This window comes from Marmota monax, unplaced genomic scaffold (genome assembly GCF_021218885.2).
Source record: "Marmota monax isolate L192 unplaced genomic scaffold, Marmota_monax_Labrador192_F-V1.1 WCK01_AAM20220418_F8-fsc00023, whole genome shotgun sequence".
Lineage (NCBI taxonomy): Eukaryota > Metazoa > Chordata > Mammalia > Rodentia > Sciuridae > Marmota > Marmota monax.
Window position 1 is genome coordinate 164,671 of NW_026692907.1, and position 144,179 is coordinate 308,849.

Here is a 144,179-nt window from a genome sequence, read left to right on the forward strand (position 1 = left end):
AGCCCAACTATGTGTCAAATTTATGTTAACAAAGCAATCCAGCCACTTAGAAATCAAAATCCTAAACTACAAATATTTCACTATATGGATGATGTATTGTTAGCACACAAAGATAAAAACACATTGCTAGAATGTTATGCCACACTTACAAATTTATTAAAAAATTATAATCTAGAGATAACAATAGATAAAGTACAATTAAATTTTCCAATTAATTATTTAGGAGTTCTATTATCCTCAACCATGGTCCGTCCACCAAAAATTCAAATACGAGTAGATCAACTCAAATCACTTAACGACTTTCAAAAGTTATTAGGAGACATAAATTGGATAAGGCCTTATCTAGGCATACCAACAGGAGAGTTGGGACCTTTATTTGATATCCTAAAAGGTCCATCAGATCCAAATTCACCCCGAATGTTAACGCCTGAAGCAAGAAAGGCATTAAAAATTATTGAAACATATATGGAAAATATGCATTTGGATAGAATTGATATAAGTTTGCCTTTATTATTTATTGTAATACCAACAACAAATATTCCTACAGGAGTATTTTGGCAAGAAGGTCCATTATTGTGGATACATTTATCTTATTCTCCTAACACTATTCTTACTAGGTATCCTGAGGCTGTAGGACAATTAATACTCAAAGGAATAAAAGCAGCAAAGGGAGTATTTGGAATTTCTCCCAATAAAATTATTACTCCATATACTATGGATCAAATTGATGAGTTAGCTAATGAGTTAAATACTTGGGCAATAATCATGTGTAAATCTAATGTTTCATTTGATAATCACTTACCATCTAATCCTTTGTTGTCTTTTTGGTCTTCGCATCCTGTAGTTTTTCCAAAAATGACAAGAAAAACCCCTATCATGAATGCTCCAAATGTATTCACAGATGGGTCAAATAATGGTACAGCAGCAGTAGTTACCCCTGATCAAACTTTTACATTTTTAGTACCCAAACAATCAGCTCAAAAGGTAGAGCTTAATGCAGTTTTACAAGCTTTTGTGATGTTTAAAGATTCTGTATTTAATTTATTCTCTGATAGTCAGTATGTAGTTAATGCTATAGTATCCCTTGAAGATGCTGGTAGGATTTCCCCTTCCTCTACTGTTTTCTCTTTGTTTTCTGCTATACAAAGTCTAATCTGGGACAGAAAAGATCCATTCTTTATAGGACATATCAGAGCACATACAGGATTGCCTGGAACCCTTAGTTTGGGCAACGATTTAGCAGATAAAACTACACATGACATACATATTTTCTCTACACTAGAAGAAGCTACACATTTTCATAAAAGGTTCCATGTCAATGCTAATACTTTACAAAAGCGTTTTAAAATAACTAAGGAACAAGCTAGACAAATAATAAAACAATGTCAAAATTGTGTGACCTTTTTACCACAAGTTAATCTTGGAGTCAATCCTAGAGGACTGATACCTGACCATATTTGGCAGATGGACGTCACACACTTGCCACAATTTGGAAAATTAAAATATTTGCATGTTACAGTTGATACTTCTTCCGGATTTTTGATGGGCTCCCTTCATTCCGGAGAAAAAACTAAAGATATTATAGCTCATTGCTTACAAAATTTTGCCACTGTGGGCGTTCCAAAACAGTTAAAAACAGATAATGGTCCTGGTTATACTTCTACCTCTTTTAAACAATTTTGCTCATCATTTGGCATTACTCATATAACAGGAATTCCATACAATCCACAGGGACAAGGCATAGTTGAAAGAGCTCATCAAACTATTAAAATGTACTTACTAAAGCAAAAAGAGGGAATTGGAAAGGGGTATATGTCACCCAAAGATAAACTTAAAATAACCCTTTTTACTCTAAACTTTTTAAATTTGGATTCCTCAGGGCTTAGTGCTGCGGAAAGGCATATGTGTCCAAAAAATGTACATAAGCCTAAGGTACTTTGGAAGGATATTCTAACAGGACAATGGAAAGGTCCTGACCCAGTGATTGTCTGGAGTCGGGGTTCTGTTTGTGTTTTTCCACAGGGAGAACAGCAGCCGATTTGGATTCCAGAGAGAGTAACTAAAACAATTTCTACAGGCCAAAAGGAAGATGATTTGACTCAAATCCATAACAGCTGATATCCAGAACTCCAGTTTGGCTATTCTTACATCTGCGACAGTGATTAACCAGGATGCTTTTTTCAATATTTATTTTATTATTTGCCTTTTCCCACATCATAAAGTTCTATTTTATTTTTGAGCTCATACAGACCTAGGTTAATGTTTTTCTGATCAGTTTTATGTTTTGATTGTGGAGTTTTTAAGCATTGCAATGGAGATTTCACCTAGGTAAAGCTACAAGGCCTTTACTATTGTCTTATGTGTTGTATGTTATGTGTGCACACTTCTGTTTTGTGTTGTATGTCTGTATGTGCGTATGTCCATATATCATATATGAGGAGCGCTCATGAATAAATGGATCCGAATTTTTTTATTCACGTGATTTTAATGGTTTAATTTAGATTGGGTAAACAGCTGTTGAAAATTGTTTTAATATGTGAACAAATAAGGAGGTTAACAGATCTGTTTGTTTACTTTCACCTTTCCTTCTCATTATATTTAATAATTCTGTTCAGGATAATGTAAATTGTTCAAAAAATTGTTTTCTTAGTGCCTGTTGGAATGTTACATAATTTTTTTCTTAGCATCATTGCCAGAATTCCTATCTTCATCCCAGTGCCGGTGAAGACAAAGATAAAACCAAAGTACAGTTTCTTCGATAGTTATCACAACAAACTGTAAAAACTGATGCATCAATGAATAATAACTCAACAAGTAATGCTCAATTAAGGAGTCGATTTACTTTGGGAGGAAATGGACATATTGACAGATTCCTTTGCTTTGAATTGCTTGCAGACCTTGCCTGGACTATGTATCACTTGTATGCATTGTGAACTATCTGTTGGTACAGCGAATTGTGGTAGTGCTGGAGTATTTTTGCTGATGGTGTCACCGGTGGTACAATTTTTCAAAGGAGCCCTCAATTGGCTTAATGTCATGGCATTTTGCATCCTCCTTTACTAGTGATGGTCTAAAATTTGGGGGCCAACAGAGGTGAGGCAAAGAACCTCACCCCCCCACTGGTGCAAAGGCCTATCCACAAGTATGGCTGTATGCTGGACCGGTAGTCAGTGACGGGTATGATCCAATTGCAGTGGTACCAACCTAAGACAGGAGGCTGATGCCTAGAGGTCAGTTCATCCGATGACGGGTAAGGACCATATGTTGAATTGGACTGCCTAACAGGCACGGTCCCTAAGCCACATTGCTTGTTGTTTAATTAAACAAAAAGGGGGAAATGCTGAGAGCCACGGCTGAGTCTGTATGGCCCCTGGCATTTTGCCAACAGTATTGATTGACAGGCGAGGCATTACTATCCGCCTCTGCCGCAACTTTTTAGTTCTCGCACTATTTTGGAGTTCTCGTGGGGATTTCCGGGGATTCCCCGAGAGTTCCCATTGGTTGGGAAGTGCAGGAGGAGGGATTTCCGGGAGAGATATTTCCGGCTGGGGGTTCCTGGACAAGCCTCGTGGCGTTCGGGAGGATTCCCCGGGAGCTGTGTGAAGTGTTTTCCTGCAGTTTAAAAATAAAGTTTGTTCCTGCTTCAGTGGCTCGTGATTTGTGCCCAGCCAGACTGCGGCAAATATACTTCCCCCAAAGGCAGCTTCAGGCACCAAGGAAGACCCTAAGTTAGTACCATCCATCACTCACAAGCGGAACATAGGTTGCATCTGTGAAGAGGACAACAATGCTGTCATCTGGTTCTTGCTGCACAAAGGTGAGACTCAGAGATGCCCCAACTGTGGAACCCACTACAAAGCTGGATCCCCACCAGTTTGCCCACTGAACCCCTGCAACTCACTTACTCAGAATGTGGGTGAAGTTTCTTCTTTCCAATAAAGTCTAGCCATTGCAGTGGCTCCTCCCATGGGTGAAACTAAGACTAAAGAGACATAGCAACAAAGTGCCACGTATAACCTAAATTAAATTCTAGCGTTTTTGTTTTAGTATGTTTTTGAATGCTATAGCAAAATATTGGAGGCTGGCTATTTACAAAGAAAAGAGCCTTATTTAGCTTACAGTCCTCCTGGAGGCTTAAAGTCTAAGATCAAGCAGCCCTGTCTGCTGGGGCTCTGATGAAGGCTTTCTGGCTACACCACAACATGGCATCAGAGTAGGAGTTGTGCAAAAGAAAAAGATCATGGTGAGATAGAAAGCAAGAGAGATTCAAGGGTGCTATGGGTTTGGATGTCCCTCAAGAGTTCATGTGTTAGAGCCTTGGTCCCCAGGATGATGGTATTAGGAGTGTGAAACCTTAAAAAGGTAAGGCCTATTAGAAGGTGATTAGGTCATTTGAGGACCTCGGAAAAGATTATATAACCCCAGTCTTTCTCTGTGCTCCTGTTTCTGATGTGATTTCTTCCTCTTGCACATGCTCCACTATTTGTCATGACATCCTCAACACAGCTAGCACTATGCTGTTTGGACTTTCAACTTCCAAAACTGTGAGATAATAAACCTCTTTTTTCCCCCCATAAGTATCCTGTCTTAGATATTTCATTATAGCAACCAAAAATTGAACAGTACGAGAGGCCAGGCTTGCTCTTTTTATAATAATTCACTTTAACAGAACCAATGAGGGTCCTACAAGAATGATATTAATCCCTTCTGAGGGAATCACTCCTAATGATCCAATTACCTCCCATACCTCCCAGGACCCACCTCTTAAAAGTTCTACCTCTTCTCAAGAGCACTACGCAGGAATGAAGCTTCCAGCACATTGATCTTTGGGGGGACAAACTCAGAACATATCCAAACCATAGCAAATGCCGTAAAGAATGTTACTAAAACCACTAGCAAAAATTGAATGTAGACTATATAGTAGATAATACTAATATTTCAATATTCAGTTTTCTAAACTTTGTATTATGGATGTATAAGCAAATGTTTTGTAGTTCTTAGGAAATACCCAGAGAACTGTTTAGGGACATTAGAACTATAACTCTCACTGTCAAGTGACTCAGGACAGTTTATATACATATACATATATGTATATAATATGTATATTATATACATATATATGGATATACATAAACACATATATGTCTTTATATATATGCATGCATGTATATGTTTAACTATTATTATTATTTTTTTGGTACTGGAGATTGAACTCAGGTGTACTCTACCACTAAGCTACATTGCCAGTCCTTTTTAATTTTTTAATTTTGAGACAGGGCCTTGCTAAATTGCTGAGGCTGGCTTCGAACTTGTGATTCTCCTGCCTCAGCCTCCAAAATTGCTGAGATTACAGGCATGTAATCTGAAGAGGGAAGCTAGAAGTAGGTAAAATAAAATGAAATCTGACTTTGAAAATGTCTCTAATTTTGTGCCCAGAATGTAAGGGTGTGAAGAGAGAGAGAAAGAGAGAGAGAGAGAGAGAGAGAGAGAGAGAGAGAGAGAGAGAGAAGACAGTAACCAAAAAAAAAAATGGCAAAACATTTACAATTAGTGATTTTTGAGTGAAGGATATACAAGACTTTGTACTATTCTTATTGCATTAAATATGAAATTATTTCATAATTTAAAGTTTTTGTATCAAAAAAGATACAAATTAACTTTAATTATCCAATTCCTTGTGTTTTTAAAAAACTAGTTTCTCTGCATTAAATAAACACATGACTTGATAATGTGTAATGAGAAATGAATAGTGAAAGGGGAAAAGAAAAAGCAGAAATTGAAAGGTTACAAAGTTCAGAATAAGTCCAAAATTAATTCAGATTTCTGAATAGTTGCATCACCAAAACAGAATTTATGAAAGGTGTTTCTTAAGCAATGGATTATGTTGCAAACAGGATACTAGATTAAAATCTGGGAGAGTATCTAGACTTTTTTTCAGTAACTAAAAAATTTGGTAGAAAATATATTATAAATATTGCACAGAGGAATCATTGGCAAAATCTTGTGATGGATGAGTCATGTCTAAAAACCTGGGAAATCAAAGAATACTTCAATATTCAAGCAGAGTTAACTAATAATAATTGCACACCATGATAAGAAAGTGCAAAGGAATAATAGTTCAGTGTTAAATTTTCAAAATAATGTCTTTTAAGTATTTATAGAAAACTTAGAGACATTTTCACAGTCAGGATTTCATTTCACTTTACCCACTTCTAGGTTCCCTCTTGAGCTGCTTAAATTTCAGTGTATTCCTGCTGCATGCCATTGGCTATATTAGAAATTCTCCCTATTCACTTATCAAATTCTCCACCAACTTTTTCCTTCAGAACTCTCCCTTAAATGATTATATTTGATGTTTTTACCCACATACCCATCCTTACTACAGCTGTGATGACCTAAAATGGCAATACCCTCAAATATTATTAACAATTATATATAATTAACTATATGTTATAGTTAAATATTATCAACTAGACCAATTTCTATCTACAATATAGGACTTTTTAAAACACTAATTTTTTTCTTAAAGACCATGTTTTGATTGTCGATATAGCTCAGTGATGGAGTACTTGTCTAGTATGTGCAAGGCCTTGGATTAGATCCCCAACACTGAAGTGGGGAGAAAAGCTTTGTCTGCTTGGGTTTTCATAACAAAATACAATAGACTGAGTGACTTAAAACAACAGATATCTATTTTCTCCCAGTTGTGGAGACTAGAAGTCTGAGATCAGGGTAACTACATAGTCAATTTCTGGTAAGTATTCTCTTCCAGGCTTGGGGATAGCCACTTTCTGGCTACAATCTTACATGTGGAGAAACAGTACAAGATTTCTGTTGTTTTTTCTTATACGGGCACCAAACCCATTAATGACTGCCCTACCCTCGAAACCTCATCTAACCCTAATTACCTTTCCTAAGCTCCATCTCCAATATTCTCACATTGGGTATTAGGACTTCAACATTTTAATTTGGTTGGGGGAGAGGGGTGGGACTCAATTCAGTCTATAGCAAAGATTTTGCCTATATCTACTAGTTAGTGGGATACCATTTTTAATCCTGGCATTAAAAATTGAGCAGGAGATTATCCGTATAGCAGTGGATTATACATATCCACTGATTTGAAAAGTAAGAAAGGTTCAATTTGTCTTTTAGCAAACTGAATATCATTCCATTGCTTAATATGGCCTACGAAGAAATTTGTTTACAGAGAATAAAAAATTTTGATACGAAATGCAGTAATTCAAAACATTTAAAGTCCGTAAATAACCATTATCATAATAGAAACATGAACATTTGATGGTCATTTTGTTATACAGTAGTGTGCCAGCTCTTTTACTCCCTTTTAATTCTCAAATTCCCAGGCTAACATGTTAACCATGGCACCATCTTGTGGATATTTCATCAAACAGCTGGTCTGTACAAACATTTATATGGAAATAAATGTAAAAGAAAGTTACAAAAAACATATAAAAGTTTTAAAATAAAGTTTAAGTTAAAAAAATATTGGCAAGTATTATTCCTCACTCTCAAAGAACTTCAACTATGTAAGTAAATTATTAAACTGGCTCCAGCATGGTTATGGTTTCTTTTTAAAGTATTTCCTGTATTAGCCATTTATGTAAACTTTCAAACTGGCCACTTGGTGTTGAAAACATCAAATGAATATTTTAGACTTTCTATATATCTTAGATATATAAATATATGTGTGCTACTTTTTAATTGATTTAACTTCAGGATCTGATAGAAAAGCAAATTGATACAGAATTGGGTTTTTTGTTTGTTTGTTTTGTTTTTTAAGGAAAAAAAACCTTTAAGAGAAATTTCAGTTAAATTACTCACTGGATATGAATCACTGTATTAATCCCTTTTGTATAACTATAATGAAAAGCCTGAGGCTGGATAAATTTATCAAGAGGTTTATCTAGCTAACACTTCTGAAATTAAAAGTCCAGCAGCTGATGATGATCCTCTTGCTGGTAGAGTCCTAAAATGGCACATGGCATCACATAGCAAAAAACGGAGTGTGTGTGCTTATATTTCTGGTCTCTCTCCCTCCTCTTATAAGGTCAACAGAATCCAAGCATGAAGGTTCCACCCTGATGATGTTATCTAATCCTAATCACCTCCAAAAGGAATGTCCAAACACCATGATTGGATTGTTTCCATCTTCTTAATACCTCACCATGGGGATTATTCAATACATGAATCCTCGGGGAACATACTCAACCATATTCAAATAATAACAACCACTTATTTTATTTTATTTTTATTTTTTATTTTTTTAGAGAATTTTTTTTAATATTTATTTTTTAATTTTTCAGCGGACACAACATCATTGTTTGTATGTGGTGCTGAAGATCGAACCCGGGCCGTACACATGCCAGGCAAGGGCGCTACCGCTTGAGCCACATCCCCAGCCCAACAACCACTTATTTTAATCAAATTCTTCTGATGTAGAATACAACACACTGGTAGTTTTTAAATTTTAGGAGAGAAATACCAAACATCAAGTTCTGGTAATATAAAATAAAAAAATATTTTGTTATTTATTGTGCTGGGGATTGAACTCAGGGCCTCATACATGCTAGGCAAATGCTCTACCACTAAGGTACATCCCAGTCCTATAATTATTTTAATATTAAGCATGTAACTATTTACTGATTGTGATAAAAAATTGTAGTAGGTACATTAATGTTTTAATTTAAAAAGTATTAAGCACAAAGTTTTAATGTCTTTTTCAGAATGTAGTAGAGAAAAATTGAGGATGTAATTACATAATTAAAAATATATAGAGAAATTGTTATTTGTAACACTTTCATTGTGAAGGTCCAGTATTTGGAGTTTACAATTACATTTAATAGTTTTTGTTACCATAATTACACACAAAGAAAACAGAGAATATCATTTATTGGAGACCTACTTACTATAAGCTAGGCATTTAGATACGTTATTTAATACAATCCTTCCAACGATTTTTCAAATTGGTACTATTATTTATACTTTACAGATTAATACAATTAAGACTGAATAGTTATATAACCCACAAGGTCACATAGCTACTAAGAAGTCATGATTTAAATAATTTTTTTCTAGTTGTCAATGGACCTTAACTTATTTATTTATTCGTTTATTTTTTGCAGCACTGAGAATTGAACCCAGTGCCTCACACATACTAGGCAAGCGCTTTGCCACTGAACTACAACCCCAGCGCGGAAGTCATGATATTAATTCAAGTCTTCAGAGCCCAAATTTTTGCCACAGTGCAATTCTGCTTCTCAGAAATTAAGACATATTGAAATCTTATAAAAATTTATTTTTTAGTTTTAGATGAACACAATATCTTTATTTTATTTTTATGTGGTGCTGAAGATCGAACCCAGTGCCTCATGCATGCTAGGCAAGTACTCTACCACTGAGCCACAACCCCAGCCCTTAAAATTTTAATCTGGATATTTAAAATAGAATTTAATGACCTATGCACTCCAAGTCCTACAGGTATGACAAATTAAAATATTATTTATATTTGTTACATTTAATTTATTGTATACAAAATTTTATATGAACTAAGCTTATTATTGCATTTTGGGACAATATTCTTCTAATTATGTAATATTATGTAACAGTAGGAAGGCTGCCTCTATTATTACAATATTATAGAAAACTATAAACAAGAATAAAACCTAAAGGGCAAATTTCCTTAATCATTAAAATTCTCTTAAAATTTTTAAGTCTTTGAGACACATTATTTTATGAAATACATCCATTATGAAGAGAAATTAACAACTTTCAAAAATTACTTAGTTCTTTCTGTTATATATGTAGCTAGGTCACTGAAGCTATCATGTAGAACTAAGATTCTACACAACTAGGATGGTTGATCCTTGAAAATTCCCCCCTTTTTTGGAAGAACTTTTTGAAAATAACCTAAAATTAAATGATAGAAGTATTTTCTGGTCCACAGTACCATTTTAAAAACAGTGTTCTGAAACTAATTTTTTACCTTAAGTCTTCAAGCAACCATTGGCTCAGATAAAGAACATAAAGAATACTTCAAACACATGAAAAACAATCTTTCTCATACTAAGAAAAATAAATTAGAATTACACCATGATAATGTTTCTCCCAAAATTGACAAAAAATGTCGAATATGCCAATATGGTGAAAATGGGAAGAAACGGTCATTCTCATATATTTTGATGTTAGCATACAGTATACTTTTAGAAAGGACAGTTTGGCAAAATCTAAAAAAATTACAAGTGTACATTATTTTTTAATCCAACAATTCTACTTATAGATAATTTCACATATATATTATATGACATATGTAAAAGGTTATTCAGACTTTGTATTAGCAAAGATTGGAAGTAACTTGATAGTGATCAATTGGGGATTAAATCATGAACACTTATATGATGGAAAATAGCAGCCATACATATGAAACTGCTAACACTAAGTCCTTGAGGAGAAGGAAACTGAAATGGAAAGCAGCCATTTCACTATCCACACATTTGCATCTATTGAATGTTAAACTATCTAAATGTATAACGTCTTAAAAATAAATAAGAGTTCTCCCTCTGCTTCCCAAGCCCACTACATCTCCCTGTTCTGGTTGCTCCGTGACCTTAGACCTGATATGTGTATGTCTAAGGTTGCACACATACACTTCCCACAAAAATCCAACTAGTGTGGACAATCTCTGCAGAACAGTTTGTCCCTGATCCATGGCGTTTCTCTAACCCAGGTCTTTTAATTTATTTATTATTTTAAATATTTATTCTTAAGTTTTAGGTGGACACAATATCTTTATTTTACATTTATGTGGTGCTGAGGATCAAACCCAGTGCCTCGTGCATGCTAGGCGAGCACTCTACCCCTGAGCCACAGCCCCAGCCCACCCAGGTCTTTTTAACATCAGCTTCTCCAAGTTCTAGGAGATCCATCAGACTTGCAGTCTGTAGTTTGAAAATGCTGATTCAAGTCTAGCATGGGACCATATTACAGCAATTATTTTCCTAATGTCATGTAACATATATAGCCCCAGATTTATGTCCCCTTCCTCCCAGTCTTTGGTTCTCCCCTGCCCCCACCTTAAACCTTTGGGCAAAAATACACACATAATTCCTACACAAAAATATAATAATGAAGCAAAGACCCTCAGAATCCACTTCTCTTTTTATTGCTCCAGTCCAGATGTTTTCTTGATTCCCAGATCTATTTATCTAATGGCCTCTTTGGCATCTCCACTTGGATATTTAATAATGTTTCAAACCTAATGTGTTAAAATTGGGCTCAACATTCACTTTAAACCAACTCTTCCTGGCAACTCCATTCTTTCAACTATTCAGATCAAAACACTTGGTGTTATCTTCTGACTTCTTTCTCATACATCTCACGTTAATTAGATAGTAAATCCTATTGGCTCTACCTTTAAAATACATCCAAAATTTTATCTTTGTTAAAACTCCTACTATTATCACCCTGGTCCATACTGTTGTCATCTCTCATCTCAACTATTTTAATATCTTTCTCTAAGTGATCTCTTTGCTTCTGTTCTTCTCCCCTGCCTCTCTTCCAGAGGAGATTCTCAATTCACCAACTAGAGTAATATTGTTCATGTATGCCAGATTGTGTCACCTCTCTCTTTAAAACTCTCCAATGTTAAACAGAGTTAAACTCAAATTCTTACTTTGACCTACATGGCTCTTAAGGATCTGGACCTCTTCACTTTACTTCTATAACCTTATATTAAACAACTTGACTTTTGATTACCCTGCTCCAGTCACACTGCCCTCCTTGCTCTTCCTTGAACATGTTAAGGATGCTCCTACTTTCAGTACCATTTTCATCTGTCTTTCCCTTTATCTGAGATATTCTTTGCCAAGATTTCTACAATTATCTCTCCATTTTCTTCAGGACTTGACTTAAAAGCTACACTTGCAGTGTGGTCTTCCCTGGCCAACCTATATTAAAAATTATTTCATATCCCCTTTCCATGCCTTAATTCTTATCACTATCTTAAATATATGTAAGTATTTATCTATTGATTTTGTTATTATTCTATTATTATCTGTTATTATTCTATTTATCTATTATTTTGTATTATTCTATTATTATTTGTTTCCTCACATTACAATGCATATATAATGAGATAAGGTTTTCTGTATTTTTTATTGACTAGATCCCCAACATCTAGAAAAGTGCCTAGAATAGAGTTGGCACTCAATACATATTTGTTGAATGAATAAAAGAAGGCATGAAGGAAAATGGGAAGGCAAGGCCTACCACTTAGATTTCCCCCCAAATATTCTTTTTTGTTGAGTTACACTTTTATAAAATGTCTACCGTTGAAGAATATATAGTTTCAAAAATGTGTGCTCATGAAACCATTAATTCCAATCATGTTATAGGACATTTCTATGACCCAAAAAGGTCTCCTCATATCCCTTTCCTGTCAGTTCTCCTATATCCTGTTTTCATTTCTACCATCATAAGTGAGTTTTGCCTCATTTTGAACAAATATGAAAGGAATCATGCAGTTTATATTCTAGTATTTCCTACTTCTACTCAATATTTTTGAGATTTTTTCCCCCTACTCATGAATGATCAACAATAGTTGAGGTAGTTCATTTCTTTCTACTATTGAGTATTATTCCCTTGTATAAACATATCATAATTCACTTATCTATTTGTTTGTTGATGGATATGTGGGTTGTTGGCTACAGTCATAAAGTTGATTACACTCTTGCAGATATATATATATATATATTTTTGGTACTGAGTATTAAACCCAGGGTGCTTGACCACTGAGCCACATCCCTAGTCCTTTTTATTTTTTTTATATTGAGACAGGGTCTTGTTAAGTTGCTGAGGCTGGCCTCTAATTTGAGTTCCTCCTGCCTCAGTCTCCTGAGTTGCTGGGATTACAGGTTTGTACCACCACAATAGGCTTGCACATATCTTTTTGTGAACATTACAATTTATGAAGATTTTAATTTCTCTTGAGAAATTTTAAGAGTAGAACTGCTGGGTTATAAATGAATGTATTAACTATTTTAAAAGTGCCAAACAACTTTTCAAGGTGATTTACCATTTTGTAATTCCACCAGCAATGTCTTAGAGATGCTGGTTAAGATTTGTTGTTTTTGTTTTTAGAAAGTTTTAAAGTGTTCTCAATAAGAGGCAATGTGGCAGGAAAAAAGAATAAAGACATTGAAATTAGTTCAAGACTGGAAAAATTTAAAATATTAAGTAGTCTTTCTCTCTACAAACCAGGCTTTAAACTGGGTTATATAGATATATGTTTTCAGTACATAGGTCAACACTATAGATGAAGTTTCTTTCTCTGTAAAATATCTTCCTATTTTATTAAAATTTAAATTAGTATGTAAAGTTTTAAGAAATGTTCCTGGAAACAGAATTTACTCAATAAAATTACTGAATGAATAAAAAATTATTCTAGTTTAGTTCAAATTTATATATCATAAACTGATATGAAAGACAGGCTCTTCACCAATAAATCCAGGCAGCACAACAAATTACTCTTAGAAGTAATTTATTTTCTAGGAGGTCTGAAGGAAAAGAAGACTGTTAATTTTTTCCTTTAAATACTGAAAGTAGATTCTGAGTTACAAGTCTTTGAAATGTTACAGCTAATGAACAATAAAATGTAGACTTAAAAATGTAGAATTTGAGGGGGGAAGTGCTAGTAAGAGATATTGGCCAAATTATATTGTTATATTGTGTGCATGTACAAATATGTAAGAGCAAATCCCATCCTTTCATACAACTATAATGCACCAATAACAATGTGGGAAGAGGGCTGGGCTACAGCTCATGGCAGAGCGCTTGCCTAGCATGCATGAGGCACTGGGTTTGATCTTCAGCACCACATTAAAATAAACAAATAAAATAAAGGCATTCTGTCCATCTACAACTACAAAAAATTTTTTAAAAAATGTGGAAAGAGGGGAGCTCAAAGATGATAGGTTAGTGTGAGTCAGCATCTCTCTTAGTTCAGCTACCCAGAAATTAAACAGTAGGAATACCACATCTCCCTGAGGCTTAGAGTGAAGAATCCTGAGACTGGAGGGGCAGTCTTCCAGAGTGAAGCCACAGACTCTTGACTCATTAATCAGATATATATACTTAAAAAAAAATCTATCCACTGGATTTTTTCAATCGTTGATTCAGGAATGGAGCTCTACCCAGCTCCGTAAGTCCTGAAGCTCATAGGGACTGACAAGGCTGGCTACAGTGGGTCAGAAGGTTGGAAGAGAGTGTGAGGGCATCTTGCTCTCAGCTCACCCAGCCAGCCAGTTCAGCACCTACCAGGTTCCTAGTGGCCCACCAGGCCTACTTGGGCTAGCATTTGCCAGGTCCTGGTACAAGTCTGGTTCCCGACTCCTTCCTCAGTCTGGCATCCACTGGTCCTGCCAGGTCTGGCATCGTTCTGGTACCCAGTAGGGCTCTCTGGCTCATTATTCCTCAGTCTCCCAACCCCCCAGCCCCCAACCCAGCCCATCCCTTACAGCTTTGCCGTTGGCCCGCAGGTCTCAGCACCTGGTTTTGATGCACCTGACTCAAAACAGCTGGGTCCCCAACATGGCTGGGCCCCATACTCCTCTTAGCCACCAGACCAGCTGGGTATAGCACATAGCTCCATGACCAGCACACAGGTCCCAGTGCCTGGCTCTCAAGACCAGCTGGGAGAGAAGCAGCTGACCAGAAGTTTGAAAGGATTGAGTTTGGAGAAATGGAGTTTGGAGACTAAATCAGAGACCAGGAATTATGGGGTCCACAGGTGACATAAGGTGCTAAGAATAGGCTGCCACATCACATGAGTGGAACCCAAAGGAGATTCCTGGGGTGCAGTCTTCCAACATGGGCCAGTGATTGCTGGACCCTGGAGGTGTGCTGATGTAAAATCTCCAGACCGATTGGTACACAGTAAAGAGAACAGAGCATACCTAGCCTACACACTGTCTCTAGGAGTTCTGTCTCCATAACTAAACATCCCAGACTAACCCTCTCACCCTAGCAACCCCAAACATCCTGAGGTTGGAGCTTGCATCAAACTCCAGGCAACCCAACCTAACTGCTGAGAAGGGAAGCTGAGAAACTTTCGAACTCCAATGGAAACAATTGGTCAATTTTTTTATTGAGATCCTTTTTTTTCTCTCTCTCTCTCTCTCACATTTCTACCATTATTGAAACCAAGTATTTTTTATGCATCAGTTTATTGAGGACTGGGATATCTGAATAATATATTATAGTTTTGTTGTATATTCTTTTCTTTTTACTTTTTACTTTTTTCTTTTCTTTTTTAATTTTTACTTTATATATACATATTTTCCTCTCACTTATCTGTTTCCCTGAATTATCTTTTTTTCTTTTCTCCCACTAACTCCTCTTTCACTCTTCCTATAATTTTTTACTTCTATCTTTTCTCCTCATTTCTCATAAATATCACATCCAATACCACTTCTGTTCTCTGCCCACCATTTGAAATTATAAACCCTTTTGCAAACTTACTGTTTATATTGTAGACAACAATTGAACACATCATTTCTATTTATTATGACAAAATTGTAGATACCTAAATAGGAGCTATTTGGGTTAACACCTTATATTGTTTTAATATGATGGTATTAATATTGGTTTCCCCCTTAAAGACAGGGCACTGGAAACCTTCAGGGACACCATAAGTATAGAAGATAGAAACTGTACTGCCTCAGATCCACACTGCTAGATGGGAAGACACACAAAACACATGAAAACTCAAGGGAACAAAATGCCCCAAACAAACCAAGATGCTCCAATAATAGAATCCAATGCAGTAGAAGAAATTTCAGTAAAGGAGTTTAGAATGTACGTAGTTAAACTGATCTGCAAAATAAAGGACAATGTGAGGAGTGAAATCAGAGATAAATTTCAGGAGGTGAAAGAGAGATTTTGAAGATAAATCAAGTAGAAACCCTTGCAATGAAGGAATAAATAAACCAAATTAAAAATTCAATACAAAGCATCACCAACAGACTAGACCACTTGGAAGACAGAATTTCAGGCAATGAAGACAAATATAATCTTGAAAATAAATTTACCACACAGAGAAGATAATAAGAAACCATAAATAGAGCAAGCTTTCAAGAATTATGGGATAATATGAAAAGACCAAATTTAAGATTTATTGGGGGCTGGGGATGTGGCTCAAACGGTAGCGCGCTCACCTGGCATGCATGCGGCCCGGGTTCGATCCTCAGCACCACATACAAAGATGTTGTATCTGCCAAAAACTAAAAAATATAAATAAATATTTTTTTAAAAAAAGATTTATTGGAATAGATGAAGGCATGGAGATACAAACCAAAGGAATGCACAATATTTTTAATGAAATAATATCAGATAATTTCCCAAACCTAAATAACAAAATGGAAAATCAAATACAAGAGGCTTACAGGACCCCAAATGTGCAAAATTACAACAGATCCACACCAAAGTACATTATAACGAAAATGCCTAACATACAGAATAAGGATAGAATTTTAAAGGCCGTGAGAGAAAAATATAGGGGAAAAACACTTCAGATATCAGCTGATTTCTCAACCCAGACCCTCAAAGATAGGAGGTCCTGGAATAATATATATTAGGTTCCAAAAGAAAGTAGATGCCAGGGGCTGGGATTGTAGCTCAGTGGTAGAGTGCTTGCCTAGCATGTGTGAGGCACTGGGTTCAATTCTCAGCACCACATATAAATAAATAAAATAAAGGTCCATCAACAACTAAAAGTATTTTAAAAAGAAAGTAGATGCCAATCAAGAATCCTATATCCAGCAAAATTAAGCTTCAGACTTGAAGATGAAATACAAACCTTCCATGATTAACAAAATTTTAAAGAATTCACAACTAGAAAGCCTGCATACAGAACATTCTCAATGAAATATTCTGTGAAGATGAAATGGAAAAAAGTGAAAACCAGTAAAAGGAGGAACTACACTAAAGGGATAGTCAATCAAATTAATTTGAAATGAATTCAAATTAAATACTGGAAATAAATCAACATGACTGGGAATACAAATAATATGTCAATAATGATCTTAAATGTTAATGGCCTAAACTCATCAATCAAAAGACACAAACTGGCAGATTGGTTTAGAAAACAAGACCCAACAATATGTTGTCTCCAAGAGACTTACCTCATAAGCAAAGACATTCACAGACTGAAGGTGAAAGTTTGGGGAAAAACATTTCACTCACATGGATTACATACACAAGTGGGGTTTCTATCCTCATATTAGATAAAGTGGACTTCAAGCTAAAGTTAATCAGAAGAGACAAAGAAAGACATTTCATACTGATTAAGGTAATTATATATCAACAAGACATAATAAACATAAATATTTATGTCCCAAACAATGGAGCATCTACATATATCAAACAAATGCTTCTCAACTTCAAGAATCAAATATACAACAACACAATAATACTGGATGACTTTAACATACCTCCCTCACTAATGGATAGATCCTCCAAACAAAAACTAAACAAAGAAACTATAGAACTGAATAATACAATCAATAATTCATACTTAATGACATATATAGAATATTCATCCATAAACGAGTGAAAACACTTTCTTCTCTGTAGCATACGGATCCTTCTCTAAAATAGACCATATCTTATGCAAAAAAGCAACTCTTAGCAAATACAAAAAACTAGAGTTAATACTCTGCATTCTATCAGAATAAAATTAAAAATTAACAATAAGATTAAAATAGAAGCTAACCTAACACCTAAAGACTAAATAATACACAATTGAATGACTAATGAATACTAGAAGAAATCAGGGATGAAAAAAAATACTTAGAGGTAAATGTGAATAGTGATATAACATATCAAAATCTCTGGGACACTATGAAGGCAGTGCTACAAGGAAAGTTCATTGCATTGAGTTCATTCATTAAAAGATTAGAAAATCAAAGCCCTAGAAAAAGAACAAATCAACACCAAAAGCAGTAGAAGACAGGAAATAATTAAAATCAGAGCTGAAATCAATGAGATTGAAGCAAAAGAAACAATTCATAAAATTGACAAAACAAAAAGTTGGTTCTTTGAAAAAATAAATAAAATTGATAAACCCATAGCTGTACTAATAAAGAGAAAGAGAGCAAAAACTCAAATTACTAAAATTTGTGATGAAAAAGGAAATATCATGATGGACACTACTGAAATACAGAAGACAATCAGAAACTATTTTGAAAATTTATACTCCAATAAAATAGAAAATCTTGAAGATGTTGACAAATTTCTAAAGACATATGACCTACCCAAACTGAATCAGGAGGACATACATAATTTAAACAGATCAATTTCAAGCAATGAAATAGAAGACACCATCAAAAGCTTGCTGATAAAGAAAAGCCCAGGACCAGACAGATTCTCAGACCTTCAAAGAAAAATTAACACCAATACTCCTCAAATTATTCCATAAAATAGAAAAAGAGAGAACCATTCCAAATTTATTCTATGAAGCTAGTACCACCCTGATGCCAAAACCAGACAAAGACTCATCAAGGAAAGAAAACTTCAGACCAATTTCCCTTATGGACATAGATACAAAAACTCTTAATAAAATTCTGGCAAATCTCATACAAAAACATATTTAAAAGATAGTGAACACCAATCAAATAGGATCATCCTAGGGTTGCAAGATTGGTTCAACATATGGAAATCAATAAACATAATTCATCACATCAATAGACTTAAAGACAAGAATAATATGATCATCTCAATAGATGCAAAAAAAAAAGCATTTGACAAAATTCAGTACCCCTTCATGTTCAAAACACTAGAAAAACTAAGGATAGTAGGAATATACCTCAACATTGTAAAAGCTATATATGCTAAACTCAAGGCCAACATCATTCTAAACAAAGAAAATCTGAAAGCATTCCCTCTAAGAACCAGAACAAGACAAGGAAGCCCCCTTTCATCACTTTTATTCAACATCATTCTTAAAACTCTAGCCAGAGCAATTAGACAGAAGAAAGAAATTGAAAAGATATGGGGGAAAAAAAGGACTCAAACTATCACTATTTGCTGACAACATGATTCTATAGTTAGAAGATCCAAAAAATTCCACCAGAAAACTTCTAGAATTAATAAATGAAATCAGCAAAGTAGTAGAATATAAAATCAATACATAAATCAAATGTGTTTGTATACATCAGTGATGAATCTACTGAAAGAGAAATTAGGAAAACTACCCCATTCACAATAGCCTCAAAAAATAAAATAAAATACTTGGAAATCAGTCTAACAAAAGAGGTGAAAGATCTCTACAATGAAAATTACAGAACAATAAAGAAAAATTTGAAGAAGACCTTAGAAGATGGAAAGATCTCCCATGCTCTTGGATAGGCAGAATTAACATTGTCAAAATGGCCATACTATGAAAAGCATTACACAGATTTAATGAAATTCCTATTATAATCCCAATGACATTCTCCATAGAATTAGAAAAAACAGTCATGAAATTCATTTGGAAAAATAAGAGACCCAGAATAGCCAAAACAATCCTTAGCAAGAAAAGTGAACCAGGAGGTATCACAATACCAGGACTTAAACAATTACAGGGCCATAGTAACAAAAATGCATGGCACTGGCACCAAAACAGGCACATAGACCAAGGTACAGAATAAAAGATACAGAGACAAACCCCCATAAATACAGTTATCTCATACTAGACAAAGACACCAAAAACATACATCAGAGAAAAGATAGCCTCTTCAACAAATGGTTCTGGCAAAATGAAATTAAAACCCTATCTCCCACCTTGCACAAAACTCAACTCAAAGTGGATCAAAGACTTAGGCACTAGAACAGAGACCTTGTGCCTAATAGAAGAAAAAGTAGGCCCAAATCTCTACCACATCAGGTTAGGAATTCACTTCCTTAACAAGACTCCTGAAGTGAAAGAAGTAAAATCAAGATACAATAAATGGGATGAAAAACGTTCAACATCTCTAGCAATTAGAGAAATGCAAATCAAAACTACACTGAGATTCCAATTCACTCCAGTCAGAATGACAACTATCATGAATACAAGTAACAATAAATGTTGGTGAGGGGGCTGGGGCCATAGCTCAGTGGTAGAGCACTTGCCTTCCATGTTTGAGACACTAGGTTCGAGTCTCAGCACCACATAAAAATAAATACATAAAAAGATGTTGTGTCCACGTACAACTAAAAAAATTTTTAAAAAGTGTTGATGAGGATGTGGGGAAAATGGTACACTCATACATTGCTGGTGAGACTGCAAATTGGTGTAACCATTATGGAAAGCAGTAGGGAGCTTCCTCAGAAACTTTAAATTGAACCATTATTTGTCCCAATTATACACTCTTTGGACTATAACCAAAGGATGTAAAATCAGCATACGATAGTGACACAACCACATCAATGTTTATAACAGCTCAATTCACAATAGCTAAACTATGAAACCAACCTAGATGCCCTTCAAGAGATGAATGGATAAGGAAAATGTGGTAATGGACTATTAGTCAGTCTTAAAGAAGAATGAAATTATGGCATTTGCTGGTAAATGAATGGAGCTGGAGAGTATGCTAAACTAAATAAGTCAATCTCCCCTCAAAAAAACAAAAACCCAATGTTTTCTCTGATATGCAGATGTTAATTGACAATGGAGGGGAGCCTGTGAAAGAATAGAGGTAGTTTGGATTAGACAGTGGAGTGGGAGGGAGGGGGTATGGAGGTAGGAAAGATAATAGAATGAATCAGACATTATTATCCTATGTGCATATATGATTACACAACTGATGAAATTCTATATCATGTACAATCAGAAGAATGAGAAGTTATACCCTATTTATGTATGATGTGTCAAAATGCATTATACTGTCATGTATAACTAATTAGAACAAATTTAAAAATGTGGATAGAGAAAACTTTTTTGGGAGCGGGTGGGCATTTTTGGATATTGATCTCAGGGGCACTTGGCTATGGAGCAACATCCCCAGATCTACTTTTTTTTTTTTTTGTATTTTATTGAGAGACAGGGTCTCACTGAGTTGCTTAGTGCCTTGCTTTTCCTGAGGCTGCCTTTGAACTTGCTATCCTCCTGCCTCAGCCTCCCAAGCTCCTGGGATTACGGGCATGTGCCAGTGTGCCCAACGAGAAAACATTGAAAAAAAAAAGGAAATAATAAGATCTGAGCAGAAATTAATGGAATGGAAATAGAGAAGAAATAAAGAACATCAACAAAATTAAAAATGTAGAATTCTATTATGCCTACTTTGTCCTGTTAGAATTCATCTAAAGAACTTAATTTTGAAACTTGAAAGAGATACTCTCATTCTACCAGTGAATAAAATGAGCTCAGATGAGCTCAGATGAGATAAAGTGACATATCAAAGGTCAGACATCCTAGTTGTTAGTAGCAGGACAACACTTCCTAGTCTGTGACTTATCATGAGTACTTAGTAAACATTTGTTGAATTGGGATTAACATTAGGTCTTATAACTCTTAGTTATTACTCTTTTACTATGTCACTCCACCATCCGTAAACAAGTGGTAGGTTTTCAGGGAAAAGAAAGATTTTAGAGCTAAATATTCAACAATGATTCATTTTTGTGTAATTTGAGTTCCTTTCTTAGAAATCTTGTTTCTAATACAGTAAAACGGCAACAAGCCCTGGAGTAAGATCAATTTGTAATCCTCAAATAGGAATAAGCTAAAGTTCTAATTTGTTTGTGGGGTGGGCATCAGGGGAAGAGACTGAGTATATGGAAGGAAGGCTGAAGTCATACAAGTTAGCAGCATTCCACACCATCAGAGATCAGGAAGCAAAGAGTGGGTTATCGTAGCCTCCTATTCTCCTGGTCCAATCTCACTAGAGTAGTCAACAAACTGGGTGTCAATTAAGGAGGAGATTCCTGGAACCACAGTAGCTATCAAGAAGTCCTAGTTAGGAATTACAAGCGGGGCCTCTGTATCTGGCTAGTAAATTCTCTGATTTTTTTTTTTAGAACTACCTATGAAAGTTGACCTATTCTTGTTTTGGCTTCTTCAGAAACTCTGGTTTTTGTTTTGTTTTGTTTGTTTGTTATCCTTTATTGGATTTTTTGACTCATTGTTCAAGTTCTAACAATGGATATAATCCTTGTGCATTTGAATGAAGCTCATATTTCAGAATGTAAAAGGGAAACAGCAAACATAGCAGAGCCCTAGAGCTTCAGGTGATATTTTGGCCTCAGGTGATATTCTCTGTAGTTGAAGAGTCAGCATGCCCCAGCAACCACCCAGCAAGATTTATTATTTTCATAATGGTAAATTTGCCTTTTAGAGAAAAATGAAACACTTGTAAAACTGTGGTCTTGCAATCCTAAGGCATTTGTGTTTTTATCTTAGGACGGAATTAAAAGGGAAATGCCTCTTTGACTTTCATTTCTCTGCAGTCACTATTAAAGCCACGGTGATGGATGCTCTTCCAGGGTCTACAGTGGTTTATACTGTCTACTTTCAAAAGTCATTACAGATATTCTTACTGAAAGAGTTGCCATGTACATGTCGGAAGATATTTTACTGTTCTCTTTATTAACACTTTGTATGAACAATGTTTTATAAAATGTTGTCTTTGTGCCCCACCAGTTGCAACAGCTGTTGTAGTCATTGTCTGGCAGTCTTTTGATTTTTTTTCCCTCTAGAAAATCCTTACAACATGTTTCAATCTTTCATATTCTGAATATTATAATTCTATAGCTATTTCTATAGAAAGGTTACTTGAAAAATTGTTTTTTTGACAATAACCTCTTGTGTTTGTGTGTTTACAGGGGTTCTAAGATCTCAATAGCACTGGAAACTTCCTTAGTTCTACCTGCACGTGACTGTGTGTCTGGGTGATCTGGGCAGAACCCTGCTCTGGGATGGGGGGGCTAAAAGCTAAAGTTCCTGAACTCCAATTGCTGTATATGCACCACATCTGTACTTGGGGGACATGAGACCTTCTGCACCACTGCATTTCTCCTGGTTGTGCTGTTACTGGAATAAGTCAAATGCCTTCAATATTCAAGGCTCAGAAATTTTTCTTAAATTGATTTCATGTCCTATGCAAATGTTTTCTATAACCTGCATAACCAATACTTTGTAAAACTTGTTTACACTTCAATTGTACATTGTGTTTTTAAAGAAATACATAGTATTTTTATTTAGGTACCTCCAAACTTGAATTTGTCTGTGTGAAGCATTGTAAAATGATATATGTCTCTTCTGAATACCATTGCAGTTGTACAGAGGTTTTCACTGGTTCTATTTTTCTACTATTACTGATAAACATGTAACTGATTCTATCCTACAGGTTGCATTTCAAATAAATGGCTTCTATAGGAAAAAAAAAAAGAAGTCCCAGTTATCAATATTTCAGGTAGAATAAACAATAGTATAACAGCAGTACCTGGATAGGTTTGAATGGTTTAAGCCAACCCCGTAACTATGGGCCACAAGCTACATAAGCATATCTTCATTTCATTTCATAAAATTCAAAATGACATGATTTGTATTTTATGCAAATTTAACATTTTGTAACCTGCTAGCTTTGTGTAAAAACAAGATCATACTATACTCAATCCTTATAGGACTGTCCAAAATATTTATCACTTTTCCCATGTAGTCCCTTGATTACATGTGGTTATTTTTTTCCCTTCTGACACACTGAACAGATTAGTAGGGGAAAATAACAAAGAGCTCAATTGATAAGTAGCACTATTATTGCTTAATTCTAAATTCCCATATAAATAAAGACTAACTACAGGTGCCTTACCTTGTCTGACTCTTCCTAGGACACATTCTCTGACAAAATAGAAAGGTTACTGCAGAGAAATGAAAGTCAAACTTAATATCTATAATACTGGGAAATATTAAGGTTTTATTTACCATCATGGGTTTACCATAATTTACCAACACCTCTAACAACAACAACAACAACAGAAAAATAATATATAAAATAGAAAAATAGCTATATTGTGATTATACTTATAAAAGCCTTTTAGTTCCCATTTTTCCAATCAAAATCAAGTTAATTTCTTAGGTTCTCTCTCGTTTTGGTGTCCTAGGCCTTAAAATCCTGCAGCTTTCCTCTCCTATGAATAGTAGCAATGGCTACAAACTCATCTCTTGGGATTTTCCTTAGGATAGTGTCTTCAGTTACTATCCATCTATTCTTTTTAGACCCATAGGCTCCATTACCAACAGTTCAATAGGTAGTCCTCTGTGAAGGGGGTTCCAGCAGTGTGGTTTAAGCTTTCTCCTAAGCTATCTCTTGAAACAGTTAATTCAACATGCCTATAAATATAATTTCCTTGCCATGCCAAATAAGTGTAGATGCAGGCTAACTTCAATGTACTTGTCCTGGGACAATCAGAATCTTAACTCTTGAGTAATTTTCCAACAAGATTATCTCCAGTTCCTAATTTAAAGAGGAAAGATAAAAGTTTGGACAAATCAATTAAATAAACAACATCTCATACCACCATGTTAGAATCTGAGCAGAATGAAAAGGGAATCTCTGCAGAGGAGTGACCCAACACAGGATGGTAAAGTACTGTTCTCTTGTCTTCTCCTATATGAAAAATAAATTGTAAAAAAAAAACTGGCATTATTCTTCCTTAAATGGTTGATAGAATTTTCTAGTGGAGTCATTTGAGCATACAGTTTTCTTTATACAAATATTTTTAATTAAAAGTATAATTTCATACTGGGGTTTGTGGCTCAGTGGTAGAGTGCTTGCCTTATACGTGTGAGTCACTGGGTTCACTCCTCAGCACCACATAAAAAAATAAATAAAATTATAAAAACAGTATAATTTCTTCAATAGATATATGGCTACTCATATTAGATAGATTGATATAGATAGATAAATAGATCAATCCATCTCTCTGAATGAGCTCTGTGTCTTTCAAGGAATTTGCCAATTTGATATGTTATAAATTTTATTGTCATGGAACTGTTCATCATATTCTCTTTTAAGGTCTATAGTATCTGTAGTGATATTCTGTCTTAATTTTTAATGTTGGTAATTTATGTTTTCTGGGGTTTTTTTTTTGAGTAATCTTGCTAGAGATTGATATATTTAAATGATTCTTTAAAAGTGCATGCTTTTGGATTCATTGACTTTTCCTATTTTTTCTGTTTTCACTTTAATTGATTATTCTCTTTATCTCCCCCTTTTGCCTGCTTTGGGTTTTATTTAATTTTTCTTATGGTACAACCAATATATGTATTTGATAGAGGCATTTAATCCTACAAATTTCACAATAAGTGCTACTCTAGCTGTGTCCTACAAATTCTAAAATGTTGTGTGTTTTTTCTCCTTTCAGGTTACTTAAAAATTTGGGGTGGGGATAGATAGAATTTATGTACAATACAGCTCAAATTTTTGTATGTGCGTGTGTGTGGTGCTGGGAATTAAACCCAGAGCCTGTGCATGTGAGGCAAGCACTCCACCAATTGAGCTATATCCCCAGCCCTACAGTTCACAAATTTAAAAGTCTATAATACAATCATTTTTAGCATATTCATAGAGTTGTGCAATCATTTATCTTTGTCTTTTCCTTCTGTAGGAACAAAATACCTTAGACTGGGTGATTTTTAAACAACAGAATGAATTGCTCACAATTGTAAAGACTGGAAAGTCCATTATCAAGCCACCAGTAGATTTGGTGTCTGGTAAGGGCTTGTCCTATTATTTCATAGATGGTACCCTTTTGTGTTCTTACTTGGTGGAAGAGGTGGAAAGGAGCACTCCTTCAACCTCTTCTACAAAAGCAATAATCTGTCTCACAAGGAAGCAATCACTTCCCTAAAGACCCCACCTCTTAATATTATCACATTAGGCATTAGATTCAAACATATGCATTGTGGGAAGACACTGATGTTCAGACCATAGCATTCCATCCCTGACCTCCCAAAATTCATGTCTTTCTCACATGCAAAATACATTCCTTCATCCCCATAGTCCAAAAGTCTTAACTTAGTTTAGCATCAACTCAAAAGGTGAAAATCCAGAATCTCTTCCAAATCAGATATGGGTAAGAGTCAAAGTGCGACTTATCTTGAGGAAATGCCCCTCCAGTTATGAGCCCATGACATTAAGTTTTCAAGTTTCATGCTTCCAAAATATAGCAGTGGGACAGGCATAGGTTAAAATCCCTGTAACAGGCAAGAAGAAAGGAATAACTGATCCAAAGTTAAGGCCAAAACCCAACTGGAAAAATAACATTGAGTCATTTTTTTTTTCCAGTACTGGGGATTTAACCCAGAGCTTCGTATATGTTAGGCAAGCCCTCTACCCCTGAGCTACACCCCTAGCCACCAACATTAAATGTTTATAATCACTTCTTTTTTCTTCTTTAATATATTTCATCTTTATTTTTTCATTTAATTGCAATAATTATGTGATTTCTATTCTTTTTTTAAAAAATTTGTTTTAATTAATTATACATGACAATAGAATGCACTTTGATACATCATATTTAATGGAGAATAATTTCTCATTCTTCTGGTTGTACATGATGTAGAATCACACTGGTTGTACATAGGGTAATAATATCTGATTCATTCTACTATCCTTCCTACCCCAATGCCCCCTCCCCTCTCCTCACTTCCCTCTATCTAAAGTAACTCTATTCTTCCCTAGCCCCTCCCCATTGTGAATTAGCATCTGCATATCAGAGAAACCATTCGGCTTTTGTTTTGGGGGGGATTGGCTTATTTTGCTTAGCATAATATTCTCCAGTTTCATCCATTCACCGGCAAATGCTATAATTTCTTTTCTTTTTCTTTTTTTATTGGTTGTTCAAAACATTACAAAGCTCTTGACATATCATATTTCATACATTTGTAAATGCTATAATTTCATTCTTATTTAAGGCTGAGTAATATTCCATTGTGTGTGTATCACATTTTTTAATCCATTCATCTGTTGAAGGACACCTAGGTTGGTTCCATAGTTTAGCTATTGTGAATTAAGCTGCTATAAACATTGCTGATAATCATTAAAAAAAAATGGTGTCTCACTATGTTGCTCACACTGGTCTTGAACTCCTGGGCTTAAATGATCCTCCCACTTCAGCCTCCAGAGTATTTGGAGGTCTCATGTGCCACCATGCCCAGTTTAATATTGTCTTTAAAGCTAGAGAGTAATTCCCTTTGACTACATGTCCTACATCCTAGGCACACAGGGGCAGGTTTTATGCCCAAAGGCAGCCCTACCACTATGGCTTTTCTGGACTCAGTTGAATGAGTAGCTCTCATGGTTTAGTAGCAATCATGTGCCTACAGCTTTCCCAGATTGGAAATGCACACTGGTGGCCCTATGGTTATGCAGTCTTAGGGGCTGCCTCGCTCCCATGTCTCCACCAAGCATCTTTTGTTTTCTTTTTTTTTTTTTAACCTTTAAATTCAAGCTCGGGGAAGGCTCCTCTGCCCTCAGCCTCAAGCTCCCCAAATGAGAGAGCGAGAAATGTCACAAGAGGCTGGTGAGAGAGAGCTAGCACGTTTCGGAGTGGTCTTTTACTGGGGGGACTCTGGTTCTTAGAAATTTCCATCCAAAAAAGGTCAAGAGGGGCAGGTTTACAAGGACAGGTAAGGTAACTCGATCCCTGGGGATGTAGGAAGGCATGCCCACGCATGAAGACACATTTGGCGTCATTTTTACTACTCTCAAGATTGGGGCTACCGTCTACAGCCACTTGAGAGTGGCCAGATCACTGGGAGTGACCAACAGTGCCTCAAACCAATCACGAGAGGAAAATGTTGGTCACATGACATGGTGGCCTCTCATACTCGACCACTGAGCTATAATCCCAGCCCTCTTCCCTTCATTTTTTAAAAAATAATAATTTTAGTTGTAGATGGACACAATACCTTTATTTTTTTATGTGGTGCTGAGGATTGAACCCAGTGTCTCACACGTGCAAGGCAAGCATTCTACCACTGAGCCATAACCCCAGACCGTCCCTTCATTTTTATTTATATATGACAGCAGAATGCATTATAATTTTTATTACATATATAGAGCACAATTTTTCATATCTCTGGTTGTATACACAGTACATTCACACCAATTCGTGTCTTCATACATGTACTTTGGATAATAATGATCATCACATTCCACCATCATTCATTTTCCCTTCATTTTTAAAAGAATTTTCTTCAGGGATAGTGTTTTTGTCTGGCTGGGGTTTTTTTTTTTTTTTCTTTTTTTTCAGTCTTCGAATATATGGTTCTACCCTCTCCTGGCCTGCAAGGCTTCTTTTTCTTTTTTTCTTTTATTCCATCACTGCTGGGAATTGAATCCAGTAGTGCTTAAACACTGTGCTACACTCCCAGTTCTTTTTTTATTTTATGACAGGATCTTGCTAAGTTACCCAGGCCAGCCTTGAATTTGCAGTCATCCTGACTCAGACTCCAAAGTGGCCTTCCAATCCTTTTTTCATGAGTGTTTTTGTTTGTTTTATTGAGTTGTTTTTTTAATGTGAAGATGTTGGATTTTGTCAAGTGCTCTTTAAAGTGGTTTTCTTGAATGAATGTTCTCTGGATTGCTGCAAAACATTGGTAAATGTTCAGAGTTCTGTTTTTGCATCTATCACATATGTTTTTTTTAATATTTTTTAGTTGTTGATGGACATTTATTAATTTATTTGTATGTGGTGCTGAGAAACAAATCAGTGCCTCATGCATGCTAGACAAGCACACTACCACTGAGCCACAACCCCAGCCCCTATCACATATGGTTTTTTCTATTCTATTATAAAGTATGTTGAGCTTGCAATACTGGAACAAATCCCATTTTGACATTATGTATAATTTTTCGTTAGAGCATTATAATTATACACAGTATTTGGGTTCATTTTGACAAAAATCATACATGTAAGGAATTTGATTTCAAACACCCTTCCTCTTCCTTTTCCTCCCCTCCTCCTTCCCCCTATTCTGGATCAACTCTACTAATCTTCTTTTCACTCCTTTATTCTTTTTTGATTGATCCTTTATATATATATATATATATATATATATATATATATATATATATGACATTCCCTTTGCTTTATATATTATATATATATATATTCCCTTTATATATGAACATGATTTTATTAAATTCATTCATATTTCTTTTTTATAAATCTCTCTTTTTCAGTTGTAGTTGGACACAATACCTTTATTTATTTTTATGTGGTGCTGAGGATTGAACCCAGGGCCCCGCATGTGCTAAATGAGTGCTCCACTGCTGAGCCACAACCCCAGCCTCTCATTCCATATTTCTTCCCCTTTACCTTCCTTCTTCCCTCCCTCTCATTCTTTCTTCTACTCCACTGATCTTCCCTATATCTTTACAATATCCAATCTCCTCCCCCAACTACATTCTTTCCCTTATTTTGCTTAGCTTCCACATATTAAAGAAAACATTAGACCCTTGATTTTCAGAGTGTGGCTTATTTCACTTAGCATGATTTTCTCCATTTCCATCCATTTACCACCAAATGTCATTATTTCATTATTCTTTATAACTGAGTAAACTTCTATTGTGCATATATGCCAGGTTTTCTTGATCTGTTTATATATCAATGGGAATCTGGTTGGATTCCATAATTTATCTATTATAAATTGTGCTGCAATAAACACCAAAGTGACTGTAAGACAATTTAAATAATGACAATTCTCTGATCATGGTGATTTTGGACCATTCTTGTATGGCTGTTATTTTAAACAAGTACCACTGAGCTGAGGAAAGGGAGATAGACACTGGGCAAGTAAAAACACCACAAAACTTATGTGCTTACCAAATCAGCCATTTTTCTTGAACAAATGCTCTCTGGATTGCTGAAAAACTTTGGATAATTTCCAGAGTTCTGAAAAAGCTGATTTTAACATTTCCCCCATTTTTCTCTTTGATTTTAAAGAATAGAAAATTTGGGGGTCCTTACCCCCATCATTCCTACTGATGTCAGTCCTAATATTTTTATTCAATTTAAAATATTTCTCATTTGCCTTAAGACTTTCTCTTTGATAGAAGGGTTATTTAGTATTTAAAAATATTTTTATGGGGCTGGGGTTGTGACTCAGCGGTAGAGTACTTGCCTACCACGCGTGCGGTGCTGGGTTGATCCTCAGCACCACATAAAAATAAATAAATAAAACAAAGGAATGAAAATATTAAAAGGATGGACAAAGATATGCCAGGAAAATATTAACCATAAGAAAGATAGTGTCATTATATTAACATGAAAAATCTTCTTCAGGGGAAAAATTTACTAACAACGAAGAAAGTCACCATGGAACTTACCAGAAGTTTAGTTCTAAACTTATATATACCTAATAAATTTTTCATCTCTCTTTCTACACACATACACACACACACACACACAGAGTTATGTGTATACATATGTGAATATATATGTGTTGTGTATTTATGTATATATGACAAAACTAGGAGAAGTACAAGGAAAAATAGGCAATTCCACTAAATATATCAAGTGATTTTATTTATTTTTTATTTATCATTTTATTAATATAAAATAAAACACAGCTGGACATGGTGGTGTATGTCTGTAATCCTAGATACTAGGGAGGCTGAGGCTGGAGGATTGGAAATTTGAAGTCAGGCTGGGCAATTTAGTGAAGACCCTGTCTCAACAGACAAACATAAATAAATAATACAAAGTGTTAGGGGTACAGTTCAGTTGTAGAGCACTTGCCTAGCATGTGTAAGACACTCGTTTCAATCCCCAGTATTGCAAAATAAAACAAAACACAGAAAGAGTAGTGCATAACTGCATAGATTAATGAATTATTAGAAAGTAAATATGCTTTGAAACTATATCAGAGAAACATGCAGTTCAGTGTGTTCTTCTGACTCTCTTCTGCAAGTTGGCAGCTAGATCCAGACTCAAGGTCACTCTGGCAAAACCAGAGTGCTGTGTGTTTCTTTGAGAGGCTTATCACATCTGGTTGTGATGTTAACCATTACTGCTGAATGCTTATAATTTGCTGGGACTTCCTCAATGATGATATTCTAATTTTAATATCTTTTTATTAGCTGAAGTATTTCAATAAATGACATTTCTCCTCAGCTATTATTTGGTTACCCAAAGGTACAATTTGTGCAGGAAAGAATATCCTTTTTTGTATTTTATTTAATCAAATTAGTATTACAGGAAGAATTACAGTTGAGTAGTCATAGCATTATTCTTGATCTTTCCCTTTGTCACTTTTCAAACTAAAAAATGTGTTTCCTATCATTTTCTGAATGTAACCAACGTTTTTATTGTCACATTATGAACTGATGGATTACTTTCATTTTTTAAAAATTGTGATCTTTATTTCTGCTCAATTTGTCTCATATCTGGTAGGCAGGAGCCACTTCAAGTTTGGGTTTGTGTTCTTTTAATTCTGGAAGTCTTCTATTGCCTCCTTGCTCTCTAGTTTGACAAAATGGTTCAAGCTTATCTAGCACATTTCCTAGAATGAACCAGTTTTCTTAGAAGTCTTGGTTTCTTTGAGTGACAAATATTATTTCAAGACCATAATCTGAGTATTTGATTGCAAAGGTTCCTCATTATTAATGAGCTGGTCATTTCTTTTACTCCTTTTTGGTGGGCAAAGATTCATATATACATAAAAATATACATATATATGACACCTTACAAGTTCATGCCAGTAACTACATATGCTAAACTTACATTGGGATTACATGCTAATAAATCTATGGTAAGCTGCATTAAATACACCTAACAATTGAACAGCATAGCTTGGTGACACAGTACTCTGTAGAGTTCTGGCTAACTGGGAGCTGTGGCTCACTGCCACTGCCTAGCATTTCAAAAGAGTATCTTACCACAGACAGACATATCATTAGCCTGGTAAAAGATCAAAATTAAAAATTCAAAGTACAGTTTCTACTGAGTGCAATCTCTTTTTCACCATTGTAGAGTCAAAAATTCACTAACACAAACCATTATAAATTGGGAATAATCTGTACAGGGTTTTTATATGACTCTCTCTAACTTTTATATTACTTTTCTATTTCCTCTTCCACATAGGGAATCCTGGTTCTTAAAGACAGGGGATGATACTAGTAAAAATGGGAGACTTTAATGTAATTCTGTCAGTAACTGATAAATCATACAATTTTTTAAATTTGCAGAAATGTAAAATATTTGAAAATAACTAACAAGCTTGATTTAATAGGAATGCTTAAAGCACTGCAAATTTTTTTCCCATATTTTTGTTGGTGCACTATCATTATAAAAATAGTGGAATTAGTTGTACATGCACATGATATAACATTATAATTTGGTCAATATCATTCCCCAGTAAGTACTGCTTCTTAAACTGAAAAATTAATGTATGAATCAGGGTCTCCACAAGAAGCATATGACACAATTAAAAGAGAATAACTCACTGAGACTTAATTTATAAAAAATAAAGAAACCACAAGGGATGGTTCTAAGCTTAATAGTGGCAAAGGTATTACCATCCCTAAGCCGAAAGGAAGATAACATAATTTGAAAGGACAGAATTATATGGAATTAGTGATAATGAAAGGAACAATGACACACACACACACACACACATATACATATATATTAGTTGTTGATAGACCCTTATTTTTTTATTTATGTATTTATATGTGGTGCTAAGAATCAAACCCAGTGCCTCACACATGCCAGGAAAGTGTGCTACCGCTGAGCCCCACCCAGCCTAGAACAATGACTTTTTTTATCAAGAGACACTGCCAGATGACTTTGCAGGACCTTGGTCTTCTTCTTTTCTCCAATCTCTTGTTGGAGATTTTTCGTCTGGATTACTTATTGCAATAACTTCTTCCTAATGGTGTCTTATACTTCTGCTGTCTTTTGGTTTCCTGAACACAGTAGCTGAACTGATACTGTCAAAACACAAGGCAGATCCAGATCATTTCATTCATCAGTTCAATATCCTTAAACGGTTTTCAGTTTACTCAGAGTAAAAGTCAAAGTCTTTAAACTCACAGACCCTTCCAAATCTGAACACCATCTCATTATAACACCAGCCTTATCTTATTAGCCACATATCCCATATTGTTTCAAATCTTCTGTACTTGATATCTTATACATTGGAATGCACTTCCCATGAATATGTGCGTGGCTCCTTCCCCTACCTCCTTGAGGTACAGTTCTCCCTACTTCAAATTGAAATAGTTCCAGTCACACCTCTATTTCCATTACTTACTTACTGTTCTATTCAACATTTACCAAGTAATGTGCAATATACTTTTCTTATTAATATTTCTTTTATTACCTGTATTTCCAACCAGAATGTAAACGGATTACAGGGACTTTTTGGGGGGGGGTAGTGAGGAACCCAAGGGTACTGAAGCACTAAGCCACATCCCCAGCCCCTTTTATTTTTCATTTTGAGACGGGATCTAAGTTGCTTAGGGCCTCACTAAGTTGCTGAAGCTGGCTTTGAATAGTGATCCTCCTGTCTCAGCCTCATGAGTCACTGGGATTATAGGTATGCACCACCATGCCTTATTTGGATGACAGGGACTTTTATCTGATTGATCTTATGCATCACAAAGTAAGAAATCAACAAATACTTACTGAATTAATGAATGAAATAATATGGTTAAAAAGTAATAAAATTAATGTACCTTTTATACTCATCCAAAAAGGCTCATACTTTTTCATGAGTTTACATGATGTTTTTCTGAATTGCTTATGGTTGTTAAGGCTAACCTGGACTAACTAATTATAATTTAGAATTCAATTCCACTAGAAGTTGTCTGCTCGTCCTCCCCTCCATTCCATAAAAGAGCTAAATGAACTTGGAAGCAAAGGCCAAAAATATATAAGAGGGACATAGACATGGACTTTGGAATCAGACAGACCTGGATTTATATTCCAGATATTCCATTTGGTAGTGTAGGTTATTTACTAGGTGCCTTCATTGTTGTAAAGACAGTGTGAAATAGAGCAAAGGACACATTGACTTAGAAATCTGATTCTTAGATTCTAATCTAGCTGTGACTTTGGGTAAGCTATTTAATATACTGCTCAGTTTCAATTTCCTCTCCTATAAAATGAGGATATCTCCTTCATAAGACTCTTATAAAAATATGCAGTAATGACACAGAAGGTAATCTGTAAATGTTAATTTCTGACATTAATATAGGGTATTCATGAATTTTCTTCCCAGGATAACTTCATTTATTGCTAAGAAGACACCTATTTTGAGGGTTTTCTTTCCTATGACTTCTACCTTCCTAAGCAACCTAAGGTCACCATTTCAATATTATTACTAATCTCTATCACTAAACACCAATAAGAAGCATATTCTTATTAGCAATATTTTACTCAAAAATATGGATTCCTAAGGGAATAAAAGACAATAGCAAGAACTTCCCAGCTTACAACATTCCTTTTGCATCCACTTTCTGTTTTCTATTACAGGTGGAATCTCATTTTAATGAATACCATTTTAAACATCTGTTTCTACATAGTGAAGTTATTTTTGTGTTCTAACAGATGGGCCACAGGAACTGTGCTTTGTTGACTTGGCTAAAACAAATTCTAAAAATGAAAATTCTTTCTTTACAAGTACTATCCTTGCAGAAATAAGTTTTAAAATAAAAGGCAATTAAATAAAATAATTTGTAAGTGATATATCTTGGCCTAGGAGAGTTTCAAGAAAAGAGACCAAGAGCTGAGTGGGTAGGTGAATGACAAAGAGATTACACAGAAAAAAAAAAAAAAAAGAAGAAATGGAATAAAGCCCTCAAGTAATGTCTATTAGAAAATATAAAACTTAAGTCAGAAGTAAACATATGTAAATATAACCTCTCCTTCTAGGGCCTACTTTGCATGCTACCTCCTGTAGGAAGCCTTTCAAATTCCCTTTAAACACACAACTCAGTTCTCTGCTTCCTGGATCCCCACTTTTCCTGAATCTGGGTAGTAGCATTTACCAGCATTTATGCTGTTCTTGAAAGGTAATTGTTTTCTGCTCTGTACCTTTACCCCACCAAGGCTGTGGGCTCAGAGCATAAGATTCATTTACCATCCTACACTCAACACCTAGCACAGGGTTTAATATGATAGGTGTTTAATAAATTCTCATTGAATATACATGATGAAATACTGATGTGTTTTGAGTATTTTCACCTAACTTGGATGCTGCCTAAGAGCAAGAACCATGTTTTATTTCCTCAAGATTTGAAACAAAGACCTTCAGTGCTGTGTATTGGTTCAAAAAAATTACTGAGTGAGGCAAGGTAGTGCCCATCTGTAATCCCAGCAATTTGGGAACTGAAGCAAGAGGATGGCAACTTAGTGAGATCCTCAGCAACTTCGAGCCTCTGTCAAAATAAAAAATAAAAAGGCCTGGGGATACAGCTAATGGGTAAACCTTAATGCACCTAAGGTTAAATCCCCAGTACGGAAAAAAAAAAAAAAAAGAAAGAAAGAAAAAAAAGAAAGAAAGAAAAAAGGAGGGGGTGGGAAGAAAGAAAGAAAAAAGAAAAAAAATTACTGAGATTAATATGTCAAAATTGTTAAGTCCAAAGTCAACTGTTTAACATTTAATTTGTTTCAGGTCTTTGATGCACATGTTGAAGGGAAAGTGAGGAACCAGAGATAGGTAAGCGAGAAATGAAATTTGGAGACCAGGCAGAGACACACAGAGAGTCTATTTGTCAGAGCTGATGAATAAAGGCTATCTCTCTAGAGGAGAGAGAGGCAAACAGACTTGGGTTCTGGGACTTTTATGGGGCAGGTTCAAGAATCAGAGCCCGGCGGGTCCTAATGCAGTCTGTTAGGGGTTGGGTTGGTTTGAGGGAGGGGAGAACCTTTCTCTCAAAGGCCCTTGGGCAGGAAAGCCAAACTTTTTCCTTAAAATAGTGGCTGTCACTTAAGATGGCCGTCCAGATGCTAAGCAAGTACCTTATACATGTGAATCTATTACATGCTACTTAATTAAAAGTAAATAGTAACTAAAATACATTGTGAGCTCTGGGGAGACAAAGCTTAAGGCTCCTCACCCTTACTGTTACCTAGAAGTGGGCAAAAGCACAGTCACCGGTACAGGGACTTGTTAGGGCATGACCCACCATGGCGTCTGGAAAGCTGCGCAAGGGTGTTGGTTACCTCAAAATGAACAGCCCAGAACCCGTACTGTGAAAAAGAAGTCTTGGTTCCTCCCCTTCCATCCGGTTATATCAGCACAGGAGGTTGGTGGCAAGCGTTAGGAAAGAGATTCAGTCTTCCAATACACAAACCCCAAGCTTTCTGCCCTCCAGGCCTGGCATCAGGAGGCCTGCTGACCCCAGCATTTCCGCTTGGAGACTCCAGCTTCCGGCTTCAAGCTCTGCTTCCTGCGCCAGACTTTGGTTTCTGGCCAGTAGCAGAGGCACCTGTCTGGTGTGGAAATGCTGACCATCTGCCTCTCCTCTAGGCTCCCCGGTAGACCCGTTTGTTTTCCCAGTCCACTTTGACCCTATTGGGGGTCCTTTCTCTTCATTTTTGCCACACTAGCAAACTTCAGACGCAATGAAAAGGCTGTCCCCTTCCCTGTGAGCCTATGGTGAATGGTGGCCTCTGTGAGGTCTCCTTTTATCAAGTCTCAGCCACCCAGTACCCATTTGCGCGCTCATTTTCTCTTTTTCCTTTTCTTTGGCATCCATTGGGCTTTGAGGTTTTGGAGTCAGGGATTTCCCTTTCTCACCTAGATTTTCTGGAAGAGTTTGTGCTCTAGTTGATACCTCTGGTCCTGTTTGTAAAGGAACAGCTTAAATCCTCTTAAAAGAGGAAGAAAGTGCTCACTGTAAAACAAATTGTTGCCCTAAGCTGGTCCTTCCAGTGTGATCTTTAGAAAGGATGAAGATAGCCCTCTTTTCCCTCTTCCTTACATCTGAACACTTTCTGAAAAGAAACTAATTTCCCACTTGCTAATTAAGGTAAACATCAGGAGTCTCCTTCATAAGTGACCTTACATTTGCAGGGTCTGTAATAGTAATGAAGTGTAAATATTTTAGCTACGCTATGCATGAGTTTAAGCAACTTAACACCCTCCCCACCTTGTACTGAGAATTGAACCCAGGGGCTTTGCACATGCTGGGCCCTATCTCTCTCTGATTACACAAGCAGGTCTGTGTTTTTGTGGGAAGCCATTCTCGCATGTGATTTGAGTTACCTCCCTGGCTGGGTGAGAGGTGCTTAGACAACTGTGTCAGAGCCTCCCCACCCTGTCCCAGGTGCGAGGGTCCGTGTGGAGGTGTGCCTGGCCACTGACCCGAAGACCAATCACTGACCCTGACCTTGGAATGATGCCCCCCTCGACCTTAATTGGATGGGATTTTCCCTTGAATTTTTTGTTCCCCAATAAAAGGTCACTCCCTGGCATGCTCTTTCTCTCTCGCTAGCCTCTTGTGTAAACCTCGCCACTGCATTAGGTGGCTGGAGGCGTGAGCTAGGAGAAGCCGTCTCCAGAGCTGTGCATTGAGAATATGTCTCTTTAATTTTAAACTCACTAGTTAATTTCTATGCTTCGAACCTCTTTTATGAAGCTCGCATGCTGGTCGCGCAACAGACTTTTTATTTCTTATTTTGAGACCAGGGTCCCACTGAATTGCCTGGTCTAGCCTCAAATTTGCTATCCTCCTGCCTGAACCTCCCAGGTAGCTGGTATCATAATCATGTGTCACCGAGCCCAGAAGCAATCTATTTATTTTAAATTGAGTTCCCCCACGATTAAGACTCCAAGATAAAGAATTAGGGGCTGGGGTTGTAGTTCAGTGGTAAAGCGCTTGCCTCGCATGTGTGAGGCACTGGGCTCAATTCTCAGTACTTCATATAAATAAAATAAAGGTCCACTGTCAACTAAAAATAAAAAATAAAAAAAGAATTAGGATATGGAGAACTTCATTTAGGAAACCTGCAGACAAAGTGAAACAGGGAAGGGAGTAAAGTCAGTAGAAAGTGTGTTAATAAGTAGGTTACCACTGAGGGCAAATGGACCTCAATTCCATTGGAAACTGAGAGACTATATAGAATAGCACTCAATTATTCAACTGAGGAACAAGGAAATTAGGATACTTTTCCACCAAACCCCTTCCTTCAGTGATGGAGGGTTACTCCTGGGAGTGTTAACTTCCTGGTACTTCCTTTGGCAGTATTCCTTTGAACAGTATACTCCTTGGGCAGAAAGAAAAATACTTGAGATCTGAAGCCATTAGCATGGAATGTATGGGAATTGCCATTAAAGCTGCAAATGGCCTCAATGGTGGGCCAAAAGGGATATAGGCAGGGCCCTGATAACATCTGCTATATTCATTACACCTTAGTTTCTGTCTTTATAAACTAGAAATATTAATTACTATCTTGTAGAGTAATGATAAGCCCCTGGTCCATTCAAAAAATATTAAAACCTGAGCATGGTGGTTCACCATCCATTGCAATCCCAGAAACTTAGGAGGCTAGGGCAGGAGGATTGCAAGTTGGAGGTCAGCCTAGGCAATTCAGCAGGACCTTGTCTCTACTAGACCTTAGTGAGAACAAAGATAGTGTAATTATCTTTCAACAAAAATGTATGAAGCACCAGGACGAACCAGGGAATTTAAAGACAGTTTATTCACAATTCAGGCTGGGTATAAATCAAAGTTTAACAATTGAAATGCATTTTGATACTCTGATAAAGATAACTTCAAGTTGTTGTAGAAGCAAATAGAAGGAGTAAACTGACCCCGACAATGAATCAGAGAAAGCTTCAGGAGGAAGTGATATCTAAGCTTAGGATTGATGAATAAGTAGAATTTAGTCTACAAGAATGAGATCAGACTGTTAATAGTAAGTATTTGTGGAGAGGGAGGTGTGTATGTGGAGTATGGAGGAGAGAAGTCAAGATGAACAGTTAACTCTGTATTCTGTATATTTTTGTGTTATGTATATGCTTTATAAAGAACATGTAATCATAACTTGCTTGGGTAATTAAAGAGAAAATAGCTTTAAAGTAATATATACCAGCCTCTGTGGTGAATGTTCTGTATACGTTATTGCATAAATCATTATTATAAATGCATCAAAAGATGACTAATATCTTATTCAGTTCTCACAACTGGTGAGCCAAAATTTGAACCCAGTTTTTTGGGTTCAGATTCTATGACTGATATGCCTTTAAGGTTTAGCAAAACCCAAGGATGTGCTATTAAATTTGTGGACAATCAGGCCTTATGATGAATGGTGGTGTTTTAGTCAGCTTTTTCATTGCTGTGACTAAAAAGGATCTGACCAGCACAATTATAGAGGAGGAAAAGTTTATTTGATGGCTCACGGTTTCAGAGGTCTCAGTCCATAAAAGGCCAGCTCCATTCCTTAGGACTCCAGTGAGGCTGAACATCATGGCAGAAGAGTGTGGTGTCAGAGGAGCAGCTGTCTTCATGATCAGGAAGCACAGAGAGTCCACTTGCCAGATACAAATGTATACCCAAAGCCACGCCCCAATTCCCATCTCTTCCAGCCTCTTTACCACTTCAGTTCCTACTCAGTTAATCCCTATCAAGGGATTACATCACTGATTGGGTTAAGACTCTTATAACCCAATCATTTTTCCTTTGAACCATCTTGCACTGTCTCACATGTGATCTTTTGGGGGGCACCTCACATCCAAAACTTAACAAGGGGAAGAAGTAGGTATGGAAGTAAAGCCAGAGAGTGATAATAAATTGGGGAAAAGAGGAGAAAATCAAGGGTTTGGAATCACCAATAATATAAAATTATGGTGGGATCAAGGAAGTAAAAATTGAAATAAGGATAAGAATGTAGCATATTTTGGTCAAAAGAACATAAGAATGTTTTAGTCTGCTTTTTAGCCACTGTAAACAAAAGACCTGACAAGAACAATTTTAAGGAGGGAAAGTTTTTTTTTTTTGTTTGTTTGTTTGTTTTTTTGAGGGCTCATGGTTTCAGAAGTCTCAGTCCATGGCTAACTCCATTCCTCAGAGGTTGGAGATGAGGCAGAACATCATGGTGGAAGGGTGTGGCAGAGGAAAGGAGTTCAGTACATCACACCAGGAAGCAGAGTGAGAGAGAACTGCTCAATGAGGACAAAACATAACCCCCAAAGGCACACTCCCAGGGACCCTCCTCTTCTACCTGCCTGGCTACAGTTTTCATCAAATTAATCCCTATTGGGGAATTAATGTTCTGATTAGTTTAAACTCTTATTAAACTAATCATTTCATCTCTAAACTTTCTTGCATTGTCTCACACATGAGGTTTTGGGGGACACCTCATATCTAAACAGTAGTTAAAATTTCATAGTTGAATTAGTTTGGATCTGAGGTGAGTTGGAGGTGAGGGAGGACCTGAAGAGAAGGGCACCATGATGATTGTTATCATTTATAGTGTTAGAGTGCTAGATACTCTACTGAGCATTTTACATGTATTATCTCACTTAATTCTCACAATCCTTAGGCAGATAAATACTATCTTAACTTCCACTTGCTAGATGAGGTGATTTGGATTGTTTACCCAAATTATATACTAATATAATTAGATTTTCGTAAGGCAGATTCATTTTTGAATTAATATCCTTACTACATTGTTTAGAATTCTTTTCAATTTTACTTTTTACTATTTTTTTAGAATTTTGCAAAATGATAATCATAATAATCAATGATTTAATACTGAATAACAAAATGTTTTAAAACATCTGCTTTAGCTGAGCTTGGTGGCACAAGCCTGTAATTCCAGCAGCTCCTGAGGCTAAGGCAGGAGGATTGAAAATTTGAGGCCAGCCTCAGCAACTTAGTGAGACTCTAAGCAACTTAGTGATACCCCGTCTCAAAATAAAAAAAAATATAAAGGGCTGGAGGTGTGGCTCAGTGGTTAAACACCCTTGGTATCAATCTCTGGTATCCCTCTACCAAATTCTGCTTTATAATATTCTGATTGTAAGTTATAATGCTTTTCAGAGCAAGTAAAAGACCATCAGTATCGGTGATAACCTGAACTACTACTTTCAAGTTCAACGCAGTCTGTGCTTCAAAATTTAAATTACTAAAGTATTAAATTTATAAATTTATTAAAGCTTTCAGAGATTCAACCCAAAATATAAAACAAAGTTAAGAACTGGCATCAAAAACTTCTTAGAATTTTTTTTTTTTTGTACTAGAGATTGAACTCAAGGGCACTTAACCATTGAGCCACATCCCCATCCTCATCCATTTATTTTTTGTTTTTTATTTTGAGAAGGGGTCTCACAATGTTGCTTAGGGTTTCACTAAATTGCTGAGGTTGGCTTTGAATTTGCGATCCTCCTGCCTCAGCCCCACTGCCCTACCACCCCAGCCTCTGGATTACAGGTTTGTGCTACCACACCCAGCTACTTAGAAATATTTAAAAGATCATTTTATAAAGCAAACAAAAAGAAAGAAAATCAGTGAAATAAAAATATTTTTGTACAGAAGATAAACAAGAAACTTGAACAGCAAAAACAATATTGTTAGGAATTATAAGAAGTGTAAAGAAACACAAGAGATCAGGTTACATATTATAAAGGAATTTTAAGCCGGGCATGGTGGCGCACGCCTGTGATCCCAGTGGCTAGGGAGGCTGAGGCAGGAGATGGTGAGTTCAAAGCCAGCCTCAGCAAAAGCAAGGCTATGAGCAACTCAGTGAGACCCTGTCTCTAAACAAAATACAAAATAGAGCTAGGGGTATGTGGCTTAGTGGTTGAGTGCTCCTGAGTTCAATCCCTAGTACCAAAAAAATGAATTTTAGGTTAATTTAGCAAGGTCCTAAATAATTTCACAACACGCTGTCTCAACATAAAAAAAAGGGGGGGCTGGTATGTGGCTCAATGGTCAAGCATCTCTGGGTTCAATCCTCAGTACAAAAAGAATTTTTAAAGAAAGCAGTTGAAAAGAATACCAGCCTAACATACTTTAATGAATTTTAGTAGTTGATCTGACATATGGTAAATGACATGTGGCTGGTAATGGATTGAGAAAAGTTCATGAGAATAAAACGAATTTAGTAAGCATCTCAGTTTTATTTACTTATTTGTTTGTTTGTTTTGAGGGGGGAAGGTACTGGGGATTAAATCCAGAGACACTTTACCCCTGAGCTACACCCCCAGTCTTTTTTTGTTTTTGTTTCTTTTTTATTTTGAGAAAGGATTTCGCTAGATTGCTGAGATTGGCCTCAAACCTGCTATCCTGCTTCAGCATCCCAAATAGATGGAATTACAGGCATGCACTACCATGCCCAGCTGTGAATATCTCAGTATTAAATTTAACCAACTCTCTTCAGAATGACAAAAACAAAATAATTTCAAATTACAAATGATAAACAGATATTGTGTTTTTAATAGTTGCTAACATTTCTTAACTTGATAACTCGTGAGTTTCAGAACATGAAAAACATATAGATTATTTAAAACTTTATTCAAAACTATTTTATGTGTTAAACAAGAAAATAAAGTGGGAATAAATCCCATGATGTTTTATATAAAGCATGTCATGAAGGATCATACTATTTATTGTTTTATGATGATAGGGATGAACCCAGTGCCTTCCATATGTTAATCAAGTGCTCTAACTAAGCTACACTCCTAACTCTTTAAATAGTTTAATAAAAGATAGAAGCACTAGGAAATATTCTCAGAAAAATCATACCAAAGTTTACCCCCCAAAAATGGGCAATAAAAGTCCTTCAGTCTTCCTAACCTCTGTTGAACAAAAAACAATCAAATTCAAAAGAGTCAACTTATAGAGAATGTAGATTTGATTGTCAATACAACAAGAATATTCAAGAAACCTTTGGAATAAAATGAATAAGAGATTGGAACATTTACTCAATTTCATTTTTAAATTTTTTATATGTATTTTTAGTTGTAGATGGATGCAATACCTTTATTTATTTTTATATGGCTCTGGGATCGAACCTAATACCTCACACATGCTAGGCAAGTGCTCAGCACTAAGCTACAACTCAAGCCCCTCATTTTTTAAATTTTTAGAAGATTTTTTAGTTACAAATGGACACCACACCTTTATTTATTTATTTAATGTATATCAAACTGAGGATCTGAGGATCGAACCCAGTGCCTCACATATGCTAAGTAAGCACTCTACTACTGAGCTACTACCCCAGCCCAGTTATTCACTTTTAAAAAGCAAAAGAAAGCAACTTCAGAATTTATTTAAGAAAAACTAAAAAGCCCAATGTGTATTTCAATTGCACTCTCAATTGGCAAAGAATGTGAGATTTGAATATAGTCATATGATAGAATCTTGAGAATAATTTGAAAGAATTTATTTTTTCTTAAATACTTTTATTTTTTAGTTGTAGTTGGACACAATACCTTTATTTGTTTTTATGTGGCGCTGAGGATCGAACCCAGGGTCTCGCTCTTGCTAGGCGAGCGCACTACCACTGAGCACAATGCCAGCGCAATTTGAAGGAATTTCACTCAAACCTCCAAAATAATAAGTTGTTAAAGCCAAGATGTCACAATAGGGGGCTGGGGATGTGGCTCAAGAGGTTAGCGCGCTCGCCTGGCGTGCATGATCCTCAGCACCCACATACAAACAAAGATGTTGTGTCCGCCGAAAACTAAAAAATAAATATTAAAATTCTCTCTCTCTCTCTCTCTTTAAAAAAAAAAAGATGTCACAATAGAATCAGAAGTCATCTACAGAACTTTAAATTAATAAGTGGTTGAAATTAATTATAAAAGAGACAGGTACCTGAAGTAAAATAATAATAATAATTTTTGAAAAAGAAATAATGCAAATGTATAAAAATGTAATCATTGCATTTATTTGAAAATTCATGACAGTTTCCTGACAAGTTGAATATATTATTTAAAACTAAAATAAATTAGCTTTTTTTGGGGGTGGGGGGTGGGAGGGTTCTAGGGATTGAACCCAGGGGCTTGCACTTGCTAGGCAAGTGTATATATATGTTCAGAATTTTATATACTCCTTAATGAGATGGATCACTAATTATCAAAATTAAGAGGTTCTCCACAGATAATAAACCTGTTCCAGTAACCATAGTTTAGTTTGATTCCATTATTTTCTTCTATAATACACATTATTAGTATTTATTCATTCGCAGTGCTGAGGATTGAACTCACAGATGCTAGACAAGCACTACTGACTACACCCCTAGCCCAATGTTATTTCTTAAATCTCAAAGATATGAGAAAGTAATCTATAGGCTATTTGTTTGTACAAAATTTTCAAAGGTATAAAATGTGACAGTTAAGTGGTTCTAGGATTTTGTTATTTAGGCTAATATCATTGCATTGAACCATATCCTAGGTTGCTAGGGAAAGTTTCTAAAGACAATTATTTTCCTATTCTTAATATGAAAGATCTGTCATAATAAATATAAAAACCTGAGACTTTCATATTTATCTTGAGTGAGAAATAAATAATCAAAGCACATTTTCTCTCTGCCCCAAACTTCTATCAGTCATGTTTGACTATATTTAGTAGGAACTCCTTTAAATAAGATCTTAAGTAAGCATAAGGAATTTCTTCGTAAGGTTGTAGATCTCCTGGTTGTTTAGTATCAGATCCTGGGATAATTAGGTTTGGTAGTATAGTGGCCAGAGTGTGGGATTCCCAGTAAGGGAGATGTTTGAAGTTATGAACTTAACAGGCTGCTCTAGAAAGGGAATTGACCATTCTCTAGCCAGGACCTCAAAACAAGGTCAAGATAGCATTTATTAAAAAACTAAATATAAGGAAATTTTTTGCTTTTACTTATGAAGTATTAAATGAATAGGATTATATACAATATTTTAATGCATACAGACATGTCTATAAGATTGCGTATATTAACTAGTCTTACTAGTTGTATCTATCTAATTATCTAAGATGTGGAAGTTTCAGTTTGTTGTGGAATGAAATTTCAGTTTGTTATGGAACAAACTATTTTTTCCCTCTTGATCTCTTGATGGCTTTTAGGGGGTTAAAATAACTTCTAGTCATATATTTGATCATTTCAGAATGTGCAATGAGCTTAAATAACAAAATTGCTTACTTCATTTCAGAGTCTCTTAATAGGATTACAGAGGAATGGAGGGGAAAATAGCAGTAGTTACAGAGAATATTTCACAGTGTTGTGGAAGTTGGAGTTCAGTCAAATTGGTAACAGTTCATGACAGAAAAGGTCCATTAAAGTGGACAATGAGGGTTGGGGTTGTAGCTCAGTGGTAGAGCACTTGCCTAGCATGTGTGAAGCACTGGGTTTGATTCTCAGCACCACATATAAATAAATAAAAATAAAGGTCCATCAACAACTAAAAAAAATTAAAAATGAAAAAAAGTGGACAATGATGCTGAGTGTGGTGATGCATGTTTGTAATCCCAGTGGATAAGGAGGCTGAGACGAGAGGATTGCAAGCTCAAGCCCAGCCTCAGCAATTTAGCAAGGCCCTCACAACATTTACATTTATTATTATTTTTTTTAAAGAGAGTGAGAGAGAGAGAAGGAGAGAGAGAGAATTTTAATATTTATTTTTTAGTTTTTGGCGGACACAACATCTTTGTTTGTATGTGGTGCTGAGGATCGAACCCGGGCCGCACGCATGCCAGGTGAGCGCGCTACCGCTTGAGCCACATCCCCAGCCCTACATTTATTATTAATAGTAACAATATTATTTATACTTACTACATTTTTTTTCTCAGGGATTTATGTAAACTTGACAACAAGCACCACATGATGCTTTATTTTATTAATACAAATAATAAAGTGCTGTATATTTTTTATTTTTGTGCCAAAAGCTGTAAGAGTTTTTCTCAGCAGGTATACGATAAATTAATGCCCACCAGAGGATGCTACAACCGCAACAAAGAAAAGCCAACAATGACCTCAATGTGTTCCTAACTGAAGTCAGAGAAACTAATACTTCAGTATTTATGTACACAGTGATGTGTATTTATCTATGACCCACCCACCTTTTGGAAGAAAGGTTGTAGTGAAGAGAACCCAGGTAAATTCAGGGGAGACTTGAGAGATAAAATTAAAGCCTCTTTTGGTGAAGGTCAACAAACTTCTGCTCTCCAGTGGTACCATATTTACTTCTATATACTTAAATAGGGCTTCCTGGCATTGTAAAAAAAAAAAAAAAGAAGAAGAAGAAGAACAACTCTCCAACTGATTGAGTCAGTGACAAATATAGGCAGTGTCCTTCTTAAATGGATAATTCAGATCTTTCGGTGGATGACAGTATGAGAATACATATTCTTTTTCTTTCTTATTTTTATTTTTATCTTCTTTAGAATACATATTCTCTTGAGGCATTCTTTGCAACTCCCTCCTGGACATTATATAATTTCTTCAAGATTTTTATCAATTTCTAAAAGTATCTTATTTGCTTGTGTGTTTATTCATTCGTCTCCTTGTACTAAAATATGAGCCCTTGAACACTTGTCTTGTTTACCACCATATTATTGGCTTCTAGATTAGTATTGGTACATAGTAGGTGTTCAGTAAATATTTGTCGAATGAATGAATTCCACTTCCATTGTGTAGTGATTTCTCAAATGGGAGTATGAATCTTTACAGTTAAATCTCTACTATATACCAGGCAGCAGGGAAATTTATTTAAGAATAAAATTTCAAAGTGTCAAGAGACACTAGTAGGGGCCCTTGAAGTACTAACAAATTTATGGCAAATTTTAAAATTTCACTGGAACTTGACTGTATGTATGTTTGTTTATCTTGCCAACTTTTGTGGTTTAAAGTAACTTTCAGTAAAAGTCATATATAATAGAACAGATTATATAAAAGATGAAAACTAAAAGTAGAAATGGAAAGTCATAATTTTAAAATTTGAGTTAAATTAATTTCCATAATCAAGCATGAATTTTATATTTAAACTTTCTGGTATGCAAAACAAAGAAACACTGGACTTATAATTCTTGTTATCTGGCAAAAAAAACCCACAGTTGACAGTTTAACAAAAATGTTTCTTGATATTAAATTCTAAAAGGAATTTCTCATAAAATTCTTATAGAAGGGACACAGGATTATGTAGTGGATAAAATAGCTAATGTTTGATAATTACTCCCTATATAATCATTTCTTTATTAGAACCTTGTTCATTAAAAATGAACAGATAATATTGAAGTATAATTTATTAAAGGCATTTATTTAGAAATACTAATATCACTTAGGTATACTTTCTAGTAGGGTTACTTAATACAAGTAATATTTGCTTCGTATATCTATATTATTTCAAATTTCATTTGTCTGCACTGACTTCAAAGAGCTAGATAGCAATAAGTTCAAGACGGCTATCTAACTATGATACAAAATCATTTTATACACATAAAATCAGTGTATTTTATATGGTATAAAAATATGGTAGGTAGGTAATAAAGTAGATGATCTATTTTGAGAATTATTGTTATTATTCATCTCATCAGATGAATAATATATTTAATAGCTATTTATACCTTTTAATTTTTTTTATTCATTAGCTCATACTTTGCCAACAACTTGAGGTAATGTCAAGAGGTAAATCAGAATTCAACTCAGAACTTCTGACTTGAAAAATCTCGTGCCTTTTCACCTGATCTAGCCTGTCTTCAAAAATCAAGATGAGTCCCAAGAGTATCTGAATGACAACTACATTTTCTTTTGTACCAGAGTATTTATTATAGTTACTATCTGTAACTGAACTTGTAATTGAACATGGTACAGGTTATTTTGGCTGAACTCTGTTTTGGGGGTAAAGTATTATTGTTATAGCATCTATTATAAAGGAGTTGCCTATATCTTCTGGCCATCTAGTTTTTATTTTACTTATTTAATTATCTTTTCAAAAGACAGGGTCTGGCGGTGTTGACCAGGCTGGTCTCATATTCTTGGGCTCAAGTAATTCTCCTCATCCTCCCAGGTAGCTGGGAATCAGGCATGCACCACCACACCCAGCTGAGTGCTCAAATCTAACTGCTCAGCTTAGTGGATTCTGACATTATGGAGTTGTCCTTATAATGACTGTGAAGAGTCAGGCATGGCTTTCTGTGGGTGTACCAGCTCTGACCTGAGTCATTTCTTTCTTTCTTTCTTTCTTTTTTTTTTTTGTGATACTGAAGATTGAACTTAGGGGTGCTTTATCACTGAGCTACATCCAGACCTTTTTATTTTTTACTTTGAAACAGGGTCTCACTAATCTGCTGAGGCTGGCCTCAAAACTGTGATCCTCCTGCCTTGGCCTTGAGCAAAAAAGGAGAAAGTTAAAAAGTACCTGCAGTGAAGAACAGGAAAAAGAGCTGGTTAAATATCTATATAATTCATTGTAGAAGTAATCAGAAATAATTATTTCTAAAACCTCTTTCATAGTCCATATAAGCCATTACATTACAACATCTAGGTCTATAATGCATTGAGAATAAAAGTGCAATGACTTTTTCATGAAATATGTAGTATACTGTTGGTTCTATTATTGCCCCCGTCCAGTGCAGGTGGCTGAATTAAGGTCACTTGTGTGAATTTGGGATGATGCAAAATAAAACACAGACACAAATTACCTTTACACAAGCTTCAAGATGGCTTTCCCCGGCTCTTGGCCTCAAGCCCCCCAAAAGGGAGAGCAAGAGAAAGTCACAAGAGGCTGACCAGAAAGAGGGAAGCATGTTCGGAAATAGGCTTTTATTTGGGGGGTGGGGGATGCATTTCTTAGAAAGTTCTATCCAAAAAAGGGCAGGATTACAAGGGTTAGGATTACAAGGAAGCAGGTGAGTGTAACTCAACCCCAGCAGATACACCTGAAGTCATATTTTGCTATCCAAGCTGGGGCAACGCCCAAGTCACTACAAAATGTAGTAATTGGTCAAAGCCCCCTACATCAGGACTGGAAGGTGTGTTCATTCAGAGAGGCTTCTCACATTCTACAATTTATAAAGATAGAGGATTGCCCCTTTTATGAAAAAAATGGTAGATTAAACCTCTTAAGTACTGTTTTAGAGAGTGGCATTCCATAAATCTTGTTTTCATTTTATTTGTTGAAAATATTTTCTATTTTAATTCGAGACTTTCTCTTTTTGCTCATGGATTATTTAGAAATGTATTATTTAGAAGTTTCAATGATTTTCAACTATTAGAGAATGTACCACATGCACTTGAAAAGAATATGCATTCTTCTGTTGTTGGATTGAATTTTCTATAGTGTTAATTAGATTCAGTTGACTTATGATGGTGATATGTTGGCTTCCAAGGTTTTCCTGGGGATCATCTCTATTTCAGTCTGGAGAGAGAACGTGGAGAAAAGTAAAATGAGAGGTTTTTGTGACATCACTTCCACTCAAATTCCATTGGTTAGAACTCAGTCACATGGCTTCACCTAATGGTATGGGAAGCTGGGACATGTAGTCTAGCTTTTTGCCTGGGAAGAAGAGGAAAATGTATTTGGACAAACAGCTAGAAATCTCTTTCTGTTCTCTGGAAGAGCTTGTATAAGATAAGAAATACTTGAAAATGGGTATACAATAGAAATTGTAAAGCTACTAGTCCCTGCTGTTTTCTTTGGGGGAAAGTTAGTAACTGCTAATTCAATTTAATGGATACATATTCATTTAGGTTTCTATTACCTCTTGAGTCACTTTTTGTAAGTCATTTTTTAGGTATACATTATTTTATATAAGTTTTAAAATATATTAACATAAATTTATTGAAAGTATTTTATTTATGTCTGTAATTATGCTTTTCTTCATTTTTAGTATTGTTAACTTATGCCTTCAAATATTTTAATTTGGTTAATCTGACTAGAGATTGGTCAATTTCAGAAGTCTTCAACAGAATCATAATTTTTATTTCATTAACTTCTGTTTTTTTATTATTTCCTTCCTCTATGTTATTTGGGTTTATTATTATATTATCATTATCATTATTATTATTGTTATTATTATTATTATTTGGTCTTTTTCAACTTGCAATTTAGATGCTAAATTCATTGTTTTTCAATCTTCTTTTCTAACATATGCATTTAGAGCTATACATGTCCCTTAGATTTTGTTATACGTGTGTTGTTGCAAATACTTATACATAGTACTTTTATTATCAGCTAGTTTTATTGTTTTCTAATTCCCATAGATTTATTATTTAATATGAGCCATTTTCAGTGCGATTTTAAATTTCCAGAAGCATGGAAGCTTTTCTTAGGCTATATTTTAGATTATTAATTTAGAAATGAATTTTATTATTGTCAGAGAATTGATATATATATATAATATTAATTTTATAAATCTTGCTTTATGACCTGCTATATTTATTTTAAATTTAAAATACCTTTCTGTTTATTATTATTATTATTATTAATTTCTTGAAACATTTTCTTATTTCATACTGTAATTTTTTGAGACAGTATGATTCTCATTATTCAAGGGAGAACATTAAAATTTGATCAACATAATGGGTAAAAATTTCAAGCTCACAGGTCCAGTTAAGCTTATATCCAATCAAAGAAGACACACACTATAAAAAAAGATCAGTATGGACAACTTTATGTACTGCTTGTGTATCAACTCTGCTTATATTTTATTATAGAATTTTAAAACTTAGGGTGAGAATTTTTATTTAAACAGATTTTTTAAACTTCCTATTGCCTATCTTTTTGGTGTTCTGCACAATGTCATCCAGAGTGAACTACTGGTATTCTACAGATATTTCTTTTTTTTTAATATCTTTATTTTATTTTTATGTGGTGCTAAGGATAGAACCCAGTGCCTCATGCATGGTAGGCGAGCGCTCTGCCTCTGAGCCACAACCCCAGCCCCTCAACAGATATTTCTTAAATTGGAGTAAACCATTTGTAAATAGTATAAGTTTGAGTCTGAAATCTAGCAAAACTTCAAAAGAATAAAACAAAGAGGTAGTTTGTAATTTTAAAAAAAGGTAGTTTGTAATTACTCAAAAAAATAAAGCAGTGTTTACCATTCTGGGAGCATTGCAAAAAAAAAAATTACCTGAAATACTAGTACAATTCCTTGTAATTCTGGTTTAATAGATGGATATATAAAATATAAATATGTAACAGATATAGATAGACTATGGAAGAGGGACCCCCAAGGGCAGTAAAGGCATAGACAAAAATAAGAGAAAAAGCATGCAAATTTATATTACATACCTTGTAATTTAGTATTCATGAAGTTTTTAATCACCTTGGAAATAGAAGTTACAGGAAAATAGGAATTTTTAAAAAAGAATTTTTGGCTGTAGGCCAGATGAGTGGCACACACCTATAATCCCAGCAGCTAGGGAGACTGAGGTAGGAGGATTGCAAGTTCAAAGCCAGCCTCAGCAAAAGCAAAGGCACTAAGCAACTCAGAGAGACTCTGTCTCTAAATAAAGTACAAAATAGGGCTGAGGATGTGGCTCAGTGATAGAGTGCCCCTGAGTTTAATCCCTGGTTAAACTTGCCCCCCCCCCAAAAAAAGAATTTTGGCTGTATATAAGAAAATGATCAATTATGAAGTAGAGGGTGAGTTTTGTCTATTGTGAGATGAAAAAGTCATAACCAGGCTTAAGACTACATCCCTTTGGCTAGCTATTTCTTAAATTATGTCAGATTCAGCTCAGGGGTCATCTCTAGAAAACTGTTCCTGCACTAGGTCAGAATCCTTCTGTTGTAGCATTGTGAACAGAGCACTAACATAGCACTTGGAATATTTTAGGGAATACATCTTTTTAAATGTCTTTTCACCTTCCAGATTGAAGCTCCATGATCATGTATCATTTACTGTTGAATCACCAGTTCTTGACAAGAATTTGGTAATAGAACATTCTCAGACAATGTTTTTCTTTAAACTTTCCCCTTTATAGATTTTCCTATGTCTTTATGTTGTACTTGTTTCTTTCATTATAACATCTATAATACTTAAAAACATTTTTTACATGTATGTCCTTCCTACTAAGAAATGTACTTCTTGAGGGAAACAACCTTATATTATTCATTTCCTTAATACTACCATCCAGTGCCTATCTTTCATTCATTGACGTCAACCATTTTTTGAGTAACCAGTCAGTATTCTACATTCTGAGAATGCCATGGTGAAAGAAACTCATCTTGTAATGGAAGAAGACAGATAATAAGCCAAGAAGTAGAGAAGACTATGATAATAATTATTAAAGACAAAGAAACATTGACATGTTAAATGATGGTTGAAAGTGAGGAATCATTACTTTGGATAGAATATTTAAGGACAGAGTCAAGAAGTAAAAATACTAGGTTTGTATATGTCACTAAATTAAATCTATTTACTACACCTTCAGAATGGGAGCAGAACTTGGTGATCACTGAGTCAAGCCTTCTCATTTTATATTTTAGAGAAAAAGTATGACTTGAAGGTGTTAGCAAATAATTTATCATTTTCTTGGTAGAGTGATTTAGAAACTTTTGGAATCCTTAGATCTCATTGGAATTCCCCTGAGATGTAAATAAGTCAATGGTACCTTTAAACCAAAGACTGGAAGGTGTGCTCATCAGACCTATTTTCTGCCCTGCTGAAGAATTTTTAAGAGGGAAGAAAAGATCTTTAGGAGATGAAAGTCCAGCGGGCTACAGTGATAAAAATAGAGAAGGTACTTACTACAAGGAGACTTGTTGCAACTAAGTAGAGGAGCCAGGAATTACATGTTAGGTTTCAATTTTTACCCTGATTTTTCTAAGATATCCATGACAGACATTTTGAATATACTGAAAAATCTGGAAATTTTTACCTATAAGCCTGTACTCCAGGAATAGCCAGTGTTTATTCTCTTAATACAAATATTTCTCTTTTTCTTCTTCTCCTTTTTCTTCCTCTTCTTCGTCTTCCAAAATTGAGATTGTATTACTTTTACATTTTTTAAATATTTGAGAAAATTAGAAAAATGAAAAGAAAAAAAGGACAACAGACACCCATGGATGTCCTCCTAAATGAGCATTTCCAGGGCGGGGGTGGTCTATGAGTGTTAAAGCTTTGACTTTTTTAAGGTATGAAACATTACAAAGTCTATAATTCATCCATAGTCAGAGTCAACTAACGTCATGAATTTGGTGTATTTTAATACTTATATTTAATTTTAAAAAATATTATTTTGTGTTTCTTTCAATGTTCATAAATTAAATCAGAATCAGCTGAAATTATTGAACTTAAATTTATGGAACTTAACTTTTTTAACTGAACATTATGTGTTTCAGCTCTATTCATGCTAATATATAGATTTATTTTACTCATAAGCCATAAATGTTAAGCTTGATGAAGTTTCACTAAACACACACACACACACACATTTATTTATATCCAGCACCCAAAAACTACCCTTGAATGTCTGTGTTTGAACTCTGTGTTTGACTTCTTTTGCCCAACATTATGTCTATTGAAATTTATCCACTTTGTCTTGCATGGCTATAATCCATTCTTTCCCATTAGTGTGGGACATTTTGTTTTCTTTAGTCAATTCAGTTTTCCAAATTTATCCATTCAATTTCTGCTGAAATTTGGGGAGTTTCCAATTTGTGAGTTATCTCAAATAGTGCTGCTATAAACATGTTTTTGTGAAAATGTTTGTGCTCTTCAGTCAGATATATGCTTAAGAGTTGAATTTCTGGATCATAGGATATGCATATATTTAGTTTTAATGATAGTTCCAAACAGTTTCCCAAAGTATTATACTAAATTACATTGTTACCAGCAGCCAGTGAAAGTTCAATTTACTCTTTTCTTGTCAATTTTTGATGTATTCTGTCTTTTTCATTTTGGACATTATATTCTGTCTTTTTCATTTTGGATATCATAATATCATATAGTGGTTTAATTTGCTCCTCCTTGATAATCAACACAGTTTTCACATGTGTTTTGGCTACTTAAATATTCTCTTCTATGATACTCTTAAACTTAAACATCCTTAAACTGTTTTGCTAATGAAGTCTAAAAATATTCATGGTCTCTATCAATCTAGATAAGGAAGGACCTTAGCGATTTAAATTAATCTCATTCCCCCCACTTGGCATTTGTATGCCTTTGACTTATCTATTTTCTCATCACAGTGAAGAAATGATAGTATTTAATTCATTGGGTTGTTGTGAGAATCAAGTTAATATATGTAAAGCACTTTGAACAGTCCCTGGTGTATCTAGTATTTACTATAAACATTTAAAGGAAAATATAGGAGAAAATATTTGTGACCTGTGTTAGGCAAAGAGTTCTTAAATAGGACCTGTAAGAATAATCCATAAAATAACAAAATTGTAAATTGGACATCTCCAAAATGAAAAATGTTTTGATTTTTAATGACACTATTGAGAGAATTGAAAAGGCAAGTCATAGCCTGGGAGAAAATGTTTCTAAATCTAAGACTTGTACCTAGAATATATAAAGAATTCTCAAAACTCAGCAAAGATTTATATAGATGCATCACTGAAGAAGATATGTGAGTGGCAAATAAGCACATTAAAAGATGTTCAACATCATTATTTAATAAGGAAATGCAAATTGCAACCATAATGAAATATCTACGCATCTATTAGAATGGCTAAAATGAAACTGGTAGTACAAGTGGTGGTGGTAATACAGAGCAATTGGAATGGCTGGTGAGAAAGAAAGGTGCCACAACTCCTCTAGAAAGTAGTTTGGCAATTTCTTATAAAGTTTAACAAATACTTGCTGCATGAAAATATTGAAATAAAAACTTATGTTCAAACAAAGACCTATATGCAAGTATGTAATAATTTTATTCCTAACTCCTTGAACTGGAAACAACCCAAATGTCTCTCATCCAAGGAAAAAGCAAACTGTGGTACATCTATAAAATAAAATATTAGTCAGCAATACAAAGAAACAAACTATTGACATATATAATAACATGGATGAAATTTACATGTACTATGCTAAGTGAAAAGCAGACTCAAAAGGCTACATGCCTTTTTATTCCATTTACAAGAAATTCTGGAAAACAAAAATTATAAGGATAAAAAATAATCAGTGGTTACTAGCATTTAGTGAGGGATCCCAGAGACAGAATTAAGAAATTTGGAAAGGACAAGTAATGGAAGTGCTTTGTAGCTTGGTTTCAGTGTGATTAAACACTCTGTATTTGTCAAGAAGTGCACACACAAAATGTATATTTTACAATATGTAAATTAAAATGTTAACATAAAAAACTTTGGGTTTTATTTCTGAGTACTGTTTATTTTGTAATCTCTTTTGAAACTCCTTTTGGGCTGGGGGTGTAGTTCAGTTGTAGGGCTCTTGCCTGACATGTGCAAGGCCCTGGATTTGATTCCCAGCACCATAAAAAAGAACAAAGTTAGTGGAACTCCTGGCTTTTGTTTTTGCAGTACTGGGGATTGAATCCGGGGGTGCTCTACCACTGAATTACAGCCCCAGCCCATTTTTATCTATTCATTCATTCATTTAAATATTTATATTTTAGTTATAGGTACACACAATATCTTTATTTTATTGTTATGTGGTGCTGAGGATCAAACTCAGTACCTCACGCATGGTAGGTAAGCGCTCTACCACTGAGCCACAACCCAGCCCTTATTTATTTATTTTTTATATTGAAGGCAATTTATTGATTTTTTTACTCTAATTTGTTATATATGATAGCAGAATGCATTACAATTCATATTATACATATAGAGCACAATTTTTCATATGTGGTTGTACACAAAGTAGAGTCACACCATTCGTGTCATCATACATGTACTTAGGGTAATGATGTCCATCTCATTCCACTGTATTTCCTACCCCCATGACCCCTCCCTTCCCTGCCCTCCCCTTTGCTCTATCTAGGGTTTGACTAATCCTCCTAGGCTCTGCCCCAAACCCATTATGAATCAGCATCCTTGTATTAGAGAAAACATTCAGCATTTGGTTTTTTGAGATTGGCTGACTTCACTTAGCATTATATTCTCCAACTCCATCCATTTACCTGCAAATGCCATGATTTTATTCTCTTTTAATGCGGAATGGTACTCCATTGCGTATATATACCACATTTTCTTTATCCATTCATCAACTCATGGGCATCTAGGTTGGTTCCACAGTTCAGCTATTGTGAATTGTGTTGCTATAAACATTGATGTGGCTGTGTCCCTGAAGTGTGCTGTTTTTAAGTCCTGTGGGTATAGACGGAGGAGTGGGATAGCTGGGTCAAATGGTGGTTCCATTTTTTTTTTTTTTTGAGACAGGATCTCACTAAATTGAGGCTGGCTGGCCTCAAACTTCAAATCCTCCTGCTTCATCCTTTGGAGTCATAAGGATTTTAGGTGTACATCACCACGCCTGGCATTCTTTTGGGTTTGGGAATTTTTTTTTTTTTTTTTTTTTGAGAGAGAGACAGAGAAGGGAAGAAAGGAAGGGAGGGAGGGAGGAAAGAGAATCCTTTTGGTTTTATGTTATGTACTCTTGAGCTTTTCCATGTCTCATAATTTTTTTATCATATTTTCATTTCTTTGTGCAATTGGATAAATTTCTCAGGACTATATTTTATTTCATTTATTCTTTGTTTTCAAAGACGGGTTTACTCCATTTTAAAGTTTTGAAATTTTCATTTCTAAGATTCCTCATTGGTCCTGTTTCAAATTGGACTTTTGTTGACGACTCAGAGCTCTCTTCTCTCAGAGATATTGGTCATATGGATTCATTCACTGTGCCAGAGGATAGTTTGGACTAGGTCTTGCCTTGTTTCTTTGGTTTTGGGGTTTTGCTTGTTTTTTGCAGATTGCAAACAGATCTCAGAGCCCAGCATTCTCATGGTGTTTTCATGTTGTTAATTCCTCAATGTAGACAGTTCTGAATCCAAAGAAAACCAAGGGTTGAGAGATACTATCATGAAACTGGAATTTGCTTGGGAAATAACACAAATATGGAAACAAAAGTCATGTCATATCCTTAGTGAAACTTGATTATATGTTCCCATAAAAAGATCTTCAATTATTTTTATACTTCTTTTTTAAAAAATATTTATTTTTTAGTTGTAGATGGACACAATATCTTTATTTCATGTGGTGCTGAGGATCGAACCCAGGGCCTCACACATGCTAGGTGAGAGCTCTACCGCTGAGCCACAACCCCAGCCCAGTTTTATACTTTTTAACCCTCCTTCCCAAATCATCTATTCCTCAGTTAGATTCTATATTGCCTTCTGTGAAAGTTTCTGCAGTTTGTTTTATGCTTAGGTAGTGTCTTTCAGAACCTTAATGAAGACTTAACCAAACTATCTATAAGTACCTACTTTATTTTTTCTTCTTTCTTTATTTAATTGGATTGAATCCAAGGTGCTTACCCACTGAGCAACATCCCCAACCCTTTTTATTTTTTGAGACAGAGTCTCAGTAAGTGGCTTAGGGCCTTGCTAAATTGCTGAGGCTAGCCTTGAACTTGCAATCCTCCAGCCTCCCGAGTCTCTGTGATTACAGATGTGCACCACCATCCTCAGTATTATTCCTTATTATTTTTAATATACCAGCATTAAGATGTTTCATAGCAGGGATTATAGGAAAAAACCAAAACACTGGGATTAATTTGCTGCACAATATTAGTTCAGTTAATTCTCTTACATGGACCTCAATTTTGCCATTTGTAAAATTAAGGAGTAAAACTGTAAATCCTATATCATAAAATTTCTATATTGTAAAATTCCCAGATTATAAAATTTCACAATTACAAAATTTGTGATATGCTAGTATTTTCTATTGCCTTCATTTAGTTTTTGACCTAGATATTTTACAGTTCCTTAAAGTGGAAATAAAATTTTTAAAGATTTCTTAAATCTTAAAATCCAAGCAATTAAATACATTCTTAAAATCAGTAGTTTATGGTGAATGAATAAAAGGCAACTTTGATTTAAAAAATAAACAAATTCCTCATATTTATTCCTTTATTTTCTTTACTTGCCTCCTTATAGTGATTAATAATATGAATATATGTATTATACTGGGTATTGAATCCAGAGACTATCCCTGAGCTACATTCCCAATCCTTTAAAAAATTCTTTAAATTTTTTTAAAGTTTAAAAGCTACGGGCTGGCTTCAGACTTGTGATCCTCCTACCTCAGGTGCCAGAATCTTTGAGATTACTGGCATTTACCACCACACCCAGAGATAATATGAATCCTAGAATTCATTTAAACCTTCTTGTGTCAGAGGTCTATCAGTATTGATACCAAAGGAATAACAAAAATTTACAGATAGACTGGGAAGGGAGAAAACCAGAAAAAGGAGGAGGAGGAGGAGGAGGAGGAGGAGGAGACAGCTGTACAAAAACAAATCTAGGTTTCAAATCCTGGCAAGGTCAAAGTAATGTGCCCTAGGACCTAATCTGCAGGGGGCTCCATGCCATTTTCTAACTTGGAGTTTTCAAGTTATTAGAATAACACAGGACGAATATTCAGGTCTCCCAATGTCCCAGAATCTTCACACTATACTATATTACTTGGAAGATTATATAATTTAAATTTACGTAGAGAATGAAGATACATACATGAAATAATCTTTTATAATTTTTTTGTATAGGTTTTTATAACTACTTAACCTATTTTCTGGCTGCTGGTGCTGTTAGTTTGGGAATTGGTTTCTTTGCTTTGGCATCTGCTTTGTGGTTCCTAATTTGCAAACGAAGGTAAGTTTTATTAGAATAGTTTTTCTTTTAAAAATTCAAAGGGCTTTTTCAAATAGCATAAAACTTAAGTAACTATAACAGTATTGATTTTGTAATCTTGGATTTGGTTGTAGAACCTTTGGTTGGGGAGGGAAGGCTTTATGTTTTAAATAGCCCAGGGGCTGTAGCTGTAGCTCAGTGGTAGAGCAATTGCCTAGCAAGTGTGAAGCACTGGGTTTGGTCCTCAGCACCATATAAAAATAAATAAATAAAAGGTATTGTTCCCACTACCACTAAAAATATATACATACATATATTTATTTAAGTAGCCCAAAGAACTCGAGTAAGATAGCAACCCTTATGCCTGAAAATTTTGAAGAATAATAAATCCTATTTTATTTTCAAGAAATCATGAGACTGATTGTAATATAAAGCTAGAAATTTTTAAAATTTCAACTTCAATTTGAGGTTAAAAACATTGCTGAGAGGGAAATAAACTCTTTCTTTAGGAGACAGCTAAGAAAAGAACTGACAGAATGCTTTGGTATGGTCCAGAAGTAGTAGTGTCTTGCCAGAAACAGAAAAAAATAAATATTATTTGAAACCTCCTTCCTTTCATTCTAAAATCTGGTGCTTCTAATTATTCAATCATATCAGTATTTGCATTGTCTGATGTTTAAAAATGTAAATTGCAACATGATTTTCCCACATATTACTCTTCTAATATTCCCTGTCTCAGCAAATGACTAAGTGGTACCCATCCACATGTACAAATCAGAAACCAAGAAATTATTGACTTATTCTTTCTTCCAATATTTATTGGCTGTCTGCCATTGTTCTAGGAATTGATTATACAACTGTGCACAAGTCAGACAAAGTTTCTGTCGCATAGACTTAACAGTACCACTGCAGGAGACAGATAATGAACAAATAAATAAAGTGGTCAGGAGATGCCTCACATGTGTCCAATTACAACTAAAAAAATACTTTAAAAAAGAATTTAAAGTTGAGGTATAATTAACATACAATGGAGCATACAGGTTTTAAATGCACAGTGATAAATTTCAATAAATATTTATGTAACCACCCCAGTCAAAATATGAAAATCTTTAACACCTTAAAAGTTCCATCATGTTCTTTTCCAAGCATTAATTCCTATGTCCTACCTCAGAGGCAACCATTATTCTGCTTTCTATTGTCATAGTTTAATTTTGCCTATTCTTGAACTTAAGCAGAATCATATGGACTTCTTTATGTCTGCTTTTTTCACTCACCATAATATTTTTTAGATATATTTGTTACATTTATCAAGTCTGTTGTTTTTATTTTTTAAATATTTTTTAGTTGTCAATGGACCTTTGTTTTATTTATTTATATGCAGTGCTGAGAAACAACCCAGTACCTCACACATGCTAGGCAAGTGCTCTTCCACTGAGCCACAACCCCAGTCCCCACAGTCTGTTGTTTTTAATAATAAATAGTATACCATTGTATGAACAAAAATACTTTTTTTTTTATTCTTCTATTAGTGGATTGGAATTGTTTCCAAGTTTTAGCTTTCAGGGATGGTTACCATGGACATTCTTATGTAAATTTTTTGTACACACATTTTCAATTCTCTTAGATAAATACCTAAGAGTAGAATTGTTAGATCATATGATTAAGTTTATAAGAAACTGCTGAATAGTTTTCCAAAGTGAATGTGTACTCCCAACATCAATGTATAAGAGTTCTGGTTTATATTTTTTAAAGATGTTTCTTATTTCTCTGTGAAGCCTGAATTTTAAGAAAGCAAGAATGAAAGCAGATAGATAACCTAGGAGGCTATTTAGTCCATGTGAGAGGTGATGGTGTCTTGAACTAATATTAACATAAAGGAGATGAAAAGAAAGGGCTGGATTTGGAATGTGTTTTGCAGGTAGAATCAGGACGTGTTGATAGATTAAATGAAGTAAGGAAAGATAAGTGAAATGACAGAATTAATGCTGATGTGTAAGTTTTTGTGGTGAGCAACTGAGTAATTGGTTTTCCCATTTTCTTTGATGAGGAAATTATCATAACGGGATCAATTTGGGGGAGTGGTGATAAAGTAGGAGATCAGTTTGGGATATAAGCTTGAAAGCCTATAGAAAAGTGTATTAGACATCAAAGTGGAAATGTCACATAGGCAGTTGAATATACACATAAACTTCAGGAGAGAAGACAGGGTTGAAGATTTGATATACAGAGAGTATTTAAAGGCTAGAACCTGATGAGAATAACCAGGGAGTGATTGTCAAAAGAGAAAGAGAACTAGTACTACACACTTCATCCTACCATGATGAAATCTAGCAGAAGAGTAGAAAGAATCAACAACATCTGAGGGGGAAAAAAAAAAGGTATGGTGCCAACAAAGTCAAAATTAAAAATTGTTACAAGGAGGTGTCAGCCAGTTATGTTGAAGGTGCTTAAGTTGAGAAAGATGAGGAGAAATAAATTATTTTCAGATTTGGCAATATGGAGGTCATTGGTCACTTTGATGAAGTGTTGGTGGAGAGATGGGTTCAGAAATTCTCCTTTGAGGAGAAAACAAGAGGTAAGAAAATTGACATATAGACAGCTCTTTCAAGAAGTTATTTTTGTGAGGAGAAGTTGACTAATGGTTAGTAGCTGGAGGAAAATGTGAAGCCAAAGATTGTTTTTCTTCTAAAAAGCTCCCTCTCTCTGCCCTATCCACACTAAATCCATCACCAAGTTTTATTTTACCTCAAAAAATTGCTCACACCTATTCATTTCTCTCCATTATGCCCAACCATTACTCACCCAATTTATCATTATCTCCCATATAGACCACTATAATAGAGGTTAGAACCAACCTCATACCTTCAATATTATCTTCATTCAATTTCTACACTTCAGCCAGAATTTTTCCAAATACAAATCTGATCAAGTCACCGATTCCTTCTTCTCCAGCCCCATTATATTTTAAAGGACTTCCTATTGCTTTTAGGATAACAATAAAACATGACTTTTAAGACCCTACATGCTCTGGCTACCCATAGTCTCCAGATTCACATCCTACTTTCCCTCCTGCTTTATGTGTTTCTCTTAATCTGGCTGCTAGACCATGGTACCTGATGTTTTCTCTGTCTAGAATATTCTTACTTTCACATCTTCCCTCTTCCACCAAACTCTACCTATTACTACTATTATTTCTTCAGATGCCCTTGTTCAATCCTCCCCTCCTCAGGAAAGCCTTTCTCAACCACTCTATTCAGGATAATTCCCTTTGTTACATCACACAGCACCAGGTAGCTTTCCTCAATAGCACTTTCCACAGTTGTAATTTTTCATTTCCTTGTGATTATTTAATTGTCTGTCTCCCTTACTACTATTTAAGTTCCATAAGAGCAATGACAATTCTATGAGGGTAGTGATTGTGGCTTTTTTTCCCCCTTACCACTAACACCTAGCACATCTGGCATATAATGAGTATTCAAATATTTGTTAAGTGAATTGAATTAAATAATGAATGAATGCTAATTGTTAATACCTCCTTAAGTAACATAGTATGATCTCTTGAATTAATTCGGAATTTTTCTAGTACCTCTGAAAGAAGAAATGGTAATCAGCATTATTATTATTTGGGGAGGGCAACAATTTAGGAACTTCTATCAATACATTATCATTCCCCATCTGTAGGTTATATTAAGGTTTACTCATGTGTTGTGTACTCTGTGGATTTGCACAAATGTATAATGACATTCGCATCTGAGAGTATCACAGAGCATTTTCTTTGCTCTAAGAACCCTCTGTGCTTCATCTATTTCCTTCCTCCCTCCAGCAACCACTGATTTTTTTTTACTGTCTACACAGTTTGTCTTTTCCAGATTGTCATACAGTATGTAGCCTTTTCAGATTTGCCTCTTTTGTTCTAAAATGTGCATTTAAGTTTCCATGTCCTTTCATGACTTGACAGTTCTTTTCTTTTTAGCTCTGAATATTATTCCATTTTCTGGAAGAATTATTTCTTAAATCCTTAAGTTTATAATAACTGTTTGAAACCACATTCCTTTGTACTTAATTATCTGCCTTTGATCAGCTGAGTTTTTACTTGCCACTTCATTATTTTTAATCCTTCCTCATTTGCTTGCGGTTGCATGGATAATAAAAGATCACAGGTACTCTTCCTTTGTAAGTCATTAATTTCAATTCAGTTTCCTTCTTACTTTTTTCCAGAGATATTATTAAATACCAAAAGTGACCAATGAAATTCATTTAATTTTCTTTGCTATGAAAGACAAATTTATAAAAAAGGCTAATTAACATTAAAGTCAACTAATTATCTCACAACCAGAAAAAAAAGTGACTCCTGGTTAATACTCAAACTAGAAATATTGACCCTTTATAATTAGCTTAATTTATATTCTTTGAATAAAATAGATATAATAAAATCTAACATGTTAGAAGAAAGTATATAAATTGGTGAGTGTTTTTAAAAATAAATATGCTGTAATATGTTTATTCTGATATTTAAACCCTTAGTATAAATATTAGAAATAATTATTTAATTGGTTTATGACCTATTTCATGTTTAATAATATTCTCTATAAAATATCTTTCAGAGAAATATTTCAAAATTCCAAATTTAAAGCAACTTGTGAGAGATTCAGGCAAAAACCATCAAAGGCAAAGATGAAATCTCATTCTCAATGTGTTTTTATTTCTCGAAATTTTCATACTGGAAGATTCCAATTACAGGTATGGTGTAATATTTTATACCAATCTTTCCAAAAATTTTGTATCAAGTAATTAGCATTATTGTCTTTAAATTTGAAGGATTGGATATCCACTGTTTTTTTAATGTTTAGTTTTTAGTTTTTTTTAGGTGGACACAATATCTCTATTTTATTTTTATGTGGTGCTGAGGATCGAACCCAGTGCCTCACGCATGCCAGGCGAACATGCTACCACTTGAGCCACATCCCGAGCCCCATACTGTTGTTTTTTAATTTGAGGGACAATAATATGAAGCCAAGTTTAAATTACCCAAGCTAGTTAGAGTTTATACTATAGGAAAACTGAAAACTTAAATGAAAATATATTCCATCTAAAGTTGCTTTTCTGTGCTTTTAGCCCATGAACCTACTTTCCCTATATTGGAATTGTTATAGGGCTGAAAATTATGGTGTATGAAAAACTGAAAACAAAATTATCAGGCCAGTCAGAGGAAAAGAAATGAAGATAAGAGTTACTCGAATACCCACATAACCCAATCAAACCAATTGAAATTGAATTCAGTTTGCCAAAGAGCTGTTAGCCTTTTATTATATCCCAACCCTTGGGCCCCTCTATTGGGGATGATAAGCATCCTTCAAGGGGCTTGTTTAGTACAAGTGAGAAAGGCAGACCATAATTTACTTTGTGCTATATGAGAAGTGTCAAAACAATGTTATGTGGACAAAGTAAAACAAGCAGAGACTAGTAGAAATTTGAAACTGTGATATAGCTAAGCAAAACAAATATATCAATGGTCACAGAGCATTAATAGATAGTGACAAACTGATAGGATGCCAAAGTTTCACTCTGCATCTTGAGTAATGAAGTCAAGTTGAACTCAGTGTTGGTTCATTTAATAAACATTTTAGTGCCTTTCATGTGGCAGTGCTAATTTTGCCATCGAGCCTATTTATAAACGAATAAGATATGAGCCTAGCCTTAGAGAGAAGAAAACCATACAAACTAATAATTACAACAATGTGATAAGAACTCACAAAGTTTTAAGAGTGCAAATAAGGAAGTCTGAATTGAGGAGGGCTTCAATAGAAGACCTTTTGAACTGGGTTTTGAGAAATGAATGAAAGTTTGCCAGGAAGAAAGGGAACGAAGGAAATTTTTTGTTCAAAAGTAAACATTACCATTTGGAACCTAGGGTTCATAGAAGGGAGAGGTAGGAAACAACTTTGGAGATAAGATTTAATGGACCTCCTAAGAATTTTGGATTTTGTTCCTTTGTCTATACAAATCCACGGAAAGGGATTACAGGATTATGGTCAAGAGCATAGATTGTAAAGCCAGATTCCACAGGTTTAAAACCTGGCTCTACCATTACTGTGTAATCTTAGGCAAATTACTTAACTTCTCTGTGTCTGTTTGCCTGTGTTTCTGAAAAGTGAGAATAATTCCCCCTCCACTGAGTTGTTGTGGGAGTAAATGAATTAGTATGTGAAAAGCATTCAGAATATTGAGCACCACGGAAGTACATTATTACTATTACGGCAAGGTTCCTCCCCGCCCAAGAGGACAATTTATTATTTTTATGTACACCCAACAGTGTACATTTATCCCAAGTTTAGTGGCAAGTTCTTTATTTAGCCTTTGCCTTTTCCAGCTTGGCAATGACAACCACGGGTTTTGGACCCAGGATGTTGCCTCCCCATATGGCTATGGACCTCATATCTGTCAATGTAGTTGGTTCTAATAGCTTTCACTGGCTTAGTCAGAGCTCCTTTGTCTTCCAAGTTAACCTGTGTGAACGCACAGTGATGCATGTCTTCCTGTGAACCAGACGTCCCAGCCTGACCTTCCCCTTGATGATGCAGTAAGGAACTCCCACCTTGGGACACTAATTTTGCCAAGCAGGAAGGGCAGGAAGACAACCAGCTCCATGGGATCCACGACATGTGCAATCACCACCAGCTGACCCCTTGCTCCAAGGACCAGCGGTCTCTTCGTAGGGACATCCCTTTTGCCAGCAGCTTTCTTCTCAGCCCAGGCCAACAGCTTCTGCTTCTTGCCCTGGTTCATCTCTGGTCTGTACTTGTGGGCACGCTTAAGCTGCTGGGTGACTGTTAATAACCCCTTGCAGCTGCAGCCGGATATAGCAGGCCATTTTACAAAGCGGGTAAGGTCCCTTTTGGGCTGAATGTCCTGTCCTATGCCAAAGTTCTTCAGCTTCTTCTCGAACAATGGGTTCACCACCTTCTTGGATTTCTGCTTTTTGACCAGGGTGGAGGCCTGGGCCACCTTTTTCCCCTTGGCCTTCTTCCTTTTGGCATCTTGGGCGGCTGGAGGAGAAAGAAAAGAGAAAGAATTGTCTGCTGCAAGATATTAAGCAGATGAATATAAAGATCAAATTAATTCAGAAGGTTATTTGCTCTGACTTTCAAATGAAGGAGTTTGAAGTAAAGGTTGCATTGCAGAGAAAAATATTGTTTCTATGTGTCTATTTGATATTTATTTAATTTATTGAGCATTTTGCTAGACATTTGGTTGGGTACTAGTGATATAATGATGCCATCATATTTAATGGTGGAATCACCACCAAATAGAAAATTACAAAACTGTCAGAAGTGAAATTTTAAGTAGTTTATTAATCATTCAACAAATATGTGAAAAGCATTTATATGCTAGGCATTGTTTTAGGCAACTGGGAATTTGGTGATAAACAAGTGAGACTGTATTCCCTGCTTTTACAAAGTTCGTGGTGTAGTGGGAGAGAGAATGTACAAGTAGACATAAAATTTTCAGGAATATTTTTAAAAATATTTTCAATTGATAAATATTTTTATCATTTATGATATACAACATTTGTTTTGAGATTGTATATACACTGTACAATAGCTACATTAAATTAGTAAATATCTGTGTTACCTCACTTATTTTTTTTATTTTTGGTGAGAACACTTAAATCTACTCTCAACCGTTTTCAAGAATATAATACGGCCCTGGCTCAGGGCTGCGGAGCCCGCGGAGGCTGCTTCTTGGACCCTGCTACTATCAGAGCATACACCAAACACTAAGCGGCCGAATTCCGGCTCCCGGAACTGAGCCCGCGGGGGCTGCTTCTTGGAGCCTACACTTATAGGAGCTTACACCGAGCACGGAGCGGCCGAGTTCCGGCTCCCGGAACTTCCCTGGACCGGGGCTAGGAGCCCGCGGAAACTGTGTCTCGGTCCGGGTCCTGCTGAGGGCAGGTCAGGACTCACCCATTGCTTGGGTTGCCTGGCAAGGGGAACGAAATGCTGCCATTCGCATAGGATACCAACATGGCAGAGATCTGATGTCAGCAGAAAGCGGTGGAGGAGAGATCTTCATCAATACCAGCAGTGACATAAGCAGTTGGTCTTCTGGTAAGGGGGGTGAGGCTCAGTCACCCGAGTCTCCTCAATTTGTCCTCGAGCCGGAGGGAAGGAGCCGGGCCGCCGCCAGCCCCCGGAGCAGGCCCAGCGGCTCACCAGCGTGGTGACCGCGTGACCCCAATTGGAGAGGGGGCGGAGCGGAGCCGCCACCCACACCCGCCAGGTGGGCAGACCCACGACCCAGTAGTACATGGGCGTGGTAGGAGGGGCAGGGCAGAGCCGCCCTTCGCGCTTGCAAGGTAAACAGACCTGTGACAGCCTGGCGGGTCAGGCCCAGTGGCCTGCCAGTGTGGTACACACGTCACCCCAACTCGAGTAGGGGCAGAGCAGATCCTTATCCCATGCCCGGATCAGGCCCTGCCGGTGTGGTGGTCACGTGACCCCAATTGGAGTGGGGGTGGAGCGGAACCGCCACCCGTGCCCGCAGGGTGAGCAGACCAGTGACCAACCTGCAGATCAGGCCCAGGGGTCCGCAGGCGTGGTAGGAGGGGCAGGGCAGATCCGCCGCCCGCGCCTTCAAGGTAGGCAGACCTACAACAGACCGGCGGATCAGGCCCAGGAGCCTGCCGGCGGGGTACAAACACCACCCTAATTGGAGTAGTGACAGAGCAGAGTCGCCTCCCTTGCCAGGAACAGACCCAGCATCCTGCAGGCGGGGTAGTCACGACACCCCAATTGGAGTAGGGGCAAAGCAGAGCCTCCACTCGTGCCCGAAAGGTGGGCAGATCTGCGACCGACCAGCAGGACAGGCCCAGTGGCCTGCTGGTACGACAGACACGTCACCCCAATTGGAGTAGGGGCAGAACAGAGCCGCCACCAGCTCCCAGAACAGGCCCAGTGACCTGCCGGCGTGGTAGCCACGACACCCCAATTGGAATAAGGAGAGAGCAGAGCCGCCGCCCGCACCTGCAGGAAAGATACGCAAGCAGTATGAAAAGACAAGGAAAGAAAGGACCACAAGCAATGCAGGTCAACGCAACTTTAGAAGAGGTAACAGCTGCAGCAGATGGAATGTCAGAATTCAGGATATACATGCTTCAGATGACCTGGAGTATCAAGGAAGACATTAAACAGCAAAATCAGACAATGAAAGATCACTTCGACAATGAATTACGCAAACAAATCCAGGAAGCAAAGGATCAACTATACAGGGAGATAGAGGTTATAAAAAACAAGCAATCAGAAATCCTAGAAATGCAGGAAGCAATAAACCAACTTAAAAACTCAATGGAGAATACTACCAACAGAGTAGAACACTTAGAAGATAGAACATCAGACAATGAAGACAAAGTATTTCAACTGGAAAAGAACATAGACAGCTCAGCAAGACTGTTAAGAAACCATGAGCAGAACATCCAAGAAATATGGGATAACATTAAGAGACCAAACTTAAGAGTCATTGGGATACAGGAAGGTACAGAGCTCCAAACCAAAGGAATGAGCAGTCTATTCCATGAAATAATACAAGAAAACTTCCCAGACTTGAAGAATGAGACAGAATCCCAAATCCTAGAAGCCTACAGGACGCCGAATGTGCAAAATCATAAGAGATCCACACCTAGACACATTATAATGAAGATGCCCAACATACAGAATAAGGAGAGAATTTTAAAAGCTACAAGAGAAAGGAAGCAGATTACATTTAGGGGCAAGCCAATCAGGATAACAGCTGATCTTTCAACACAGACTCTGAAAGCTAGAAGATCCTGGAATAACATATTTCAAACACTGAAAGATAATGGGTTCCAACCAAGAATGGTGTATCCAGCGAAATTAAGCTTCAGGATGGAGAATGAAATTAAAACCTTCCACGATAAACAAAAGTTTAAAGAATTCGCAGCTAGAAAACCATCTCTTCAAAACATCCTAGCCAAAGTATTACAGGAAGAGGAAATGGAAAATAACAATGAAAACCAACAGTGGGAGGTAGGACAGTAAAGGGGGGGGGGAAACAATCAAAGAGGAAAACAAACAATGTTTAGTAACAGAAATAAACAAATATGGCTGGAAGAACAACCCATATCTCAATAATAACCCTAAATGTTAATGGCTTAAACTCACCAATTAAGAGACACAGGCTAGTAGAATGGATCACAAAACAAGACCCAACAATATGCTGCCTACAGGAGACGCATTTGATAGGAAAAGACATACATAGGCTGAAGGTGAAAGGTTGGGAAAAATCATATCACTCATATGGACTTCGGAAACAAGCAGGCGTGTCCATACTCATATCAAATAAAATAGATTTCAAGCCAAAGTTAATCAAAAGAGATAAAGAGGGACACTACATACTGCTTAAGGGAACCATACACCAACAAGACATAACAATCATAAATATTTATGCCCCAAACAATGGTGCAGCTATGTTCGTCAAACAAACTCTTCTCAAGTTCAAGAGTCTAATAGACCACCACACCATAATCATGGGAGACTTCAACACACCTCTCTCGCCACTGGACAGATCTTCCAAACAAAAGTTGAATAAGGAAACTATAGAACTCAATAACACTATTAATAACCTAGACCTAATTGACATATATAGAGTATACCACCCAACATCAAGCAGTTACACTTTTTTCTCAGCAGCACATGGATCCTTCTCAAAAATAGATCATATATTATGTCACAGGGCAACTCTTAGACAATATAAAGGAGTAGAGATATTACCATGCATCTTATCTGATCATAATGGAATGAAACTGAAAATCAACGATAAAAGAAGGAAGGAAAAAGCATACATCAATTGGAGAATGAACAATAGGTTACTGAATGATCAATGGGTTATAGAAGACATCAAGGAGGAAATTAAAAAATTCTTAGAGATAAATGAAAACACAGACACAACATATCGGAATCTATGGGACACATTGAAAGCAGTTCTAAGAGGAAAATTCATTGCTTGGAGTTCATTCCTTAAAAAAGAAAAAAACAACAAATAAATGATCTCATACTTCATCTCAAAATCCTTGAAAAAGAAGAGCAAAACAACAGCAAAAGAAGTAGAAGGCAAGAAATAATTAAAATCAGAGCTGAAATTAATGAAATCGAAACAAAAGAAACAATTGAAAAAATTGACAAAACTAAAAGTTGGTTCTTTGAAAAAATAAACAAAATCGACAGACCCTTAGCGATGCTAGTGAAGAGAAGAAGAGAGAGAACTCAAATTACTAGCATACGGGATGAAAAAGGCAATATCACAACAGACACTTCAGAAATACAGAAGATAATCAAAAACTATTTTGAATCCTTATACTCCAATAAATTAGAAGATAGTGAAGGCATCGATAAATTTCTTAAGTCATATGATCTGCCCAGATTGAGTCAGGAGGATATAGAAAACCTAAACAGACCAATATCAATTGAGGAGATAGAAGAAAACATCAAAAGACTACCAACTAAGAAAAGCCCAGGTCCGGATGGGTATACAGCAGAATTTTACAAAACCTTTAAAGAAGAACTAATACCAATACTTTTCAAGCTACTTCAGGAAATAGAAAAGGAGGGAGAACTTCCAAATTCATTCTATGAGGCCAACATCACCCTGATACCTAAACCAGACAAAGACACTTCAAAGAAAGAAAACTACAGACCAATATCTCTAATGAACCTAGATGCAAAAATCCTCAATAAAATTCTGGCGAATCGGATACAAAAACATATAAAAAAATTGTACACCATGATCAAGTAGGATTCATCCCTGGGATGCAAGGCTGGTTCAATATACGGAAATCAATAAATGTTATTCACCACATCAATAGACTTAAAAATAAGAACCATATGATCATCTCGATAGATGCGGAAAAAGCATTTGACAAAGTACAGCATCCCTTTATGTTCAAAACTCTAGAAAAACTAGGGATAACAGGAACATACCTCAATATTGTAAAAGCAATCTATGCTAAGCCTCAGGCTAGCATTATTCTGAATGGAGAAAAACTGAAGGCATTCCCTCTAAAATCTGGAACAAGACAGGGATGCCCTCTCTCTCCACTTCTCTTCAACATAGTTCTCGAAACACTGGCCAGAGCAATTAGACAGACGAAAGAAATTAAAGGCATAAAAATAGGAAAAGAAGAAATTAAATTATCACTATTTGCAGATGATATGATTCTATATCTAGCAGACCCAAAAGGCTCTACAAAGAAACTATTAGAGCTAATAAATGAATTCAGCAAAGTGGCAGGATTTAAAATCAACACGCATAAATCAAAGGCATTCCTGTATATCAGCGACAAATCCTCTGAAATGGAAATGAGGACAACCACTCCATTCAAAATATCTTCAAAAAAATAAAATACTTGGGAATCAACCTAACAAAAGAGGTGAAAGACTTATACAATGAAAACTACAGAACCCTAAAGAGAGAAATAGAAGAAGATCTTAGAAGATGGAAAAATATACCCTGTTCATGGATAGGCAGAACTAACATCATCAAAATGGCGATATTACCAAAAGTTCTCTATAGGTTTAATGCAATGCCAATCAAAATCCCAATGGCATTTCTTGTAGAAATAGAGAAAGCAATCATGAAATTCATATGGAAAAATAAAAGACCCAGAATAGCAAAAACAATGCTAAGCAAGAAGTGTGAATCAGGCGGTATAGCGATACCAGACTTCAAACTATACTACAGAGCAATAGTAACAAAAACAGCATGGTACTGGTACCAAAACAGGCGTGTGGACCAATGGTACAGAATAGAGGACACAGAAACCAATCCACAAAACTACAACTATCTTATATTTGATAAAGGGGCTAAAAGCATGCAATGGAGGAAGGATAGCATCTTCAACAAATGGTGCTGGGAAAACTGGAAATCCTTATGCAACAAAATGAAACTGAATCCCTTTCTCTCGCCATGCACAAAAGTGAATTCAAAATGGATCAAGGAACTTGATATCAAATCAGAGACGCGCCGTCTGATAGAAGAAAAAGTTGGCTACGATCTACAGTCGGTGGGGTCGGGCTCCAAATTCCTCAATAGGACACCCATAGCACAAAAGTTAATAACTAGAATCAACAAATGGGACTTACTCAAACTAAGAAGTTTTTTCTCAGCAAAAGAAACAATAAGAGAGGTAAATAGGGAGCCTACATCCTGGGAACAAATCTTTACTCCTCACACTTCAGATAGAGCCCTAATATCCAGAGTATACAAAGAACTCAAAAAATTAGACAATAAGAGAACAAACAACCCAATCAACAAATGGGCCAAGGACCTGAACAGACACTTCACAGAGGAGGACATACAGTCAATCAACAAGTACATGAAAAAATGCTCAACATCTCTAGCTGTCAGAGAAATGCAAATCAAAACCACCCTAAGATACCATCTCACTCCAGTAAGATTGGCAGCCATTATGAAGTCAAACAACAACAAGTGCTGGCGAGGATGTGGGGAAAAGGGTACACTTGTACATTGCTGGTGGGACTGCAGATTGGTGCAGCCAATTTGGAAAGCAGTATGGAGATTTCTTGGAAAGCTGGGAATGGAGCCACCATTTGACCCAGCTATTCCCCTTCTTGGTCTATTCCCTAAAGACCTAAAAAGAGCATGCTACAGGGACACTGCTACATCGATGTTCATAGCAGCACAGTTCACAATAGCAAGACTGTGGAACCAACCTAGATGCCCTTCAATAGACGAATGGATAAAAAAAATGTGGCATTTATACACAATGGAGTATTACTCTGCATTAAAAAATGACAAAATCATAGAATTTACAGGGAAATGGATGGCATTAGAGCAGATTATGCTAAGTGAAGCTAGCCAATCCCTAAAAAACAAATGCCAAATGTCTTCTTTGATATAAGGAAAGTAACTAAGAACAGAGTAGGGACGAAGAACAGGAGAAGAAGATTAACATTTAACAGGGATGAGAGGTGGGAGGGAAAGGGAGAGAGAAGGTAAATTGCACGGTAATGGAAGGAGACCCTCAGGGTTATACAGTGGAGGGGGTAGAGAGAGAGGAGGGGAGGGGAGGGGAGAGGTAGGGACGGGGGAGGGTGGATGATGGGAAAGGCAGCGGAGCACAACAGACACTAGTATGGCAATTTGTAAATCAATGGATGTGTAACTGATGTGAATCCGCAATCTGTGTATGGGGTGAAGGTGGGAGTTCATAACCCACTAGAATCAAAGTGTGGAATATGATATGTCAAGAAATTTGTAATGTTTTGAACAACCCACAATAAAAAATTAAAAAAAAAAAAAAAAAGAATATAATACATTGTTGGTAACATAGTCACCATGTAGTACAATAGATCTCATGGACTTATTCCTCCTTTCTAACTGAACTTCTCTGTCCTTTCACCCACATCCCTACAAGCCTCCCACCACTACCCAGGCCCCTGGTAAACACCATTCTACTCTCTTATTCATGACTTTGATATTTTTAGATCCTGTGTATGAGTGAGGTCATGTGGTATTTGTCTTTTTGTCCCTAGTTTATTTCACTTAGTATAATGTCTTCCAGGTTCATCCATATTGTCACAAATGACAGGGTTTTCTTTTTCTTTTAAGGCTTTTGGTCAGAATTCTTGACAACCAATGATAGGAACCCCATGAAAATTATAATAAGAAAGTTTTAATAGAACAAAAAATATGTGAAAAATAATAACAGAACTATAATAGAACAAAAAAAAAAAAAGAAAGAAAAGAAAAGAAATGCTGACCTCAGCCATAAAGCAGTTTCAGTATAAAAAGGCTCTTTCATTGAGTCTCTCTTTTTTTCTTGTCTCAATTCCTGCCTCTGTATTAAACTCCTCTCCTACTAGAGATAGATTGTTCTATCCATCCTCTGGCAGGAGGATGAAAAGTATAGCAAAAATATGGCTTCATATAATAAAGATCTAGAGCCTGATTATTTATTATTTATTTGTTTGTTCTAACTAGGTATATATGAATATGACAACAGAATGCATTTTAATTCATTGTACACAATTGCAGCACAACTTTTCACTTCTCTGATTGTATATGATGTAGAGTTTCAACTTATGTGCAGTCATACATGTGTCTAAGGTAATGGTGTCTATCTCATTCTACCATCTTTCCTGCCCCTCTCCTCCCTCCCCTTTGCCCAATGAAAGTTCCTCCATTTCCCCCCCACCCCATTGTGGATCAGCATCCAATTATCAGAAAGAATATTCAGTTTTTGGCTTTTTGGGGATTGACTTACCTCATTTAGCATGATATTCTACAACTCTATCCATTTACCTGCAAATGCCATAATTTTATTCTCTCAATGCTGAGAAATATTCCATTGTATATATATACCACAGTTTCTTTATCCATTCATCTATTGAAGGGGCATCTAGGTTGGTTCCACAGTTTAACTACTGTGAATTGAGCTGCTATAAACATTGACATGTAAAGCCTGATTTTTTAAAAAAGCTTTTATTGTGAAATGATGCACACCTACAGAAGAGTATGCACACGCATAATTTAAAATAGATTTTTTAAAAGATAGGGTCTCATTATATTACCCAGGCTGGCCTTAAACTTCAGGGAACAACAGATCCTTCTGTCCCAGTCTCCCAAGAAGCTGGAACTATAGGTGCACACTATCACACCTGGCTTATAAATGAGATTTCTAATACATGTTATCCAGAATAAGAAATAGAACATTACCAGCTCCTTTGAGGTATCCTGAATCTCAAATCTCTCACAACTTATTTCTTATTTCTCCAGTGAAGGAACTTCTAGTCTGTAAATGCACTTAACCATTTTCTTGTTTTCCTTTATAGTTTTACTATTAATGTTACGGATTCCTGAACAATATGTTACCAAATTTTATACTTTTTGGGTTCCATATCTAATGTTCCCTTTGTGTCTAGTATTACATTTATGAGATTCATCAAACTTGATGCACGTAGTCACAGTTCATTATTTTTACTATTTGTTATTCTGTTGTATGAATATATCAAGTTGTATGTGGTAGATATTTGGGTTATTTTCAGTTGTTTCTCCAGGAACTTTTCTATAGAAACTATGTTGAAAACTAGAATTGCACTAGGCATGGAGGTACATACCTGTAATCCCAGCAGCCTGGGAGGCTGAGGCAGGAAGATCATAAATTCAAAGCCAGTCTCTGTAACTTAGCAAGGTTCTAAACAACTTAGCAAGACCCTGTCTCAAAATAAAAAAATTGAAAATAGGGGGCTGAGGTTGTGGCTCAGTAGTAGAGTACTTGCCTAGCATGTGTGAGGCACTGGGTTCTATTCTCAGCACCGAATATAAATAAATGAATAAAATATAGGTCCATCAACATTTTAAAAAAAATTTAAATAAAAATAAAAAAGAAATAAAAAGGGCTGGGGATGTGGCTCAGTGGTTTAGTGCACCTGGGTTCAATCCCCAGTACAATTTTTTTTATTGTTTTTAAACTACAATTGCTGAGTCATGGATTATTTGCATGTTCAACATTATTATATAATTCTTTGTTTTAAAAGTAGTTTTATTAGTATACATGTAAAAGATCATAAATTGCTTTATATATTCAACAAATATTAATATTTAAGCCTTGTAATTTTTTGACAATCTAATGAATTTGTAATACTATCTCACTATAGCACTTTGTTTTAGTTTTTTAACATGTATTGTTGTTGTAGTTGTTCTTTCGGAGACAGGATCTTGCTATATTGTCCAGGCTAGTCTCAAACACCTGGGCTCAAGTGATTCTCTTGCCATTGCACCCATCTTAGATTTGTTTTTTTTTCTTTAAGTATATATTATTATTGTTATCATCATCATCATCATCATCATTAGCTATTTTAGGTCCACAGCAAAACTGAGCAGAAAATAAGTACATAGTCCATATACCCCTTGAACCCCACATATGCACAGCCTCTCTGTCAATACTCTGTACTCAAGGTATATTCATTACAACTTGTAAACCCACATTGACATCATAATCTAAAATTCATAGTTTACATTTAAGGTTCACTTTGAGTATTATGTAGTCTGTCAGTTTAACAAATGTGTAATGATATGTATCAGCCATTATGTTATCATACAGAATAGTTTTACTAACCTAAAAAACTTCTGTGCTCCTCTGATTTATTTCTTCCCTTTTTACCCTCACAGCCACTGATTGCTATAGTGTTCCCATAGTCTTTGCCTTTTCTAGAATGTCATATAATTGGAATCATATACTATGTGGTCTTTTCAGATTGGCTTCTTTCACTTGGGAATGCCTTTAAGCTTCTTTCTTCCTTATCTTTTCTTGGCTTGTTAGCTCATTTTTTTCCAGCGCTGCATAATATTCCATTATTTGGATATACCACAATTTATCCATTCACTTATAGAAAGACATCTTGGTTGCTTTAAAGTTTGGGATAATTATGAATTAAGCTGCTATGAACATCTATATGGAGGTTTTTGGGTAGACATAATTTTTCAATCCATTTGGGAAAGTACCAAAGAACATGATTGCTGAATCATATTGCAAATGTATATAGTTTTGTAAAAACTGCCAAACCATCTTTCAAGGTGGCTGTATCAGTTTGCATTCCCACCAGCAATGCATGAGAACTATTGTTGCAGCACCTCCTTGCCAGCAATTAGTATCATCAATATTTTGGATATTCCCGATTCTAAAAGATGTCTAGTGGTATCTCATTTTAAGTTACAATTCCCTGATAAACATTTTTATGTGCTTATTTTTCAACTGTATATTTTCTTTAATGAGGTGTCTGTTCAGGTCTTTTGCTTATTTTTTAATCAGGTTACTCATTTTCTTATTGAAATCTAGAAAGTTCTTTGTATATTTTGGATAACAGTCCTTTATCCGATGATGCTTTTTGCAAATATTTTTCCCCAGGCTGTGGCTTTTCTCATTCACTCTATTGTTATCTCACTGTAGTTTTAATTTGTATTTTTTCTGCTAAAAATGAGGCAATTGTCTTTTCTAAAGTTCACTGGATACAATTATTTCCTCTTATATAAAATGCCAGCTATCTTTTTACTTGTTTCCTAATAGGTTTTTTGTCTTTTTATTATAACACTTTGAAAGGATCATTCATTCTAGAAAACTATACCTTTTCCAGTTATGGTAATTTTAATATCTTCATCCATTTTGTAGTTTTTCTTTGCATTATTTTTATGATGTTTTTTTTATTAATAAAATTATACTGTCTACTTTGTGCTCTATAAATGGATGACATGTTTTTACAACATGGTTTACTGAATATTTGAAGCCCACATTTGAGATCTACCACTCAAAAAGAAAGATTCCTTTCAAAATATTACTGCTCCTTGACCATGTACCTGGTCACCCAAGAGCTTGAAGATGTACAAGATTAATGTTTTCATGCCTAATACAACATCTGTTCTGCAGCCCATGAATGAAGGAGTAAGTTCACCTTTCAAGTCTTATTATTTAATAAATATATTTCATAAGGCTATAGCTGCTATAAATAGCAATTCCTCTGGGGGATCTGGGCAAAGAAAATAGAAAACCTTCTGGAAAGGGATCACCATTCAAAATGCCATTTAGAACATTCCTGATGCAGGGAAGGAGCTCAAAATATTAGCATGAAGAAGGGGGGGGGGAACGAGTTGATTCCAACTCTCATAGATGACTTTGAGGGGCTCAAGACTTCAATGGAGAAACTAACTATGTAATAGAAATAGCAAGAGAACTAGAATTAGAAGTAGAGCCTGAAAAAGAGCCCGGCCCCTCCCACCTCTTGCTTTCTTACTGATACATATGACCCTTCTGCACATAGCTGATTTCCTTTTCACTTCTCCACCATGTTGGGACACAGCCATATTGTGGCACCATGCTGTTTGAACTTTATAGTCATCAGAATCATGAGCCAAATAAACTTCTCTACTATATAAAGTACCCAGGCTCAGTTATTTTGTTAGAGCCACAGAAATTAGACTAAATTGGGCACAGTAGCACATGCCTATAATCCCAGCAGCTCAGGAGCCTAAGGCAGGAGGATCACAAGTTCAAAACCAGCTTTATCAACTTAGTGAGGGCCTTAGTAACTTAATGAGATCTTGTCTCAAAATAAAAGATAAAAGGACTGGGATGTGGTTCAGTGATTAAGCACCCCTGGGTTCAATCCCCAGTACCAAAACCAAAAATACAAACCATATGATTTACTCATTTAAAATATATGCTCCAAAGGCTGGGAATGTAGCTCAGTGGTAGAGCACTTTCCTAGTATGTATGAAGCTCTGGATTTAATCCCCAGCACAACGAAAATAAAGAAAGAAATAAGACATAATTTGAGGCTTGGGACATTGCTCAGTGGTACACACTTAGTATGCACAAAGCCCTGGGTTCAACTCCCAGCACCACAAAAATATATAAAGTCTATAATTTAGTGGTTATGACTATAGTCACAGAGTTGTAAAACTATCCCCACAATCAATTTTAGAACATTTTTTTTTATTTCAGACCCCCCCCACACACAAACATACTCTTAGAAATCACCCCTTCCTCATTACCTCCCATCCATCATAGGCCTAAACAACCACCAATTCACTTTCTATGTTTGTATATGTGCCCATTCTGGGCATCCATTATAAATAAAGTCATACCATATATGGTCTGTTGTGTCTGGCTTCTTCCACTTAGCATGTTCTCAAAGTTCATCCATGTTATAGTGCATACTATGATATAGTACTATATCCATGTTATAGTAAGTACTTTCTTCTTTTTATGACTGAATAATATTCCATCATATGGATATATGACATTTTGTTTATCCATTTATTGCCCATTGGACTTTTGGGTTATTTCCATGTTTTGGCTATGTGAATAATCTTGTTATAAAATTTATGTGTAAATTTTTGTGTGAACATGTTTTTTATCTTTCTTGGGAATATACCTAGGAAAAGAAATTCTAGGCCATATGGTAACTATTTTTTAATATCTTTATTTTATTCATTTATTTTATGTGGTGCTGAGGATTGAACCCAGGGTCTTGCATGTGTGAGGTGAGTGCTCTACGCTGAGCCACAACCCCAAAACCCATATGGTAACTATTTTTAACTGCTAAAGAACTATCAGACTGTCTTCTAAAGCACCTGAACCATTTTATATGCCCACTAACTGTGTATGAGGGTCCCAATCTTCCATGATTTAACATTTGTTATTATCAATCTTTTATAATGATAAGCATCCTTGTGAGTGTCTGGAGTATCTCATCATGATCCTGATTTACATTTCCTTAAAGGATAATGACACTGAGTAATATTTCATCTGCTTATTGGATATGTAAATTCTTCTTGGTATTAATGTCTGTTCAGATTCTTTGTCCTTTTTTAAACTTGAGTTGTCGTTTTATTACTAAAGTGTTATGAGTTGTCTTCATCTTCAAGATATACATCCTCTGTTAAATATTCTGTTTATAAAAATGTTTTCTCATTTCATGAGTTTTTAAATTTTTTTCCTTTTTCTTTTTTGTCACTGAGCTACATTCCCAGCCCTTTTTATTTATTATCTTTTCATTTTCTAATGGTGTTCTTTGAAGAACAAAAGTATTTCTTTTTCATGAGTCCACTTTTTAAATTTTGTTGTTTATGCTTTTGATGTCATATCAAAAAAAGGCAGAAAATACAAGGCATGGTAGTATATACCTGTCATCCCAGCTACTCAGGAAGCTGAGGCAGGAGGATTGCAGGTTTGAGGCCATCCTCTGCAATTTAGGGATACCCTAAGTTTCCTGTCTCAAAATAAAAATTAAAAGGGCTAGGACTGAGTTCAGTGGTAGAGTGCCCCTGGATTCAACCTTCAGTATCTTAAAAAAAAAAAAAAAAAAAAAAAAAACTGTTGTCTAATCAAAGGTCACGGAGATTTATGCATGTTTTTTAAAGTTTAACAGTTTTTGCCCTTACTTTAGATGCTTGGTCTGTTTTGAGTTAGTTTTGTGTATGGTACGAGATGTGACTTCATTTGATTGCATGTGGATATCTGGTTGTCTCAATAATATTTGTAGAAAAGTCCATTTTTCCCCATTGAATTTTTTATATTCTTGTTAAAAATCAGTTAACTATAAATGTGAGTACTTATTTTTGAATAATCAGTTCTATTCCATTGGTCTAGTATGTCTATTTCTATGCCAGTACCACACTGTCTTGATTACTGTAGCTTTGTAGTATATTTTGACACCAGGAAAGATGAGTCCTCCAACTATGTTCTTTTTCAAGATTGCTTTGGACTTCAAGTATTATCATTTACACTTATATCCTTGATCCATCTTCAGTTAATTTTTGCATAAATGTGTGGGTTAAGACAAGATATACTAATATATTTTCATATCAACAGTGTATGAGAGTCCTTTTTCTCCAATTTTAATTCAGATTGATTTTTTGAACTATTAGCCTAGTTGTCTAAGCAATATTTGTTCAAGGGGTTATCCTTTCTCCGTTGAACTGCTTTTGCACCTTTGTGAAACGTCTGTTAGGCGTACGTGTATGAATGTGTCTCTGGGATCTCTGTCAGTTCCATTGATCTGTACATCTATCCCTCTGCCAATAACACACTGTAATGATATAATAAGTCTTAATCATATGATTTCTCTAAATTTTATTCTTCTCTTTCAATATTGTTTTTAATGTGTCTTGTTCTTTTGTTAGTACACATAATATTTGAGGTAATTTTAACTCCAGGTAGAAAAAAATCTTCTTGAAGTTTTAATGTAAATTACATTTAGTTTATAAATTTAGAGAGCTTTGCCATCATTACTATAACTGGTGCTTATATTGACCTGTGTTTTGTGATCTTCATAAATAATTTATCACTTCTAGTAGTTCTTTTGTGGGTTCTGTAAGGTTTTCTTCATACACAATCATATCACATATGAAAAAACATGTTTTACTTATTTTCCAATATTTGTGCTTTTTTTTTCCATTTACTGTATTGGCCAGGATCTCCAGAATAATGGTGAATAAGTGTGGTAATAACAGTTATCCTTGTGATATTATGATCTTAAAGAGAACACTTTCAGCTTTTCATCACTAAAATAGGGAGTTAGCTTCAGGATTTTTGTAGATGGAATATTGTCAGGTTGAAGAAGTTCTCTTCAGGTCCTAGCTTTTTCATTTTGTTTTTCTTAAATCATGAAAGGGTGATGAATTTTGCCAAGTGCATTTTCTGCTCCATTGAAACGTTTGCATGAGGTTTTTTTCTTTAATTTTTTTATATGAATTACAGTAAATTTCAAATATTAAACCAACCTTGTAGTTCTGGAATAAACCTCACTGGATCTGATTAACTAGTATCTTTAAAAAAAGTTTTTCTTTTAATATTTTTAGTTGTAGATGGACACAATACCTTTATTTTATTTATTTATTTTTATGTGGTGCTGAGGTTCAAACCCAGTGCCTTACACGTGCCAGGTGAGTGCTCTACCACTGGGCCACAACCCCAGCCCCTGATTAACTAGTATCTTTTAAACAATCTTTCCATCTATGTTCCTGAGGAATATTGTTCTGTCATTTCCTTATAATATCTTTATTATATTTTGACATCACAATTATTGGTAGGGAAGTGTCCTCTCTTCTCTTTCTGAAGAATTTTATTTTAAAACATATTTTATATTTAATTGACACACAGTAGTTATACATATTTGTGGGGGAACAATGACATTTCAATACTTGTATACAACACACAGCTATCAGATTAAGCTAATTGGCATTTCTATCACCTTAGACATATAAAATTTCTTTGCATTGTAAACATTAAAAATCCTCTCTACTAGCTAGTTTGACATATTTATGTAACTATTGTCAACCATAGTTATCCTACCATGCAATGGAACAGTAAAAGTCATTCTTTCTATCTAACTGTATCCAGGAACACATTAACCATTCCCTTTCTTTTTTTTATTGGTTGTTCAAAACATTACAAAGCTCTTGACATATCATATTTCATACATTAGATTCAAGTTGGTTATGAACTCCCAATTTTACCCCAAATACAGATTGCAGAATCACATCGGTTACACATCCACATTTTTACATAATGCCCTATTAGTAACTGTTGTATTCTGCTACCTTTCCTATCCTCTACTATCCCCCCTCCCCTCCCCTCCCATCTTCTCTCTCTACCCCATCTACTGTAATTCATTTCTCTCCTTGTTTATTTTCCCATTCCCCTCACAACCTCTTATATGTAATTTTGTATAACAATGAGGGTCTCCCTCCATTACCATGCAATTTCCCTTTTCTCTCCCTTTCCCTCCCACCTCATGTATCTGTTTAATGTTAATCTTTTCTTCCTGCTCTTCCTCCATGCTCTGTTCTTAGTTGCTCTCATTATATCAAAGAAGACATTTGGTATTTGTTTTTTAGGGATTGGCTAGCTTCACTAAGCATAATCTGCTCTAGTGCCATCCATTTCCCTGCAAATTCCATGATTTTGTCATTTTTTAGTGCTGCGTAATACTCCATGGTGTATAAATGCCACATTTTTTTATCCATTCATCTATTGAAGGGCATCTGGGTTGATTCCACAGTCTAGCAATTGTGAATTGTGCTGCTCTGAACATCGATGTAGCAGTATCCCTGTAGTACACTCTTTTAAGGTCTTTAGGGAATAGTCCTAGAAGGGCAATAGCTGGGTCAAATGGTGGTTCCATTCCCAGCTTTCCCAGGAATCTCCATACTGCTTTCCAAATTGGCCGCACCAGTTTGCAGTCCCACCAGCAATGTACAAGAGTACCCTTTTCCCCACATCCTCTCCAGCACTTGTTGTTGTTTGACTTCATAATGGCTGCCAATCTTACTGGAGTGAGATGGTATCTTAGGGTGGTTTTGATTTGCATTTCTCTGACTGCTAGAGATGGTGAGCATTTTTTCATGTACTTGTTGATTGATTGTATGTCCTCCTCTGAGAAGTGTCTGTTCAGGTCCTTGGCCCATTTGTTGATTGGGTTATTTGTTTTCTTATTGTTTAATTTTTTGTGTTCTTTGTATACTCTGGATATTAGGGCTCTATCTGAAGTGTGAGGAGTAAAGATTTGTTCCCAGGGTGTAGGCTCCCTATTTACCTCTCTTATTGTTTCTCTTGCTGAGAAAAAACTTTTCAGTTTAAGTAAGTCCCATTTGTTGATTCTTGTTATTAACTTTTGTGCTATGGGTGTCCTATTAAGGAATTTGGAGCCCGACCCCACAATATGTAGATCGGAGCCAACTTTTTCTTCTATCAGACGCAGAGTCTCTGATTTGATATCTAGCTCCTTGATCCACTTTGAGTTAACTTTTGTGCATGGCGAGAGGAGGGGATTCAGTTTCATTTTGTTGCATATAGATTTCCAGTTTTCCCAACACCATTTGTTGAAGATGCTATCCTTCCTCCATTGCATGCTTTTAGCCCCTTTATCAAATATAAGATAGTTGTAGCTTTGTGGATTAGTCTCTGTGTCCTCTATTCTGTACCATTGGTCCACCCGCCTGTTTTGGTACCAGTACCATGATGTTTTTGTTACTATTGCTCTGTAATATAGTTTTAAATCTGGTATTGCTATACCGCCTGATTCACACTTCCTGCTTAGAATTGCTTTTGCTATTCTGGGTCTTTTATTTTTCCATATGAATTTCATGATTGCTTTATCTATTTCTACAAGAAATGCCGTTGGGATTTTGATTGGCATTGCATTAAACCTATAGAGAACTTTTGGTAATATCGCCATTTTGATGATGTTAGTTCTGCCTATCCATGAACAGGGTATATTTTTCCATCTTCTAAGATCTTCTTCTACTTCTCTTTTTAGGGTTCTGTAGTTTTCATTGTATAAATCTTTCACCTCTTTTGTTAGGTTGATTCCCAAATATTTTATTTTTTTTGAGGATATGTGAATGGAGTGTTTTTCCTCATTTCCGTTTCAGAAGTTTTGTCGCTGATATACAGAAATGCCTTTGATTTATGTGTGTTGATTTTATATCCTGCCACTTTGCTGAATTCATTTATGAGTTCTAGTAGTTTTTTTGTAGACCCTTTTGGTTCTTCTAGGTATAGAATCATGTCATCTTAAAATAGTGATAATTTAAGTTCTTCTTTTCCTATTTTTATGCCTTTAATTTCTTTCGTCTGTCTAATTGCTCTGGCCAGTGTTTCGAGAACTATATTGAATAGAAGTGGTGATAGAGGGCATCCCTGTCTTGTCCCAGATTTTAGGGGGAATGCCTTCAATTTTTCTCCATTGAGAATGATGCTAGCCTGAGGCTTAGCATAGATAGCTTTTACAATGTTGAGGTAAGTTCCTGTTATCCCTAGTTTTTCTAATATTTTGAACATAAAGGGATGCTGTACTTTGTCGAATGCTTTTTCTGCGTCTATTGAGATGAACATATGGTTCTTATCTTTAAGTCTATTGATGTGGTGAATAACATTTATTGATTTCCATATATTGAACCATCCTTGCATCCCAGGGATGAATCCTACTTGATCATGGTGCACAATTTTTTTGATGTGCCTTTGTATCCGATTCGCCAGAATTTTATTGAGGATTTTTGCATCTAGGTTCATCAGAGATATTGGTCTGTAGTTTTCTTTCTTTGAGGTGTCCTTGTCTGGTTTTGGAATCAGGGTGATGTTGGCCTCATAGAATGAATTTGGCAGAGCTCCCTCTTTTTTTATTTCCTGAAATAACTTGAAAAGTATTGGTATTAATTCTTCCTTAAAGGTTTTGTAAAACTCCGCTGTATACCCATCCAGTCCTGGGCTTAACCATTCCCTTTCTACCCCACACTCCCTTACGCCCCTCCCAGGCTCTGGTAATCACTATTTTATCCTCCATTGAGATCAGCTTTTTAGGTTCTACAAATTAGTGAGAACATGCAGTATTTGTCTTTCTGTGCCTGACATTCAACTTAACATATCTTCAGTTCAATCCATGTTCCTGCAAATGACATGAATTCATTTTTTATGGCTGAATAATATTTCATTTTATATATGTATGTGTGTATATATATATATATATATGTGTGTGTGTGTGTGTGTGTGTGTGTATATATATATATATATATATATATATATATATATATATATCTCACGTTTTCTTTATCCATTCATTCATCACTGGGCAACTATGAATATTGGGAATAGAGCTTCCAAAAATATGCAAGTGCAGATGTTTCTTTGACTTCAATTCCTTTGCATATATACTCTGTATTGGACTGCTATATCATATGATAGTCTTACTTCTAGTTTTTTGAGGTACCTCCACACTGTTTTTCATAATGGCTATACTAATATACTTTCACATCAATAGTATATGAGAGTCCTGTTTCTCCAATTTTTATGTTTTGTCTGTTTTTATAATAGCCATTTAAGCTGGAGTGAGATAATATCTCACTGTGGTTTGGGTTTGCATTCTCCTGATGATAACTGATGTGGAACTTGTTGGCCATTTGGTTTTTTTAAATTAATTTTTTATTTATATATGACAGCAGAATGCATTATAATTCTTATTACACATATAGAGCACAATTTTCATATCTCTGGTTGTATACATAGTATATTCACACCAATTTGTGTCTTCATACATGTACTTTGAATAATAATGTCCATCACATTCCACCATCTTTTCTAACCCCATGCCTCCTACCTTCCCTCCTACCCCTCTATCTAGGGTTCGTCTATTCCTCCCATGCTCCCTCTCCTTATCCCACTATGAATCAGACTCCTTATATCAGAGAAAACATTCGGCATTTGTTTTTTGGGGATTGGCTAACTTCACTTCGCATTATATTCTCCAACTCCATCCATTTACCTGTGAATGCCATGACTTTATTCTCTTTTATTGCTGAGTAATATTCCATTGTGTATATATGCCGCTTTTTTTTTATCCATTCATCTATTGAAGGGCATCTAGGTTGGTTCCACAGTTCAGCTATTGTGAATTGTGCTGCTATAAACATTGATGTGGCTGTGTCCCTGTAGTATACTGTTTTTAAGTCCTTTGGGTATAGAATGAGGAGAGGGATAGCTGGGTCAAATGGTGGTTCCATACCCAATTTTCCAAGAAATCTCTATACTGCTTTCCATATTGGCTGCACCAATTTGCAATCCTACCAGCAATGTGTGAGTGTACCTTTTTCCCTGCATCTTCACCAACACTTATTGTTGTTTGTCTTCATAATAGCTGCCATTTCGACTGGAGTGAGACGAAATCTTAGAGTGGTTTTGATTTTCATTTCTCTGATTGCTAGTGATGATGAACATTTTTTCATATATTGATTGATTAATTGTATATCATCTTCTGAGAAGTGTCTGTTCAGGTCCTTAATCCATTTATTGATTGGTTTACTTGTTTTCTTGGTGTTTATCTTTTTGAGTTCTTTATATACCCTAGAGATTAGTGCTCTATCTGATGTGTGAGAGGTAAAGATTTGCTCCCAAGATGTAGACTCTCTATTCACCTCACAGATTGTTTCTTTTGCTGAGAAGAAACTTTTTAGTTTGAGTCCAACCCATTTATTGATTCTTGATTTTAATTCTTGCACCAAAGGAGTCTTATTAAGGAAGTTGGGGCCTAATCCCACATGATGGAGATTAGGGCCTACTTTTTCTTCTATTAGACACAGGGTCTCTGGTTTTATTCCTAAGCCCTTGACCCATTTTGAATTGAGTTTTGTGCATGGTGAGAGATAGGGGTTTAATTTCATTTTGTTGCATATGGATTTCCAGTTTTCCCAGCACCATTTGTTAAAGAGACTATCTTTTCTCCAATGAACATTTTTGGCATCTTTATCTAATATAAGATAATAGTAATTTTGTGGGTTAGTCTCTGTGTCCTCTATTCTGTACCATTGGTCTACCAATCTGTTTTGGTGCCAATACCATGCTGTTTTTGTTACAATTGCTCTGTAGTATAGTTTAAGGTCTGGTATAGTGATGTCACCTGCTTCACTCTTCCTGCTAAAGATTGCTTTAGCTATTCTGGGTCTTTTATTTTTACAGATGAATTTAATGATTGCTTTTTCTGTTTCTATGAAGAATGTCATTGGGATTTTGATTAGAATTGCATTAAATCTGCATCGTGCTTTTGGAAGTATGGTCATTTTGATAATATTAATTCTACCTATCCAAGAGCAAGGTAGATCTTTCTATCTTCTAAGGTCTTCTTTTATTTCTTTCTTTAGGGTTCTGTAGTTTTCATTGTATAGATCTTTCACCTCCTTCGTTAAGTTAATTCCCAAGTATTTTATTTTATTTTTTGAGGCTTTTGTAAATGGGATAATTTTTCTCGTTTCCTTTTCTGAGGATTTTTCACTGATATACAGAAATGCCTTTGATTTATGGGTGTTGATTTTATATCTTGCTACTTTGCTGAATTCATTTACTAGTTCTAGAAGTTTTCTGGTGGAACTTTTAAGGTCTTCTAGGTATAGAATCCTAATATCAGCAAATAGTGGCGATTTGAGCTCTTCTGTTCCTAATTTTATCCTTTTAATTTCTTTCATCTGTCTAATTGCTCTGGCCAGTGTTTCAAGAACTATGGTAGGGGAGATAGTGGCGCAGGGATACAGTGCTGCAGTTTCTGCCAGCCGTGCAAGCACCGTACTCAGTGATGCATTCTGGGTTCGAGATGGGGGAAGGAAGCGGTCCATTTCGGTTCTCCACACCGGTCAGACCACAGAGGAGGCCAGCGGCCACCATCTTGGAGAGCTGACCTCACCATCCCTGTTTTCGACTGACCACAGCTCATTCAGCCATAGAACAGGTAATTTCAGGCTGCCATTCGCCTGCGGCTTGCAGACAGATTACTCAGGCTCAGTGCCTGAGTGCTTCTTGGAGCCTGCACTTATCAGAGCATACACCGAGCACGGAGTGGCAGAGTTCCGGCTCCCGGAACTGCCCTGGCCCAGGGCGAAGGAGCCCGCGGAAACTGCTTCTTGGAGCCTGCTCTTATCAGAGCATACACCGAGCACGGAGTGGCAGAGTTCCAGCTCCCGGAACTGCTCTGGCTCAGGGCTAAGGAGCCCGTGGAAACTGCTTCTCGGTCCGGGTCCTGCTGAGGGCCGGTCAGGACTCACCCGTTGCTTTGGTTACCCGGCAAAGGGAACGAAATGCTGCCATTCACATAGGATACCAACATGGCAGAGATCTGATGTCATCAGAAAGCGGCGGAGGAGAGAACTTCATCAAGCGGCGACAGAAACAGTTGGTCTCCTGGTAGGGAGGGTGAGGCACAGACACCCGAGTCTCTCTCGATTTGTCGTCGAGCCAGAGGGGAGGAGCCGGGCTGCCGCCCGTGCCCGGAGCAGGCCCAGTGGCTCGCCGGTGTGGTGATCGCGTGACCCCAATTGGAGAGGGGGCATAGCGGAGCCGCCACCCGCGCCCGCAAGGTGGGCAGACCCGCGACCCAGTGGTACACGGGCGTGGTAGGAGGGGCAGGGCAGAGCCGCCGCCCGCGCCTGCAAGGTAAGCAGACCTGCGACAGACTGGCAGGTCAGGCCCAGCGGCCTGCCAGCGTGGTACACACGTCACCCCAACTGGAGTAGGGGCAGAGCAGAGCCTTCGCCGTGCCCGGATCAGGCCCCGCCGGTGTGGTGGTCACGTGACCCCAATTGGAGTGGGGGCGGAGCAGAAACGCCACCCGTGCCCGCAGGGTGAGCAGACCTGCAACCAACCTGCAGATCAGGCCCAGCGGTCCGCAGGCATGGTAGGAGGGGCAGGGCAGAGCCGCCGCCCGTGCCTGCAAGGTAGGCAGACCTGCGACAGACCGGCGGATCAGGCCCAGGAGCCTGCCGGCGTGGTACACACGTCATCCCAATTGGAGTAGGGGCAGAGCAGAGTTGCCGCCCGTGCCAGGAACAGGCCCAGCGACCTGCCGGCGTGGTAGTCACGACACCCCAATTGGAGTAGGGGCAGAGCAGAGCCGCCACCCATGCCCGAAAGGTGGGCAGACCTGTGACCGACCAGCAGGACAGGCCCAGTGGCCTGCCAGTGCGACAGACACGTCACCCCATTTGGAGTAGGGGCAGAGCAGAGCCGCCGCCCGCTCCTGCAGGGTAGGCAGACCTGCAACCGACCGGCGAATCAGGCCCGGTGGCCTACCAGCGTGGTACACTCGTCACCCCAATTGGAGTAGGGGAAGAACAGAGCAGCCGCCTGTGCCCGGAACAGGCCCAGTGACCTGCCGGCGTGGTAGTTACGACACCCCAATTGGAGTAAGGAGAGAGCAGAGCCGCCGCCCACGCCTGCAAGGTAGGCAGACCGCCGCCCGACCCTGCAAGGGAGACTTTTCAACTATACAAGAGCAATATAAATATATAGGAGAAAAAAACATTTCAAAAACACAACAGTTTCACCAAGCAGAAAGAAATGCAAGCAGTATGAAAAGACAAGGAAAGAAAGGACCACAAGCAATGCAGGTCAACTCAACTTTAGAAGAGGTAACAGCTGCAGCAGATGGAATGTCAGATAAAGAATTCAGGATATACATGCTTCAGATGATCTGGAGTATCAAGGAAGACATTAGATAGCAAAATCAGACAATGAAAGATCACTTCGACAATGAATTACACAAACAAATCCAGGAAGCAAAGGATCAACTATATAGGGAGATAGAGGTTATAAAAAACAAACAAACAGAAATCCTAGAAATGCAGGAAGCAATAAACCAACTTAAAAACTCAATGGAGAATACTACCAGCAGAGTAGAACACTTAGAGATAGAACACCAGACAATGAAGACAAAGTATTTCAACTTGAAAAGAACATAGACAGCTCAGCAAGACTGTTAAGAAACCATGAGCAGAACATCCAAGAAATATGGGATAACATTAAGAGACCAAACTTAAGAGTCATTGGGATACAGGAAGGTACAGAACTCCAAACCAAAGGAAAGAGCAATCTATTCAATGAAATAATACAAGAAAACTTCCCAGACTTGAAGAATGAGACAGAATCCCAAATCCTAGAAGCCTACAGGACGCCGAATGTGCAAAATCATAAGAGATCCACACCTAGACACATTATAATGAAGATGCCCAACATACAGAATAAGGAGAGAATTTTAAAAGCTACAAGAGAAAGGAAGCAGATTACATTTAGGGGTAAGCCAATCAGGATAACAGCTGATCTTTCAACACAGACTCTGAAAGCTAGAAGATCCTGGAATAACATATTTCAAACACTGAAAGAAAATGGGTTCCAACCAAGAATTGTGTATCCAGTGAAATTAAGCTTCAGGATGGAAGATGAAATTAAAACCTTCCACGATAAACAAAAGTTTAAAGAATTTGCAGCTAGAAAACCATCTCTTCAAAACATCCTCGGCAAAACATTACAGGAAGAGGAAATGGAAAATAACAATGAAAACCAACAGTGGGAGGTAGGACAGTAAAGGGGGGGGGAAAGAATCAAAGAGGAAAACAAACCATGTTTAGTAACAGAAATAAACAAATATGGCTGGAAGAACAACCCATATCTCAATAATAACCCTAAATGTTAATGGCTTAAACTCACCAATCAAGAGACACAGGCTAGTAGAATGGATCACAAAACAAGACCCAACAATATGCTGCCTACAGGAGACGCATTTGATAGGAAAAGACATACATAGGCTGAAGGTGAAAGGTTGGGAAAAATCATATCACTCATATGGACTTCGGAAACAAGCAGGAGTATCCGCCATACTCATATCAAATAAAATAGATTTCAAGCCAAAGTTAATCAAAAGGGATAAAGAGGGACACTACATACTGCTTAAGGGAACCATACACCAACAAGACATAACAATCATAAATATATATGCCCCAAACAATGGTGCAGCTATGTTCATCAAACAAACTCTTCTCAAGTTCAAGAGTCTAATAGACCATCATACAATAATCATGGGAGACTTCAACACACCTCTCTCGACACTGGACAGATCTTCCAAACAAAAGTTGAATAAGGAAACTATAGAACTCAATAACACAATTAATAACCTAGACTTAATTGACATATATAGAATATACCACCCAACATCAAGCAGTTACACTTTTTTCTCAGCAGCACATGGATCCTTCTCAAAAATAGATCATATATTATGTCACAGGGCAACTCTTAGACAATATAAAGGAGTAGAGATAATACCATGCATCTTATCTGATCATAATGGAATGAAACTGAAAATCAACGATAAAAGAAGGAAGGAAAAAGCATACATCACTTGGAGAATGAACAATTGGTTACTGAATGATCAATGGGTTATAGAAGCCATCAAGGAGGAAATTAAAAAATTCTTAGAGATAAATGAAAACACAGACACAACATATCGGAATCTATGGGACACATTGAAAGCAGTTCTAAGAGGAAAATTCATTGCTTGGAGTTCATTCCTTAAAAAAAGAAAAAAACAACAAATAAATGATCTCATACTTCATCTCAAAATCCTTGAAAAAGAAGAGCAAAACAACAGCAAAAGAAGTAGAAGGCAAGAAATAATTAAAATCAGAGCTGAAATTAATGAAATCAAAACAAAAGAAACAATTGAAAAAATTGACAAAACTAAAAGTTGGTTCTTTGAAAAAATAAACAAAATCGACAGACCCTTAGCCATGCTAGCGAAGAGAAGAAGAGAGAACTCAAATTACCAGCATACGGGATGAAAAAGGCAATATCACAACAGAGACTTCAGAAATACAGAAGATAATCAAAAATTATTTTGAATCCTTATACTCCAATAAATTAGAAGATAGTGAAGGCATAGATAAATTTCTTAAGTCATATGATCTTCCCAGATTGAGTCAGGAGGATATAGACAACCTAAACAGACCAATATCAATTGAGGAAATAGAAGAAACCATCAAAAGACTACCAACTAAGAAAAGCCCAGGACCGGATGGGTATACAGCAGAGTTTTACAAAACCTTTAAAGAGGAACTAATACCAATACTTTTCAAGCTACTTCAGGAAATAGAAAAAGAGGGAGAACTTCCAAATTCATTCTATGAGGCCAACATCACCCTGATACCTAAACCAGACAAAGACACTTCAAAGAAAGAAAACTACAGACCAATATCTCTAATGAACCTAGATGCAAAAATCCTCAATAAAATTCTGGTGAATTGGATACAAAAACATCAAAAAGATTGTGCACCATGATCAATTAGGATTCATCCCTGGGATGCAAGGCTGGTTCAATATACGGAAATCAATAAATGTTATTCACCACATCAATAGACTTAAAAATAAGAACCATATGATCATCTCGATAGATGTGGAAAAAGCATTCGACAAAGTACAGCATCCCTTTATGTTCAAAACTCTAGAAAAACTAGGGATAACAGCAACATACCTCAATATTGTAAAAGCAATCTATGCTAAGCCTCAGGCTAGCATCATTCTGAATGGAGAAAAATTGAAGGCATTCCCTCTAAAATCTGGAAAAAGACAGGGATGCCCTCTCTCTCCACTTCTGTTCAACATAGTTCTCGAAACACTGGCCAGAGCAATTAGACAGACGAAAGAAATTAAAGGCATAAAAATAGGAAAAGAAGAACTTAAATTATCACTATTTGCAGGTGACATGATTCTATACCTAGCAGACCCAAAAGGGTCTACAAAGAAACTATTAGAGCTAATAAATGAATTCAGCAAAGTGGCAGGATATAAAATCAACACGCATAAATCAAAGGCATTCCTGTATATCAGCGACAAATCCTCTGAAATGGAAATGAGGACAACCACTCCATTCACAATATCTTCAAAAAAAAATAAATAAAATACTTGGGAATCAACCTAACAAAAGAGGTGAAAGACTTATACAATGAAAACTACAGAACCCTAAAGAGAGAAATAGAAGAAGATCTTAGAAGATGGAAAAATAAACCCTGTTCATGGATAGGCAGAACTAACATCATCAAAATGGCGATATTACCAAAAGTTCTCTATAGGTTTAATGCAATGCCAATCAAAATCCCAACAGCATTTCTTGTAGAATTAGAGAAAGCAATCATGAAATTCATATGGAAAAATAAAAGACACAGAATAGCAAAGACAATGCTAAGCAGGAAGTGTGAATCAGGCGGTATAGCGATACCAGACTTCAAACTATACTACAGAGCAATAGTAACAAAAACAGCATGGTACTGGTACCAAAACAGGCAGGTGGACCAATGATACAGAATAGAGGCCACAGAAACCAATCCACAAAACTACAACTATCTTATATTTGATAAAGGGGCTAAAAGCATGCAATGGAGGAAGGATAGCATCTTCAACAAATGGTGTTGGGAAAACTGGAAATCCCTATGCAACAAAATGAAACTGAATCCCTTTCTCTCGCCATGCACAAAAGTGAATTCAAAATGGATCAAGGAGCTTGATATCAAATCAGAGACACGCCGTCTGATAGAAGAAAAAGTTGGCTACGATCTACATACTGTGGGGTCGGGCTCCAAATTCCTCAATAGGACACCCATAGCACAAAAGTTAATAACTAGAATCAACAAATGGGACTTACTCAAACTAAAAAGTTTTTTCTCAGCAAGAGAAACAATAAGAGAGGTAAATAGGGAGCCTACACCCTGGGAACAAATCTTTACTCCTCACACTTCAGATAGAGCCCTAATATCCAGAGTATACAAAGAACTCAAAAAATTAGACAATAAGAGAACAAACAACCCAATCAACAAATGGGCCAAGGACCTGAACAGACACTTCTCAGAGGAGGACATACAGTCAATCAACAAGTACATGAAAAAATGCTCACCATCTCTAGCTGTCAGAGAAATGCAAATCAAAACCACCCTAAGATACCATCTCACTCCAGTAAGATTGGCATCCATTATGAAGTCAAACAACAACAAGTGCTGGAGAGGATGTGGGGAAAAGGGTACACTTGTACAATTGCTGGTGGGACTGCAAATTGGTGCAGCCAATTTGGAAAGCAGTATGGAGATTTCTTGGAAAGCTGGGAATGGAGCCACCATTTGACCCAGCTATTCCCCTTCTCGGTCTATTCCCTAAAGACCTAAAAAGAGCATGCTACAGGGACACTGCTACATTGATGTTCATAGCAGCACAATTCACAATAGCAAGACTGTGGAACCAACCTAGATGCCCTTCAATAGACGAATGGATAAAAAAAATGTGGCATTTATACACAATGGAGTATTACTCTGCATTAAAAAATGACAAAATCATAGAATTTGCAGGGAAATGGATGGCATTAGAGCAGATTATGCTAAGTGAAGCTAGCCAATCCCTAAAAAACAAATGCCAAATGTCTTCTTTGATATAAGGAGAGTAACTAAGAACAGAGTAGGGACGAAGAGCATGAGAAGAAGATTTACATTAAACAGGGATGAGAGGTGGGAGGGAAAGGGAGAGAGAAGGGAAATTGCATGGAAATGGAAGGAGACCATCAGGGTTATACAAAAGTACATACAAGAGGAAGTGAGGGGAAAGGGAAAAATAATACAAGGGGGAGAAATGAATGACCGTAGAGGGAGTAGAGAGAGGGAGTAGAGGGGAGGGGAGGGGAGGGGAGGGGGGATAGTAGAGGATAGGAAAGGCTGCAGAATACAACAGACACTAGTATGGCAATATGTAAATCAATGGATGTGTAACTGATGTAATTCTGTAATCTGTATATGGGGTAAAAATGGGAGTTCATAACCCACTTGAATCAAAGTGTGAAATATGATATATCAAGAAATTTGTAATGTTTTGAACAACCAACAATAAAAAATTTAAAAAAAAAAGAACTATGGTAAATGGAAGTAGTGAAAGAGGGCATCCCTGTCTTGTTCCAGTTTTCAGAGGGAATGCTTTCAATCTTTCTCCATTTAGAATGATGTTGGCCTGGTGTTTAGCATAGATAGCCTTTATGATGTTGAGATATGTTCCTGTTATCCCTAATTTTTCTAGTGTTTTGAACATAAAGTGGTGCTGTATTTTGTCAAATCCTTTTTCTGCATCTATTGAGATGATCTTATGGTTCTTATCTTTAAGTCAATTGATGTGATAAATTACATTTATTGATTTCCATATGTTGAACCAACCTTGCTTCCCTGGGATGAATCCCACTTGATCGTGGTGCATAATCTTTTTGATATGTTTCTATATTTGATTTGCCAGAATTTTATTGAGAATTTTAGCATCTATTAGAGACTTAGGTTCATTAGAGATATTGGTCTGAAGTTTTCTTTTTTTGATGTGTCTTTGCCTGGTTTTGGAAACAGAGTTATATTGGCCTCATAGAATGAGTTTGGAAGTGCCCTCTCTTTTTCTATTTCCTGAAATAAATTGAAGAGTATTGGTGTTAGTTCTTCTTTAAAGGTCTTATAGAACTCGGCTGTGTATCCATCCAGTCCTGGGATTTTCTTGGTTGATGGACTTTTGATGGCATCTTCTATTTCATCACTTGAAATTGATCTGTTTAAATTCTGTATATCATCCTCATTCAATTTGGGCAAATTATATGACTCTAGAAATTTGTCGATGCTTTCAATATTTTGTATTTTATTGGAGTACAAGTTTTCAAAATAATTTCTAATTATCTTCTGTGTTTCTGTAGTGTCTGTTGTGATATTTCCTTTTTCATCGCATATGTTAGTAATTTGAGTTTTCTCTCTCCTCTTTGTTAGTATGGCTAAGGGTCTGTCAATTTTATTTATTTTTTCAAAAAAACAACTTTTTGTTCTGTCAATTTTTTTCAATTGTTTCTTTTATTTCAATTTCACTGATTTCAGCTCTGATTTTAATTATTTTCTGTCTTATACTGCTTTTGGTGTTGATTTGTTCTTCTTTTTCTAGGGCTTTGAGATGTAATGTTTGTTAAGTCACTTATTTGTTGACTTTTTCTTCTTTTAAGGAATGAACTCCATGCAATGAACTTTCCTCTTAGAACTGCTTTCATAGTGTCCTGGAGATTTCAATATGTTGTATATGTATTCTCATTCACCTCTAAAAATTTTTAATCTCCTCCTTGGTTTCTTATGCAACCCACTGTTCATTCAGTAGCATATTATTTAGTCTCCAGGTGTTGGAGTGGATTTTATTTATTATTTTATCATTGATTTCTAATTTCATTCCACTATGATCTGATAGAATGCAGGGTAGTATCTCTACTTTTTTATATTTGCTGAGAGTGGCTTTGTGGCATAGTATATGGTCTATTTTAGAGAAGGATCCATGTGCTGCTGAGAAGAAACTGTATTCTCTCGTTGAAGGATGAAATATTCTATACATGTCAGTTTAGTCTAAGTTATTGATTGTATTATTGAGTTCTACAGTTTCTTTGTTCAGCTTTTGTTTGGAAGACCTATATAAACAAAAGAGGTGTGTTAAAGTCACCCAAAATTATTGTGTTGTGGTCTGTTTGACTCTTGAACTTCAGAAAAGTTTGTTTAATGAATGTAGACACTCTATTGTTTGGGGCATATATATTTATAATTGTTAAGTCTTGTTGGTGTATGGTTTCCTTGTGCAGTATGTAGTGTCCTTCTTTATCCTTTTTGATTGACTTTAGCTTGAAGTCTACTTTATTTGATATAAGGATGGAAACCCTTGCTTGCTTCCACAGTCCATGTGAGTGGTATGAATTTTCCCAACCCTTCACCTTCAGTCTGTGGATGATTTTTCCTATGAGATGAGTCTCTTGGAGGCAGCATATTGTTGGGTCTTTTTTTTTTTCTATCCAACCTGCTAGTCAATGTCTTTTGATTGGTGAGTTTAGGCCATTAGCATTCAGGGTTATTATTGAGACATGATTTGTAGTCCCAGACATTTTTGTTTATTTTTGGTATTTAACGTGACTTAGCATGACTTGGTTTCTCCTCTGATTAGATTTTTCCTTTAGTATAATACCTCCCTCTGATTTTCATCATTGTTTTTCATTTCCTCTTCATGGAGTATTTTGCTGAGGTTGTTCTGTAGTGCAGCCTTTCTGTTGTAAATTCTTTTAACTTTTGTTTATCATGGAAGGTTTTTATTTCATCATCAAATCTAAACATTAGTTTTGCTGGATATAAGATTCTTGGTTGGCATCCATTTTCTTTCAGAGTTTGGTATATGTTTTTTCACAATCTTCTGGCTTTGAGGGTCTGGGTTGAAAACTCTGCTGAGATACAAATTGGTCTTCCCCTATATGTGATCTGATTCCTCTCTCTTGCAGTTTTTAAGATTCTATCCCTATTCTGTATGCTAGGCATTTTCATTATGAATGCCTTGGTGTAGATCTGTTGTCATTTTGTATATTTGGTGTCCTGTAAGCCTCTTGTATTTGGTTTTCCATTTCGTTCTTCATGCTTGGGAAATTTTCTGATATTATCTCATTGAAGAGATTGTGCATTCCTTTGGTTTGAAACTCTGTGCCTTCCTCTATCCCAATAACTCTTAGATTTGGTCTTTTGAAGCTGTCCCATAATTCTTGAATGATCTGTTTATGGTTTCTCCACTGTGTGATCAACTTTCTTTTCTTTTTTTTTTAATTTTTTATTGTTGGTTGTTCAAAACATTACAAATTTCTTGATATATCATATTTCACACTTTGATTCAAGTGGGTTATGAACTCCCATTTTTACCCCGTATACAGATTGCAGAATTACATCAGTTACACATCCATTGATTTACATATTGCCATACTAGTGTCTGTTGTGTTCTGCTGCCTTTCCTATCCTCTACTATCCCCCCTCCCCTCCCCTTCAACTTTATTTTCCAGATTGTATACTTTGTTTTCGTTACCTGATATTCCAGATGATCTAGTCTCTGTTGATTATGCTTTCTATTGAGTTTTTGTTTGATTTATTGCATCCTTCATTTCAAGGATTTCTGACTAGTTTTTTTTTTTTTCCAGAGTCTTTGTCTCTCTCTTGAAGTAATCTTTTGCTACCTGTATTTGTTCTCTTATCTCTTTGTTGGAGTGATAATTTTTTGCCTGTATTTGCTCATTTAGGTTATTCTTTAATTCACAGATCATTTTAATTATGAACCTTCTGAACTCCTTCTCTGACATTTCATCGACTTTGCTGTCCATGGGTTCTGTTGTTATAGTGTCCTGGTTTGTTTGGGGCACTTTCCTCCCTTGTTTTTGCATGATGTCTATGTGTCTTCCTGGACAGTGTGGATCTGAGATATTACAGTTTCTTCCCTATATTCTTGTAGTACCCATGCAGATTGTCCGTACCTCACCTTGAAGTTGGGCTTATAGACCCTGCGGGTGTACCTCAATGTATGCTACTGCATCTAAAGGTGGTGGTGGCAATAGCTGAGGTATCTCGAGGTAATAGTTAAGATGCTCCAAGATGGAAGCAAGTCTTACAGAGATAGGGTTGAAAGAGTGGGCCTCACACTCCCTTTGGGATACCTGCTCTGAGATGCAGCTGCTTCTAGGCCATGTCTGCTGTCAAAAAGTTAGGGGTTACTGCATTGGGAAGGCTATGGCAATGACTGCAGTGTCCCAAGATGGAAGTGGGTTAGACTTAGGCTCCCAGGTGGGGGAGGGTGAACTCAGGCCTACCCTGGACCTGAGTCCTGTGCAAGTCAGTGTGGGTGGTCTGGGATCCCCCAGTAATCTGCTGGTCAGAACAGGTGGTCCTGTGCCAGAGGCTGGGCTCTGGCAGGTGCCTGCAGGTAGAGGGGTGGACCCAGGCCTACTGTGAGCCTGGGTCCAGCACATGCTGGTGTGGATGGATCTGGGCCAAAGTGCTTGACCTCCCATGATAGTCTGCTGGTTGGAAGAGGCAGTCAACCATTTGTATATGTTCCTTTGGAAAAGGTCTATTTAGGTCACTCACTCAACTTTTTTTTCTGTGAGGTTTTGAGTTGCTTTTATATTCTGGAAATCAATCTCTGGTCAGATGAATAGTTTAAAAATATTTTCTCCATTTCTGTAGGTTTTCATTTGACTGTTTCTTTTGCTGTATAGAAGCTTTTCAGTTTGATGTACTCCCATTTGTCCATTTTTGCTTTTGTTGCCTGTACATTTGAGGTCTTATCTAACACTGCTTTGTCCAAACCAAGGTCCTAAAACACTTCTTTATATTTTTTCTAGTAGTTTTATGTCTTAAACTTAAGCCTTTGGTCCATTTTGATTTAATTTCTGCATATGGTAAGAGACAGAGGTACATTGTTTCTTTTTTTTAATATTTTTTAGTTATAGACAGATGCAATATCTTTATTTTGTTTATTCATTTTTACGTGGTGCTGAGGATCGAGCCCAGTACCTCACATGTGCAAGGAAAGCGCTCTGCCACTGAGCCACAACCCCAGTCCCTGTTTTTTATTAATACTAGCTATTTTTAAGATATTTTTATATTTCGTTGTAGATGAACATAATACCTTTATTTTGTTTATTTATTTATTTATTTATTTTTATGTGGTGCTTAGAATCAAACCCAATGCCTCACACATACTAAGCAAGCACTCTATCACTGAGCTAAAGCCCCACCCCCAGGGGTATACTCTTTGTTTTGCATTTAGACATCCAGTTTTCCCAGCACCATTTATTGAAGAGATTTCCCTGCCTCCAATGTATGTTCATGCTGCCTTTGTCAAAAATCAATGGCTGAAGCTGTGCATGGTGACACATGACTGTAATCCTAGTGAGTTGGGTGGCTGAGGCAGGAGGACTGTAAATCTGAAGGTCAGCCTCTCTCTAAATTGAGAGAGACCCTGTCTCAAAAATTAAGAGGATGGGAGATAACTGTATTTTGTGGTTTGTCTCTATGTCTTCTATTCTGTTGCATTGATATTCTTGCCTGTTTTGGTGCCAATACCATGTTGTTACTATAGCTGTATAGAATAATTTTAGTTCTGGCATTATGATGCCTTCTGCTTTACTTTGCTTACTAAGGGTTGCTTTGGCTATTCTAGGCCCCTTATTTTTCCATGAATATCATAACTGCCTTTTGTAGGTATTATGGCCATTTTAACAATATTAATTTGGCCTACCCAAGAACATGGGAGGTCTTGTCATCTTCCAAGGTCTTCCTCAATTTCTTTATTTAATATTCTGTAATTTTCATTGTAGAGATCTTCCACCTCTTTTGTTAGATTGATTCCCAAGTTTGTTTGTTTTTTTTGAGGCTATTGTGAATGGGATGATTTTTCTAATTTCCTTTCAGCTGATTTGTCACTGGAGTATAGAATTGCAATTGATTTATGAGTGTTAATTTTGTATCCTGCTACTTTGCTGAATTCATTTATAAATTCTAGAAGTTTTCTGGTGGAGTTTTTTTTTGGGCCATTTAAATATAGAATCGAGGGCTAGGAATGTGGCTCAAGTGGTAGCACGCTCGCCTAGCATGCATGAGGCACTGGGTTCAATTCTCAGCACCACATAAAAAGTGAAATAAAGACATTGTGTCCACCTAAAACTAAAAAAAAATTTTTTTTAATTAAAAAAATAAATATAGAATCAAGTCATTGGCAAACAGCTAATTTTAGCTCTTCTTTTTCTATTTCTATTCCTTTTATTTCATTCTTTTTGCTTAATTGCTCTGGCTAGAGATTTGAGGATTATGTTAAATAGAAGTGGTGAAAGAGGGAATCCCTGTCTTGTTTCTGTTTTTAGAGGGAATGTTTTTAGTTTTTCTCCACTTAGAATGATGTTAGCCTTGGGTTTCTCATATATAAGTTTTACAATGTTGAGATATGATCCTTTTTATCCCTATTTTTTCTGGTGTTTTAATCATAAATGGATGCTGTATTTTATCAAATGCTTTTTCTGCATTTATTGAGATGATCATGTGATTTTTGTCTTTAAGTCTATTAATGTGATAAATTACATTTATTGATTTCCATATGTGCCGCAGTATGGCTGGGCACAATCAGGAGCCACTTGTCAAAAGAAACTAACTTTATTTTTAGAACCACACACGCCAAACAAAACAGCCTCTCAGGAAAAACCCTCAGAGCCTCAACTGCCACCACCGGCTTCCCACAAGCCTCTCTCTCCCCCACCAGCTTCTCTCCACCTCCCACAATCCTCCTGCTCTTGAGGCCGATTGGCTGGGTCACGTGGGCGGAGCCAAAAAAGTCCCCCAATGAGCAGCTCCGTGGTCTGAAAGGGCAGGGAAACAGTCCAATGAGCATCACCGCAGAGGAGCCAATCAGCTAGATGTTGCTGGGGCCGCTGTGAGCCAATCATCAGCTGGCAGCTGGAAGTTTGCTGGGGCCCCTTCGGCTGTGGCTCTCAACATCTCCCCCTCTCTGTTTAAACAACAAGCATGTGGCTTAGGGACCGTGCCTGTTACGCAGTCCAATTCAACATATGGTCCTTACCCGTCATCGGATGAACTGACCTCTAGGCGTCAGCCTCCTGTCTTAGGTTGGTACCACTGCAATTGGATCATACCCGTCACTGACTACTGGTCCAGCATACAGCCATACTTGTGGATAGGCCTTTGCACCAGTGGGGGGGTGAGGTTCTTTGCCTCACCTCTGTTGGCCCCCAAATTTTAGACCATCACTAGTAGAGGAGGATGCAAAATGCCATGACATTAAGCCAATTGAGGGCTCCTTTGAAAAATTGTACCACTGGTGACACCATCAGCAAAAATACTCCAGCACTACCACAATTCGCTGCACCAACAGATAGTTCACAATGCATACAGGTGAGCTCACAATGTGTCCAGGCAAGTTCTGCAAGCAGTTCAGTGATGGCTATTGTAGAAGCTGTAGGTTGGTTTTATCTTTGACTTCACCAGCACTGGGATGAAGATAGGAATTCTGGCAATAATGGCTAAAGAAAAAATTATGTAACATTACAGAAGGCACTAAAAGAAAACAATTTTCTTAACAATTTACATTATCTTTAAGGGAATTATTAAATATAATGAAAAGGAAAGGTGAAAGTAAACAAACAGATCTGTTAACCTTCTTTTTTGTTTACATATTAAAACAATCCTCAACAGTTGTTTACCCAATTTAAATTAAACCATATAAATCACGTGAAAAAAAAATTTTTGGATCCATTTTATCATGAGCGCTCATCATATATGATATATGGACATACGTACATTCAAACATATAACACAAAACACAAGTGTGCACACATAATATAATACATACAACACATAACATTATAGTAAAGGCCTTATAACTTTTTACAGGTGAAATCTCCATTGCAATGTTTAAAAACTCTATAGTCAAAAAATAGAACTGATCAGCAAAACATTAACCTAGGTCTGTATGAGCTCAAAAAACAAAATAGAACTTCATGATATGGCAAAGGGCAATAATAAAATAGATATTGAAAAAAGCATCCTGGTTCTGTTGCAGATGTAAGAATAGCCAAACTGGAGTTTTGGATATCAGTTGTTATGGATTTGAGCCAAATCATCTTCTTTTTGGTCTGTAGAAATCGCTTTAGTTAATCTTTCTGGAATCCAAATTGGCTGCTGTTCTCCCTGTGGAAACACACAAACAGACCCCCGACTCCAGACAATTACTGGGTCAGGACCTTTCCATTGTCCTGTTAGAATATCCTTCCAAAGTACCTTGGGCTTATGCACATTTTTTGGACACATATGCCTTTCCGCAGCACTAAGTCCTGATGAATCCAAATTTAAAAAGTTTAGAGTAAAAAGGGTTATTTTAAGTTTATCTTTGGGGAATATATACCCCTTCCCAATTCCTTCTTTTTGCTTTAATAAGTACATTTTAATAGTTTGATGAGCTCTTTCAACTATGCCTTGTCCCTGTGGATTGTATGGGATTCCTGTTATATGAGTAATGCCAAATGTTGAGCAAAATTGTTTAAAAGAGGTAGAAGTATAACCAGGGGCATTATCTGTTTTTAACTGTTTTGGAACACCCACAGTGGCAAAATTTTGTAAGCAATGAGCTATAACATCTTTAGTTTTTTCTCCAGCATGAAGGGAGCCCATCAAAAATCCAGAAGAAGTATCAACTGTAACATGCAAATATTTTAATTTTCCAAATTCTGGCAAGTGTGTGACGTCCATCTGCCAAATATGGTTAGGTATCAATCCTCTAGGATTGACTCCAAGATTAACTTGTGGTAAAAAGGTCACACAATTTTGACATTGTTTTATTATTTGTCTAGCTTGTTCCTTAGTTATTTTAAAACGCTTTTGTAAAGTATTAGCATTGACATGGAACTTTTTATGAAAATTTATAGCTTCTTCTAGTGTAGAGAAAATATGTATGTCATGTGTAGTTTTATCTGCTAAATCATTGCCCAAACTAAGGGCTCCAGGCAATCCTGTATGTGCCCTGATATGTCCTATAAAGAATGGATCTTTTCTGTCCCAGATTAGACTTTGTATAGTGGAAAGCAAAGAGAAAACAGTAGAAGAAGGGGAAATCCTACCAGCATCTTCAAGAGATACTATAGCATTAACTACATACTGACTATCAGAAAATAAATTAAATACAGAATCTTTAAACATCACAAAAGCTTGTAAAACTGCATTAAGCTCTACCTTTTGAGCTGATTGTTTGGGTACTAAAAATGTAAAAGTTTGATCAGGGGTAACTACTGCTGCTGTACCATTATTTGACCCATCAGTGAATATATTTGGAGCATTCATGATAGGTGTTTTTCTTGTCATTTTTGGAAAAATTACAGGATGCAATGACCAAAAAGACAATAAAGGATTAGATGGTAAGTGGTTATCAAATGAAACATTAGATTTGCACATGATTATTGCCCAAGTATTTAACTCATTAGCTAACTCATCAATTTGATTCATAGTATATGGAGTAATAATTTTATTGGGAGAAATTCCAAACACTCCCTTTGCTGCTTTTATTCCTTTGAGTATTAATTGTCCTACAGCCTCAGGATACCTAGTAAGAATAGTGTTAGGAGAATAAGATAAATGTATCCATAATAATGGACCTTCTTGCCAAAATACTCCTGTAGGAATATTTTTTGTTGGTAGTACAATAAATAATAAAGGCAAACTTATATCAATTCTATCCAAATGCATATTTTCCATATATGTTTCAATGATTTTTAATGCCTTTCTTGCTTCAGGCGTTAACATTCGGGGTGAATTTGGATCTGATGGACCTTTTAGGATATCAAATAAAGGTCCCAACTCTCCTGTTGGTATACCTAAATAAGGCCTTATCCAATTTATGTCTCCTAATAACTTTTGAAAGTCATTAAGTGATTTGAGTTGATCTACTCGTATTTGAATTTTTGGTGGACGGACCATGGTTGAGGATAATAGAACTCCTAAATAATTAATTGGAAAATTTAATTGTACTTTATCTATTGCTATCTCTAGATTATAATTTTTTAATAAGTTTGTAAGTGTGGCATAACATTCTAGCAATGTGTTTTTATCTTTGTGTGCTAATAATACATCATCCATATAGTGAAATATTTGTAGTTCAGGATTTTGATTTCTAAGTGGCTGGATTACTTTGTTAACATAAATTTGACACATAGTTGGGCTGTTAGCCATCCCTTGAGGGAGTACTTTCCATTCATATCTCTGATCAGGACCTTCATGATTCAGTGCAGGGATAGTAAATGCAAAACGTGGACTATCCTCAGGATGAATTGGAATTGAAAAAAAACAATCTTTAATATCTATAACTAAAACATACCAGGTTTTTGGCAAAGCAGACAACTGAGGAATCCCTGATTGAGCAGGTCCCATAATAACCATCTCATTATTAATGGCTCTTAAATCTTGCAATAATCTCCATTTACCAGATTTCTTTTTGATGACAAAAATGGGAGTATTATGGGGAGATACAGAAGGTTGTATATGTCCTTCTGCTAATTGTTGTTTGACCAGGTCATGGGCTGCTTGTATCTTTTCTTTAGTCAGGGGCCACTGAGGAACCCATACTGGTCTTTCTGATTTCCAAGTAATTTTTATTGTCTCAGTGGCCCTTTCTGAAAATCCAACCCATGTCTGTCTGTTCCTTGATCTATTTGTATTGGTGCTGCTATACCTTGTTCTTGTTTTTCTAATCTTTTTCCTTTCCTAAAACCTTGTCTAGTCATAATAGTGGGTGCATTTTGGTTGATGTTATTTGTTAATGTCAAACCTAATTGATCTAGGACATCTCGTCCCCATAAATTTATAGGAAGATGATCCAATACATATGGCTGTATAGTTCCTTCACATCCTTCAGGATCCTTCCAATCTAATACCATTGCACTTCTATGGGGATTAGTCGCCACTCCTAGGCCTCGAAGCGTTTGAGTGGCTTGTTGTAATGGCCAATGTTTTGGCCATTCTTGACAAGAGATGATGCTAAGGTCTGCACCTGTATCCAGTAGCCCATTAAATTCATGTCCTTGAATATTTAGTTTTAGCATGGGGCGAGAATCTAAATTTAAAGAAAGCATAGCCCAATCTACACCTGTGGAGCCTAATCCCTTGGAACCTCTTTCTACAGTACAACTGGAAAATTTATCATGTAGGCTGGGTATTATTAGTAACTGTGCTATTCTATCTCCTGGTGAAATTACTGATATACCCTTTGGAGAACTGGCTATAATTTTTATTTCACCTTCATCATCGGGATCAATTACCCCAGGACTTATCATAAGTCCTTTTAGAGTAGAAGAGCTGCGTCCCAATAATAAGCCTACTGTTCCTTTGGGAAGAGGTCCTTTCACCCCTGTGGGAATGATTTGAACTCCCATCTCTGGAGTTAGTACTGCTCTGGCGGAGGCGCAGATGTCCAACCCTGCACTCCCTCTGGTTTGTCTGATGAGGGATCTGATGGACAATGTGTCCTGGGCACTACCCTGATGGGGTTGCTGGGTTCCTCCAGTGCTCCGTATATTTGTGGTTTTGGGCCCCGGAGCATTGGGCCCCCCTGTCCATTTTTTGGCAATGGAGCCCGATGCCTTTCTCCACGATATCGTGGATAAACACCTGGTCCTTGTTCGTTTTTTGATAATGGAGTACCCTCTATGGTGGTTTGAGAACGGCATTCATTAGCCCAATGTCTCCCTCTACGGCATCGTGGGCAAATACCTGGTATTCTACTCCTTTGATACCTAGTTTTGTTAAACCCTCCTCCAATGGGGCAATTCCTTTTAAAATGTCCTGTTTGTTCACAATTGTAGCATGTTCTTGGCCTGGCATCTAAAGCCTGTTTTACTGCAGCTGCCACAATTTCCCCTTGTTCATTAATTTCTCTGGCATCTAAAGCCTGTTTTACTGCAGCTGCCACGACTTGCTCTTGTTCATTAATGTCTCTACATAATTTAATATATGTGTTTAAATCTTCATGTTTCCATGGTCTAATGATATCTCTGCACCAACGATTCGCTTGCTCATAAGCCAGGTGTTTTAGTAATGGCATTGCTTGTTCTGTATTCCCAAAAACTCTGGTAGCTGTTTGAATAAGCCTATCTACAAATTCAGCATAAGGTTCATTAGCTCCTTGTATTACCTTAGATAATTGACCTTGTAAACCTCCATGTCCTTGTAAAGTCTTCCATGCCTTAATTGCATCTGCAGCAATTTGTGCGTATACGCCAGGATCATATGCAATTTGTTGCTGCTGATCCTCATAAGGTCCCTTTCCTAACAACATATCTAGATTTCTCTGAGGATAACCAGCTGCTGCATTTCGCCTAGCCGTCTCCTTGCAAAATTCCTCATTGGCAACCTTCCATAACAGGTATTGTCCTCCATTTAGCACAGCTTTACACATATTAGCCCAATCTGCTGGCGTCATGTTCAAGTTGTTAATGGATTCGACCATGCTTACAGTGAAGGGTGCTTGAGGACCATAGGTTGTTACAGCCTCTTTTAGCTGCTTCACTGTTTTGAAATTTAAAACTTGGTAAAATCGCTGCCCTCCTGCCTCAAATACAGGGCATGTTAATATTTGAGATCTTGTCTCAGGATCCCAACTATCAACTGCGGGGGTTGGGGGCCTCCCAGCATATGGAGGTGGCGCTGTTGGTTGGACACTTACGCCCTCTGGTGATAGAAAGGTGTTAGTAGCAGTCTCCTGTAGAGGTGGTGCTGTTGGTTGGACACTTACACCCTCTGGTGATAGAAAGGTGTTAGTAGCAGTCTCCTGTTGTAACTTTCCCCCTGATGGCTTTTTCTGTTTTACACTTTCTTTCTCTGTCTGACTAGCTTGAGAGGCCTTCTCTTTTACTTGAATCTTTTCCTCTGTCTGACTAACTTGAGAGACCTTCTCTTTTACTTGAATCATTATGTCTTCTCCTTCCTCTACCATTGTCTGAACTGAAGGCTTTGGACTAAGCAAACAAGATACGAATGTCCACAATGGCAATGTGCCAACTGGCAGAGTCCCTGGGCTTTTCTTTTCTATTCTTTTTAAATCTTCACCATGATGGTTCCATTGTGATATATTTAACAACTCCTCCTTAAAAAGCCATGGGCTACATTTTTGTATTGTATCAACGTATGCCCTGACTGCTCTTGATTTTACTGGGATGCCTCCTTCCTCTAACAATTTACTTAACACTCTTTCAGTTTGTTTTTTACTAATTTCTGATCCCATATTTCTACTATAATACAACCCAACAAGATGACGCCAAACAAAACCGAGACAGAATGAAATAAAAAGGGAACAACAAAAAGTCATTATAGCCTTTCTATCCTCCTGACATGGGCATCCGTCCTTTCTCCCTATCTGTTCCTCAGACGTAAATAGTTTTTCCTCAGATGTGAGCGGTTTTTCTTCCGTCTCACTCATCTCCAGGGACAGGCAACTTAAAACAAAAGTGAAGCAAAATAAAAAAGGAATCTTAAAATGGCTACCCATCCTCTCGCCCTGCCCTCAGGGGCGAGCAGTTTCACTTACCCTCAGTCGCTCCCCGTGCGAGCCACCAAATGCCGCAGTCTGGCTGGGCACAATCAGGAGCCACTTGTCAAAAGAAACTAACTTTATTTTTAGAACCACACACGCCAAACAAAACAGCCTCTCAGGAAAAACCCTCAGAGCCTCAACTGCCACCACCGGCTTCCCACAAGCCTCTCTCTCCCCCACCAGCTTCTCTCCACCTCCCACAATCCTCCTGCTCTTGAGGCCGATTGGCTGGGTCACATGGGCGGAGCCAAAAAAGTCCCCCAATGAGCAGCTCCGTGGTCTGAAAGGGCAGGGAAACAGTCCAATGAGCATCACCGCAGAGGAGCCAATCAGCTAGATGTTGCTGGGGCCGAGGAGCCAATCAGCTAGATGTTGCTGGGGCCGCTGTGAGCCAATCATCAGCTGGCAGCTGGAAGTTTGCTGGGGCCCCTTCGGCTGTGGCTCTCAACACATATGTTGAACCAACCTTCCATTGCAGGATGACCCCACCTGGTCATGGTGAACAATCTTTTTAGTGTGTTTTTGTATGCAATTTGCCAGTGTAGGCACCAAAATATACATTGGAGAAAAGATACTCTCTTCAACAAATGGTGCTGTGAAAACTGGAAATCCATATGTAGTAGAATGGACCTGTACACAAAACTCAACTCAAAGTGGATGAAGGACTTAGATATTAGACCAGAAACCTGGCACATACTGGAAGAAAAGGTAGGTCCAGCACTCCAACATATCAGCTCAGGAACTGACTTCCTTAATAAGACTCCTAAAACTCAAGAAGTAAAATCAAGAATCAGTAAATGGGATTGCATCAAACTAAAAAGCTTCTTCACAACAAAGGAAAGAGCCTACAGAATTGGAGAAAATCTTTGCCACCTGCACCTCAGATAGAAAATTAATTTCCAGAAAATATAAAGAACTCAAAAAACTTAACACACACACACAATCAATAAATGGGCAAAGGAACTGAACAGACACTTCACAGAAGAAGAAATATGAATAGTCAACAAATATATGAAAAAATGTTCAATATCTCTCGCAATTAGAGAACAAATTAAACTACCCTGGGATTCCATCTCACTCCAGTCAGAATGGCAATTATGAAGAGTACAAAAAAGTAAATGTTGGTGAGGATGTGGGGAAAAAAATACACTCATATATTGCTGATGGGGCTGCAAATTTATGCAACCACTCTGAAGAGTAATATAGAGATTCTTCAGAAAACTAGGAATGGGACCACCAATTGACCTAGTTGTAGCACTCCTTAGTACATACTCAAAGGATTTAAAGTCAGCATGCTACAGTGACACAGCCACATCAATGTTTACAGCAGTTCAATTCACAATACCTAAGCTATGGAACCAACCTAAGTGCCCTTCACCAGATGAATGGCTAAAGAAAATGTGACATATATATCACATTTGAATATTACTCAGCCATAAAGAAGAATGACTTTGAGACATTTGCCAGCAAATGGATGGATTGGGAGACTGTCATGCTAAATGAAGTAAGCCAGCCCCCCAAAGCAAAAGGCTGAATATCTTCTCTGATACGTGGAAGCTAACCCACAATAAGGGGGGAGATGAGGGGAAGAATAGAAGTGCAGTAGATTAGACAACACAACTGTGAATGGAGGGAAGGGGAGGGGAGGATAAGGGGAGTAAAGACAATAGAATGAATCTGACATAACTTTCCCAAGTATACATATGAAATACAGTGAATCCCACTATCATATACATGGGATTCTACCTAGAATAAGATATATTCTGTGCTTGTGTAATTATATCAGAATGGATTCTGCTGTAATGTACAACTAAAAAGAACCCATAAATTTTTAAAAAACTGGAAAAAAAAGGTGGAAGAATGCAGATCAGTGGTAGAGTACCCTTTGGTTCAATCTTCAGTATAAAAAAAAATCAATTGCCAGAAGTATGTGGATTGATCTCACATGTCTTCATTCTGATTCATTGGTCTACATGTCTACTTTTACACCAGTGACATCTGTCTTATTTACTATCATTTTGTACTATGTTTTAGGTCAGCTGTTGTAATGCCTCCAGCTTTATTATTTTTGCTCAGGATTACTTCAGCAATTCAGTGTCTTTGTGGTTCCATAAAAATTTTAGGAGCGTTTTTCCTATTTCTGTGAAAAATGTCATTGGTATTTTGATAAGAACTGCATTGACTCTGTAGTTCACTTTGTATAGTATGGAAACTTTAACAATATTAATTCTTCCAATTAATATTGGAATGTCTTATAATGGGATGTCTTTCCATTTGTATGTGTGTGTTCTCTTCCATTTCTTTCTTCATTGTTTTGTAGTTTTCATTGTAAAGATCTTATATTTCCTTGGAAAATTTATATTTTTAATATTAGAAATATTTTAAAATATTTAGGTAGCTATTTTGAATGGGATTGCTTATTTCTTTCTCAGAAATTTCTTTATTGATGTATATAAAAGCTGATTTTCATATACTGACTTTACATCTTTACATTTATAAGCTCTTTTAAATCTTTAGGTTTTTCTATACATAAAATCATTTTGGGGGGCTGGGGTTGGAGCTCAGTGGTAGAGTGTTTGCATAGCATGTGTGAAGCACTGGGTTTGATCCTCAGAACCATATAAAAATAAATAAATAAAATGAAAAACAAAACAAAAAATAAAATAATTTTGTTTGTAAACAGATGGAATAATTTGACCTTCTTTCCTATTGGAATACCCTTTATTTCTTTCTCTTATCTTACTTCTCTGGCTAAAACTTACAATAATAATTGAATAAGAATACTGGAAGTGGACAATTTTGTCTTTTTTTTCATGATATTAAAAGAAACAATACTAATTGAATAAGAATACCGGAAGTGGACAATTTTGTCTTTTTCATGATATTAAAAGAAACAATTTCATCCATTCAGTATAATGTAAGCTATGGGGTTTGTCATATGTAGTCCTTATTGTGTTGAGGTATCTTCCTCCTATACCTAATTTTTTTTTACCATGAAGGTATACTGAATTTTATCTAATATCTTTTCTGCATCTATTTAGTTGACTATGTGGTTTTTATCCTTCATTCTATTGATGCGATATATTTATTAGTTTACATATGTTGAACTGTTCTTGTACCCCTGAGATCAATCCTGTGTACAATCTTTTTGATGTACCATTGGATTCAGTTTGCTAGTATTTTGTTGAGAATTTTTTTGGTACCAGAGATTGACCTCAAGGGGACTTAACCACTGAGCAACATCCTCATCCCTTTTTTTAATATTTATTTATTTTTGAGACAGGGTCTTGCTAAGTTGCTGAGGCTGGCTTTGAACTCATGATCCTCCTGCCTCAATCTTGCAAGTTGCTGGGACACATGTGTCACTGTGCCCTGCTTGTTGAGAATTTGTGCATATATGTTCGTCAGGAATATTGGTCTCTGGGTTTAATTTTTGTTTTGTTCTTGTCTAGCTTTGTTATCTGGTTAGTGATGGACTCAGAACAAAAGTATTCCTTCCCTTTTGATACTTTGTAATAGTTTGAAAAGAATTGACATTAGTTGCATATTATTCTCTTTTGGCCTTTAATAATTCAGTGCATAATCTATGAGTTATTCACTTCTGTTACTATAGTTTTCTAATTTAAAAAATTTTTATTGATTCAGTATATTCTTATAATCTATACTCTATATTCCATTTTATCAATTATCTCCATAATGTCCTTTATAGAATTGTTTCCCTCTAGTTAAGAATCCTGTCCAAATTATATTTGATTTAATCTGTCCCTCCTCTTCAGTCTCTTTAAATCCTCAGCCTTTCATATTTCAAGATATTGGCATTTCATTCTGATGTCATGTATAACTAATTAGAGCAAAACAAAAAAGAAGAAGAAGACCAGGATGATCTTGCAGGCTCTGCCAGGAAACTGCCAAACTGTCATGATGCTGGGTGCTAAGCTTCTGGCTTGGGCCTCCTCCACTCTCTGGTGGGAAAGCACAAGCCAGAAGGGTCCCAGGCTATAGGGCTAAGTCATCCATGTCATGGGGTCTAGAGGTGCCAGGAACCAGGATTCAGATAGGGAGGTGAGGACTGTGCTATCAGTATATGCAAAAGCATGACATGGCCCACACACTTGCATCAGAATTTCCTAATCCTTGGGCTGCCATGCAAACCCTTCTCAAAGTCCCTCTGCCACAAGAAGGGGTGTTGTCAATCACGGGTCCCTGCTTGTCATCCTCCTGGCAGCAGCACTATGGCTCTCTCAGCCAGGAGTCACCCCACTGAGCCCCAGGGCTCTCCCACCCCATGTCCACTGGCAGTCAGCATACTCACTGCTGGGATTACTGGATTATATGTGTTTTCTAACTTTTATAAGAAACTGCCAAACTGATTCCAAATTGATTGTTCCATTATACAATTTCTAGAAACTGAAATTTCTAGAAACTTGAAATTGCCAGGGTTTTTTGTTTTTGTTTTCTAAGTTATGTAGTAGTAATCCATTATGATTTTAATTGTATTTTCCTAAAAATATTGACGTTGAACATCTTTTGATGTACATATTTGCCATCTATATGTCATATTCGTTCAAAAATTTTCCCCATTTTAAAAAAATATATTTTTTAGTTGTAAAAAACAAAATATCTTTATTTATTTATTTTTACTTGGTGCTGAAGATCAAACCCAGTGCCTCACATATGCGAGGTAAGCGCTCAACCACTGAGGTACAACCCCAACAATTTTCCCCATTTTTATTGAATTATTTCTTACTGAGTTTTGAAAATTCTTTACATACTCTGGCCATAAGTCTTTTTATAAGATATATGAAAGAAAATATTTTGTACTGCTCTGTGGTTTGTCTTTTAATCACCTCTTTCAAGAATAGAAATACTAAATTTTAATAAAAGTCTAAAAATGATATAGCCATTTTTGAGAATATAAGGCAGTTAATGTATGCATAATAAACTATTCTTCAGTTTGGTTTTTCTTCTGATCAGATTCAGTTTATCATATCAAGAGACATGCAATATTTTTCCTTAATTACAATGTTTGACACTAATTAATGATTTTAATTTGAATACATAAGATAATGCCTTGCTATGTCTTTCCCATTTAAGTATGAATTCATGAATTTCTATTGTACTCAGCATATTATAATCCATTGCTCAGTATTTTAATGCCCAATTCTAATCAAAGTTATTCCTCTGTCTTTATGATATGTTTCCATATTGATTTTTTACTTTTAGTCCTTACTTACTTACTGATAAATAGCTTCGTTTTTAATAGTTGAAAGAATATCCAGCTGGGTGCCATGGCACATGCCTGTAATCCCAGTGACTCAGGAGGCTGAGGCAGGAGGATCCCAAATTTGAGACCAGCACCAGGAACTTTGCAAGATTGTCAGTGTCTTAGCAAGATCCTGTCTCAAAATAAAAAATAAAAAGAACTGGGATGAGGCCAGGGTTGTGGCTCAGTGGTAAAGCACTTGCCTAGCATGCGTGAGACACTGGGTTCAATCCTTGGCACCACATAAAAAAAATTAATTAAATATATTGTGTCCATCTACAACTAAAAACATATTTAAAAAAAAAAAAGAACTGGGATGTAGATCAGTGGTAATGTACCTCTGGGTTCAACCCACAAGTATTAAAAAAAAACAGAGAGAAAGAAATAGCATCCTTTATATCTAGGTATAATAATGCATTTAACTATTTCCTTAATCTTGGATTTTTTAATTTTAAGTTTTTTAAAATGCTACCCATATTGAATGAACATTCGGGTAACTGAACATTGACACAAAAACAAAATTATATACTTGCCATAATATATTCCAAGTAGATTTGTTAAATTTCTCTCCAAAATATTTGTACTGATTTACAGTATATAAGAATGCCCGCTTTTTCATTCATTTAATTGGGTAGAATTTCAATCAGTCCAGGGCCATACTCTTGTTCCCAGACCAGCAATATCAGCATTATTCTGGGGAGCTTGTTAGAAATGCAAATAAATGTTAAAATTTATTACTCTTCCTGATTTGCATTCTTTGTAATAAACCTATAATCATAGGTGCAAAATGTATTACTATTATATAAGTGTATAGATCAATATAATATAGAAATTATATAAAAATGATTTCATTTTAAAAATACAAATAAATTTTTATGTAGGAGGAGCAAAGAAAAAAAGAAGCAGCACGTATAAAAGGTATGTTTTCCCCAACTGTTTCTTAGAAACAATCCTAACGTATAACAATTTACAACTTTAAGAATCAAGAGGCTATGCTTAATGTTAAGTATTTTAAATACCATGAAAATTGAAGAGAAATGCTAATTTATTAGTATGTGAATGGGCACATAAATTTTAGAAAAACAAGAATTGCAATGATCTTAAACTATGAAATTTTAAGTTGTGGTCTACTACTGGAACCCAAAGATATCATAGTCAATGCCATGTACTCATGCTTGAGGATAAAAATAAATCAGAGAGGGAGAGAAACAGAGGAGAAAAAAAAAACTCAAAACACAAGTTTTGGGCTGGGATTGTGGCTCAGCGGTAGAACGCTCACCTAGCACACACGGGGCTTTGGGTTTGATCCTCAGCACCACATAAAAATAAATGAATGGAATAAAGGTATTGTGTCCAACTACAACTAAAAATATATATTAAAAAAAAAAAACCCACAAGTTTTTACAGCTCTAGATTTTGCAGGTTATGTCTTAGAACTTCAAACCATTGTCTCCTACATAATTTTAGAAATGTTAATATAAGGTAACGTACTTAAAACAACTTTAAAAATTAATATGTAAAGTATCAAAAGTTAACATAAAAATATAAAACATATAAAAATCATTTAAGATAGTATATGAGGGCTGGGGTTGTGACTCAGTGGTAGAGCGCTTGCCTAGCATGTGTGAGGCACTGGGTTCGATTCTCAGCACCACATATGAGTAAATGAATAAAATAAAGGTCCATCAACAACTAAAAAAATATTTAAAAAAAAGATAGTATATGATATTTTCTAAAACCTAACACTTTGAAATAGCCAATGTGCAACCTAAATAATTCAATGGCAAAAGAATTAAAGTAAGAAGTATGTAGATTGAAATCCATTTTATATCTGATTTGTGATGGATCATCTTCTAAATCTCTTTTTCTTTGGTGAAGTGGTGCTAATAACTGCCTTGAAGAATTATTGAGAAAATAATTATATCAAAACACTTTGCAAATTGTAAAGCTCTGTAGTAATATTATTACTGTTATTGATATAGGGCCAGCCCATAGGCCCTTTCCATTTTGTAATCTGCTTGCTCAGGAAGCTTATATTTTTAAAATAAGGCATAAATAGTTATAAGTCTTTAAGAATCTGTCCTCTTTAAGGAACTTTCCAAAACTGAGGTTTCTGTCCCACTTAGAATCTTTTCTGTAAAAACTGGTTGGTTTTATTTAGTATAGTCTTTTCTACTCTTAATTTTCATGAAAATATTGCTAATTCCCAATTACATATTAAACATTGTACAGATGATGATAGTAACTCAGAATGTTCTTGAAGAGAATTATCTTGTCCATTATAGCCCTAAAAATAGTCTGAATTTTTAAAAAATGCCCTTATAAATTAAGATTTGGCTCATGAATATGTAATATTTATAATAAATATATTTTTTGCAGCAATTAAAGATCACTCTAAAAATGAATTCCGCTTTGCAACAAAGAAAATCATCAGTGATCCCCCAGAGACTAGCTCAGCAACAAATGGCAGCAGCATTCCATTAAGCTTATCAACATTACCATCTGAAGCTTATTACAGCCAAAGTATTGAAGCAGCCGAAGACTGGTATTCTGATGATTCTCTAGCAGAAAAGAATTCTTCAAAGCCTCTTCTCAGGGAACCTCTAATGGAAAAAGTATTTTCATACCTGTCAACAATTTCATTAGAAGAATGTACTGAAAATGTAATGAATATGGCACTCTATGATGATGAAAATGATGACAACAGTAAGGAAATGTTTTCACGAAGAAACACAGAGGTCGAAATACAAAACCTTCAACATAATGCTGAATGACTTTTTTCTTTTGAAACCTTGTATATACTGAAATCAGGTAAAATCAAAACTGAATTTCCAGCTTTTGAGTCTCTTAACATGTTCACATTAATATTGCTTTTCTTCTTAGTTATCATAGAGTGGTCCTACTTCTCCTGCTGATTCTTATTTCTAGAAAGAAAATTGTGGGAAGAAGTACAGTAGTATCATGAACATTAAGTTTAACTCCCTGTATCTCATCAAAAGATACCACAAATATAGGAATGTGTTTTCAACACACAAGAGAAATACTTTAAGAAATCTTCAGCATGAATACATTTTTAATAAACACCCACAACATTTCTTTATAATTTGGACATTTTCAGGTTTATTTCAGTGTGACTAGGGCTGGGTGGAATACCTCTATCAGCTTCTCTGATTTTAAAATATAAAAATCACCTGTATTTCAAATAGTATCACGACATGCTTTTGGTAAGTGTTTTAGCCAGCTTTTTCATGGCTGCAACCAAAAGATCTGACAAGAACAATTTTAAAGAAAATTTTATGTGGGGTTCACAGTTTCAGAGGTTTCAGTCCTTAGATAGCTGACTCCATTGCTCTATGCCCAAGGTGAGGCAGAACACCCTGGTGGAAGGGTGTGGCAGAGGAAAGCAGCTTGGGACATGATAATCAGGAAGCAGAGAGAGCACTCTACAAAAATAAGGACAAAATATAAACCTCCAAAAGCATGCCCCCAATGACCCACCTCCTCCAGCCACATTCTACCTGCCTATAGTTACCACTTAGTTAATCCCCATCAGCAGATTAATACACTGATTGGGTTAAGCTTCTCATAACCCAATCATTTTACCTCTAAATTTTATTGAATTGTCTCACATATGAGCTTTTGGGAGACACCACTATCCAAACCACAGCAGTAAGCATTATAAATTTGCTTTTACAGGGAGGTCTGAAACACTGCATAGAATCAAGAAAATAGTTTTCTTTCCCATCTCCTATATTTCTTGAATATCCCCTCAGCCCTCACCCTACTATGATAGAAATAGTTCATAAGCAACTGACTCAAACTACATGAGTAAGAGTTCCTCTCTAGTTTGAGATACCTTTGATCAAATTTTTATTTATGGTTCTGAGGGATTTCTGACATCTGCCAATGTATTCTTTTCTTTTTCCATTTTTCCTAAATACTCACCATATAATTAACCACCTTTTAAAATTTCTCTTGGAAAATCTGATTAACAAAGAATAATATTACCATTTGTGTTTAAATAACTTATATCAAGAACAGTTCATAATTTTCCCAGAAATAAACCCTACCTATCCAGACAAATGCAAAGAAACTTGTCTCAAATAAGATATCATTATCCAAGTCTGTCATCTCTGACCCAGGAAATATTAAAGAGTTAGAATACACTTATCTTTTGAAGTATCTGGTCATTTCCACATAATATGCTGTGATTTCTGAGCATCTATCTCCTATCCACCCCTAAATGTAAAATTAAACTATTTCAGTTCCAGGTCTTTAAGGAGCAACAAAAATTAAAAATTCAGTTGGCTTCTATTCCTGTTTTCCTGAAATTTCTGACTTACTGCCGATCCCTGAAAAGGATGTTATCTTTAAATTTGGCAAGGTCCTACAACTTCCCCAGGAATTCAGGGTTGAGATAAGAGATTCTAGCCTTAGTCTGACTAGTCTCTGGAATAGAGGAAATATAAATTGGGAGATGTGGGTTGCCATATCCTACCATGTAGCTTAGGCAGGGAAAGTAACAGATCTGTAGTGAGAGAACAAAAAAGCATTTGCAAATTGAAAAGCAGAGATGAGAGATCAAAAGAGTATGATTCCTGCCTTTCTAACAGTGTTCCATTCCCTTGTCCTAACCCTTCATGAAGCATGGTTGTAATCTTTGCCCTTGGCTTGGTAAAGTATCTTTATGTTCTAATTGTAAACTCCTCTTTGCCAGCAAGATTTGGTTTCTATTACTGGCCATTATCCCTGAGGCCTAGAATTAACTATTGTTTTTGGCTTTGTTAAGGTACCCTTGTAATTTTGTAATAAATTCTCCTTTTCACATAAACTAAAAAGAGGTTTGTCTCTATTAATACAACCAAAGCATCCTATCCAAATTCTTGTCTATATTACAAATGGGAAACACAGACACACACACACACACATAAAAGTAATTGTTATACTATAGTGATATAGTAATTTCTTTTTTAATATTTATTTATGTATCTTTAATTTTAGGTGGATACATTAGTTTGTTTTTATGTGATGCCAAGGATCTAACCCAGTGCCTCATGCATGCTAGGCGAGCACTCTACCACTGAGCCACCACCCCAGCCCCAGTAATTTCTTAAAACCTAACATATTTATTTGTTTGCAAAAAAAGTCACCCATGGGATGGGGCTATAGCTCAGTGGTAGAGTGCTTGCCTCACAAGTGTGAGGCACTGGGTTAAATTCTCAATACCAGATAAAAATAAATAAAGATTTTGTGTCCATCTACAATTAAAAAAAAAAAAAGTAATCCATATCAGAGCCATATACATTTTTCTCTTTGAAAAGCCCACAGAACAATACTTGTACCAGTATAAATTATACCAGTCAAAAATGATCTTATTTTTAAGAACTGTGAAGGATCTGAGATTTCACCTTCAATACAATCTGACAAGTTAGCCTGCAACAGTTTCATATCTCTTGGATCAAACCCACAAAGGACAGATTATTATTCATAACAATAGAAGTAGCCAGCATATCATCATTTTGACATTGTTTCCCGAGCCTCGGTTCCTATAAGATAAGGTGAAGAGGAACAGATAATGCCTACACAGTGGGTGGCATTATTATAGGAAAAAATTCAGGGAACCGAATGTTTTATAAATGGACAGTAAAGTTGTACGTTCCTTTTTGCATCATCAGGAGCCACAATCATTGTCTTCCCAGGTTATTTGCCATGTAAACATCTTCAAACGAATACTTTGGAACATAGAGAGTCTGTTTCTGCTTACAGACACACAGAATGAAAGAAGCAAACTTATAATTAACATTGCAATAGGGCATTACAATTCTTTTGATTACAAATCATATCTGATAGCTGGGCTTGATGGCTCATGTCTGTAATTCCAGAAGTTTGGGAGGATGAGCCAGGAGGATCATGAGTTCAAAGCCAGCCTCAGCAACTCAGCAAGACCCTGTCTCTAAATGGAACATAAAAAAGAGTTAGAGATGTGGCTCAGTGGTTAAGCATCCCGGAGTTCAATCCCCAGTACCAAAAAATATATAATAATAATAATAATAACAACAACAACACCTGAAACCCTAAACAGATTAGTTTGGTGGGGGGGGGAGAGTATTTTGTTTCATAAACAGAATTCAAATAATGGTTGAACAACTCAATGTAGGAAGCACAAGGTTGAGCTGGGCATGGTCGTTAATCTCAGCAACTTGGTAGACTGAGGCAAGAGGATCACAAATGCAAGGTCACCTTCAGCAACTTAGCAAGACCGTGTCTAAAAAAAATAAAAAGAACTTGGGATGTAGCTCAGTAATAAAGCATCCCTGGATTCAATCCCAAGTACTATAAGTAAGTAAAAAAAAAAAAATACTGAAAAAGGTGCAAGAACTTTCCATATTTGAATTAGTCAAGGTTCCATGAAAGAAGAACTACTATCAGTACAGGGTTCATTATAGGAATTAATATATCTTGCATAGATGTAGAAGGAGCCAGAATGAAAGTTAAGGAGAGAAACTGGAGAATCAGAGAAAGAGTCTCTGATCAGTTAATCTGAGAAGCCACTTTGTCCATTGCCACAACAAAATGGAGAAGAAAAGGATAGTAGGAATGTCTACGGAAACTGAGCCTCTAGGAATGTCTATGGGAAGCAACTGCCTTTGAAAGTGAACAGCAAGCATCTGGTGATGGGCCCCAGGCCTTTGTTTGCCAACAGGGTCAGCAAATGGGAAGAAGAACTTGCCACAGGAAAGAGGAGTGAGGAAAAGTTGGAACCCACAGAACTCTATACAGTCCCTTACAATATCTCAGCATGACAGCACTCACAAAGCAATGACTTCTCCTTAAATTATGCTTATAGATATTGTACAAAGTTCTCTTTGGACCATGTGGGGAAAATGATTATGGGAAACATGAGTCTAGTTTAACCAAGTTGACACAGTACAAACTACCACATTCCACCTGTCATCAATTGGGTATTCATTTATATTTTAGCCATATTTAAAACTTCCAAATAAACAATAGCAGAATGATATCCGCAAGACAGCAGAAGAGGAGATCTCTCTGTCATATCCCCCCACCTCCCCCAACCCTACCCCACGCTGGCTACAATAAATTTTCAATCCTACCTGGATAAAAATTACTCAGTGGGATTCAGGTAGGAGGTTGTGACAACCTGGCACAGCCCAAGACCAAGGAGGGCAGTACTGCAACCAGGTGGCAGACTTGCCAATCATGGACCTGACACCAAATCTGGAAATATAGCCCTTTTGGCTTTGGTCCTATTCTAGAACCATTTACTCAGAGACCTGGAAGAAGTCACACCCACTTATGCCTTAATGCTGAGAGCCACAGCCCAGTCGGAATGGCCCCTGGCATTTTGCCAGAAGTAATGGTTGAGAGGCGAGCCATTAAGATGATGCTGGATTGATTCAATGGTATATAGACCCCTTCTGTCCGCCTCAGGCGCCCGCTACTTTGGAGTTCTCCCAGGATTCCTGGGGAGTTCCCGTTAGTTGGGGAAGTTCCTGTGGAGGAAGTTCTGGTTGGTGTGGTGTGCCGGGGAGGAGCCACGTGAGTGGCGTTTGGGAGAGTTCCTGGGGAGTGTGCGTGGAGTACTGTTGGAGTTCAGGCAATAAAGTTTCCTGTTTGAACATACAAGTGCTTTGTGGCGGCTCGGTGATTTGTGCCCAGCCAGACTGCGGCACCTTAAGATGACAACCTGCTAATGTTTATCCTGGCAGTGTACTTACAGATGACTCTGAAACTTCTGAAACTTGACTCTAGCCCTACTCAGCAGCAGTCAGAGCACAGTTCAATCAGTGTCATAGGATCTCAAAGAAAGAGATGCCCACTTGAATCACCAGGGAAGGCTTTATGACCTTAATTTCATAGCAAACACTGAAAAGCCTCTGAGACTTGGTTCCAGCCCCCCTCAGCAGTAGTCAGAAATTAGTTCCACTACCAGCTCAGGGACCCAGAGGGAGACACACCTGCCTGAGTCCTTGTAGCAGGCTTACTGGCCTCAGTTCTAACTGTGGTCCCTGAAACAGGCCTGTGACTGACTTGGGTCCATCCCCTCTGAGCCATTGACCCAGGGCAATACTGTTTGTCTAGGAACCTACCCAGTGACCTCACAGGAGATTTTCCAGAGGAAGCCACACCTGGATGTACATCTAATAAAAGGCTCACTGTCTGAAGATCCTAATACTGGCCTGTGTCCCAGCACCAGCCCTAAAGTCCTGGAGATAGCATAGTCTACTCATGGACCATACAGGATTCATTCTCATTAGAACCCGTGGTAACAGGGCTGCCAACTACAGACCCCACTACAGATGCAGCAGAGACTATGTAACCCAGCTCCAACTCCAACCCCATTCAGTTGTGGTACCAGAAGCAGTCCTTCAATCCTGAAACCTAACAGAGGAAATCTTTAATCTCCTAAAAGCAATCTGTAAAGACTGGAATTGGCTCTTCCTCCTTCACAAGTGCCAACATGGCCTACACAGACAATGAAGAATAGTAATTAAGCTCCAGAAACTGAACCCAAAGAAATGGAGAGCTATGAATTGCCTAAAAGAGAATTAAGAACAGTCAGATCAGAGAACTCAGTGAGATGAAAGAAAATGTATAGATAATCAAGTGAAATTAGGGGAAAATGCACAAACAAAATAAAAAGGTAATAAAATAGAATCTGCCAGACACAATGGCACACACCCATACTCCTAATGATTCTGGAGGCTGAGGCAGGAGAATCACAAGTTTGAGGCCAGCCTCAGCAACTTAACAAGACCCTATCTCAAAGAATAAAACAAAAGGGGTCTGAGGGTGTGACTCGGTGTTAGAGTGCTTGCCTAGCACACATGAGGCATTGAGTTTAATCCTCAGCACCACATAAAAACAAATAAAGGTATTTTGTCCATTTACAACTAAAAAAAAATTTTAATTAAATTTAAAAAATAAAAGGGCTGAGACATATATAGTTAAATGGTTTCAACCCCAAATGCCCCCTAAAATAGAATTCATTTAAAAAGAACCAAACACAAATTCTAGAGTTAAATAATATAATTAGATATCTGAAAATTCAGTAGAGAGTTTTGATAGCCAACTCAATCAAGCAGAAGACAAAATTAGCAAATTCAAAGACAAGTCATTCAAGCAAAGTGTGGTGATGCACACCTGTAATCCCAGCTATTCAGGAGGTCAAGTAAGGAGAATCACAAGCTTGAGAACAACTGAAACAATTTAGCAAGACCTAAAAAGGGCTGGGGATGTGGCTCAAGCGGTAGCGGGCTCGCCTGGCATGCGCGGGGCGCTGGGTTTAATCCTCAGCACCACATAAAAATAAAGATGATAAAGATGTTGTGTCCACCAAAAACTGAAAAATAAATATTTAAAAATTCTCTCTCTCTCTCAAAAAAAAAAAATGCTGGGGATGTAGCTTAGTGGTAAATCACTCCTGAGTTCAATCCCCAGTAAGGCAAAATAAAATAAAAATAAAAAAGTAATTTAAGATAAACCAATGAAAGGAATACAAAGAAAAAAGAGTAAAGAAAGCATAAGGAACCTAGAGAATACAGTCAAGAATATGAACATATATGAATTATGGGAAGCCAAGAAGGAGAACAGAAAGGGAAAGAAAGCTTATTTAAAGAAAACTTCTCAAGTCTTGGGAGGAATATTTACATCCACATTCTAAAGTTCCCAAGCAAAGTCAATTCAGAGAAGAATACTCCAAGTCACATTATCGTCAAAGTGTCAAAAGTCAGAGACAAAGAAAGCATCTTGAAGTGTCGAGAGACAAAGCTTATACAAGAGGTCTAAGGGCAGACTTCTCAACAGGAATTTGTAAAGCCAGAAGGGAGAAAGTTGATACATTCAAAGTGCTGGAAGAAAAAGATGTTAACCAAGGAAACTATATCTAGCAAAGTCATCCTCATAAATGAAAGAGACCTAAAGAATATTCTCAGCAACAAAAGCTGGAGGAGCTCATCCCCACTAGACCTAATTTTATAGGAATTGCTAACTGAAGTTCTTTGAGTTAATATGAAGAATGCTGATTAACAATATGAAAACATACAAGAGTAAAAAGCTTAGTGGTAAAGCCATATAGTAAAATTCAGAATACTGTAATGGTGGTGTGTACATCACTAAAAAATTAAATAATTATTAATGTGTACTAATTTTACAAATTAATGGGGTTCAGTGTGTCTTTTCCATAAAGGTATATGTCATGCTTTGATCATATCTACCTTCCCTACGATAGCCTTCCTTGCTCTCCCCTCTCTACCCTTCTCTGGTCCTTTTTCATTCCTTAAAGTAAGTCATTTTTAAGTCTTCACATATGAGAGGAAATGTGTGATACTTGTCTTTCTGTCCATGACTTATTTCAATTTACATAATGTCCTCCAATTCCGTCCATTTTCCTGCAAATGACATTATTTCATTCTTGATGGCTGAATAGTACTCCTTCATGCATAAATTCCATATTTTTAAAAATCTATTAATCTGTTACTGGAAAACTAAGCTGATTTCATATCTTCTATTATGAATACTTCTAGAATAAATATTGGTATGCAGCTATCTCTTTTCATTTCTTACCTGATTTCATTTCCTTGGCTAGTGGTAGTGGTATAGCTGGACCATATGATAGCCCTATTTTTAGTTTTTGGAGGAACCTCCTTACTCTTCCAAAGTGACTACCCTAATTTACATTCCCACTCATGGTGTATGAGGGTTCCTTTTTCCCTACATCCCTACCAACATTGGTTAGTTCTGTCTGGTTTTTTGTTTGTTTTATTTTTTTATAATATCCAATCTGACTGTGGTGAGATGAAATCCCAATGTAATTTCTTTTTGCAAGAATAAGAGGAGTAGAATGTATTCAAGTGTAAAAAATAGAAACAGAACTCTTGCAGGGATAAGAGGGGACCCTTGCAGGGGTTTCTTTCCCATTGTAATTTTGATTTGCATTTCCTGGATAGCTAAAGATGTCAGGTATTTTTTCATGTACTTATTGGTCTTGTACTTCTTCTTTTTAGAAGTGTCTATTTAGATCATTTTCCCATTTATTGAATAGATTCATTGTTCTTTTGTTACTAAATTTTTCAAGTTCTTTATATATTTGGATAATAATAGCAGGCAAAGATCTTCTCCCATTCTATAGGTTGTGTTTTTCTTTTCTTTTTTTTCCACTCTGTTGTTTGCTTTGCCGTACAGAAATTTTTTATTTGAAGTAATCACACTTGTCAATTCTTAATTTTATTTTCTGAGTTATTAGAGTCCTATTCAGGAAATAATTGCCTGTGACAATATGTTGAAGTGTTTCCCCAAGAAGTTTGTAAGTTTCAGGTCTTGCATTAAGGTCTTTGATATATATTATATGCATAGATTTTTGTGCAGGGTGAGAGTTAGAGATCTGGCTTGAATATGCTACATGTGAATATTTAGTTTTCCCAGAACCATTTGTTAAAGAGGCTGTTTTTTCTCTAATATATGTTTCTGGCATCTTCTTGACAATCAGTTGGCAGTAGACGCATGGGGTTTACTTCTGGTCCTCTATTCTATTCCATTGGTTTATGTGTCTGTTTTTATGCCAATGCCATGCAGTTTTTGTTACTATGGCTCTGGAGTATACTTTGAAATCAGGATTGTTTTGATTCTTTGGAGTTTTGTGTGTCTATATAAATTTTAGTACTGTTTTGTCTAGTTCTGTGAAGAATGTCATTGGTATTTTATGAGGATTTCATTGAATCTGCAGATTTCTTTTGGTAGTATAACTTTTTGTTTTATTTATTTTGGTACTGGGGATTGAACCCAGGGGTGATTTACCACTGAGCTACATCCTCAGCCCTTATTTATTATTCCGAGACAGGATCTCACTAAGTTGCTCAGGGCCTTGTTAAGTTGCTGAGGCTGACCTTGAATTTTCCATCCCTCTGCCTCAGCACCCCAAGTTGCTGAGATTTCAGGCATGTACCACTGCACCTGGCTGTTTACTGATATTCATATGTTGAACCATCCTTGCATCCCTGGAGTGAAACAAACTTGACCATGGTGTATCTTTTTTTAGTGTGTTTTTCCATTCTACTTGTAAGTTATTTTTGAGGATTTTTGTTTTGCTTATCAAGGTTGTTAGTCTACAGCTTGTTCTTTCTTTCTTTCTTTCTATCTTTCTTTCTTTCTCTCTTTCTTTCTTTCTTTCTCTCTTATCTCTCTGTATCTCACTCACTCTCTCTCTCTCCTTTCTTTCACCAGATTTTGGGTAGCAGAGCAATACTTACTTTGTGGAATGAGTTTGAAATGTCTTTTCTATTATATGGAGGTATGGGAGATTGAGGAAAGTAGGATCAACTGAGCCTATGAATTCATATCCAGTCTAAGGAATATAATGAGACTCTATCTCAAGACAAAAAGAGAAATGAAAGGCATCCAAATTGGAAAGGAAGATATTAAGCTGTGTTTGCAGATGACATGATCTTATATATAAATAACCCTGAAGACTATACACACACAAACACACACACAATACCTTTTGGGACTAATAAATGGCTGGCATGGTAGTGCACACCTGTAATCCCAGCAGCTTGGGAGGCTGAGGCAGGAGGATCTAGAGTTCAAAGCCAGCCTCAGCATAAGTGAGGCACTAAGCAACTCAGTGAGACCCTGTCTCTAAATAAAATACAAAATAAGGCTGGGTGCCCCTGAGTTCAATCCCCAGTTTAAAAAAAAAAGACTAATAAATGAATTCAGTAAAGTTGCAAGATTAATAGACAAAAAAATTATACACTAACAATAAACTATACAAAAAAGAATCAAGGTAAAAAAATACCATTTACAAGAGCTACCAGAAAATGCTTAAAAATAAAGTTAAAAGGTAAAATATCTGTACACAGAAACTTATAAAACATTGATGAAAGAAACTGAAGAAGAAACAAATAAACAGAAAATATTCCATGTTAATGGATTAGAAGATTTTATACTGTTAAAATGATCAGATTACCAAAAGTGCTCTACAGATTTGAATATACTCCCTGTCAAAATTCCAAGGTCATTTTTCACAGAAGTGGAAAAAACAATCCTAAAATTCATAGGGAACTACAAAAGACCCCCTGAATAGCCAAGGTAATCTTAAGCAAAAAGAATGATGTGGGAGGTATCACATTACCTGATCTCAAAATCTATCACAATATTGTAATAATTAAAACAGTATAAAAACTAACACATAGACTGGTGGAACAGATTAGAGAGCCCAGAAAGAAACCTAAGCACACATGGTCAACTAATTTTCAATAAGGGAATCAAAAAGATTCTATGGGGAAAGAATAATCAGAATAATCCCCCCAATAAATGGTACTATGGAAACTAGATATCTACATGCAAAAAAAAAAAAAAAGGAAACTGGGTCCTTATCTTATACCATAAACAAAAATCAACTCAAAATATGTTAAGGGCTGGGTGAGGTGGTGCATGTCTGTAATCCCAGTGGCTTGGGAGACTGAGACAAGAGGATCGTGAGTTCAAAGCCAGCCTCAGCAACTTAGCGAGTTTAAAATAAAAAATAAAAAGGGTTGGGGGATTTGGCTCAGTGTTTAAGTGGCCCTGGTTCAATCCCCAGTACCAAAAACAAAAAGTGTTAAAGACTTCAAAATAAGTCACCAAACCACAAAACCAGAGGGGAAAACATAGAGGGAAAGCTCCTTGATATTGTTCTCAGCAATGATTTTTCAGATAGGACACCACAGGTAATGTAAGCAAAAATAATAAAGTGGAACTTCATTAAATGAAAAGCATCTATATAGCAAAGGAAATAAGCAACAAAATGAAAAGACAATCCACAGATTGGAAGAATATATTTGCAAGACATATATCTAATAAGGGGTTAATAAGTCAAATATATAAGGCACTCACACAATTCCCAGTTCACTGCAGTATTATTTACAATAGTGAAGATCTGGAAACAACCAAGTGTTTGTTAACAGATGAATAAATAAAGAAATACACCCAAACACAAGTACATGAACACACGCACATACACACACACACTGAAATATTATTCACTCTTTATGAAGGAAATATAGCTATTTGCAACAACTTTGATGAACCTAGAGGACATTATCCCAAGTGAAATAAGGCAGACACAGAAAGAAAAATACCACATGATCTCACATGTGTAATTTTTTTCAAATGGATACTTACAAACTGGAAAGTTGAATGATGATTACCAGTAGCAAGGATGGGGAATGGGAAGTTGTAAATCAAAGGGTACAAAGTTGCAGTTATATAGGATGAATAAGTCTAGAGATCTAAAGCACAATCTGACCACTATAGTTAATAATATTGTATACTGGTAATTTTACAACTGAGCAAATTTTAGGTGTTCTTAACACACACACACAACACACACACACACACTCACAGAGTTAAATATATGAGTATTTTAATTTGCTTGGCTATAGCAATCATTATATATGTGTATAATCTCTCCTGGAACAAGAGTAACAACAAAAAAATGCACTAACTCTCTCTCCAAATTAAGATATTAAATCCTTTTATCCATCTTTGGGTGATGTTTCCTTCTCTTGTAGTAAGAGACAGATCTCTATTGATATTCTGTATGGATATCTGTTAGGGTCTGTAAACAAGTCAAGATGGCGCCTGGCATTTTGCCAGAGGGAGTGGTTTGTGAAGTAACGCCAGCGAGCCATTAAGTGTGGAGATTCCTTATTGGTTGACAGCTGTATCTAGTTTATGTTAATTAAGATAAGCTGTGTGGAATGTATATATACCCCTCCTGTGCTACAATAAACGGCTCCCACTCCTGCTGTATCAATGTACACAAGTTGTTCATCACCCCCCGGTTATTTTGCTGCAGCCAGACTTCGGCAGATATCCATATCCATATCTAACAAATGAGATATATAATTAATCATTATTAACAGATGTTGATAGTAGCAGAATGAGACAAGAGCCAAAAAATATTGGTTAATGTGTATACACAAATATATTAATTTCTAAGTAAGAATGAAATACTCCTAATTATTATCATCATTTCCATGACTTATTACATGCTTATAGCCAAGACAGAAAGCAAAAAAAAAAAAAAATCACTACTACTAGAGGTAATAAAGGAGTCAGTATGATTTTCACCTCTTGTTTCCTGAAAAATCGGGGCCATGAGACAATCATCACCATATATTGGTAGCTGAGCATGCACCATAATCTGGAGTACATTACTTGTGTATTGCATCATATTGCCAGCCAGTTAGTACTGTAACTGGCAGGCAATATGATGAGTCTTCAAAAGTCCCTTCCACCATTGTATCTAATTATTGCTTCAGGGTAATGCATAAATTCTACAAGCATGAACCCACTGACACACCTCACTTTGTAATTAAATTAATTCCCAGTCAGAAGCAATCCTTGCAGAATACCATTGTGGTCAATAAAGTACTCTGAAGTCCATGGATGATGGTATTGAGAGAAGCATTATATTCCTGGAAGGCAAATCCATATCCAAAATAAGTGTATATTCCAGTGAGAATATAGGTGATACCTTCGCTATGAAGGAAGTAGTTCAATATAAGAACCTGTCACCAGATGATTGACTCATCTTTCCCACCACTTCTGCACTCCCAGGGAACAGAGGACCAGCAACATCTCAACTGTTCATAAGTAGGCACTCAGAAGTGCCTTGGTGAGTGGACTTTCATATTGCTAAAGCCTATGAGTAACTTCCATTCCTTCCACCATGACTACTCTGTTCATAGTCCATTGAGCAAGCCAATAACAGCTTTGTTGTTGTTGTTGTTGTTGTTACCAGGGATTGATCTTAGAGGGACTTAACAACGGAGCCACATCCTCAGCCCTTTTTATATTTTATTTTGAGACAGGGTCTCACTAAATTGCTTAGGCTTAGGCTGGCTTTGAACTTTGAACACCAGACCACTGAAAGCAACCCCCTCATCTGAGGCTCATAAAAGAAGAAGCAACCAAGACTAGACCAAACCCATATCTTGGTCACTTGTTATGAAAACTCACCCATGAAAATGGCCATAGTAATAAACCTCCAAATCCCTATCCTTTGGCTTCAGCCCAGTACACTTTCTCCTGCCTGAGATGACAACATAGCCCATTCCAAGCTGACATCTCAAGCTGACACTCCAAGCTGACACTCTGAAACTGCCATCCATTTGGATTTTGGCCTTGAGTAAGTTCCTGTATTTTGACAGCTTTGCACCCTGCACAAGTTCTATGGCTGGTAATTTTATCTGACTGCCTAAAGGGACTTCACTCAGTATCTGCTCTCTGCCTTTGCTCTCAGTTCAGTCTCCTGACCCCCTGTGGCTGCTTTAACTCTTTTTTAGCCTTTCTGTAACCTTATATATAATAGTTTAAAGTGTGATGGGATGTATTATAGATATAATATAGTTAAGATTGAAATAAAAGCACCTGTGATTGCCCAGTTTGTGACTATCAGGTGACCTATAAGTATTCAAAGAATATCCACCACTGAATGTGGTATAACCTGTGAATTCATTGTTATTCAATAAATCTAACATTGTGGGAAGACACAAATGTGTTTGGTCTATGTTAATGGCAACATATACCTTTGAGGTAAAAAAAAAAGTGGAGATATAGTACTAATCCTTTCAGGTGAAATAATAATAAGGATAGAGAGAAAAAGTATTTGCCAGAGGAATAACTGGATAGCATATGCAGTTCCAGCAATGAGACAACACTTGAAACAGAGTTTGGAGTTGGAAGAACCCCTTGACTAAGTTTGAAAGAAACCACTTTCGTTTTCTAAGATCTGTCTTTTGTGCAAGCCGAATGGGTGAGTTGAAAGGAGGTATGGCAAGAATCATCAACTCTGCATCTTTTAAGTGGCCTTAATCTCTCTATGTAGTATTGCTTTTGGTCAACCATTTTTTGTTGTGTGTGTGTTTGTGCATTTAACTCTGAGATGGGGTCTCACTATGTTGCCAAGACTGGCCTCAAATTACTGGGCTCAAGCCATCCTCCTGCCTCAGTCACCCAGTAGCTGAGACAACAGGCACACCACTGTGTTCAACTTGATTTACTCTTTTGGTAGAGAAAAAGAAGTTCCAGTGGTTCACGCTTGGCTTTTGCTATGACAATATGCTTCATACATGAAATCATAGGTCAGGGAATTAATGTGGCAATTTGATATTTGCTAGAGATATAGCTATATCTATGTATAGATATTGCAATTATGCAATCTATACGTGAGAAGAGAAAAAAAAAGCAACAGGGAATGGATTTGAAACCAACGGGGCCCACTGAGATGGACCCAAACCAAAACTCCATTAATAATCTAAAAACTCTAGAAGCCCCTAGTAGACCTCTAAGGTATTTTAGGTCTCCAAGAATTATGTAAATTCAAAGTGACTGATACATCAAAAAATCTAATCATTTCCTGTAGCATAATAGACTGTCACCTGGTAAAAGGCTGCAACTCTTTTAGGGGATACCTTGGGAAAGACTTACAGTGTAAATTTTAAGTAGAGCAGCAGAATCCTTCTTCAAAAGCCATCCTTTATACAAAGGACTCTGAACTGGCTCAAATCTGGGAAGTAGTTGAGGAATCACAATTCCATATTGCCACAATTTAAGTGAGATCTGTTTAGCAGAGTTAGAGATTTTATTGTTTGTTTGTTTGTTTTTAGTACTAGGGATTAAATCCAGGGACATTTTACCACTGAGCTACATCCCCAGCCCAAAAATCAAAAGATTTTTTTGTTTTGAGACAGGTCTCACTAAGTTACTTAAGGCCTTGTTAAATTACTAAGACTGGCCTTGAACTCATGATTCTCCTGCCTCAGGCTCCCAGGTTGCTGGGATTACAGGCTTGTGCACCTGGCTATTCACCTGGCTCCTTTTATTCAAATCAAGTAAGAATTAAAGGTTCAAATCTTTCTGTGGTCTATACTGTAATAGCAGCAGAAGTGCCTGCTGGGTTTCTTCAGCCCTCTAGCTGTTATTTCCCTTAGATACCCTGGATTTTTCCCCTGTTTCATGTAAGGTTCAACAATCAGTCAAGGGTTTGAGGGGTATATATATGCAGACTTGAAACTCTGTCCTTCATCCTTCTCCCCTTCCTAGGATTTCCTTCTCAATTTCCAGCTGCTCTGGAAATCTGAAATTCCTTTTCTGACTCTTCAAGTCAAAAAGACCAGCTTTCTGCTTTCAGTTTTAGCCTCCAGGGACTGCAGAGAGTCAGGAATACCGTACACGGAAAAGGCCTTTTAAACATGTATTTTACCTAGTGCAGTTTCCTTCTTTCAAATGCCAAATCTCCAGCTTATGTCCTCTTTTGGCTGCCTTTCAGTTCACAACTGCTAACTGCATAAGCGTTCACTCAGTATGAGAAATTGTGTCATTGCTGGAAAACCTCCATGTTGTTTTTAGTAAATTTTCAATCATTTCTAAGATGTATTGTTGGGAGTAACTGCCATATATAATCAGCCTACTATCTTGAAATAAATATTCCAGTTACATATATAGGTTTTATATATATATTCCAGTTACATATATAACTATCTTGAAATTAGCCTACTACCTTGAAATAAACAGTTATATATAATATTTACATATAATATTACAGTTATATATAATATTATGCTTATATATGTATACTTATATATATAACTAGAATATTTATGTCAAGATAGGAACTGGGGGGCTGGGGATGTGGCTCAAGCGGTAGCGCGTTCGCCTGGCATGCGTGCGACCTGGGTTCGATCCTCAGCACCACATACAAACAAAGATGTTGTGCCCGCCAAAAAACTAAAAAATAAATGTTAAAAAATTCTCTCTCCATAGGAACTGGGGTTGTGGCTCAGTGGTAGAGCGCTTGCCTACCATGCACGAGGCACTGAGATCCATCCCCAGTACCACATAAAAAAACTAAATAAACAAAATAAAGGTATTGTGTCCATCTATGACTAAAAACAATTTTTAAAAAATAGTTGATCTCAAGATAGTTATTATATATATATATAACTGGAATATTTATATATATAATATATACATATATGTATGTGTGTATATATATTTTTTTTTCAGTGCCAGAGATTAGCACATGCTAGGCAAGCACTTTGCCACTGAGCTACATCCCCAGCCCCTAATATTTTCTAAAGGCTCCAAACATCAGTGAAAGTAATATCTGAAAATTTTACCCTTCTAAATCACAGCAAGCAAAATGTGATAATTTTATTAATAACTGGATTTCAGGCAAAATTTTAAAAGTCTAAAATACCTGTTCTTATTGAAACTTTGGCCTCATAGGGATATGAAAACAAAGGAATAAATGATTGAAAAGTGTGATCTATCACTGTTATTGTATTTTAATATATGCCTAACTTGTTACAGTTCACCTTCAAACACTATTAGAGTGTATTTATATACAGTATGCATATGTAGTGCATTAGTATATAGTGTAAGAATCTTATAACAGTATACTTCATTTTCTAATACCATTCTTCGTGATTTTGTTGTCATGTGTCTTACCTTTTGTCTTAAACACTGCAATGCATCCTTATTAATTTTATTTTATTATTATTTTTAACCTTTTTATGTTTTTGTAATACTGGGGATTGAAACCAGTAGCACTATCCACTGAGATATACCACCAGCCCTTTTTATTTTATTTTGAGACAGAGTTTCACCAAGTTCTTCAGGCTGGCCTTGAACTTGCTGTCCATGTCTCAGCTTCCTGAATCATTGGGATTACAGGTGTACACCACTGCACTGGGGCTGTTTTTTTTTTTTTTAACAATAAATTATTTTTAAAGAGAATAAAAGTGAAAAAATAGTCTTTTTTACCCATATATTTATAATTTCCAGTGCATTATAAGCTTATTCAAGTTGATACTAATTTCCTTCTTGTATTATTTTCCTTCTGTTTGAAGAAATTCCTTTAGTTTTACAGTGATGAATTCTCTCAGTTCTTTTGTTTGCCTGAAAATAATTGTTACTTTTCCTTCAATATTTGAAGATATTTCCACTGGGTGTACAATTTTATATTTTTTTTTCTATCGGTGCTTTAGAAATGTTCCATTGAGTTCTGGTTTGCATAGTTCCTGATGAAAAGTATATACTCTTAACAATCTTTCAGCCAACGATTGTCTTCATATATGGCATTGGTCTCATAAGATTATATCATCTAGTAATGTTATAAACATCATTTTATATTTTTAAAATTTTTTAATTAGTTACTTGATTGTTATTTGGTACTGGGGATTGAAACCAGGGGCCACTCTACCACTGAGCTACAACCCCAACTTTCTTTTAATTATAGATAAATGACATTATTTTATTTATTTGCTTATTTATCCTTTAAAAGATAGTTTTCTGCGGGGTCTGGTTGTGCATGCCTGTAATCCCAGTGACTCTGGAGGTTGAGGCAGGAACATTGCAAGTTCGAGGACAACCTCAGCAATTTAGCAATGACCAAAGCAACCAAGCATCCTATCTTAAAATAAAAAATCCTGTCTCAAAATAAAAAAATAAAAAGGGCCAGGGATGTAGCTCAGTTGTGAAGTGCACCGGATTAAATCCACAACACCTAAATAAATAAATAAATGGCAGCTTTCCAAGCTAGACATGGTGTAACACATCAATAATTACTTATTTCAGAGGCTGAGGCAGGAGGATCACAATTTTCTGAGGCAGGCTGGGCAACTTAAGAGAGACCCTCTCACAAAATAAAAGTTTTTAAAAGGCAGGGGATGTAGCTCACTGGTAGAGTACACTTACCTGGAATGTGCAAGGTCCTAAGTACAATCCCAATACTATGAAAAAAGGAAGAAAGAAAAGAATGTAATTTTCTGTGTCTTTTCTGAAGATTTCTGTAACCACTCATTGCATCCATGTACAGTCAGTTCCTTCCTCCTTAAGGTCTGTGTTTTACCTTGTATTTAACTCTATTATTTTTTAAGCCTATTATTATATGTTTATCACATTACATTATAATTATTTGCCTTTCTATCACCCACTGTTATTTTATGAGTTCCTTTTTAAAATTTTTCTATCCTCAGGACTTAGCACAACACACAGCAAATAGCAGATGTATAAATTCAAAATTAATTTGGATTTTCAGTATTCATTTAAGAATTTAGAATTTGTCCAACCATGTCTACCTTCAGAATATGCCTCAAATTTATTATCTTCTTTTTATGTCATTTGCTGCTACCTTCATCTAAGTCATTATTTTATCCTGCCTAAACTATTGCAAGTCTCATAACTATCTCTCTGCTTGGTTTTCCTTTAATAATTCATTCTTTCTGCAATGTCCAAGTTATCTTTTGAAACATAAAACAGACTTACTGTAATCTCCCTCTCAGAATCTTTCAATGTCTTCCTATTTTACTAAAATAATTTCAAATTCCTTTATTATATCCTATACAGTTTTATTTGCAGCTCCTTCCTGTCTCATTGGCTTCATTTCAAACCATCCTCCCCAGTAACTTAGTACATTTCAACTACACTGGCTGGTCTGTTTCTCAAACATACCACATTTATTTCTGCCTTAGGTCTTTGTACTTGCTGTTCCCTCTGACTGTAAAGCTCTGTTTCTAGATATTTTCATGGCTAGCTCTTAAATATTATTTCACTTTCATCTCAAATATCAGTTCCTTAGAGAGGCTTTGGCTGACACTCATATAAAGTAGAATCCCAGACGGGGAAGAAAAAAACCCTGTGAAATGATACTGGATATCAAGTAGACTATGGATGTGTATTATGTGCATGTGTGCTTATGAATTTATTTACACTGATACTTCTAACACTACATATTCATACTACATTTGTTCACATTGATAACTCATTTTAGTGACAATGACAACAGCTAACATCCAGATCTTGGTCCAAAAGCTATACTCAAATGAAAAACATTCCTTGAAGAAACGGCAGATATTATGGCCAGGACAAGGAAAGTACAAAGTGATCCTGGAACATTTTCCTGTGGCTAAAGTAAAGAAGTGCTTATAAATGACTCAGGAAGATCACAAGTTCAAGGCCAGTCTGAGTAACTTAGCAATACCTTGCCTCAAAATTTAAAAAAGGGCAGGAGATGTAGCTCAATGGTAGAATACACATGGAGTCAATCCCCAGTACAAAAAGAAGAAGAAGAAGAGCTTATAAATTGATGGGAATATGCCTAGGGGATACCTGAGCCAACTTCAAGGGGCTCCCCTGTTCAAATTAGAGGAAATTTGAAATAAAAAATGAATAATGATCACGTTTATTATATACAATATAATATATTGAATTAAAAAGAAGTCATGAGTTTATATTGATAACTTTTTAAGGAAGAGAAAGTACTGTGTATTTAATCTAGGGACATTCTCTAGCACTAAGCTACATCCCCAATCCTTTTTATTTTTTATTTTGAGACAAGGACTCACTAAGTTGCAGAGTCTAGCCTCAAGAATCCTCCAGCCTCAGCCTCCTAGAGTAGCTGGAATTACAGGCATTTGGCATCGCACCTAGGAATACAGACAACTTTTTAAATCCATCCAAGTTGCTATAACAGAATAACATAGACTGGATGGCTTATAAACAACAGAAATTTATTTCTAATAGTTCTGGAGGCTAGAAGTCCAATATCAAGATACCTGGCAGATTAGGTGTCTGGTGAGGGCACACTTCCTGGTTCATAGAAAGCTGTCTTTTCAAGTTGGGGGTGTAGTTAAATGGTAAAATACGAATTTAGTATGTATGAGGACCTGGGTTCAATCTCCAGAAGAGAGAGAAAGGAGTAGGGGAGGGAGATTGAAAAGAAAGCCATATTCTTATAGTATCTGCATATGCCAGAAGAGGCACATGAGCTCTCTGAGGTCTTTTTTCCTAGGAGGTGTTTCCTGAGGATCAAACCTACGGCCTAGTAGCATGCCAGGCAAGTGCTCTACCATGGAGATACGTTTCTAGTCCTCTGGCATCTTTTTATTTTTTTAATCAAGATACTAATGTTATTCATGAGAGCAAAGCCCTCAGGACCTAATCACCTACTAAAAGCCTCACCTACTAATACAATCACATTGAAGGTCTGGATTTCAACACATAATTTTTTTTCCTTCTCTCTCTCTTTTTTCTGTGGTTCTGGGTATTGAACCCAGGGCCTTATGAATGCGAGGCAAGCACTCTACCAAGCTAGCTATATACCCAGTCTTAGTAAGAAGTATGTGTCTACATTAATAGAATAAAGGGACATGTGTTAAAGAACTGCCACATTTTCTATTTTGAATACTTTTAAAGAAGGTCAATAATGATTTGTTATTTATTTTTTAGAGAGAAATTTTGTAATTTTTAATTTTCAAAAGGTTTTCAAGAATGACTTAGATGGAAAGTTTGCATTATATAAACCATGCCAAGTTCAGAGCCTGAATCAAAAGCCTGCTGCTGGAATCCAGAGACACAGGACAAGAGTGAAGGTCACAAACAAAGAGGAATCAGCTACCATTGAAGCAACTAAGATCTTTATTGGCTTCAAGAGTCTGTCATTGTATTCAGTCACAAATATTAAAGGATATATGCCCTTTTCATTTTGGAATTCTTCTCTGCCTCAGGTGAGAACTTCCAGGACTATCTCCTCTGTGTATCTGAGGAGTGGGCTGGGGAGGAGTTTGTCAGGGGGTTGGAAGATGAATGAAAGGGACTTGGATTTCTCCTAGTTTCTCCTCGTTTGATGATGTAGTGACAACTTCCTGGAGGAAGTAGACAGAAAATCTCCTTTCTCAAATGAGGAGGAATATAGGTATCGTAAATATGTTTCTGTGTGACCGCAGTCCTCGCCCCCTTCTTTGAAATTACCTCCCAGTTATAGCTCTTGCTGTAGGCATTAGGTGGTCAGGAGGGTACTAGGTTTCAGAATCTTTTTGACTATAGCAGAATGAATCAGGAGTTTGTGCGACGGTGAGGTAGGGAAAGTAGGGCCATTTAAGGAATTTGGAGTTTGGATAGTATTTCTGCTGCTTAATTGGAACATTGGGCACATTACTTAATCTTCTCCCAGGGTTAAGTTTCCAAATTTAAAAAAAAAAAAAAAATGAAGTTAAGAATGTTTTCCTGGGCTGGGGATGCGCTAGCCTGGCATGCGTGTGGCCCGGGTTCGATCCTCAGCACCACATACAAACAAAGATGTTGTATCCGCCGAAAACTAATAAATAAATATTAAAATTCAAAAAAAAAAGAATGTTTTCCTTGCAGCATTGATGTGAGGACTGAGATAAATGATATAAAATGCTTCTAAAATGCCTGGAACATAGTAAGTATTCAATGAATATTAACACCTACTGCTAGAAAATTTATCCCTAGTTTCCCATTTCATGAATTCTATGAATTTGAAAGATTGTTTGATTTTGACTTAGAATTAAAGACATGTAGACTTCATTTTGAGCAACATTATCTACCTTATTTTTCAAATGTGGTAAACCTGGGACTGGCAATGTAGCTCAGTGATAGAGTGCATGCTTAGCATGCATGAGGCTCTATGTTCAATCCCCAACACCAAAAAAAATAAAATAAAATAAAGCCTGGTGCTATGGTGCATGGCTGTAATGCCAGCTATTCAGAGGCTACCCTGGACAACTTAGTGAGACCCTTACTCAAAATAAAATAAAAAGGTCTGGGAGCTATAACTCAGTGATAGCATGCCCCTGAATTTAATCCCTAGTGCCACAATAAAAAAGGAAAGAAAGAAAAAACACAGAAAACCAGATTCTTTAACTCCACTGCCCAGAATCTGATTTGGGGGGAGAATAGTCCAAAATCTATATTTTTGGCTAGTTCCCCTGGTAAGTTTCACATATATTGAAACTTTGAGAACTAGTGATCTAAACCTACAGGATACTACATTCAACTGTTAGCATTATAATACACTTAAACTCATTCCTTCATTCAAATACTATCAGTGGAGCACAACTATACCAGTTCAGTGAGGAGCATAAAGGAAGGGGTAGTTAATTTTTGAGTAACATAGCATCTATCAACCTAGTGTTCCAGTATTTTAGTTATCCTGATAGGTTTTCATGCTTTTGACTTCCTGTTTACAAAAGATAATCTGCAAGGCAGGAGTTCTCAGTAGTAGAATGAATTTCACTCTGTACCTCAAAGATTTTATGAGTTTTCCAAGGCATTGATCCCCTTGGTTCTCAGAAAGTTAAATTATAAGCAGCTGCTTATGTTTACCCCAATGCGTCAGTTTGGGAAGTACTGCCAAAGGCATAGAATGGTTAAAATTTTTGTAATTAGCAGTCAAATGTGAATTCAAATTAATATCCACTAAAGCCTCCTTTAGTATATGTGGTCTGCAGATCAGAAGCACTGGCATCAGCTGGAAGCTTGTTAGAAATGGAAAATCTCGGGCCCATCACAAACCAACATTAAAGTTTGAGTAGCACTTTTCTAAAGGAAACATATAATCAGTTACTTAACTTTTGTTAACAATTTCATACAAAGGTAATAATTTTCTGAAAAATAATTAAAGTACACTCACTGCTACATCAGCACAAATGTTGGCATTTTGTATATTTTTATTGCCTGACTATGAAATCATACAATTATTCTGGAGATTTTTGAAATCCTAGAAAGTGAAAAAGATTATCCATAATAAAATATATATTCATAAAATAGTCCCTTTCTTCTATAAAATATGAAAATAAACATGTTTTATAAAACTGGAATTATACCATATATACATAATTTATATCTTAGGTTTTTTTTTCATATTTTATTTTGAAACAGGGTCTCACTAAGTTGATGAGGCTGACTTTGAACTTGCAATCCTCCTGCCTCAGCCTCCCAAGCCACTGGGATGACAGGCATGTCCCACCACTCAGCCATTTACGATTTTAAATAAAGTAAGATGATAACTGAAGTCAATAACATCCAATTCTAAAATATCAGACTCAAAAGGGGCTTAGCCAATATCCAGTTTAAAATTTTAATTACAGTTGGAGAAATTTAAACCCAGGAAGCAAAAGCGACTGATCAGAGATAATTTGCTTAGAAAGCAAGTTTACTGATTGTACTGATTGTATTAATAATGTATGAGGACCTAAGGTAGGGTGACTAACTGCCGCACTTTGCCTGGTACTGAAGATTGCCAGATACTTGCAACTTTCAGTGCTAAAACTGGAACAGTCCCAGACAAACCTTGACAGTTGGCCATTCTATTGTTAGGCCCGGAAGACAGAACAAATAACAAGACCTGACTTCTCTCAAGTAGTAGAGACACCTTTGTAAACAATTCATTATAAAATGTTGTGTTAAGAACCAGAAAAACACCTACACTATGAATGAGGCAAGACTTCTGGGATTCCGAAATCTATAGGACAAAAAGGAATTAAGCAAATGAAGGCTAAAGTATAAATAGGGCAGTTTGAAAAGCATTTCTGTTTGAAGTTTGAAGGATCAAGAATCAGTTCAATAAGGACAGAGTAGTGAAAAATAATAGCTAAGAATTTAACTGTGAGACTGGTCTCATGCTATAATCTTCACCACCCTATAAAGCTAGATTTGTTGCATGAGTAACGAAGATGCCATTGGCTGGTTTCAAGCAGAAAAATATCATATTGTGTACTTTAAAGATAAATCATTTGATCTCTAGCACCACAAACATATAGACACAGGAACACTACGGCAGTATGTACAGAGCTTTTTTAAAAATCCGATACAACTAGGTGCACTGGCACATACCTGAAATCTCAGCAATTTGGGAGGCTGAGGCAGGAGGATCACAAGGTCAAGGCCAGCCTTGGCAACTTAGTGAGATCCTGTCTCAAAAATAAATAAATGAATAGAGTATGGTTGTAGCTCAGTGGTAAAGCACCCTTGGGTTCAACTCCCAGTATCAAATAAATAAATAAATACATAAATAAAAATCCAATACATATATGCTATTTTGAAATACCTGTAACTTAACATTATCCCCTAAGCTTAGTTTCAAAAAATGAATTCTAGATTCCCAATACATTTAAAACAGAATTGTCTAATACCTGAACTATTTTATTCATTCTATTCTTCCATTGGCTATTAATGTGTAGGAAAGTTATTAGGTTTTGTAACAAGGGCTCCCTCTGTTGGCTATGTAGCAACCACACAGAAATTATTTGATAATCATCAATTTCTTTGGATCTTTACAATAACTCTTTTTTGCTTTTTTTTTTTTTTTTTTTTTTTAAATAATTCTCATCATAGATTATTTTTTTAGAGAGAGAGAGGGAGAGAATTTTTTTTTAATATTTATTTTTAGTTGGACACAACATCTTTGTTTGTATGTGGTGCTGAGGATCGAACCCGGGCCGCACGCATGCCAGGCGAGTGCGCTACCGCTTGAGCCACATCCCCAGCCCTCTTTTTTGCTTTTAACAGATTTTTTTTTTAGTTGTAGAGAGACAAAATACCTTTATTTTATTTATTTATGTATGTGGTGCTGAGGATCAAACCCAATGCTTTATGTGTGCTAGGCAAGCGCTCTACTACTAAGCTACAACTCCAGCCCCTCTTTTTTGCTTTTAAAAAAATCAGAGTTCTTGGCAAAATTTTGTTGTTATACTGTGTATTGTGTGCATGTACAAATATGTAACAACAAATCCCATCAGTACAACTATAAATCACCAATTTAAAAATATGGAGGGAAAAATAAAAATATCAGAGCTCTTACCCCTAAATTACAATTATTGTATTTAAATTAATATAAAACCCAGTTATAAAATATTTTATGTTTAAACCAAAAAAAAAATATTTTTACACTTGCAATTATCAGTTTCATGGGAATCATTCCATCTCTTTACCAAAGAGTCATTTAGAGTCTTTAAATTAGACTATTATTTTTATATTATTTTATTTTTTAATGCCAGGTATTGAACCCAGGGGCACTTAACCACTGAGCCATATCTCCTGCCCTTTTTATCTTTTATTTTGATACACAGTCTCACTAAGTTTCTTAGGGCCTCACTAACTTGCTGAGGCTGGTCTCAACTTTGTGATCCATCTATCAACCTCTTGAGAAGCTGGGATTACAGGCATGCTTTACCACACCTAGCTTGGACAGCTATTTGAATTCCATAAGAGAATTATTTAGATCTTCATTTCCTATTATGACAGTGGTCATACAAATGAAGTTTGTTGTTGTTTATCAGTAATAATCACTATTAGGAATGTCATTTCTAGCTTGGCATGGCGGCACGCACCTGTAATCCCAGCAACTCAGGAGGCTGAGGCAGGAGGCCCTGTCTCAAAATTTAAAAAATTTAAAAAGGGGTGGGGATATGGCTCAGAGGGAAGTGCTCTGGGTTCAATCCCAAGTTCAAAAGAAAAGAAAAAGGAATGTCATTTCTATATAGCTCCCAGATTGCTACACCCTCTGGTTGGCTCCCAATTGCTCAAAAAAAAAAAAAAAAAAAAAAAAATGCCTAGCAGAGGCTTCAGTGAAAATTGTAGGAGTGATCTGTAGGACAGTAAAGAAGATGGTTGGTTCATTCAACACCCACTGGCACTTGCTCCAAACCAGCTCTGTGCTTGGGAGGCAGATTAATAACATGGATCCTAAACCCAAGAACTCTTTAGTTCTGTGTAAGAGATTTTTAACAGCTGAAGCAATGCCTCTAACTTGATATAGACTATGATAAATGTACTTACTGTGGTACACCATGCCACAAAAGCTGAAAGAATTGAGATTGAGAGAATTCAGGAAGACATCTTGGGGAAAATGCTCTTTGGCTTGAGTAGCATGTAAGACCTACTGTGGCTGGAATTTTTGTCTGTTTCATTCACTGCTATATCCTAAGTTCCTACAACTATGACTGGCACATAGTAAGTGCTTAATACATAGTAAGTGCTTAATAATAGTCACCATATGAATGAGTGAGCTTTTGAAAGGAATAAAAATTTGACGATGAGAAAAAAATCAGGGAAAAATACCCTTTTGAAAATTTTTATTCTCACCCAGAGTAGTAGTGCACTCTGTAATCCCAGCAATTTGGGAAGGTGAGGAAGGAGGATTACAAGTTTGAGACCAAACTTAGCAACTTAGTGAGGCCGTGGGTAACTCAACAAGACCCTGTCTCAAAATTAAAAAATAAAAAGGGTTGTGGATATAGCTAAGTGATAAAGCACCCCTGAGTTCAATCCCCAGTGCAAAAAAAAAAAAGAAAAAAATTCTTATTCTTGGAGTTGGGGGTATAGCTCAGTAATAGAACACGTACTTAGCATGAACAAGGCCTTGTGTTCAATTCCCAGCACACAAAATAATTAAGTAAATAAAAACCAATTGCTTATTCTCAAAACCAAAACAAAAAAACAAAAAACATTCTTTTGTTTAAACTGCTTAAACCCTTCCTTTGGCATTCCATTTTCTTTAGAATAAAATACTCTCCTTGTCTACTTCTCCAGAGTCATATCCACATATGCCAAACACAAGCCATTAGAGCTTACAAATATCTGATGTAAAAATGGACATTCTGTATTTCATCTAACTGCCCAAGAAATTTAAAAAATATAAAATACCATGTTACATGTGAATTACTCATATACTGCCTGTTACTGAAAAGTCAGTCCTTGTCTCTGATGCCAATCCAATAATGAGGACATGATTATGAAAAAAAAAAAAAAAAGAAGTTTTATTGTTTTGCTAGCACAGGGGACTCCTGTCCCAGAGGTTGTGATTCTCCCCATCATGAGGAACAACAGATTTTTAAAGAAATCCCAAGATTACGGAGGAGAAGATCAGAGAAGAGAAGATTAGGAGAGAAGATCAGTCAGGAAGAAGAAGGTTGGGAAAAAAGAAAAACAACACGTCAGTTTTAGAGCAACAGTGACAGAGTTAAAACATAAAGTGAATCATTGTTTACACACCTACTTAAAAATACAAGTTAAAGGGGCTGGGGTTGTGGCTCAGTGGTAGAGTGCTCACCTAGCACGTGTGAGACACTGGGTTCAATCCTCATAAAAATAATTTTTAAAAAGCACCACATAAAAATAAATAAAATAAAGGTAGTGTGTTCAACTACAACTAAAAAAAAAAATACAAGTTAAAGCATACTGATCATACGCATAGGTGTTTCAAATTAGGATCCATTCAGCTGCAAGTAGTAGAAAATAAATTCAAATTGCCTTAATTAAGGAAAGAAACTTTGGGCAAATGTAACTGAAAGTTAAACAATAATGTAGACTTCAGGGCAATTCAATTAGGCCTTATCTTCAATTGTTAAATTGTTGTATCATTTCTAACCTCCTATATATGTTGACCATATCCTTGGACTGGCTTCCTCCATCCTCCAAATTAGCTGCTGGCACAAAATAAATTCATATACTCTTTTTTTAAATGTAGGAGGAGGGAGCAGTATTTTTCAAAACCAATGAATAAAGTGCCAAACTTACCAGGTGTGGTGGCACATGCCTCCGCTACCTGGGAGTCTGAGGAGGAAGATCTCAAGTTTGAATCCAGCCTCATCAACTTAGCAAGGCCCAAGCAACTTAGTGAGATGCTGTCTCAAAATAAAATAAATAAATAAATAAATAAAAAGAGGTTGGGATGTAGCTAAGAGTTAAGCACCCCTGGGTTCTACTCCCAGGAACAAGAAAGAACAAACAAACAAATGAACTAGAACCATTCACATATCCAACTCTGCTCATTCTGTGCCTGCAATAAAACCCCTGAATATGACTGGAGAAAAATATACAATGATGTCAATTTTTTTTTTTTATGATACTGGGAATTGAACTCAGGGATGCTCAACCATTGACCTACATTTCCCAGCCCTTTTAATTTTTTTTAAATTTTGAGACAGGATCTCACTAAATTATTCCCACTACTCTCAAACTTGTAATCTTCCTGCCTTAGCCTCCAAAGTTACTGGGATTATAGGCATATGCCACTATACCCAGCCCCTTACTCCACTCTTAATGAGTCTTAAGCTATATCCCAAGTCCTTCTTTTTTTTTTTGAGACAGGGTCTTATTAAGTTGCTGATGGTCCTGCTGAGTTGCTGAGGCTGACTTTGAACTTGTGATCCTCTTACCTTAGACTCCAGAGGTCCTGGGATTCCAGATGCACAACACAATATCTGGCTTCAGTGTTTTCTTCATATTGATGGGATGTCAGTTTCTCCTCTTTCCTTACCTTTCAACTATTCCTGTGGGGAGACACACATTTTCCTAGGGAATTGTCTCTAAGTCACTTGATACCTGGGATTTGTTTGAATCTCCATCCCCTTTTCCTGGAACTATGAGGCTAGGACCTGTACCCCAGCTAATCCCTGATCATTTATGTTGCCATCACTTCTGTTGGCTGCATTTCTGGGACACCCGAGCTTTCCACCTAATTTTAGTTGACTGACATCCTTATCAGGCAATTTTCTCCTTCAAGGAAGAGAGGACATTTGACTTCACCATGTCCCAGATGCTTGGCATAGAGCCCAGAAC

General features: G+C 36.4%; 1 protein-coding gene across 2 annotated transcripts; it reads left to right on the forward strand.

Annotated features, from left to right (window-relative positions):
* Positions 1-49,407: 49,407 nt before the first annotated feature.
* On the forward strand, positions 49,408-117,534 carry CUNH1orf185 (chromosome unknown C1orf185 homolog). Of its 2 annotated transcripts, XM_058581441.1 has the most exons (5): positions 49,408-49,423; positions 58,578-58,683; positions 63,267-63,402; positions 113,627-113,663; positions 115,125-117,534. In XM_058581441.1, exons 1-5 carry the CDS (start codon positions 49,408-49,410, stop codon positions 115,517-115,519), a joined length of 690 nt encoding a protein of 229 aa, XP_058437424.1. In that variant the 3' UTR covers positions 115,520-117,534. The 2 variants fall into 2 exon arrangements, with proteins under 2 accessions (XP_058437424.1, XP_058437425.1); XM_058581442.1 differs by lacking the exon at positions 113,627-113,663 and having other exon boundaries at positions 115,125-115,333.
* The last annotated feature ends 26,645 nt before the right edge of the window (positions 117,535-144,179 follow it).

Excerpts from the sequence above, each read along its gene's own strand:
- CUNH1orf185 (XM_058581441.1), top strand. Across the intron at positions 63,403-113,626 it reads CTGGAAGATTCCAATTACAG|GAGGAGCAAAGAAAAAAAGA; the intron begins GTATGGTGTAAT and ends ATTTTTATGTAG. Across the intron at positions 113,664-115,124 it reads AGAAGCAGCACGTATAAAAG|CAATTAAAGATCACTCTAAA; the intron begins GTATGTTTTCCC and ends TATTTTTTGCAG.